This window comes from Dermacentor albipictus, chromosome 6 (genome assembly GCF_038994185.2).
Source record: "Dermacentor albipictus isolate Rhodes 1998 colony chromosome 6, USDA_Dalb.pri_finalv2, whole genome shotgun sequence".
Taxonomy (NCBI): Eukaryota; Metazoa; Arthropoda; class Arachnida; order Ixodida; family Ixodidae; genus Dermacentor; species Dermacentor albipictus.
This window is the reverse complement of record NC_091826.1, coordinates 13,217,802-13,347,500: the sequence shown is the minus strand read 5'-3', so window position 1 is coordinate 13,347,500 and position 129,699 is coordinate 13,217,802. Positions and strand designations below refer to the sequence as shown.

The 129,699-nt window shown below is 45.2% G+C and overlaps 8 protein-coding genes and 1 long non-coding RNA gene across 31 annotated transcripts in view; 5 read left to right on the top strand and 4 right to left on the bottom strand.

The window, feature by feature from the left end:
- The first annotated feature begins 8,088 nt into the window (after nucleotides 1-8,088).
- Nucleotides 8,089-29,508, top strand: LOC135914221 (uncharacterized). Its single transcript, XM_065446972.2, has 3 exons — nucleotides 8,089-8,315; nucleotides 10,638-10,822; nucleotides 29,376-29,508. The coding sequence occupies exons 1-3, from the start codon at nucleotides 8,195-8,197 to the stop codon at nucleotides 29,409-29,411; spliced, it is 342 nt and encodes a 113-aa protein (XP_065303044.2). The 5' UTR covers nucleotides 8,089-8,194; the 3' UTR covers nucleotides 29,412-29,508.
- On the bottom strand, nucleotides 28,431-71,091 carry LOC139060782 (uncharacterized). The gene is made up of 5 exons (XR_011515036.1): nucleotides 70,883-71,091; nucleotides 63,599-63,720; nucleotides 45,914-45,983; nucleotides 32,024-32,127; nucleotides 28,431-28,635 (listed from the first exon to the last, which is right to left on the bottom strand). It is a non-coding gene; the product is annotated as an uncharacterized lncRNA (long non-coding RNA).
- Nucleotides 31,688-47,803, top strand: LOC135914253 (uncharacterized). Of its 2 annotated transcripts, none has more exons than XM_065447032.2 (3): nucleotides 31,688-31,922; nucleotides 44,609-44,827; nucleotides 47,523-47,803. In XM_065447032.2, the coding sequence occupies exons 1-3, from the start codon at nucleotides 31,859-31,861 to the stop codon at nucleotides 47,579-47,581; spliced, it is 342 nt and encodes a 113-aa protein (XP_065303104.2). In that variant the 5' UTR covers nucleotides 31,688-31,858; the 3' UTR covers nucleotides 47,582-47,803. The 2 variants fall into 2 exon arrangements, with proteins under 2 accessions (XP_065303104.2, XP_065303103.2); XM_065447031.2 differs by having other exon boundaries at nucleotides 31,689-31,922; nucleotides 44,606-44,827.
- LOC135914251 (aminopeptidase N-like) lies at nucleotides 51,510-54,672 on the bottom strand. Its single transcript, XM_065447029.2, has one exon. It carries the CDS (start codon nucleotides 54,635-54,637, stop codon nucleotides 51,716-51,718), a length of 2,922 nt encoding a protein of 973 aa, XP_065303101.2. The 5' UTR covers nucleotides 54,638-54,672; the 3' UTR covers nucleotides 51,510-51,715.
- Nucleotides 66,764-70,685, top strand: LOC135914252 (omega-amidase NIT2). Its single transcript, XM_065447030.2, has one exon. It carries the CDS (start codon nucleotides 67,128-67,130, stop codon nucleotides 67,977-67,979), a length of 852 nt encoding a protein of 283 aa, XP_065303102.1. The 5' UTR covers nucleotides 66,764-67,127; the 3' UTR covers nucleotides 67,980-70,685.
- A 438-nt stretch (nucleotides 71,092-71,529) lies between the features above and the next one.
- LOC135914250 (reticulocalbin-2) lies at nucleotides 71,530-92,913 on the top strand. Of its 4 annotated transcripts, XM_070539919.1 has the most exons (8): nucleotides 71,530-72,017; nucleotides 72,316-72,463; nucleotides 76,859-77,006; nucleotides 79,153-79,236; nucleotides 81,102-81,218; nucleotides 84,312-84,520; nucleotides 85,168-85,224; nucleotides 92,464-92,913. In XM_070539919.1, exons 1-8 carry the CDS (start codon nucleotides 71,810-71,812, stop codon nucleotides 92,633-92,635), a joined length of 1,143 nt encoding a protein of 380 aa, XP_070396020.1. In that variant the 5' UTR covers nucleotides 71,530-71,809; the 3' UTR covers nucleotides 92,636-92,913. The 4 variants fall into 4 exon arrangements, with proteins under 4 accessions (XP_070396020.1, XP_065303099.1, XP_070396021.1 ...); XM_065447027.2 differs by lacking the exon at nucleotides 79,153-79,236 and having other exon boundaries at nucleotides 71,535-72,017; XM_070539920.1 differs by lacking the exon at nucleotides 85,168-85,224 and having other exon boundaries at nucleotides 71,535-72,017.
- Nucleotides 92,914-101,231: 8,318 nt separating this feature from the next.
- Nucleotides 101,232-106,144, top strand: LOC135914248 (regucalcin-like). Its single transcript, XM_065447024.2, has 5 exons — nucleotides 101,232-101,601; nucleotides 101,988-102,176; nucleotides 103,376-103,588; nucleotides 105,213-105,356; nucleotides 105,865-106,144. Exons 1-5 carry the CDS (start codon nucleotides 101,436-101,438, stop codon nucleotides 106,071-106,073), a joined length of 921 nt encoding a protein of 306 aa, XP_065303096.1. The 5' UTR covers nucleotides 101,232-101,435; the 3' UTR covers nucleotides 106,074-106,144.
- Nucleotides 106,145-107,109: 965 nt separating this feature from the next.
- LOC135914249 (regucalcin-like) lies at nucleotides 107,110-118,620 on the bottom strand. Its single transcript, XM_065447026.2, has 5 exons — nucleotides 118,251-118,620; nucleotides 113,227-113,415; nucleotides 111,861-112,079; nucleotides 109,769-109,915; nucleotides 107,110-107,408 (listed from the first exon to the last, which is right to left on the bottom strand). The coding sequence occupies exons 1-5, from the start codon at nucleotides 118,402-118,404 to the stop codon at nucleotides 107,203-107,205; spliced, it is 915 nt and encodes a 304-aa protein (XP_065303098.1). The 5' UTR covers nucleotides 118,405-118,620; the 3' UTR covers nucleotides 107,110-107,202.
- Nucleotides 118,621-129,045: 10,425 nt separating this feature from the next.
- LOC135914247 (uncharacterized) overlaps nucleotides 129,046-129,699 on the bottom strand; it is a 623,773-nt gene continuing 623,119 nt past the window's right edge. For all 19 annotated transcript variants that reach the window (XM_070539896.1, XM_070539897.1, XM_070539899.1 and 16 more), the window contains one exon: nucleotides 129,046-129,699. This exon is cut by the window's right edge and continues 670 nt beyond it. In XM_070539896.1, the coding sequence (XP_070395997.1) occupies nucleotides 129,512-129,699 (188 nt within the window). In that variant the 3' untranslated portion in view covers nucleotides 129,046-129,511.

The window sequence follows — 129,699 nt, the reverse complement described above, 5'->3', positions numbered from 1 at the left end:
TCTGGGCACCCTGCAAGCGAGTGCTGCACAGCACTTTACTTAAGCGATCCTTAACCAATAAAGGTATCGACTCCATCCGGTTAAAACCTTGAAAAGCTATCACCGAAACTGTTTTATATCCTAGGTTAAGGTGTTCCTTCTGAGGGCCACGTTAGCAGGTCTTGCGCGCAGCGCAACTTTTCTCGAGGGCTCCATAAAAGGGCTAACGCTTTGACCCCTTACGGCTAGCTGCACTAAGTAGCCGTAAGAGCACGCTTCTCGTCGCGGTCTCCAGAAGGAATAGAACATGAGGCTGAAAGCGAAGACGACTCGGGCAATAAAGGTAAGATGGACGCAAGAGCCGCAGCTGGCAACGCGCAAATAAACGGTGGTTCCAGCATCCATCCCGTTCTGGCTCGTAAATCATTCCGTCGATAGAGCCTGCCCCCACGCCGGCTCAAGTTCCCCTTGGTCCGCTGGCCCATAAATCTCGAACGAAAGCCGTTATCGCGCCACCAGCTGCTCGGTCAAGTGCGCAACTAACGGCACATGTCACCGTAGGTTATTGATATAGGTTAAGTTCTCCGAAAAATAATAAATTCCGTGACAAAACCGATTTTCTGCTCGGCCTGTGAATGCAACTTGACATTAAGGACTACAGCCAAAACTTCGTATGGCGAACTTGCTGCTGTGCGCTTATCAATTTGTTTTTTTTTTTGCCTGTGAATTCAAAATAAATTTAGTTTGTATTTCTCCGACGAGAGAGTGGTCTGTATAATTTTGGTCGTTTGTGCACAATTAATTCACTCTGAAGCCTTTCTCTGACAGAACGTTGTCGAGGTGAGCAGCAACACCCGAATAAGACTCTCGCGATATCCCGACGAATAAAGGAAGGAGATTGTTGGGGTTTCTTCCATTTTTGGCATTATACGCTTTTATACAGAGGAGCTATATCGCTCATATCTGCGTGTATTATAGTTGAGCTAAAAAAAGTAGTGTATCTGCCAATCAGACGCATCGGTGCTAATAACAGAACATTCTACTTTACCTGCATAACTTCCTCCTCCTCCCTCACAGTGGAAATCACATCAGTACATATCAGCTAAATTGAGCATTCGTTTATGTGCTGAGTTCATTTACAAGATATTTGCCTTTTTTGTACATACCATTAATTTGTTCCGCGTAATGCACAAAGTAAGTGCTGGCGAGAAGCGGGTGTATGGTCGCAATATTTGCATTTACCTACCAACGCCTTTGACAGTGGTCTGCCTGTTGCTGGACATTACTCCAAATGCATGTGACTCGCGTATCACGGTTTCTCCTCTCCTTAAATTACCGAAATTGCCTTTTGCAACGTGTCTTATTCTGTGTACTGCTGCCAGCTCTCCTAACACAACTTTTATACGAATTTTCTTGGGGGGAATATGTGCGTGCACATATTACCATGACACCTTTTTTGGCAATATAGGCGTAGGATGAACGAAACACTAGAAAGGCTATTTTCCTTTATAAAACTAAATCATTTCAATTTGTCCAACAACGAATCCTAATGTTATTTTCTGATGCATGCGAGTTCTTTTCTTCATCTGCACTTTTTTTTTACATTACGTTTTTCTCTCTCTAACCTGATACGTGTTTTTACAGTCTCTACAATATTGCGCGCACAATGCTATCGTCGACTGCAATAGACAGAGAAACCCTTGAACTCGTCATCATGCACGGTCATGGAATGAGATTTGTTGGTGCTTGTCTATACGCTCGTGATACCACTGTTGTTCAATTATAAGTGAATACCTACTGCGATTTGTACAGAACTACGAAATTTTACTTCATGTAATTGCCTAATACTTTGCTATCGCTTTCAATGCTTCGCCTTTCGGGCGAAACTGCGACTTGATTCTTCTTCTTTTCTTTCGACCACTTCCTTTTGAGTAATGTATCTAGCTTAACCTGCTCTGGTTAACACTTCTTTCGTTTATTTGCATTGACACATACATGTCTAATTCTCAACGATTATGGTACACAGTGTACAAGCAGGAAGCGCATTCTCGACTTCCAATTAGAAGACGATTGCCAACGGCTGCTTATCATAGAATAGCCCGTTTTACAGTTGTTCTTAGAGCGCCGATATACGCCCTTTCGAAACACCATTTCTTTGCAGACCGCCGAATGCAAAGCCTGTGAGTCTATACTTATTACGAGATATCTAGCCAACTCTCCCCGTTCCGCACGAGGAATTGAGTCCTTATAGTATAAACATCCAAAACTATCACGAAAAGCTCGTGACCTTCCCCGCTTCCTTTTCTTTCTTATCTGTAAAATGAATGCGGCCTCATTAGAGCCGCACGGTGTGTGCCAAGAGAGTTGAACTGGTTTATTTCACACGAAGCACTTCAAACTGACACGCCTGACACACACCATGCCGAACTATGAAAGCTATTCCTCATCACCTCAAGCATCGTTTGAGGAAGAAACTTTCTCGGTCTGAAAATGTGCATCTGGGCGTGCAAGAACATGTAAGGAGCAAATATTTTGGTTGCAATTAAGTGGAAGAAGTCGAATTCGCAAGCCAGATGTTACAGACAACAGACATCTGGTTAGCCACTGAAGTAAAAGAACATGCTCCGAGAGAAACTGGACGCCAACAGTGGCGGGAAAAGATAACATGTAGGGCGGTAATTAGGAAGTTTTCCGGCATAGGACGTTACCGGTTGAAATTAGGTCAGCGATAATTGGAAATGCCTACGAGAAGCCTTTGTACTGCAGTGAAGTAACAATAGCTTAATGATGGCGCTGATGGTTAATATAGTGTTAATAATGATCATGATGGTGGAAGAAGTATGTCAATATGCGGATTTTAAATGAACCCGTATATTAATAAAAGTGTTGTTATCTGTAGGACATGAGCATACATGATTTTTTTCTTTGTGAGTGTTACTTGGTGGGCCCACACTTCATCGGTCTGGACCGCGATATCTATTACAGCAGCACATGAAGCCAGAATAACGCCTAATATGTGAACGATGTAGCCTCAAATTTCTCTTAAGTAAACACGTATGCTGCTGAACACTCTATCGACAACGTATAAATTGAGCAGGATGCGTTGTTGGGAAAGTTGGTTCATTGTGACTGGAAACATCGGTTGCGCTTTCTTGACAATCACATGTAAGAAGACAGGACAGGCGCAACGACAGGACGATTTGCGCCTGTCCTGTCTTCTTACATGTGATTGTCAAGAAAGCGCAACCAATGTTTCCAGTAACGTATAAATTGTCGTTAAAGCTAAACTGAGCACGACTAGCTATTGACTTCATGTTACTTTACAGTTTGTACTTATACTTTGAATATTCTTCATCACTGTGACTACTGTATTGCTGTTTTATGCCTTGTATTTTCTTTAATGTATATATTTTCTGTCAGGAGGTCCCCTTTCAGCCACATGCTCTGGGACCTCCTTCTGTATACTTATGTAAACATGTATGTCTCCTCCTTATTAAAGAAATAAACTGAACTGAAGCCAGCGGAGTGCATCAACGCCACCTAGAGAGCCCCATAATCTCTTCCACTTCACGACAAAGCAATACAACATGCTGCTTACATTTAAGGGCGTTTCTCTTTCTCGAATAGCGTAGGACATTTTCGTATTTTGTACGATCGCTTCAACAAATATCAAAATTCATCAGTGTAGCTATCATTTCTACAGTCTATAATGTTAATGCCTATGTGTAATGCCCCATGTGTAAAGCGCGGAAGAGCCTTCAGAGTATGTGAGTAAAAAAAGATAAGCCTGACATGGGCTAAGGCGCTTGCACGGTGAGCTCTAGAGAAGTAAACATACTACCCGATTTTCGGCCCATCCCCCATTGTGGATTCATGGCATGTTTCGAAGGCACAACAACAACGACAACAACAACAGACGTTCTGAGGGATGGCTGCCATTCTACCATGGCGCCGTCTACGAAAAACCAGCCTTAAGGTGATGCATGCTTAAGTGTAGTCATCGTGTGTCCTTACAGTCCCTGGTCCCTGCTGCCATGGAACGCTGTCCAGTCTTCCCCTGTCATGGACATGTTGCCTAGGACTACCTTAACCTACGAGTTTCCCAAGGAATACCACGCCGTTCACGCTTCCTTGTTCGTGGATCCCGCTGCCCCACCAACGCCGCAAGTACACGCCGCCCCATCCGGGCAGGGACACACCGGTGATCTTGCGTGGGCTATCGCCATGTTCTAACAGCAGCTCTAGAACATGGCAAGCAGCCCTTCACTTCCGGTACCGGGGGCGCCACACTTACAACGCATGCCGAGACAGTGCTTAACGTGTGCCACGGTATTACGGAAGAAACTACCATGTGGGTCCGCACTTGGACAATTTTGAACTCCAAACCCTCTCGGCCAGAGACTGTCAAGAGATCCCTGCCGGAAAAGCGCTTCAAAGGAGCAGCGCAAGCCTGTCCTCGAATCCAAGGAAGCAGGTATCCTACATGGCTAACCTAGCGTACGGCGCTGACATCTGCATTTCCTGGGCTTCCGAGCGCTTATGTCCCTTGTTTCATGGAAATACGGTCGCACCGGCAAGCCGAGAGCGAGGAAGTCGCAATCTACATCTATCTGAAAGTACGACTCCTTGGAGCTTGTGGCTTGGCCTGGACTTCTCCGGCAGCCAGACATTACGTCATCGACGACATACATGATACCGCGCACGCGTCTGGAGCGCAGCCAATCGACCGCGATTTCCAGGCTTTCGTCCAAAAAGCGGCGGAGTTGCAGGATACCGCAAGCCGGCGTGTGGCCGTTAATGCAGAGGAGGCCGTTACCTCAACCCACGAATGCTTTTCGTCCCGGCCCCTGGGTGATGGCTAAGAGAACTGCCCGCAAGCTCCATGTCAGGCCATTCGTTACCAAAGGCGGCCGCATATCCAACACTGCGGGTATGCGTCGACGATATAGAGAAGCTCAGAGCGCTTCTGGAGACTGCAGCTGAACGTACGGCGTTGCCTTGTTGCCATGCGCCAGTCGTACTGCTGTTCTGGACCGAGACACCACTTCGAGACCTCGGCAGCACCATGATGCTTGTCGGGGCGCTTGAACTTCAGCTCCATACTGAAGCCGCGGTTCCCATCTTGGAGGACATGCCCGCCGACCTAATTTTGGGAGCCGATTATCTAATCTCTGGCCAAGGTCAGTTCACCATCGACGGTGGCGCAGCAAATCTTCGTCCCTTGGCCTCGAGACCTCGATCGGCTCAGGATTCTCAAGCGCCCGAGACCGCTTCTCAACCACAGCATACGTTGACAGGGCCGTCGCGCACATCATTGATTAGGCGCAGTGAGGTACCGGCTCCTCAAGAATTAGCCGTGCTACCATTTCTGGCTCCCGACGGGTCCTCGGACTATGGACTTCCCGTGCGGGCCAGAACTGCCCAATCAGACCCGCAAGAGACGACGGATTTCAGCCCAAACGCAGCTCTCTCCTGTTTGGAACAAACCACATCCCGGGGCGCCAACGACAGCGCTCTTGCAGTCGCCCATGACATGACCAAGAATCGCCCTTTATTCCATCGCCGGACATGCATTGTTCGGCAGCACGCGGCAGTTCACCGAGTTTGTGCGATTCGAGCACATTGGCGAAGCTTTACGTCTGCGGAAACGCTGCGACGATGCACAGGACGATTGAGCAGACGGCCTCAGTGTTTGCACGGTACGGCAGTACAGCCGGCTGCTCTTCCATGTCCAGGATCTCCTGCCGAGTTTTGTCAATGGCGACCATGCCAAAACAGCTAATGCCGCCTCTAGAGCCACCTTCGGCAACTTTCGATCCCGAAATATATTCTCCACAACGTAGCGGATTGTGATGAAGAAGAGAAGTGGCACTTGCGCTCGGGCGCTTGCACGGCGGCGCGAGAGATGTAAACGAACGTTTGTGCGGATTAACGGCTGCCTGTCTTTACAACCCTAATATTCATGTATGCCCAAAATAGTACAACGATCAGCGAAGTGCATTCAGAGCCCAACAAAGCCTAAAGAGTACACACAGCAGCAAAAAATAACAGTACTATCATACTTAATTATAACAAGTATACAAATATAGCTGGAACCACATTCCAAAATTAAGATAATTCTTCCCCATCACCAGCATCCAATACAGGACGAAAACCTCTCCCAGCGGTCTACAATGGTCCCTGTCTTACGCTGGCTGATTGAAACCTGCACGGGCAAATTTCCTAATTTCACCACTCCAGACAATTTTCCGCCATCCACGACTGCACATTCCTTCCCTTACCACCCATTCCGTAACTCTAGTGTTCCAATTCTCATGTTATCAATCAGATACTTGAGAAATCTGCAGAGTACACTCAACTTGGCGATGTGTGTTTAATAGATTTGACTCAGTAGAAATACCACCAGTCAGGGAGGCATCGCGCAATCAAGGAGTACAGGAGGCATACCTGAATATTTTGGGAAATACATACTAATAGTCCGCAGCTACCTTCTTCCTCCACAAGTAGAGAGAGAGAGGTATTTATTTTGATAGAAAAGCTGAGAGGTCGGCCTGAATCAATGTTCTGACCTGCTACTCGGCGTTGGGGGAAGAGAATAGGGTGTACACAGAAAGAATAGAGAAGACGCTGATGATGAGGATGAAGATGGTGGTGAAAATTACCTATCAAGAAAGGCGTCAGGCTAAAAAAGAGGCAATCTCTGTAATGCTATTGACTGCCGGCTTAGAAGAACGATACAACCTATTAAACTGGGAAGGCTTAGGAGCGAGGATCAGCGGCAAATATCTCAATAACCTTTTATAGCAGATGACACTGTCCTGTTAAGCAACACTGGGGATGAATCGCAAGAAATGATCGAGGGCTTTTACCGGGAAAATGTAAGAGTAGGGTTAAATATTACGCAAAAGACAAAGATATTGTTCAATAGCCTAGCAGGGGAACAAATATTCCTGATCGCCAGGCAACCTCCAGAGTATGTACAGGAGCACGTTTATCTAAGTCAATTACTCACACGCGACACTGATCATCAGAAGAAAATTTACAGAACGATAAAAAAAAGTTGGAGTGCATACGCCATGTATTGCGAAAATCAGACTGGGAACTAGCCACTGTCATTGAAACGAAAAGTGTACAATTGTTGCATCCTACCGGTGATAACATAAGTGGCAAAAACATGGAGGTTAATGAAGAATCTCGAGCAGAAGTTAAGAGTTAAGTAAAAAAAAAGCGATGAATAAAGAGAGAGAGAGCGATGGGGATCAGAGAGCAAACGGGGTTAGTCGTTATTCTAGCTGATATTAAGAGAAAAAATAGAGCTGGGCAGGCCAGTTACGCGTAGGGCGAATAGCCAGAGGTCAATTCTAAGCACCAATTAAAAAAAACTTTTTCAAAGCTAGCAATGCACAGCAGCGCAAAAGAAAGCGCCCAGTGTTTTTTTACTATTATTATTAGTTACTTGTCATTAAGACTTCAGAGTGAATCCTGGTGCTTAAGAAGCATTATTTTAGTCCGTTAGCCCTAAGCAAGGGATAAGTAAGACTAAAAGTTTTGATGACGTCGAAACTGTTTACTAACGGCAATAAATGTTGCCATTTCTTTTTTTTTATTGCGTTACTGGTTCTGCCTGTTAACTTCAAGTTTATGATGTTCAGTGGCAATGTACGCGCATGCGACAGTTCTGTCATTTCGCAAGCATAAGGCACCAGTTTCCGTCGTACACTTCAAGATAACAAGGGGCAAAAATTTGACTTTTCAGTGATATCCTTACAGGAAACGAAGACATTTAGACCTAAAAAGAATACGTCAGGGCCGTATACGCTTTTATTTGTGTATTCGCGTTTCTCTGCATAAATAAAAAAAACAGACAGAAAAGCAATTGGCAAAGGTTCGCAATCTCTCTAAGAGACAAAGCAGCTAGCCTGAGCTGGTCATCAATGCTTTTGTTAGCAGTGGATCCTACATAAACGCAGCAATACAAAGTACAACATAGAGTGAACCGCGGCAGCGGTGTGCATGCATTCCGAGTCATGAGTGGAAGTCAATCAGCCAATCTCCTGCGGTCGTCAAGGCGCTGACGTGAGGCGCGGAAGCCCGTTGGCCAGCCAGTTAGCGAGCCAGTCAGCGAGGCATCTATCCAAAGAACGCCAGCTGGCAATCAGGCGGCTCGTCAGACAGCGTGAGCCAACGACCGTCGTTAGCAACGGTGCCTCCGAGAATGACAGCTACGGCGAGCTTCGCCTGCCCCTCCGTCGCCGGTGCCTGTAACGTGTTGGCCCTGGTCCTGTTGCTGTTGATACCGCTGCAATGTGTGCCGGGATCTCAGGCGTCTTCGCTTGGTGAGCAAGCGTTCGCCTAGCCACATTCTCGTTGCCTGCTTGCATAAGTCAACGATGCAAATTGTGATACGGGTAAAATACAAATCACTGGAAGCCTCAAAAGACTGACGAAGAGGGCGTCGAGCGCAAAAAAAACACGAGGGAGAAATGTTGATACTGTTGTTCATATTTGCAAGTTCACGCTTATTTATTTTTTTTCAGTTTCAGCTTCAGTTTAATATTCTTTAAATAGAATGAATGGGTAGGAGGCAATATACAGACGAGGGTCCCAAAGTCAAAGACTGCAACGGTGCCCTCAATTGTTGTTAATCGCACGTGTAAAAGTGGGCATACATACATACTTTACGCAATATCAGGAAATCACAAAAGTGAAAGCGGTCAGGGGAACCTTCTATTATCAGAGCATACGCACAAGCATTACTGCAGGAAGCAATAACGATGCTGGCTTGAAATTTTAAAAAATGCACCATGGTGAAAAAAAAAAGATGAAGAATGAATATATTTTATATACCACCTGCTCATTTTTTTTTACGGACAGACATTTCTATTGGGCCAGTAGAATGTAAGAATTTATCTTGTTCGATTAAATTTCTTTTTTGTCACCCACCGTTCGTTGTCGGTATCGGTGATACCGCGGGCGGAGCGCTTCGCGCTTTGACCATTGACGAACCGCAAGACAAGGTAGCATTTGATCACAATCGTTACGTTATCGCGGCCTTGATCGCCATTCACTGATGCTTTAGATGACAAGGGCAACATTGCATGCGCGAAAAATCGCAATGTTCAACTAATCAACCCTGTGCTGCAAGTTAACTCCTGAATTATTACATTAAGGGCTTAAAGAAATATAATATAGTCAAGAGTTCGACGAAAGTTCGTCTGGTCAGGTAACATGATGATGAAGAAATTACGGCCACTGACCAAGTCAAGGTGAAAAAACACACAGAGACGTTTCGAGAGTGTGATCAAGGAACCCGTACGGGTCCCGAAACGTCTCTGTGTGTTTTTTCACCTTGACTTGGTCAGTGGCCGTAATTTCTTCATCGAAATATAATATATATGTTCAATGCTTTTCTAGCACATTCCGGAGTCAGATAACTAGAAAATGAATCTAGCTTCCACAATTCTGCTAACTCTATATGTGACGAATTGCGGCAGATGACCAAAAGTGAACAACTAAACAAACCAACTCGTGAAACTTTGTCAATTTGCCAACCTCACATCGCGCTTTGTCATCCAAATATTGCAACCAAATTTGAAGTGTTCCACCGGAAAGGTGAAGGCTATCCAATGTTCCACATGCGATATTTTTTTTCATTCATAAAAAAGAAACTTGCCGCATATCCGCAGCACTACTGCCATTGCGCTTCATTAGGTGAAACGGCCTTCGTTAAAATACTAGGATCTGCAAATGTTTCTAATTTCAAATAAGGATTGAATACTTTTCCCCATAAATTTTGTATTCCATTCGACAATTCACTGATAAAAGTTACTGAATATTTGTTTCTGTTCAGAGATAGGAACACTTATTGGAATACTGTGGCAGAAAGGTCGACGCAAGACTTTTGCGAACGATTGAAGCGCGGGAGAGCAGAGGTTGCATTGCAGAAACACTAGTTCCTGTACGAGCGAATAGAACAATCAAGTTTTGATGAATTTTTTTTGCTCTCATGCAATGAGAATTAATGCCTTGCTTTCTATGGAGGCACGAGCACGGTGCCGATGTTTAGGCAACGCACTTTATTACTTGGGTAGTTTCACCATAGTTGGATTCCAATAAAGCTACGTGAGGTGTTAGTCTGAGGCTTATCTCCTTTACCGAACACAGCGCGCTACGCGCATCTGGCGACATTTTGTTCCCTTGTTTTATTGCTGCCATTGTAGCGCACCAGATAACTGACACCAGTTATCATTTGCTTATTCCTCAGCTGATCGAACGCTTCGCTTTGAACGACATTAAATGGATGTATGAGAAACTGTATAACTGTAAATGAGCGCTATTTTACCAAGTGGATTGCACACAAACTTGATGTGTCAAGTTACTTGCAAACGAGAAAATAATTGGCATTCAATTCTATATTTTAAGGTCATTTTTACGTTCTTTTGAGTATTCTTTTTCAATTTGATTCCGAAAATTAACTATTAGAACCTCCAAAGAGAATGCAAAACTTGAAAAAAGGCAATCTCCAAATTTTTGCGCTGTTTAGCGACGTAAGAGACGGGCGTCGCTTTATGTCGGCCACACAACAGATAACGCGCGAGAACGGGATGGTCTCCACGGTCTCCGTGAAACACCTCGAATTTATCGTAACGATTTTTCAGCCGACATGGAAATGGATTACGCGCACAGCCACTGCAGGAAGATCGACCTTCCGCACATCTACCGCAAGCCCGGCGAGCCCGTCTACTTCTCCATGGAAGGCTCGTACGACCACTTCTACTACTGCAAAGAGCAGAGGGCCACGCGCGTCGACTGCACTCCCGACCTCGTGGACTATATTTGCACGGTGCGTACGAACATTTAAATCAATCAGTCAATCAAAGGCCATCAATCAGTTATTCAATCAATCAGTTATTCAATCAATCAGTTAACAAATCAAAGTGCATTTACAGCGCCATCTTTTCAGAGCACTTCCAGCGTTTTTCACGTACACCTTGTCTGTCCAGATTCACCAACGTATAATCTTGGTTCCAAACAAGTGATTTCAAAGCTCGCGTAGCGTGGCCATGCATACTAGGTGTCCTCCGAGTCTGACGGTATGACCCAGTCTCGAGAGAGAGAGAGAGAGAGAGAGCATGTATTTGTGTGCCGGCGTGCTTTCGCGTGAGTATACATGTGTGTGTGTGTGCCTTTCTGTACGCGCGTGTGCGCATGTGTATGTGCGTTTATAAGCGTATGGTTGCGAGCGCGCGAGTGAGCGACCGAACATGAAAGCGTTTTCGTACTCCGCTGGTTTCACGAGTCTTCAAGCTCACTTGCAACGATCTCAAGATATCCAGGCCATTTAGGAACATGAACTCAAGTTTCGCTCTGTGCTTCATTACTCACAGTTCGTGTGCAGCGCTGGAGCTAGGCAAGAGGTGAGGGCCGGTGCAATGTAAGGAATCCCTTCATTTGACATATTCCTTTTTTAGTGGTCATCATTCGCAGTCGGCCGATCTCTGTGATACCGAGGGTGCATGAAGCAGCACTCCGACCACTCACGAAGCAGGAGAATTAATAGCATTGGAATAGACTTATTAAATCATCCCGGCCTATGTCATCAAAATGAGTCACCACCACCCGTTAATATAAATCTTTCAAACTCACTTTTCATAAGTGCTTTTTCACTGGCTGTAAAATGTTATTTTGTAAACTTCATAGTGAAAGCTTACCGATAAAAACATGGTTACAATAAAAGGGCATATTCATGTCCTGTGTTAACTACCGTCTATATGACGTGCCATAGACACTAGAACATAGTTTTATTAACTGTAAAGGCGGCCCTCTGTTTTGAGATGCTCTCCAACTCAAAATGCAAGACTTCGACATCGATCGAGCCGTCGCTGTAGCCCAGTGGCTAGACAGTCACACTGCTGAGCTCCAGCTAGAGGGTTTCATCTTTGTTGCGGCGGCCGCATTTTAATAGAAGCCAAAAGCAAAAAGCACTCACGTGCTTAGATTTGCTGCACACACCAGGTATTCAAAACGTCAGAACGCCAGGTACGCCAGGTACACCAGGTAGTGGAAATTAAGCCCGAGTTTCCCACTATGACATGCCTTATAAACAAATCGTGCTTCTGACACGTAAAAAATTTTTGTACGTCAATCTTGATATTGTCCAGTATCTGCTACCTTTCTCTGATGATAATGTGGCATTAGGTAGGTTTCTTCTCATGGAAATGCACAATTTGTGGAAAACACCAATGATGGATTATCATGTCAAACCGATCTTCCCGTCATGGTTGTGTTTCACTCAAATGGCTGTATTCCTAGCATATATTTATAGTGAAGGTGTCTTTTAACCAGATTGGTACCCAATCATGTTGAAGGGTCTATCCTCACCATCCTTCCAGAGCTATAGTTGCATTTTAATTGAATCATTTGCAAAGAAAATATGAAGAGTGCTTGTGATTGCACTTCTTTTGTATTTGTGTAACCGCCATATTGCCCGCCATTCTGAAGTATGCAGATGTGGTGATCGTTGTATAGCATTACTGCATTCGTCATTGGCAGGCGTGTATCCAGGATATTTTTTCGGAGGGGGCCACGGCTTCATTATTTCCCGTTTAGTTTTTCATGCTTGGTGCATAATAGTACAATTATTAACGTGAGCAAGCGATTGGTCTGCCTGAAGGCATGTGCCATCTTGTACATGTCTGGGGCGTGCGTTCGAAGGATATGCACCTTTGTTCATAGGTGACGCGCCAGGCATAAAAGGGAGCAGGGTGCTGGCCGGAAAATTTTCGGGGAGCACGGTAAACCCCCCCTCCCCCCACCCCTCCTCCCGTGGCTACACCATTGGTCATTGGTGCCACTAGTTGGCTAATCAGGTGCTGTTCTTTGTACTCGTTACTGTAATAAATACCACGTTAGAGAAAAGAAATTTCATTTTTCAACCAAACTGAGTCACCACAGGGACTTCCGGCCAATGAATATCATAGGAACCGTCAAAGTATTTACAAAGAATTCGCAGTTTCGCCGGAAAGGCGAAGCACCGATTGCGACAGCAAATCAGTAGATAGCTGTATGAAGTAAGGATAGTAGGTTTATCGGCCGTATAAACTTGTACACATTCGCTTACTAACTAAATCAACAACGATAGAATGTCTAAGTGTGACTCAACGAGGACGTAGAAAGAAACAGACACACGGAGACAGCGCTGTCTTTGTCTGTCTGCTTCCTTATACGGCCTTGTTCAGTCGCGCTTATACTTTCTATCATGGCTTCAAACCAACAAGCCCGTTAACGTGTTTTAACTCAATTAACCAGCACGGTGTCGCGCGTGCACAGCAAACATGAAAACACATCGCTCGATGACAGCGGAAACTGGCTGTGAAAACGCTGCGGTTAGGAATCGGGGCAGCAGCCGCGAGCCAATCGACCTCCGTGCATCTGTCACTTCAACGCGTACGAAACAGCGAAAGCACAGCGCATACGAAGCTACCGGTACTACGTGCACTCTGCCAACATTGCAGATCGCTTTGAAGATGAGGCCCGCGCGGGCGCGCAATTTAGTCGCATTGCAGACCGCTTTCAAGACACACGAGGGCCGGGAACGCGTCCCTGCGGCGTCCGCCTTGGCGGACACCGTAGTAGATAAGGCCAACGCCGTAGTAGACGCCGCGGTTGTGTCCACTCTCGGACATCGAGGCACCGTAGCAGCCGCCGGAGAAGGACGCCCCTCCTCCCTCGCCTGACCCCCATTGCCTCGCGCGCCACAGGAGAGGGCACGCATCCGGACGGCGTTCATCACTCGCGCGTGTAAGATTGAACCGCGTTTGCCGGCTCACCCTCGCAAGCTTTAACTCATAGGGAACCTTACGGCGACGGCAGAAATGGGCCTGGAGTGTCCATGTAATTGCTATCGCTATAAATATTTTCAAATGTATGACATTTAAATGTATCTTAGCTCACCGAAGATAAGTACATTCCGAGATCACGAACTAGGAGGTAAGGAAATATTTATTTAGTCAAGAAGTGTATGGCAATGAGTTGCTGACTGAACAATGCTCGGGGAAGCACTTAAACAGGATGAACAAGAAGCTATGCTTTTAGGAGTGAATAAATATTTACAATAGCAATTTGACCAGTCCCAGCATTGAAGCACAAGCAAAAGCATATACCGACCCACATCAGCAGAACTTTCAAGGAAAGTGCGACGACAGGGTAACTTCTTCGGAAGCGTCAACCGCATTAAGGATAACGAATGCTTGAGTTAGCTTCATTCGTATGTTAGTAAAACTGCGATATGAATGGACCAAAATATACATAAGTCGAAAGACAGGCAGTTTTGCAGCGGAAGAAGACAGCACTCTGTTCCAGACAACGAAGAAACCGAAAGCAAATAAAAAATAAAGAGAAAGAAACAGAGACGAACTGGTTTGAGGACGAAAAGGAATCTACCTGCACGATACGCGGTGTGCGATGGCATGCTGGAGGTATGCGAAAGCGATTACACATGCCGACATGACCAGCGTTCAGACGCACTTCTGCGGTCCGATCGGAAGAAACCGCGGTGGTGCTGCAAGGGCCAATAAAAGTCCACCGCGAACGGAAATGTGTTGCCATGGGGCAATCCCTTGAGGGCTATCATCATTCGTCTCACTTACGCATGGTTCAGCAGATGGAGAGTGCTGCCAGAGGTTTCTTTCACCTACCCGTGTGCCTCGAACCTAACTTCGAACAAGATCAAGGGCCCCCCCTTTATGGAAAAAAAGTAACAATAATAAAAGAGGCGGGGAAGGAGAGCCGCTTTTTTCTTCTTTCTTTTTTCCTTAAATCGTTCTGAGTTAAGCTAACGCCAAGAAGAAAAGTTGAGGGGATTCACTTACTCAGTATTTACGAGTACGGCGTGGGCAGCTGTAACTCCGAACTTTGTGCGCAGGCTACCGATTTTTCGCACCCATCCGCGCCTAACAGACCCGGGAAGAAACCAACGCGGAATGACTGCGTGTGCCCACTACGGAGTTGACGCTGTTCATCGTTTGACCTGTGCGGCTCCCACTCTGCCCAGCGTCAAAGCGTTTAGAGCTTCTATACGTCTCTAAACCGTGGCAGCAGTACTAAAGGTTTGCCTATAGCACCCTTTCCCACTTCCCAGAAATAACGACACGAGGGCGTCTGTCCATTCCGACGAAGCTGGAAACTCTGCACTTTATTGTGCGCACATAAAGCTGTCAGAATTCTTCTCTCGGTTATATATTACGGCTCGAAATTTTGCCCGTTCGCTTTACATTCTCCTTCACGTGTCGTTTGCTGTTCCTAAAGCACATCTAATGCTTAAAGTTGCCTGAACATTTTTTGTTGTTGTTGTTGGTGGTGGTGGTGTTGTTCTTGTTGTTTTTCTTACGGTTCTTTCTAATTATTATTCTTAAAGGAAGCTTGCCGCGTCATCATGCGTGGGAGGCCCCTCTCGGTTCCTCTGTGGACGCGTAACCCTCGACAACATGGCGTCCACGAGCGTGTACGACTTATGCTCAGGAAAGCAGTCATTCAATGCGCAGCAGAAAATAGGGCCACGTCTCCGGAGTGCTTAGACTACAGCTATACGAGAGACAAGAAAATTTAAGTAGATTTACGGGCGTGCAACATCAAAGCACGTTAAACAATACGCGTCCGTTTTGACACGTGAATGCTTGAAGCACCTTTCTATCGTGAAAAAAAAAAACATGCGTACGACCAATTGATTGTTGCGCCGACAAGTATACTCACAGACAACTTTCTGCTGAAGGATTGAAAAGCGGGCAAGTTGGAATCTATTCATTGATTAGCAGGGCACACTCAAACGAAACACGAGAAAGAAGACATGACGAGCGCTGGTCTAACAACCAAGAAAGAAATGTTGTTAGACCAGTGCTTGGCCTGTCTTCTTTCTCGTGTTTCATTTGTGTGTACGCTGCCCAATAATGGGCAACTTTCAGTGTTAATAAAGCGAAAGCTACGGCTGCAAAGCGGGCACAAGTATAAGACAATATAGAGGGTTCCAGCAAGTACACTAAAAGGAACGGACAGGACAATGCTGGTGTTGTCCAGGACATCGCTGGTGCTGACCGGCGTTGTCCTGTCCGTTCCTTTTACTTGTCTTCGCGTATGCACTTGGTAGAGCCCCCTATACTATCACCGGGCACCAAGTGGCTCAAGCAACCACACTACAGCTATAAAAGTACTCCTGAAAAAAATGTCGCATTTCCATCCACGTTAGCTTAAGTTAGAGAAGGTAAAACATAAACATATTATTTAAAACAACAGAAGGAGACAAAATATATCCCTGACTGTTAAATTGCACTTGTTTTACGGCTTGTCAACTCTGCATTTGGGAAAATGCGGAACCATCACATGTGAAAATTACGCTGGCACAATATCCGCTGCAAGAAACCAAAAGCGCTGTCAAATGCTGCCGTACTTGGCGCAGTCGAAAGCGCCTTGGCGAAAGCTGTCCGCGAGTGTCATAACTTACGCTAATCACCTAAAAAGAGACACGACTGCGCGACCTCGATGCAAAGCACGTTCTTCAGGAGCTCACTATCCAAAGGTCACTTTTTGCTACTAAAACAGAGATAACATAGCCCGACATTACAAGAAAAAATCAAATGCAATCTGTGCTGTTCAGTTTCTGAACCAAAGAAGGTGAACGCACAAACCGCAACTGGCGAGCTTCTGTAGAACACTGTGTATTGTTTCAGGGCTACAAAGCAGTTAGTAAATGCAACACTGTTGGTTGATGATATACTACTTCAGTGTTCTCGCTTTAGGAAGCATATAACACGTGCAAGTACGCACGTGTTTGTCTAATTTATAGCCCGGATTGTTCGTGCTCGAGTCGCACGTCCACGCTTTCTTCGTTATCGCACTCCACGTCAATTATTTGAGCATCACGAGTTCATTATTTCATAAGCTCTCCCTTGGTAAAGGCTGTAACGTTCTGTCTTTACAACCAAGGAGAAGACGCACAATTTCTTTCACAAGGGCAGTCACTGCCACCACGGTAGACCGTTCAAAACAAACACTGTTAGAAAATGAAGCAGGTCACTGACCAAGGTCAAAATAAATATAATATGGCGTTTCAGGATCAGTATACGGATCCCTTGTCCATAATGAAATGTCGGCTAAGCACAAGGTTCTTAAGTAGCGTTCAGCACATGACGCAAAGTTCGGGACTACACATGGTTAAGAGTGCCAGATGATCTACTGATTGCGCTATTTGTCGTTTGAATTATTAGTGATTCGAGATTGAGCCTCGTTGTCAAGTTTTTCTGTGGCTACAATACGCACGTTGTCCAAGTTTACCTCGTGACCCATCCTCTAGGTATGCTCTGCGAAGCCATTTGTCACTGTATGGCTTTTCGCGACATCATTCTTGTGTTCTTTGAGACCCCTGCAAAAATTTTCGCTTTCGCCAATATACAACGATTCGCAATCGGCGCATGGAATCTTGTATATGACGCCAGGAAAACGTGCCCGAAAGAGAGGATCCTTCACGTTCATCCGGTCAGCTTGCTTGCTGGCACATGCGCGATTTCCACACCGTGTTTCTTAAAACACAAGCTAGCGCTTCGCTAACGCATCGAATATACGGGACAGCAGCGCGCTTCTGTCTCGATGCTTAAGCGCCCATGGCTTGTCTGCCAGCATGCTCATTACTCATCAGGAACTTCGTTGTCCTCCGAATAAAATGCTTGGGGTACCCGTCCCTCGTTAGGTCCTCTTCAATGACCTGAAGCTCCTCTCGCAGGCTGCCTGCATCAGAACAGGTGGAGAGGGCGCGTTCAACTAGCCAACGAACCACTGAGCGTTTATGGGCTGTCGGATGAACTAGCTCGAAACCACTGCGTTCAAGAGAGGGAGGCAACCGTCTTTTTCTTCTTCCACAGTAAACTTGATGGAAGGCTCGACGCCGTTTAGGCGATCGAGGAAACGTTGCACGTTCTTCTTGTCTATGACACAGAAGCAATCGTCAACGTATCTCAAGAATATCTTATGTCTAGGCTGAAAAGCTTCCAAGGCCTTGCCTTCTAGTGCTTCGATTGTCAGGCTTGCAGTTATGACTTAAATAGACGCTTCCTTTGCGGTACCAAAATCTTGCCTGTATAATGCCCATTGTACGAGAAATACGTGTTGGGCAAGCAAAACTGCAATAAGGATAACTGCGAGTCGGCCTAGTTGGAACAGATTCATCTTAAAACTTTTTCTGCGCAAACAAACAGGGACGAAGAATAGGAGCAACACAACGATGAGCGCTTTTTAACAGCTGGTTTTATTTCTGAAGAACCACCTGCTTAAACAACTGCAATAAGGCGCACAGCTCAGTGACGTCCAACCACATGCGACCCTGCAGTGTCGGGCAGTCGTGAATCAAGCCTCTGGAGGTTTCGACGGCAAGTTCAACCAGAACGCTGGTGAAAAGGGAGCACACGTCGACTGACACGAATAGTCAAACTTGTGTCATTCCACGTGTCCTTCGAATATACATCAGCATAACGTTCCCTATATCTTCATAAAACTCGGTGGTATAGTTCTAGTAAATTCTACGGCAACTAATTTGCTGCAATGAACGCGATGAACTAACCTCTTGAATCTTAGTGCGCACAACTCCTATAAGATTTTTTTTATTTCCTTGCAATTTAAATTTTGTGGCATGTTTACTTTGCTCAGGGCAGCGGGCAATCTTCGGACGCGATTCATAAAGTACGCTTCTAATGCTCTGAAACGGCTCTAAAAGTACTTTTCTGCAAAGGCTACATTAAGTAAGAAAGTTCAAAGTTTCGTCGTAAATCACCGACGACATGCTCGCCGTACAGATGCAAATTTCATCAAGGTGTCACATTTAGTTCTTCCAGGATAGCGGGCAACCAAAGTACGCGCTTCCTATTACGCCGTAATTAAAACGAAAGCGATGATTTAGTAATGACTTCCAAAACTGCTAATCAACCTAAAAACTTTACACTGCCAGTCCTTATCTCCAAAAACCTGTCCCCAGTTCTGTGCAAATATATAATTACTGCCATTTTAAGTTGTATCAGGGCCAGCGGGGAAATCTTTGCATGCGTTTCGTGTGACGCCTATGAAGGGGTACAAAACGAGTTCTCGGGAATTTTTAATGAGCCCCTGATTATTCCACGCTCTTCAAAAAATGCTCACACATTACCTCTGACATGGCCACCAAATATTCAAACATTCCCTTCAATTATAGTACCGGTGAATCTTTTAATTCTCCTTTTATTGCCGGAACACACGCATATGATGTTGTCGAGCTTTTCTAGTCGAAATAACCGCTTCGTTGTGAAACTGGCGCCCGTTGTAACATTCACGATACTGTACAGAATTAGCAAAAGCAAGCCGTCTTCTTGGCGTCCATACAACGATGGCACACGAACGCTGCGCCAAGAAGCGACCAAGGAGGTTAAAGAAAAACTGCTGGAGTGGAAGCTCCCGTAGCTTCTTTCAAGGAAAGGTGAAGCCAATGCTTCCCCCTCCCTCACCTGAAGTAGTGCCTTGTCGGGTGATCTCCGCTTACCGACTAAGTGATTTGGCTCTGTTATTGCAATGATAAGCTCATTAGAAAACAAAAGCTGGTTGTTCTCAACAAAAATAATAAATTCTGAATATTGATCACGTTCTTCACAACTGTATGCCAGGATATTCAGATTCACACTAAAACCAACAATACAAAGATACTCGTAGATAAGTGTCTTTCTGGTAAAATAAGCCATGACTAATGAAGGAGGTTTATACATTCGTGGGAAGTGTGCGAAAAGCGCTTCTTCACCATCTTTTATCGTTTATTTATAGTTTTATTGTTCCCTACACCCACAGCATGCGATAAATGTAACGACACCTTAGATCTTAGTCATATGCTCTGGCACTGCTCCGCGTTACGCAGCGAGAAGGACAACACTGAAGAACGGTGGGACGCAGCTCTACGCAGTCTCAGGTTCAAAACACAGCTATGGGCAGTCCAATGGGCCCGCGAAGCGGCCGAAAGGCTTGGTCTTTAGGTCCCAACGTGGGAGCGACCCGCTTCGGGCTAGGAAACTAGCGCTACCTAATGGACCACAATAAAGGTTTTGAATCCGTCCATCGTGCCCTTCTTGTGCAGCGCCACCTTCGGGACACCGTTTCCACTCCAGCAGTTGTCCTTTAACGTTCTTGGAAGCCACGCTTTCTGTTCGTCGTTTGACGGGCCTGCCTCAAGTGCAGACGACCAGCTTTTTCATGCCGATATCTGTTTCTCGTTCATTGTAATCCGGCGAGGCCACTGATGTCAGAATCTTCGTCACCTTATGCGACGCTATTTTGCGAATAATCGTGTCGTCACGTTCACCCTTAGGTTCTTATTCGTAAGGTCACTTGTCCCTGATCACATCTGGACTGAAAGGTCAAAGGATCGCTTTGTCACTTACGCTTTGCAGCAGCAGTGGAGTTTCGGCAGACGACGAGAGGGCAGTAGATGGGCACACGAGAATGATGTGACATAGAAACGCAAAAAAAATATCTGAGGACGCGTATATTATTGCCTTCGTAGCGCACATTACCTCTCAGCAGCAGTTAAAACTAGCTAAAGAAAGCAGAGAAGGGTCGCATGTGAGAACTAACGCTAATATGTAAACGTTTGCCCGCACGACGTGGTGTCGTCTGCTAAAATTAAAAAAATAAAGAAAAGGCAAACAAAACATATTTCGCTTTGTTGCTGGGCGGAAGACTAGTGTTAGCAAAAATGTGATAACACTTTCAAGACAATGTCTGGACGATTGATCAGTGCTTTACGAGAACGCGATCGCAAATATTAATGCGTAAGCATTCTTTGGTATGTACCCCCCGCAAAATCTGCCCATCACGCGAAGAGTTTAGTGCCTTGTACCTGCACAAAAATGTGCAATTTGCGAAGATATTTAATCGTTATATTAGTGCAAATGTAGATCATTGTTAGCTTTATAAGCGAGAGGGAACGACTGGAACTAAAAAATTGATCAGAGAGAATACCCATCAGATTTATGCATACCCATAGTCATACATAGGGCTCCATAGAACACGCATGGGGAAGCCTATAGTAGGAGTGGGCCAACGGAAATTTGGGTGTGGGGACAACTTGAAATTCGGGGGTCGGGCAACTGAAATTTGGGGTTGGGCCTAGTTCAAATTTGGGAGTGGACGAACTTGAAATTTGGGGGTGGGGTCAAGTTAAATTTGGGAGAGGGCCAACTTGAAATTTGTGGGTGGGCCGCCTTATGTTTGGGGCTGGCCCAACTTAAACATAGGGGTGTGCCAACTGAAATGTAAGGCTGGACCAACCTGAAATTTGGGAGTGGTCCAACTTAAATTTGTGGAGTTTCTGCGTACTTTTTGACAGTGAGGCCCCACGTAAGTGATCATACCCAATCCATACTTAGCTTAAACATAAGTCAGAAATCGACGTGCAAATATCGTGTTTGCCACTGCACACTTTTTCATTTACCTTTTAGGAGTTTCTAAGCAGCTCGTCAGATGCAATACGCATGCGCTTTCTTTTGCCGCGTGACTCATTTTCCTGTCGTGGCAAAAAGTGCGCTGCAACCTCCACGCCCTTTTGTCACGCATATTTGCTGAGTGATGTGGTTTAACGTCTGATAACAACATACTGGCTCTGACAGTTATATCGATAATATTGATTGATTGATTGATTGATTGATTGATTGATTGATTGATTGATTGATTGATTGATTGATTGATTGATTGATTGATTGATTGATTGATTGATTTGCTGGCTGGCTGGCTCACTGGCCGACTCTGTAGTGGGAGGCTTCTAAGGCGTACTTCGAAGCACGGTACAATTAAATCTTGGCATCCCGTCCACATCTGAATTCGGCTACTGCTATCGCGAATCGAACTCCCGACCTACCATATGTTTGTCAGCGCAGCGTGCAGTCGCTACAGTGCAGAGAATAGCGCTATATCAGATGAACTTGGTCCCTGTATTGTCGAAGTTCAAGTAGACCGCTTGGTGTTTTTTTTTTTAACTTATCCTTTTGAATATGGGGAGTGCGCAGATTATTCCTAAGCTAAACGTCGCTAACAAGCCTATCTTCTAAAGTTTATATTCTACACACTCCCAAATAGATGACTGAAAAAATGCTACACGCAACGCTTAGAAATTTCGCAGAAGATGTATGTACATACTTTATAGAGAATACCCAAAAATGTTCAAGATTCACAACGTTCTCATCATAATTACGCATAAACAAATCGAGAAAAACTTCAACTAGCATGAGCAACACATGTCGGCCATACACCCACAGCGCAATTGCGAAAGCCTGTGATCAAAATGCGAAGCACGAGGACCTACAAAAAGCTCCTCCTTCCCGCAACCCCTACTCCCGCTGAGGAAAGTTAGTTTGCCACATCGAATAAAAGTTCTCCCTCGAGGCAGCATCGAAACATCACTGTAAAGTACAAAGTTCCGTTATGTGCTGAAACATACGCCTTCTCCATTAACTGGAAATGTTTCAAACATAACGGCGTTACACGATTCGACGGCGCGCACAGCCGGTCTGCGGCTTACTCCGAGAAGTGTAGTATAAAAAAATAGCCTAAAGCGCGTTACCTTATCCTAATCTTGATGGCTGTCATCATTTCTCGAATGCTATAGGACCATCCAACGCCCTAACTCTGCATTTTCTCGTTTCGGCGTACAGTGGCCATGGCTTCAAACTCATGTTATCAGCAGCTGCCTAGTTCTTTCACCGCTCTCTCGTGAGTGATTCTCGTAGAGACCCCTATTCCTTCGTGCTGCAGTATTTTCGGCTTTTTCCCGTGTTTTACTGGGAGACGCCGCTCTCATTGCCACGGCAATGGAAGTGGAGTCGGCAGAATGCCGACGCGACGTGACTGCTTCGTCAGGTACCGGCCCGAGGAAGAGAAATTGCCCACCGAGTCAAGCTGACAGCGAGGACACTGCGCTGTACTCCTACTCAAGCGATGACGCCTCAGACGACGAAGGCTTCGAAAGAGTGGTACACCGGAAGGCCAAGAGAAGAAACATCAGCGGACGGTCTTCGTCAAGTAAGTCTACCGTCATTCCACAGCGCAGGCCATCGGCGCACACAATTCTTTTTGTGCCGGACGCACCTGCCGACAACCTCAACCGCCTTAATCGACAAGCGATTTCCGTTTCTCTGGAGGCTCTTGTCCCAGGAGAAATCAAAGATATCAGAATTAATACTCGAAAGAACATCCTGGCTATTGACGTCCACAACCGAAGCGCAATCAATGCTTTGATGGGAGTAAAGCTCCTGGGCAACATTAATGTCCACTACCTCATTCCGCAAGACAACGAAACAACGGCCGGTGTTGTTTATGACATTGACACATCCATTAACGACAGCGACCTGCCAATTTTAATCAAACCTGCGACAGATGGTGTTGCCTTACTACAAGCTCGGCGCCTTGGCAAGTCGACCTGTGTAAGGCTCGTGTTCAAAGGTGACTGCCTACCATCACATGTAAAGATCGGCCACTTTCGTCATGTGGTACGACCTTTCGTACCAAAACCTCTTCAGTGCAGAAGGTGTCAAAGAATTGGACATGTGAGTGCTGTCTGCCGAAATACAACGATATGCCCACGATGTTCCGAACACCACGACACCGACACTTGCCGTGCAACAGAGCTCAAGTGCCCAAATTGTCAAGGATCGCACGCTGCGTCCTCAAAAGACTGTCCACGCCTAAAGAAGGAGCAGAAAATCTTGAGAAAAATGGCCAGAGACGGATCGTCACACAGAGATGCTTCAGAAGCGATAAGGCGACATCGGTCCCGGAAACGAAAGTCCATGAAACCCTCTTCCGGTTCAAGGGAAATGTCTCGTCCGGCAACGCCACCTCCTGTTCCATCTGTCTCGAGTAAGAGCACGAATGTCAACGAAAGAAGTGGCCATGCTTCATCAAGTGATGCGTGGCCGGCACTGCCGAGAACATGCCACGCGCCAGAGCCACAGCAAATGAATCGCCATTTACAGTCAAATGTCACTACAGTTGACCAAATGCAAGACAAGGACTCACAAGTGATTGCCATGCTCAAATCGCTCACGAATGTCATGCGTCTGCTACTGACGAACATGGACACTCCAGCTGCTCGTAGCGCACTGCAAGTATTGGACGCGCTGACTCCAGTACTTGAAAGCATCGCATAGCACCATGGCCCGCCCCTCGCTACCCTTCCACAAGGAAGTCAAGAAAGCATCTTTACTGCAGTGGAATGCCCGTGGTCTCAAATCAAGAATTTCAGATTTTAGACATTTTGTCTTCGAAAACCGTTTTCCCATCCTTGTAATTTGCGAACCGAACGTGCAGAATGTTATACGTATTTCTGGCTATGAGGCATTCATGTCCTCTACCTGTGGTGATGTAAGCAAGGTAATTGTATATATTAGAAGTGATCTGACTTACGTGTTGCACCCAGTTCCGCCTCACGACGACAATCAGTACGTTTGTTTAATCGTGAAATCGAATAAGCTTACGTTCACACTCGTTGCTGTGTACATTGCTCCTTCAAGTGGCTTCGACTCTAAACGACTACACGACGTGCTATCAGCGACACCCGGCCCTACGACTCTCACAGGAGATTTTAATGCTCACCATCCGCTTTGGGGGAGCCTGAAGATGGACTCCAGGAGAAGGCGAATAGCATCCTTTGCCACACAGCACGACCTTTACTGCCTCAACGATGGTAGTCCGACATATTTACGCGGGCCTACCTACAGCAGCTGCCTAGACTTGACCCTGGTTTCTCGGCTTCTTGAAAGAAACGTGCAATGGTTTACAGACATTGAAACACATGGCAGCGACCATATTCCGACGTACCTGAAGATCAAGGGACTATCGAAATACTCCTCCATGACGCTCCGGCGAATTGACTGGTCGGCGTTTCGGTCGCACATGGAGGGAGTATGTCAGCAAGGGAACCCTTCAAGTCCGGAACACGAAATTCAAAAAGCCATGCAAGAGGCTACGCGTAGTTTCCAGCCTTTCCCGAAATATGCAGAATTTGAAGCAGAACTGCAGCGACTACGAGCAATTCGCCGGCGGGCTGAACGAAGATACAGGAGAACTAAATCCATCCATGATCTCCGAGAGGCAAGGCGGATGCAAAAGAAGATTCAACGTCGCATCGATGCACTACAATCTCAAAGATGGAAACGTTTCTGTGAGTCCTTGGATCCACGTCAGCGATTATCTCAAATATGGAGAACCGTGCGTGGGCTTCGCGTATCACCACAACAGCGTGTCCCTTTCAAAGCCCTCGCTTTGCACCAAGGTCGCAGCGAAATTGACATTGCTGAAGAATTTTGCTCAAGACTTTCCAGCTTGCAGTTCCAACGCGCAATTACACCATGTGCTACTCCTGTGCCACGGGATTCCCACATGGATGTAATTTTTTCGCTGGAGGAGCTTGAAGCGGCACTGGCGACTTGCAGGCGCTCTTCGTCACCTGGCCCGGACGGGGTTACCTATGCGGCGCTCGCCAATCTTGGGCAGACAGCACGACTCATGCTACTAAACCATTACAACGAGTCTTGGCGCAACGGTTTGGTTCCACGTGACTGGAAATGCAGCCGCTTGGTTCCACTTCTCAAACCTGGCAAGTCACCGTTAAACTTGTCATCGTACCGCCCCATCGCTCTGGCCAGCTGCATAGGGAAAATAATGGAACGAATGATTTTGACTCGCCTGGAATGGTACCTGGAAAGTTACAACGTGTACCCAGATGCTATGGCTGGCTTCCGGCGTGGGCGCTCATCCATAGATAATGTCATCGATTTGGTTACATTCGTTCAGCATCAAAAACGCCGGAAACGACTCACTGCTGCATTATTCCTAGACATAAAAGGCGCCTATGATAATATAGCACATTATGCCATTATAAATGCTCTTACTGAAGCCGGAATCGGTGGCCGCACTTTTCAGTGGCTGTGCAGTTATTTGACCGACAGGCATTTCTTCGTGATGACCGAGGATGGCGCCACGACTCAACACCAAACGTGCCGTGGAGTACCACAAGGCGGAGTGTTAAGCCCGACGCTGTTCAACCTAGTGCTCGTTGGCCTAGTCCGATCCTTGCCCAACACAGTTCAGGTATCAATATATGCCGACGATATCTGCATTTGGGCGTCTGCCGTAACACGGCTGCAGGTACGAGCACGGCTGCAAAAGGCAGCTACGATAACATCTCTCTACTTGCGAAAACAGAACTTAGAGCTGTCTTCAGAGAAATGCTGCCTTGTCACATTCACTCGGAAGGAAATGAAGCGTTACAGTGTAAAGGTCAATGGGCAAGCAGTAGCGCATGCACGAAAACACCGCTTTTTAGGGGTAATTATTGACCGAGACCTATCATGGAGCCCGCATGTTTCATACCTGAAGAAGAGATTATTGACAATAATACATCTCCTCAAATTTCTCGGCGGAAAGTCATGGGGCACTTCGGTGCGGTCAATGCTGCAGCTGTATAACGCCTTGTTCCTCGGCTTCGCAAGATACAGCCTCCCTGTGATTGGCAACACCTGCAAAACAAACCTGCGTGTACTCCAGGGACTACAAGCTCAGGCCCTAAGGACGTGTCTCGGTCTTCCGAGGTGTGCGTCTACAGCGGCAACGATCGTCATAGCACGAGATCACCCAATATCAACGTACTTGGCAACCGACGCTCTCAGGGCGCATATTCGGCACGTGGCCCGATTACCTTCTCACCATCTTGCCGCTCTACCCACAGAAAGGCCACACACAACTTTCAGTCGTTTAATTGATGCCAATCGCCCCTCATTGCCATCGAACTACATGCCTGCAGCAAGACCATGCTTACCTTTATGGTGCCTACACAGACCCGACATACGCCTCACCATCCCAGGAATCATGAAGAAAGCCAACATGTCCTCGTTTGCCCTTAAGCAGGCCACGTTAGAACATTTACATGAGGTGCACAGGGGCCGCGTACACGTTTACATCGACGGTTCAGTTACATCTGCAAGCGCAGCTGCCGCTGTGCTGATACCAAGAAGATCCGTCAAGATACAGTTAAAGACGTCACATGTATCATCAACGACAGCTGCTGAACTCGTAGCCCTGCGTGCGGCTCTTCATTTTATTAAGGAGGAACCATCCCAGGCATGGTCAATCTTCTGTGATTCCAAGGCAGCCCTACAGAGTGTACTCTCAGCACTGCGCCATGGATCACATGAGCAGCTCGCCGCAGAGATCAGAGAAGTCCACCATCGACTAGTTGACGAAGGGCACGATATAATATATCAGTGGTTGCCTAGTCACTGTGGCATACATGGCAATGATCGAGCAGACGCAGCTGCCCGATCTGCCCATGACGACGTCAACTGCGTTGCCATTCCTCTTTCGAGAGCCGACGCAGCGAAAAAACTTGCCACACTTGCGCGTGACCTGACATTAGCCCAGTGGAATTCATCCGATTTCACAAGTGCACGCCTCCATACTCTAGACCCTAATTTACAGCTCCATATCCCGTCCGAGCTTCCACGACGTGACTGCACCCTTCTTATCCGTCTATGGCTTGGAGTAGCATTTTCAAATGCCTACTCTTTCCTTATCGGAATGGCCAACAGCCCACTGTGTGACTTCTGCGGGTGCAACGAAACGATCGAGCATCTTCTTTGTCAGTGCTCTCGTTTTAACCCAGAAAGAACTGTCCTCTCAGCCACCTTAGACAAACTGGACAAGCGCCCTATGACAGAAGACAAGATCCTTGGAACCTGGCCTACGCGAACATCAGCGCGATCCGCTATGAAGGCGCTGCTGCGATACTTGAAAGACACGGGACTTTCTGACAAATTGTGACAGTACACTGTGTGGCGCAGGACTGTACGGCGACACTGCGTAAGACTAGGAATGCCTTTGCGGGTTGCTTGACAGTGCCCACAGGAATAGTTCGTGTGTACGTGCGTGTGTGTGCTTAGGTTTTTTTCCTTTTTTTTATTCTTCTTTCTTTCTCACCTATTGCATCCCTTTTCCCTTCCCCCAGAACAGGGTAGCCAACCGGAGATAATCTCTGGTTAACCTCCCTGTCTTTCCTTTGCCTTTCTCTCTCTCTCTCTCTCTCTCGTTTCCAATAATATTTTAAATGCGGTGGCACAGAAGAACGTGGCGCGAGTTTATACGCAAGCCGCGTAATCACGGCGGCAGACAATTTTTTTTTCTCATAGTATTTATAACACGTGGACGCCTTTAGGCGGCGCCAGCAATTCCTTTCCCCATAAAACGAATACATACATACTAAATGTGCAAGAAGATAGTTATGCACAAAGAAACATAATAAAAACTAATGCATCTTTAGTGGAACGATCATCGAGTGACACTCTTGTTTCTTGCGCAGTACTTCCGGTTAACCTCCTGAGACGACCGGGGACAAATTCAATATAAATCAGAAAAAAAATAGTACAGTAAAAATCCGTGGGTTTCATTAGAGATATATCAGAGCATAAGTTTAGTTACAAGTTGAGTGCCTGAAGTGTCTGGAATACTTCTACTTAATTAGACATCACTTATAACCGCACACCAAAGCACCGAATCATAGATTTTAGCGACCCGCCACGTCAGCACGGCTTCGGCGAAATTCCTGGAAACCTGGAAGTAGAAAGCAGAAGTAATGACGTCGCTAATGACGTCCCACATAACGTGTCATCATATTTAACCGACTAACTAAAGGAAAACAGTTGCCTCGCGTACACAACATCTGCATAGCAGAGTGGTTGTGACGCCACTCCCTCCTCTAGCTTCTCTCCCGGCGCTCGCCTGCTCGCTCACTCGCTCGCTCGCAACAGCTGCGCGCGCGCGCTCGTTAGTTACATGCGCTCGCGGCACACAGCGCTGTGTGTGTGTGTGTGTGTGTGTGTGTGTGTGTGTGTGTGTGTGTGTGTGTGCGTGTGTGTGTGTGTGTGTGTGTGTGTGTGTGTGTGTGTGTGTGTGTGTGTGTGTGTGTGTGTGTGTGTGTGTGTGTGTGTGTGTGTGTGTGTGTGTGTGTAATCATAATGTAATAATGTAATAATGTAATCAGGCGGAATACAAAAAAATGTAATCTGGTTATCTCAAGCGACGACAAGCAGCATTACTTTGGTTCTTTCCAGCTATGTGGCATTTGCACATTATTACATTTTGGTGCGTGATATTTGAGAGACCCTGTATATAAGTAGTCTATTCGGCGACAAATACAAGTACTTAAACCAAACCACGAGGGTGTAGCTTAACACAGCTCCGCTTTAAGCCGTTCAGCCGTGATGCTTACGATTCCCAAATCCAGGTTGTGAAAAGCGATATTGAGAGAAGCTTGTTGAAAATAAATGTGTTTTTGTTTTGTTTACTTGCAGATGCTCGCAAAAAAAAGATTTGAAGAATCCTTCTGAAATAAGGAATGTGGATTCTGCAGACTCTTCTTGAAGGTTTCTTTGTCATCAGACCTTAAAATCTGTTATAGAATAAAAGCCTGGCTACAACCACCTGCGCATGAGTTATTGCACATAAGACTGTCCCTGATTTCAACTACACATCTTGCGCAGCCGTGTACTGGAGTGCATCGCTGTGAACACAAGGCGTTGAACTTGTAGGTTCGACATGACACGATACCAACGCTAGCGCACTGTGAAACTAAACGATGACGTCATAACGCGGCGCTGAACTAACAAATGAGCATCTATTCTGCACAAATGTTCACATCCATATCAAACCAATTCGAATAAAACGCGGAGAATGAAAAAAGTGCGAGGAGTAAGGTGTGCCGAGGGCCCGATGTGTCCACACCTTTTGCACAGGTCGCACAAGTGTTGCACATGTTTAATCTACTACGTGCATATCCCTTGTCACCTAGTGCTTCTCTTTTGTCATTCGTCATTGTCATTTTCTTTTTATACCGCTGTCAATTCCAATGCGTATAAAAATAAGCTCCCGTCGCTAGTTGAGTCATGTCTTATGTCGCCTTCGCCTCGTATTCCTGTCCCCTACACCTGGGGTAGCTTGCACGAACATTTAATAACGAAAATAATAACGAACTTACTAACGCGTTCTTGTGCGGACTAGGCGTTGCCTATGGAACATTTAAGAACGTGTTCTTGAATCCGTTATTATTTTCTTTATTAACTGTTGGTGCAACCCGGCCCTGGTATCGCATCGCATCGCTGTGATGCGTGTAGTTTTATTTTGACTAAAAAGGATCTCAAACATTCTAAACATATATGCTGTAAGAAAAAAAAACGAAAACATTTACCCAACTTCCTGTATTCTTCAATTATATCTGTTTTTCCTGACTAGTTTTGGGGGAAATTATGTTGAAATTGACATTTTAACGAAGTTTTTTTATCACTATATATCTTTCACAAGACACACATTCACATAGCATATAACGGTGTCACAAAATCTACAAACAGAACCGATTTGCCAACTATATATAATCTAGTGAATTCAATCTACAGAACTGTAATATGTATATTTCATTCCGGTGCTAGGACTGTTGCAAGCTGGATGCTTCAATTGTTTCTTAGATTATATTATTTTTCCCAATTTGCTGCATTAATAAAGAAAGGAAAAGCGAAAAAAATAAGTACAGAAAACAAACACGCATATTCAAATGCCATTGTTATCTTACATTTTATTTTGAATGCATGAAATTTCATTTAAATTGGACCGGCATTTCTCCATCACAAATGTATTTAAACAGATCAATCTTCATTTGGCGTCGACTTAAAGCATCCTGTCATGTGATACTAATCCCGGCTAGTTGTCCTATTATGAAGAAGATAAATAAGGAGGAAATGAAAACGAAATGAAAGCGACAGGGCATACGGTTTGTCACACAGGAGTCGCAGGCGAAGCACCAAGCACAGCGGTGTGTCGCAAACTTCAAAAGCAGCAGCGACACTTTTGTAGCGTTGAGGAGCACCAACGTGTACCGTGCAACGCGCAATGTTTCATATTTAGCTCGCCGAGAGATGTATTGCATATGTCTGGCTTTAGGCGGTGCGGACGGCGACCATTTCATTGCCAACTTAATGGTAACAGTAACATAAGGAGCTATTTTTTTAGACTTTCTTCGTAAACGTTGGGGTTGCAGTGAGCGCTATACCAGCCATATGAATCAATAAATTGTATGCGTTGGTGAACGCAGTGTCCATGCACAAGTGACAGCTTAAGATTGATTCACATCGGGAAATGCCAAGTAACCGGAGCCATTTCACAGATAGAAACAGTCGGTGCAAATGATGACGGTTGAAATCAGGCAAACATTGCAGCCACAAGCTCAGTGCAAAGAGAAACTTGCTAAAATTTGCTGGGCTACACTCAAACGGTCGCGGAGCACGTGAAAGAGTCATTTGTGATATCCCCAAAGCTTACAGCTGCAGAATACAAGCACAGGTGCTACGAGGCGCAGAACTGTGATACGCACGATAGAGAAACGTCCACCATTTCGTATGCATGCGCGAAAAGAACGGCATGAAACATCGTGAGTTCGGAAACTGAACCTTGTGTTCCAGGTTTTTCTTTCACGACGCTATAGATCGCCACAAAGACACTTCGCCTATCGCAGAAACTACATGCGTCTTTCATTGCCAATAAACACCTGGACTTCTAATTTCGCAGAAGAGCGGCTAAACCGTACGTTTCAACGTTCAAGCATTTATTGGGTAAAGAACGTTTATTTCCTCATCCAGGCTGAAATAAGAAGCGCAAAGCTGACTAGAGCCGCCCTGCCTGACATCATTGGCCGTGCCCCGTAGCGCAACTTGAGGAGCATACGTCTCTCGCTCTCAACATTATATCGCGACAACACAAGCCTAGATAGAGTGCGATAAAAACCACGATGATAACTACAAGTGAAATCGCTACCGTACTCTTCATTTTCGTATTGAAGTCTGTCGACCAAGGTAAGTCTCCACGATCACGATTTCGCCGCCTCCGACACCCACTGAGAGGTTTAGGGTGAAGGACGGGCGCAGCGTTTAAGGCCATAAATCATGCCACGTACCTTGTTATGTAATGGACACCTTGGAGCCCAATAGCGTGCGAGCGTGTATTTCCCTACATTATATTAGCCTCCAATCAAAAACTGTAGCACGTCGCCGGCACACACTGGAACATAAAACGGGAAGCATCATAAAAAGAACGGATTTCCAATATTGTTTTTAAGCATATGTGAGTTAGCAAGTCTTCGGAAGGACTAAGAAAATTTTGACAGCACCTAACCTGCACTGCTGTTCTGCATTTCATGGTGTAATAAGACGCGAAACAATGTACAATAATTATAGGGCAGGAAAGAGAGTCCAAGACGAACATTCTTTCCTGTCCTGATTTTACATCAGATTGTTTTGCGTCCTATTACAAGTATGAATCAGCTGTCCCCGTAACAATTAGTGATATCTCCTGCATGCAATGAATTTTCTCTTTTTTTAGGTTATTTAAATATATAGACTTCTGCTAGCTATAATCAACCAATGCAAATTACCTTCTTGCCGCTATTTCCTGTCACGTCAAAGGTCGCAGCTGATAGTGTCCTAATTTACGTACAGCTGAATGAGCAAGTCCATTTCAGCCGATACATTGTAATTCTCACAATGTGCCTTCAAACATTATCTGCAACGTCCCTCCACCGGCTACAGCTGTTCCAGGCTCGGAGTTTACGAGTATGTCTAGGGGTCCCGCAAGCTGCATCTAGTCACCTCACCGTTGCAGAAGCGCAGGAACCACATTTCACCGTAATTCGCAGCTTGGAAACATTCTAACATTTCTTCAAAATTTCTACCCAGCCTTCTGCGCACCCACTTCTCTCTCTAATAGCGAACCATTCAGGTGCACAGATACACGCCGTATTTCAGGAGCAGAAATCACGTCTTCCACGATCAGTTTTTTGTCACTCAGACCTCCGCTGCCCACCGCAGCTTCTGCAAGTGCCGAAAATAGAAACGTAAATCGAAGGGCTTAAAAATAAAAGCGACGTTTCTACTTTAGCAGCCAAACGATTATCGCTACATCACCTATTTGACAAGTACCAGGAATATATTCATGTCTACACGAAGGGTTCTGTAACCAAAGAAAGTGCGACTGCAGCTTAGGTTATACCATCCTTACAAATGGAGTACGCTTGTCGACTAGGACGCACGTCGTCGCCAACAATAGCGGAATTAGTGACAATTCTCCAAGCCACTTATTTTGTCAAAACATATGAGGCACCGCCAAAGTGGGTAATTTGCACGGACTCCTTATCAGCTTTAGAATGTCTTGAAATATTGATGATAGCCAACCACACGCACGAATAACATACGCAGTACTGAACAGTTAAACGGATGCTAATGAAAGAAAAGATGAAGTGATATTACAGTGGGTCCCGGGACATGCTGCTATAGCAAGCAACAAATTATCGGATTCATTGGCAAAATCCGCCCATAAAGATGCAGAAGTTCAACTCGTCCCTTTGTCACCAATGGACACGAAACGAAAATTGAGAGTACTAAAGAAGCACTTGTGTATATCAACCTTGTTTAATGAAAATACTAAAGAATCAATTCCTTAGGAAGTGGACCCTCAGTTAAAATACCAGCTGGATGTAGAACTTTCGAAAAGTACCGAGAGACTAATTCATCGACTGCGCCTTGGGACAGCAAACACCAAACATTTCCTATATCGCATCAAACGGGCTCCTTCCTCGGCTTGCTCATGTGGCCACGACGATAAGGATGTTCGCCATCTACTCCTCGAATGTCCCATATACGCAATGCAAAGACGACAGCTAGAACAAGAGCGGCATTCCACTGACCCTCGCCGGCCTTGCTCACTCGCAAAATTGCTGGGCCTATGGCCACCGAAAATTTCACAGCGAAAAGCATTCAACGCACTTGAACATTTTTACGAAGAGACAGGCATCCTTAACAAGTACTAGATATTGCACTGACTAGTCACACAATATTACTATAACTTACTTCTATTATTTTTAATTATTAGTGATTGTATATTATGTGTTGTGCTTCCTTCTTTTTTTTGTATTCTGCGCGTGCATTATATTAACTCAGTGTAATTCCTCATCTGTTGATATGCTCATCGCAGTCTACATCACGGCCGATTATATGACGTTTGTGACTTTGTTTACGAACTCGTTGAGGTGAAACTTGCATTTGGCTTTTATATTGATACGTTCATGGGTGTATAGGACTGTGTGCTGTGGATTTCTGACCCTATGATGTGGTTTATTTTCATTTTCTTACATACATTCTTTATATTGTTGTTTGCGTTATGCGAAAAGGAGTAGCCGTCGCCATTGTAAGGTGACTACGTCTCTTTCTTTTATTTTCATTTTAATAAAAAAGTAATAACGTTGTTGCGTTTGTGATTGCATACTTTGAAGCCATACATAGCGCCAAGCCATTTTTAAGTGCATCAATAGCTAGCCGCGACGAAATAAAAAGTGAGCACAGCATACAATTAACCCTTTGTTAGTGAATGCCTCGAAAGCACACTTGCGCAACCTGTTAATTGGTATCAAGCACTTGGGACTATACATGTCATAGCAAATGTACATCCATTTCTTTTGGCAACCTATCTTTCCTGCTCGCATATTACAGAAGCGGGCTCTCTCGCATTTCGACTCCGTCAAAATTCAGGATGTGGCACCACGGCCGGGAATCGAACCCTCGATCTGGTTGCGGAGCAGTGCAACGCCATAGGTGCAAAGCTACCTTGACGCGCGATAAGCGGCACTGGTAGAGTTCGCATTAACATTTCATCGTGAAACTCATTAGCAAGTGTGTCCGTTGCACACAGCGCGAGCCTCCGGTCTAGCCCACGTAGTTCTGTAGTTACGAAGGGCCTAAGAGATGAAAATGTAGAGCTTAGATAGAAACGGCGGTAAGTTTAGACTGATTGATAAGCTTCAAAGCACACTCCAAGAGCACACTCTGTCCTATTACCCCCTTTGGCACTCGTGGGCGCTGCGACCCACAATCTGGCGATGTTTAAGCGAAGAATGTCGTTCTTGCTAGCGGAATCACATAGAGTTCAAGATAATCTACTAGGTCTGGACGCAATCTTCGCGACCGCGAATGAGTATTAGCAAGTTTCGCAAAGGACCGTGAAAATCGGTAAGAATATGTTGACACAGCTTGCATTAGCTAAGCCACCGTTATCCGGGTACATGTCAGCGCACCGCTAATCCGGGCAATCTCACTGTTTTTCCGCGGTCTTGTTTATTTTCTCTGCTTGCATATTTGTTCTAGGGAGCTCAAAACTGGCTTCGCTGAGCTCACGTTCTGGGGAGCTCAGCGAAGCCAGCAATCTGCTACACAACATATAAGCAGCTTTGAAAAGGATCGGCCAAGAAAAGGAAGCTTGATAAATACGCTGTATTGATATAGCCCACGGACTACAAAGTGCATATCTTATCCGGATAGCGGCATGGACAGACGTCAGTGAACTATCTGCAATGATATTATCTTTATTGGTTTAATTTCGTTTTGCATTCATTCATTTATTTTAGCATTATCATTTTCTCCTTTATTGTCTTGCTACTTAAGATAGTGAAGTATAATAGCCGAGGTACTCTTTACCTCAATCTCTCCCTGTACAACAGAACAGAACTGAAAGCAAATTAATAATCAGTGAATTTTGACAAGCACGCTGCAATTTATAACATTATCGAGTGCAAGCATTGATAGCAATAGCTTAGCGTATAAAAATTATATGAAAGCTATAGAAACGGGGTGATAAAAGCACGTCGTACTAAAAGGACATATGGAGCATAATTTCAATACAGAACACAATGGTGCACTAAATGCATAACGTTGTCGATAGCTACTCAAAGGTAAAACAGTACAACTTCAAAACAGGTTTAAAGAATGCAATATGATTCATCAAATCCATTACGAAAGCAGCGGCGTTTTCTTGGTAAAAATAAAATACGCCAGAAGTGAGACCAAAATGAAAGAGAGGAGGTAGGTGTGTTAAGCAGAAAGGAATCCGGTTGGATACCCTACGCTAAGGAAAGGGCGAACATAAAGAAGGGAGAGAAGAACGCGGTGAATGTGCCCACGGGCGCGGACAGCACTACACAGTGAAAAGCGCTTGCGCAAGATAGTCGTTCTCAGAAAGCACAAAAGCACCTTCACTGCCTTCTGGGCCGATGGTCGGCGGAGTATCATTCTCATGTATATTCTCACAAGTTCGGGTAGCTGTTTCCATTCTTTCGCTATATATTCAAGATAATTATTAGAAAATCTTGAGTTGCACAGGTGGCACAATATTTTCAGCAATTATCTCGATGTGGTACCATGAGGGAAGAGCGCAAGAAAGAGAAACAATATGGTCGACGACGACGACGACAGAGGGAAGAGGCAAAACACATCCAGCAATCACTTTTACTCGTGGAACACTGTGGCGTCCCGTATTCCACGGGCTGTATCTAAGACTTGAAGTATTTCTTAGAATCAAATAACGCTTCTAAGCGCTAAGCACTTCTAAGTTAAGCGTTAATGCTTATCAGGTATCCCGAGACTACCACCCCTATAAAGCATTCGTTCACTCAGTGTGTTAAACCTCTGCTTTTGATGAGAATCTCCTTGAAAACAATTTTACATCTGCTTTTTAAGGAAAGAAAATACGCGATTATCATTATTATTTGTTTTGAACACATATACACATATACACAGTTTACAGGAAAGGGAAAGCGACGAGCAGGCTGGCAACTGCCACCGGAAGGGGCACAACGCCTGCCTACTCTTCTGAAGGGAGGTGACAGCAACACAGAAATGGAAGATAGGAAGGAGGGGAGGAGAGAGGAAAGGAAGAGCAACAGGACATACCTAAAGACTAAAGTAGAACACAGTACACTACGTACGTTGTTCTGCCCAGTTTCGACTCTGCAATCGGAATTAAAGTGACGCCACGTCGAACAGCCTCCACAATTATCAATCACATCCATGGCTAGTTCGCTATGCGGCTAATTGTGCGCTCCAAGATGAGACGCCAAGTACAGCTGCACACAATCACGGTTTCACCGGTAGTCCGTTCAGAATATACACTACAAAGTGTTTGAACCCGCCACCTCCCATCTTCAAAGGAAGAAGCGTTAGAACACAGTACGGCTATTCACGCACAGTACGCGGAATCAACGAGAAGAAGGGGAACTAAAGTGGTTGATTTTTGTTAACCATAACCACATGAAGCTAACAGATAACGAAGCCAAGGAAAGCATAGGGAAAATACATTGAAGCTTTTAATTGAAGTGTAGAAACGATAAGCTAAAGGGTAATGAAAGCGGACGAAAGAACACATTGCCGCCGGTGCGAGCCGAACCTACAACCTGCGCATGTTTATGAAAGAGCTTGTTTCAATATGAATTTTATTTGACAAGCAGTAACAAAGCCGTGATGCTAGTAACACGAAAAAAAAGCTGTTTATAAGAGCTTGAGGTGACCTGGCGACCACACTGCTAGATGAATACAGGGATTTAGTGCGGGGAACAATACATTAGGACAGTCGTAACACTTCAACGCGCAAAAACAATCTGTCATCTAGCAAGTTCTGAATGCTGTTCACTTGTTTTGTTTGAACTTGAACTTGTTTCTTTAAGCAAGTTCAACTCCGACAAGGACAAAGCAGGATATCTTTATTTGATTTATCTAGGAGTAGCTTACAGACCATTATGAAAGCATTGGGTAAGGAGGGACTACGGTTAGATAAACGTAAAACAAGCGTCATTTAAAACAACAAAAAGGCGTCAGCGTAACAAGCGGATTATTCGTACAACGCAATAGAACGCAACGTGAAAACAGTCAATACAAAAATTCAATTCAGATGAAAACAAAAAAAAGTTCACCGAAGATTACGCTACTCCCTAATGCAAAATCTGAGCGCAGCTCTATACGTGTTTTTATTTTCGCAACATACTGGCTGGCGCGGACAATCTGGCTTGTGCGGCATGTTTCAAACAAGGCGAAGTTTTGCGCGTCTGCCTCGCTAATTGGGGTGATCGCAAGGGGACGCAGCGCATGAGTGACGCGTGGGTGCGATTAACAGCAGCCGCCGCAGACAGACCTCCGCTCATGCAGCGCTTTGTTTCCATACGGACAACGCGCGCTACTCTGGCTCCATATCGTAGCCATCGTCGCCGCACAGCCCGTCTTGCGCGGCACTGCACTTTTCTTCTCAGGCTTTCTTTCCACCGAAGACGAGAGCGGCCCTTCATCGCGGGGAAGTCGTGCCACCAGTGTCAGCGGCGTTTCAACTAAGGAAGCGTCACATCGAGTGTCACTCGTAGCCCCTCGCTATCGCCCCTTGCAGAAGCAGCGATTCCCGTAAGGCACGCTGGTACCACAGACTTACCTCAGCAGCACACGCCGCGGCCGAGCGCAGCCCTCCCCACCTCACGGCACCCTGCACCCTCTCCCCTCGGAAGCGCAGATGAGATCGTCCACGCGGCTGCGGATGCCATGGTCGCCGGCAACTCAGCGCATGCGCAGACCGTCTCCCGTCCACTCCTCCGCTTTCTGCCTAATGGTTCCGCTATACCCTCCTCCTCTCTTAGCTATGGCCCTTCTTTCATCAACCGCTGAGCTCCACGTTCGCTTTCATCCTTCGCGATGCTCGTTCACTCTGTTACGCCGACGCTGCCGACGTTCGCCACTGAAACTGAAGAGCTGCGCTCTAAAACAGGAACTCATACAGGCGGAATTACAAGTGTAAATATTACATGAAGATCATTGTGTTACAGAGTAAGCATACAAGCGCGAGGGAAGACATATCAAGTGGTGGATCACTGCAATGCAAAGTGAAAAAAATAACACGACCTTAACAATAAACTCCGTCATCGACGCAGGTTCAGCGATTATGAAAAGTGTGTGAACTCCTACGGGATTTGCTCATAAAAATAAATAATCAACATAAGACGCTCAAGAAACTTATGCACCAAAAGTCAATGAAGATGCTTAGTAAGGATATAGAACGCTATAGGGAAAGAATAAAGACAGAAGTAAAAATGAAGACAGAGAAGGACTAGAACCCTCTGCGGTCGCTTACTGGCTATGGTGTTGGGCTGCTAAGCACGAAGTTGCGGCATCGAATCCCGGCCACGGCGACCGCATATCTATGGGGGCGAAATGCGAAAACACCTGCGTACTTAGATTTAGGTGCACGTTAAAGAACTCCAGGTGCTCCAAATTTCCGCAGCCCCACTACAGCGTGCCTCATAATCAGATCGGGGTTTTAGCACGTAAAAAAACTCAATTTAATTTTAGTGGGCTGACACGACAAAGTGATCCGCGGTAGTTGCTCAGTGGCTTTGGTGCTGGGCTTCTGAGCACGACGTCGCCGGTTCGATTCCCGGCCACGGCGGCCGCATTTCGATGGAGGCGAAATGCGAAAACACCCGTGTACTTAGATTTATGTGCACGTTAAAGAACCCCAGGTGGTCGAAATTTCCGGATTCCTCCGCTATGGCATGCCTCATGATCAGAAAGTGGTTTTGGCACGTAAAACCTCATAATTTAATTTAACGGCGAAGTGTTCGACCATTAAGTCGACTGCGAAATGCGTCATGGTTGGATTGGGAAGCGATATTATCCGGAAGAGTGTTCCATTGGCAGATTGCACGAGGAAGAGCTGGAACGCTGAAAGTTTGTGCAATGTCACAAATGTTGGTGTAGCTGAACTGATTGTGCAGTCTTCGTGACGTCCACAGTGTGTCTTTAAGATTTGATATGGATAGAACAGCTATGTGAATGAATCGATGAAATAATATTAAAAGGGCAATTTCACGGCGAATACGTAATGATTGCAATAAAAGGCCGATCTTTATTTGGGTTAGACCTGAATGATAAGTATAAATGTTTGAAATAAAAAGTCGCTCTATTTTGTATGCCCTCCATAAGGTCGTCAAGATATTTTTGATATAATACCCTAAGTAGTTCAAGGCTGCAACGCTGCAACGCACGCTGAAAGAGTTTCATCGCTGTGGCTTCTTGATTGCAAATGTACTATCGGCCAAAAAAGTAAACGGACCACGGCACAGGTGGCCGGAGCGGCTGCGGGGCCACACCGGGGCGCTGCTATCTCGCTCCGCGCGCTGACGGCGAGAGTGCCCCGAGTGACGCTAGACTTCGCCCTCACTCTCGCGCGGGGCCTTGTCACGCTTGATAAATTTCTAGTGCGCCGTTCGGTTGCTCTGCTGCTGACGGTCGCGACAAAGGGGACTGTGCATCGCCGGTAGTTTAGCACATGGCGCTGTCGAACTGTAGTGGACGGCCGCGGGGCATCAAACCGCGCCACTGAGAAGGAACGAAGACTCGTTCTTAACGTTGTTTTGCTTATATTCACCATGTATCTCATATTAGTGCATTTCGCTGGCGTCCACCGCTGCTCGATCTTAGGCAACACAACGCAAGGAGCCGCAACGGCGGCTACGGCGAATGCCGCTCCATGCGCGCTCTTTCACGCCGGCGCGATAACTTACAGGCGCGAAGCTTTGCTGCCGGTGCGAGTTTTCTGTCGATATTACTTATCCGGCATTGTCTCCAGCAGTGGGTGTAATAACTATGGCAACGACGCCTCTCAAAACTGCTTTATTTCGATACTACAATACGCAGCCCGTTATGAAACTTTCTTTACAAAAATACCGTCAGAAAGAGACGATTGGAAAAGCGAATCGGAAAACAACTAGTCGCGCGTGAAAGCTTATTCACGGAAGCAGATAAAAGCAGATCAGCTTTGGCATGCCGTGAAGGATGAGTGGGAAGCTCTACGCGGACGTCCGTAGCTAGTGGCCGCGCTCTATGACTCGATGCCAAAATGAGTAGGCCGAGTCATCGCGGTTGACGGCGAATTTTCATCCCATTGAGGACCTCTTCAACGCATGGAACCCCATTTTTTATCTTCTTCCGTGAATAAACTTTCACGAGCGACTTGTTTTTCCGATTAGTCTTTCCAATCATCTCTTTCTGACGGTACTTTTGTAAAGAACGTTTTATAACGGACTGTGTATTGTGGTAGTGAATTAAAGCAGTGTGGAGAGGCGCACTGCTACAGTTAATAAACCCACTGCTGGAGACAATGCCGGAAAAGTAATCTCGACAGAGCACCCGCGCCGGCAGTAAAGCTTGGCACCTGCAAACGCGCGTCACCGTAGCCGCCGTTGCGGCTCCTGGCGTTGTGTTGCCTAAGATCGAGCAGCGGTGGACGCCAGCGAAATGCACTAATATGAGATACATGGTGAATATAAGCAAAACAACGTTAAGAACGAGTCTTCGTTCCTTCTCAGTGGCGCGGTTTGATGCCCCGCGGCCGTCCACTACAGTTCGACAGCGCCATGTGCTAAACTACCGGCGATGCACAGTCCCCTTTGTCGCGACCGTCAGCAGCAGAGCAACCGAACGGCGCACTAGAAATTTATCAAGCGTGACAAGGCCCCGCGCGAGAGTGAGGGCGAAGTCTAGCGTCACTCGGGGCACTCTCGCCGTCAGTGCGCGGAGCGAGATAGCAGCGCCCCGGTGTGGCCCCGCAGCCGCTCCGGCCACCTGTGCCGTGGTCCGTTTACTTTTTTGGCCGATAGTACTTCGAATTTATCCGATTGGGTTATTAGTCAAGTGAATATTCTTTTTCACTGTGCAATAGCAGAATGGGTGCCCATGTTGCTGTGCAATGTCACTTTTTTTTAAGCGACAGTTGTTCAGTGTACCTTGCGCCGCCTTTGTGGCCCTCATAGCATGTCATCCTGTGCGTCACGATCGAAAGGAGAAATAACTGGAACACTCCACCTACGCATATGCAGAACTCAATAGGAGGCCAGCTACGTCTAAAAACTGAGGCATCGCCGACGGTGTCTTTCTTTCCTGTGCTGCCATCGTGGTCGTAATTTTGCCGAGTAGTCATGGCCTCTTAGTAGACGTCGTCATGGTACCAGCTACGGTCGTATCGCGTGACCTTCTTTAGATGGCACTTTACAGTCTTTCTTTTTTATTGCGTCAAAAAAGTGGGCATACACTGAAAAAAGGAAGGGTAAAAGTGCTTATAAACGAGACTGGGCGTTAATGGCATTCGAGAAAACCGAGTTGGGGAGTCGACAACGCTCTATACCAAAAGAAAAATGTGGGTCGCTTCGGACGTGCTCAGAGATTCGCAGCTGACGAGCGAGTTGCGTGACGCTAGAAAACAGGAAAAGGCAGTTCCGGACTCCTATTGCGTGCGTAGCAGCGTCGAATAAGAGCCCCTCGGCTCACCGAATCGACTGAAACCTATAAATGTCACGTTCCTGTGGCCAAAAACGGTAAGCATGGATCCTGCACGTTCCTTCACCGATGAACGTTTCCGAGCACCACCAGCTGACAATAAATCATGAAGTGCACGTGTTCCCTATTTTAAGTCCTAGCCACATATTTTGCTTTTAAAAACTGTTACGGTCCGATCTAATCGTCATTTCAGAAACCCGGTGTTTTTAGAGTTATGATAGATGGGGGCCAGATATACGTTGTGAAGAGCACAATTTCGCCAGTGTGCAAAAACTGCACTTCGTCTCAGATATTCTTAAAGCCCCACTCTTGAGGTCTCTGAACTGAAGGGTCGAATAGAAAAATTGTCAACGGCTTCTCTGGAGATCAGCCACTCGTACAAAATTCACAGTATTGCCCGAAGGGCGAAGGATTCGCAGCGATAGCAACGTTTAGAGACGCGCTCAAATCCCTTGGCCGGTGTTCTAACCAAACGCAAGGCGACATGTTGGCTCGAAGCAGCATCCGAGGCAACTGCTGCTGTGTAGCAGGATAACAGCTGTCAGGCGTCTTACAGCGCTGACGTCATGAGAGGTGTCGCCAGCGCTGTTAGAGGCGAAGGGCATCGATGGCGCAGGATAGAGACACATTCGACGGAAAACCGTCGGCGTTCGTGGCCTTAAATTCACTGTCCACTCGGACTGCTATGCACCATAAAGTTTCCTACATTTACTAGAGAGAACTCTGGCGCTACGATCGTTTAGTCATCATGGGAATGATGGGCGCGTAGTGCGTGGATTTGTTTTATCTTCGCGCTTGGGGCTTCAGACGTCCTTGTGGCTTGGTTTATTACGCTTTATTTGGGCCTAACTTCTCCTAAATGTCGAAGCAATTTAGACATTTTTTTTTTATGCAGAAGGTAATAAGACGCTGCAAGCACGCATAATGGCTGCTAATACAGTGGTTCCGCGCTTGTCCGTGCGTTCGTGGCATACCGGTTTTAATATCGGGCTTCTGTGCTAGAGGTCATGCGCTGGAATCCTGCCGTCGGTCAGTTGTAATAAGGTTTACGTGACTATTTATGACGCAGTACTTTCTTTTAAAATGATCCCTTTGCAACGTCACGAAGCCATTTAAAGGCATAAGGATGAAGTTTAGGCAAATCCATGTGCTACCCATCATTCCTATTGCCCACACATCTAACAGGCCCTTACCAACATGGCTACGTTCTCGCAGTAGCACGTTTAAAGGTGAGACGCGCTTTTCCATAACATGGATGATGCGGGGACACATGGAGTCAGGAATGATGCCATCAGTCAGCACGTTGACTCCTTATTTACGATTCTAGCCCGAGGTCCCTTATCTTGGTTAGGTCGGACAAGGTGTGCGGATAAGAGCACTCGCATTATTGTGCATATCCCCTTTGCCACCCAGACAGAACCTTGATGCCCCCGCTAAGAGAAAGCTTTACCTCTGGAGCTTCTATCTATGCATGAGAACGGAAAAACGTTTTTGCCCGGCATCGCCAGCACACATTTCGATGAGGTTTGCTGCGCTTAAAAGAAAAGGGTAAAGTCTACCGACTGTAAGAACAGATTTGTTTAGGCTATCACTTTCTTTCTTTTTTGTTTTGCAGGAACTGCAGAAAGTTAGAAAAAAATCTGATGCATGAAGTTTACAATTCAGTACCCCAGAAATAAAAAGAGCATAACATTTATGTCAAACTGCACCTGCTGAGGCAGCTAAAGCATACGAAATCGATACATTATACACCACCTTGAACTATGCCAGTAATTTTCGAGTAGGACTTTTGCAAAAGCCCCGTAAACATTGCAACACTTTCCTATAAGCTATGAACGCATACATCAAATCTGCTCGCTTCAGATGCTCTGTGAGATGTAGTTTACAAAACTTCGACAAATGCTTTTGATGCATAGTTATAGATTTGTCTGCTTTGTGCTCCAAGTTTTTTCAACTTTTTCGATTTTCAACACTTCCTTAATAAACAATGAGGCTCGGAAGCAAAAGTCTGATTCCTACGGCCGGTAGAGTTCAGCTTTCTCTCCTAAGTGCAACATGCTACATTCATATAGGTTCAGCGATATCTGTAGTCACAAATTTGTCGCTTTTCCCTTTGTTTTTTCTTTCTTTTTCTGGTGACTTTTCGCTTAGTAAACACAGTGACTACAAGCATTTCATGACCTAGAACGTGACCTGCGATAGACGCCTTGAAAACTTCGAAGAATGTATTTTTAATAGTCATCGCTTTATGAGACTTGGATGTCAGTTTAGCGTCAAGTAAAACTGGCGGTGCTGCGCATGCGTTGCGGTGCCGTCGGCGTCGCCTGCCGCATTGATGCTATCAGCAGCGGGAGCGGCGAGCGACGAGCAATTGCAGCGAGAGGCCAACGAGGACTGCCGTTCGCGGATGCTGAAACCGGGCCACTCGTTCATCCACTGGCACGCTGTGGCGAACGTGACGTCATTCTACTACCTCTGCGAGTACGACACAGGCATCAGGATTGACTGTGCCAATGGAAAGCGGGCGAACGGTAGCAGGGACGTCGTCTGTCAAGTGCTCTTCGAAGGTAAGTGTCATCGATACAAGGTTTAACTAGGCGCTTGAACCAAATTTCGAAGGGAGCGGAGTGAAAAAAAAAGGTATTGTGCTTTCACTAAGGCGCGGGTTCATAAAACATAAGTTTTCATAATCGCTCCAGAGCCTCCCAACTCTCGATGGGACGCCCAGCGCCATCAATAAATGGCACTGGGCAATCAATAACCTCTCCTTAGAAATTGTCGGGACGTGAATGACAGCGCCTTGACGATACATTTGCGTTTATATTAAGCTACGCTTCCGTGTCTGTATAACATCCACAACATTTCGTTCAACTGATCCTTGTTTAGAATGTAAGAGCGCAATTTATGTATTTTTAGGGGAAATTGCACCTTGGCTTTAATCCTACGCCATGGCCTGTTCCGAAAGCTCCATAGTCCTCACAAGACCTTTACGACAGAAACTGCCACCTTCGCTAGAAACGCTAGCACTGGAAGAACCAATGCTGCCAAGTTTAGGAAGTTGGAGGAGCTGGAAATTGTTATCTTGTAGGACCAAGAAGCACTAAAACAAAGCCCAAGCAAAAAAAAAGATTCAAGCAGAGCCGACTCGACTTGACATATATGTAATGCAAAGCATTATGCAGATGTCACTACGTAGCTGCTGTTTGTTGTGATACGCAGTGATCTGAATGCTAATCTGGTACCTCGACAATCAAAGACAGCGAAGCCGTGTGAACTAGTTCTCACACTCGTCAGAAGGCGGTACCAGTGGTCTGCTTGCTTGACTCATGCCCTCGCTTTGCGTTAGAGCGCGGTTCTGACTGGTTCTTCGGGTTTCACTGCCGTAGGCGTACGAAATCCTAGTTGGCTTTCAACGTAGAGCCAGTATAACCATAAACAAAAATTAACTATTACTGTTTAAAAAAACGTGCATATAAGTCCCTGTGTCTCATAGTGAGCTATACGGAAGTTGACTTTATATTTCAATGTTTGACCATTAAATTTCACAACTTCGGGGCTCTGACACGCATTATACATTGGAATTACCCCCATCCCCCGACCACGCTGTCGCGCGCCGACCTTCAACGCCGCACGAAAACTGTTACGGAACTCACCCTTGCGTAAAAGTTGCATACGGGACAACTAGTATGTCCTTTCTTTTTCGTGCGCTTCGTCTCGCTGATCCTGAAAAATAAGAATAAATAAATTCTGTAGTTTGCCGTAGTGGGGGATTGCGCATTAATTTTGACCACCTCGAGTTCTTTAACATGCGCCCAATGCACGGTACACCGGCGTTTCTGCGTTTTGCCTCCATCGAAATGCAGCCGCCGCACCGGGATTTTATCCCGCAATCTCGTGCACAGCGGCGCAATGCCAAAGTCTCTACGTCAGCACGGCGGGCCCCACAAAATCTGAACTATGCTGAAACAACCGGCCGAAGCTTCTACCTCGTTGCGGTTGCAAGTAGCACGTTCTTGCAGCACGCTGCCGCTCTGATAAAAGGTCCAACTTTGAAAAATGCAAGAATACTTACTGCCCTATATATAATGAGAGCAACTCGGGACTCGAGTCTGTTCAACACAGTGCGGTACAGCCAACGAAGCCTGAGGTGGCTGGCTACCAAGCGTTCTTACTTGCGATGTAACGGATCGCGTACTGAAGGTCCTGCGCAATAAGGATATAATTGGCCGCTAGACAACTGAACCCTAACTCAAACAGTTTCAGAAAACGTCACTGGAAGCTAATGTTTAGTTTCGTGACCCACATTTACTCTTGTGCGTGCATATAAAATTTACAATTTAGGTGTGTTTCAATTGAAGGGCCTTGTTTTGAAAGGACATGAAGACTTTATTCCTGACTAGATCAGTCCAAATTAGAGATAATAATGTTCCAGATGGGTCCTTGTTCGTGGCGCTCCGTCCAGTCGCCTGGACCAGTTAACGTGCTTTAGGTGGGCCATCAGCAGTGCCGATAATCCGTAGCGCAAATCTTGAAATGCGGTGCAGTCCAGATCTCTCATGTGTAAGGTAGGCAAGATGGAACATTTACAGCAAGTTCAAATACGTGAACAAGAGAGTGCTTCATGGCATTTTCAGTAATATGATGTGCGTTCCGGTATTGGCCACATACCTGACGCGCCATTTCACCTGGATTGATCTCAAAGTGGTGCTCATCACATTGAAATCATCATTTGGTATCCATAAGTGTCTATGCCCGACGAGTTAGTCTGGTGAGAATTTTGGATGTTAATGGTGGCAGGCCTGTGTTTGAGAACAAAATAAATGCGATGGTTTCGTTTCGTGACTGTAAAGTATTAACAGTATTTTTTAGCTCTCTGTGAGAGTCGTTGGCGTAATTTCTGAGTGATCTTCAAGACAAGCAGCCGGCAAGAAAGTGAGGGATACACCCAGTGCTCGTCGTTAGTGTTCAACCCGATTAGCTTATTGTCACACTGACTAAGGCAGAAATGGCAAATGGTGCATACGTATTGTGAACATTTGCAGTAATTCACGGTTAACGCGTTATTATACCAACCTTCTTTCTGTTGTCACTGCGTGAATAGTGCTGCTCTGTCCTGTGTTTATGAGGATGTGGGGAGAAAAATATACGCTTGCGTGGATAGCAATAAAAAATAGTGAACTCAGTCTTCCGTTTTATATATTGTTCTTTTTTTTCCCGTGAGCGCTGGCTTACTCAAATGAATCCCTCTGTTTTCAATTTCAGGCGCCGTCAACCCATACGAGTTCAAAGGGAAGTGTCGCTGCACGTGTGCGAAGCGTTGAAACAGTGGCTGTCGTCATCCCCGTTTGCTGACATAAATACCTGGCAACTCGAAATAAACTTAGGAGGCACCGTAAGAAGGTCAACGCGAGCACGGATAGCACGCGTGCATGTCTTACGCCAATTTACATGGTTTTCTTCACAAATATCAGTTTTTATTTTCTTTAACTTCATTGCTTCACTGAGGCGCGCTCGGACGTAAATATTATTTTTGCTTGTTCACATCTCCATCGCTCTTCTTTATGCAACAATACTTTGATAACGGCAAATTGTTCACCTTGTTCAATGTGTTCTAAATGTGCGTCTTCCCCTGCAGTGCAATATACGCATACTATTTGAGTCATGTACCCCCTCCAGCCTAGGCGGCAAAAAGCAAGCACCAGTATTAGCTAAATAAACAACATACACCAATAACACTATGCCAATTATATCGTTTCTTCTGTATAGCCCCGTTTGCATAAGAGGTCGCCCGGTCCTAGTATTTCTTGACGTTTTTAGCGGACACTCTGAAGTTTTGCGTAATTATTAAGAAATTATGTACGTCACCGTCCATTACTATTACACAAACACACAAATCACAAAAAGGTAGCTTGCACTGAGAATCTGAGGGAATGTTTTTAACTTTGAAATTTATTTGCATCAAGTATATTTACATGAAAAGACTATAGCACTTCTATAGCACATCTCACTAGGGTCTGGCATAGTGAAGAAACAAGCGCGATACACAGATAGAGCCGTCACAATCGTGTCTGCAAAGTATTAAACCAACGCAGGCCGCGAAACACCTGAAGATTTAAGCGAGAGCCCAATACCATTGATGACTTGTTTTCGAAAAAATCACCCGTACGTACGCGTGAAGCGCAGAGTGAACAAACGGCGCATTCACGTGACATCACCTGCACCGTTTATTCTACCAGATTCCATGCACTACGGTGCTAAGATGAAGCGATCGAGACAAAGCACAGCCTTTCACCATGCTGGCTGCATACAACAATATGGTGGCCTCGATGATTTCGATGTGTACTCCCTATAGCCAGCAGCAGCGTGAACTCTGGAATTCTCCTAGAAAGTACAGGGAGAGCACGCAGAACCAACTTGTCTGATGGTAAGACAGCAACCATAAATGCACTGCACAGCAAGAAATAGAAGATAAAATTCCATGGCCTTTGATGCTATCACTGGAAAAATCTTCAATATAGAATTTTTAGGATTATGAAGTCGACAACTGTGGCGAAATGGGCCTGTTGGTACACCTTGAATGGCACAAGTTGAGCGCTTATAGTAAAGACGAGGCCTACACGTGCACATGCGTAACTAAATTTAATTCTTCTTGTCCGTACTATCTATCTTGTCATCGTACTCCCCGGTGGCAACGTGGTTCATGTAGTCGGTGACGTGAATTCTAAAGGCACTTTTGTTCGACTCTGTCAAGGAATTAAACTTAATTGTTGCGAGTAGCGCCCGTGCGTCCACGTGTCTTCTTTTTTGCCCTCGTCTTTACTAAGCGCTCAACCACTGCCATTGTAGGTTATATTGTCACGTGTACAGTGTGGTCCATTCTTAAAGGCAACACTCGAATGTACGGCTCTCACTTGACTGCAGTTCTAGCTGCACATGCCGGCTGAAGCGACGTCAATGCACTACACAGGATGTGTAAAAAGATGCCAGTGACTCCAACCGCAAGCCGTCTGTTGCATAGTCGGGCGATTGTGCACTTGCCATAGGAAAAAGACATGCACATGTTCAACGTTTGTGTTTCCTTTAAAAGTGAACTGCACTGTATATTGTTTTACTTTTAAAAGTGGAGCTGTTCTAAGTCGAGCCTTCGCCGTCCGGTGTCACGCAGGGGGAGGGGGGGAGAGGTAGGGGGTAGAGCGCTCGCCGGGGAGGGGGGAGAGCGTTATAGGAGCAGGTGTTTCGTCGGCTCGCGCCCTTTCGCCCCATGGATTCCGCTCAGTGCAAGTGGCAGCTGGAGCTCGCACGAGAGCGGCAGCGCCGACGTCGCGCAAATCCCGAGCTTCGAGGGCGAGAAGCTCAAGCAAAGCGCCAGCGGAGAGAAGCTGCTACCGCCGAGGATCGAGAACGGGAAGCGCAAGCCAAGCGCGTGTAGACGCAAGCCAACCCCCCCCCCCCCCCCCCTTTAATAAGGAGGCAACGCAAGTCAAGCGCCAGCAGAGTCAAGCTAACCCCCAACATCGAGAATACCCGCCGTGGTTGCTTAGTGGCTATAGTGTTGGGCTACTAAACACGAGGTCGCGAGATCGAATCCCGGCAACGGTGGTCGCATTTCGATGTGGGCGAAATACGAAAACACTCGTGTACTTAGACTTAGCTGCATGTTAAAGAACCCCAGGTAGTTCAAATTTACGGAGTCCCCCACTACGGCGAGCCTCACGATCAGATCGTGGATTTGGCACGCAAAACCCCATAATTTAATTTTTTTTAACTTCGAGAGTAAGAGGCCGAGCAGAGACCTGGACGCAGAGGGATTCCTCAGACGGAGGGTGCCGATGGACGGTTCAAGAGAGAATTCCGCGATCGTGAGTGCGGCCACAGCTGCAAGATGTGTGATAGAATGTTGTTTGATCACAAACTCACGCAAGTGAAGAGTGTGCGCAATCCGGAACCGAAGCTCGAATCTAACAAAACGACGATATCGAGACAAAGGGCTTTCATGAAAATCGCGCCAAACACGAGTTCAAGCTTGAGAAAACAACCACCAGCTTCACTGTTTTGGCAGCTTTCACAGTGTGGAACTGGCTTTACTTTTTTTCGATGGCTGCCTTCCACCGAACTTTCGCTGTTATCAAGTTATCGCTCGGCGCCAGATGCACCCGCCATATTCGAAGGTTTCTGAATGTTGTCGCCGATTCTATACCGAAACAGTCTTGTATTCGAGCGACGCGAATAGTGTCGCATATTCTCGAATATATGCAAGCGCCATTGATGGCTCAAATAAATTTGAACAAAAGAATTCAGTTAAAAGGATAAGAAACATTCAAGCCAATAAAACATCTAGAACGAAGAAAAAACTGACCAAATGCGAAACAACGCGATATAACTAAAGGCACAGAACCTATGTAAAGCACAAAACACATTTAGCCACCACCTATTGTTCGGTTATGCTTAAATTTAGTACAGTGAAGTTGTTCCAATCTGTCACTGTACACGGAAAGAAAGCTCTAAATATAGGTAAGTTCTGGTGATCAAGATTCAGCGCGACGATGCCTTGTCCGGCGGGCTACAAGTGATTTTAGATAAATTTGTGTACTAAGAGAGAAATAATTGTTTTTAAGCGAAAAAAAAATAAATTGCATACTGTCTGAATTTCCCTTCAACGCCGCCATGCCTTATATTTGTTTTTAGTGCATTGTGCTGGTTAGGGAATCAGTTGAGCGAAATTGGGAGAAGGTTAATCTTACAGCTTTACCCTGTATCCCTTTCAAAATGTTGGTGTTAATAGTAACGTAAGGGACCCTACAGTACTACATGAATATTGCAGTTTATGTTGCGTGATATCAACATTACACTGTTAACCAAGTGTCAGGGGAAGCCTGCTTTAATTTACAGCTGAGCAAGTTTGCCGTAGTCCAACTTATGTTGGAAACGTATGTGTTGCAGCATAATTTATTTTATCGTTATTCTCATGATCATCATCAAGTTATGCTACCATCATTTCCATGCTGACTGAACTGCCATGCCTGTCGCTCTCGTAGGCACTAACGTTCGAGTTCCTTCTAGTAATTTTGTCAACAGCTACCTAGTCGCACGGACACCTCCACATCAAGCTCATAACTGCTTACCGCAGTAAAACATTTTGCGAATTTTGTGAAAATGCATGCAGACTAACCGCAACTTTCCAAATAGTGTTTTCTTTCTTCCGGTACAGTATGCCTGAACCGCCACAACACTTTGTTCAAAACAGTCAGGAAAGAGTCATGGACTATTTATTCGAGGGCGAAAGTTTGGGTATGAGTCACTGCTTTGTTCTTTTGAACAGCTACTGGGGTTACATACGCGATTTTCGTTTTGAAGTGCGATGTAAATTTTCGCCACCACGTAACTCAACAAAAAACACACACACCTACAAACACGCCAACACACGCGCACTTAAACTCACGCTCGTAACAAGTGACTTAGGCAGCGAAGGCTTTCACAAGCTCTGAATCATGGTCCCTGTGCCAGGTAGTGTAATGCTTTCGCTGTTCAACGGCAAGCGTGAACGCTTCCGACAAGAGCCGGTTGTTTGTCGTAGTCGCCAGGGCGGCAGTGAGCAAGCTGACCTCATGTGTTGTTTTGGCATTTCGGGACACCATTCCGAACAGCGCGTCACGAACGTTTTTATCAATGCTTGCAGTGTTGTTCTTCCCTGCCTCTTGCCACTTCGACAGGAGGAACTCCATCATCACCTCACTGGAGGTCTTGGAAGCGGCGATATTGTGCATCACGAAGGTACGGTGGTCTTTGAGCAGAGCTGACACTGTTGTCTCATTGAGAAGTTTCCATAATCGGTGGCGATCCGAAGTGCAACTAAGCCCGTGAAGCACGGCGTCCAGTGGAACAGCTGCGTGTTCCAGGCTGGCAGCGGAGAACAGCTTGGACCACAGCATGTCCCACAGTTGCACAGAACCATGCAATATCGCGGCACACAGAAGTTTCCCGTCTGGCAGCGGAGCTCCAATGACCGTCTTCCTCTGGCCAGTCATATAACCGTTGAGCACATCTCGCGCCAGTAGAATACACTGTGGTTCGGCGTACCAACAGGCTCGTTCCATGATCTGCCTCTGAAATGCTTTAGAGTATGCGCGGTTGTTGCCCTTCATAATGTCGCCAACCACGTCTTCGAGCAGCCTGTGGTTGTAAGAGCGCCACGAATCCTCGAACTCGCTTTGAAGAAGCATGGTGTCCAGGTATGAAGCAATGTCCCCGTATGCTGCCCACAAGTTTTGGTCCCTCTCGTTTTTGACGTGCAAGGCCGCAGCGAAGAAGTTGGCATACGGCGTCACTCCGGCGTCAGCTAGCTTGAAGATGTCGTCGAGAAGGCGAAGTTTTGTGCCGGAGTCGAACAGTGTAGCATTATGGAGCGCCTTGATGATTGAAGTCCATTCACCTTGTTCATAATTGACCCTGTAGTATCCGAGGCCTTTCTTGTTAAAGAGGACAATGTCATCATCTACAGCCTTCAAGAAGAAGTTTAGTTCGGACTGGAGCAACCACAGTGTACCTTCGGTGATTTCACCCGTGCGTTTGTAAACGACGTAGTGCAGCGGCAGCTGCCATGACTGGTTGAAACACTTGACGCCACCGTAGCATACTGACACTTGTGACAGCCTCTTGAAACCAGGTCGGTGAGCGTACTTCTTAACTGTGACTAGGGGATAGCCGATGTTGTTAATCCACGTTTCCATCTTGTCCGCGACATCCGACGAACCATTCTGAAGCCGGAAGGCGAGCAGCAGGTCCTTTACACTTGCTGCTCTGTAGCGAGTTCTATTGAGAAAAGTGGCAACAGATTTGACGAAGTCCTCTGTTGTTAAGCTTTGGAAGACGACGTCCATGATCATTTCTGACCTCAACAGGAGCGGATGATCGCAAATTCCGGGCAGCCACCTGCGAGGCCTCGACAGTCTCTTTTTCATGTCCTCTGCGCGTAGCACATCGGCGACCCTTCTGGCGAAATGACTGTCCGATACTTTAGCTTGGAAGATGTCACGAAGCATTATTCGTTGGAATACGAAAGCAAGTCCCTCGAAAAGCCAGACATCGTCCCATTGCCGCGAAGAGACAAGATTTCCAAACCACTGATGCGCAACGACATGGGCGAGCTTCGTGAGGATAGACTCGCGCCTCTGTGTGTTCAAGGACTCTTCGTCGTAGGCTACGGTGGGCGCACCGAGAATTACCAGTCCCCAGTTTGGAGAGACGCTTTCCTTTGCATCGGGAATGGCGATGATGTGCACTTTTCGAAAGGGCAAGGGCACACTCAGCAATTGACCCATGTAGTCAAACATCTTGACGAAGGACTTGAGAGCCATGTCAAGGTAAGGCAAGTCGTAACGAATGGCGAACAACTTCGAGTAGCCGTCATTTATCATTTCAAGCCCTGTGAACACAGCGAAGACAAGCTGGGACGGCGTGATGGGCACCGACATTTCAAAGCGATCCATACGCTCGTTTCCCAGAAATATTGTGGTGTTCTTCAAGTCCCAAGTAGAAAGGGTTTCGAAGTCTTTGTCGCGCACGATAGTCAGGTTGAAAGTGGCCTTCAGAGCCGGGTCATCGAAGCAGGGAAAAGCGTACCTGGCATTTCCGTTCCACAAATGGGCTGTCATGATCTTAGTCACCATCCCACCTTCTCCGCTGTAGTTTCTGACAACCAGACCCGCGTACTCCGCACGATAAGTCCCGCTAAAAGTGGCCGTGAGGTTGTACACAGTGCCTTGGACCAGTTCGAAGCCCAAATCAAACACAACCGTGTCGACAAGATCGGGCTGCGATGAGCGCTGATTGATAACCACGTTGCTAATCTTCTGGTTGCCCGAGTACGTGCTGATGTTGGCTTCTTGAACGGTGACGTTCGCGGCATGCGCTGTGATGGTAGTGGAGCCTTTCTCGACGCAGTCGATAACCATGTTCACTCTACCACGGTACATGCCTCCCACCTCGATACTGCTGACGTTGAGGACTAAATCATAGTGCACGGGTATCACGTTTCCTGGGAGCGTGGCACGTTGTTCGGTCTGCGAAGATACACTGCCCTGCGCTACCCTGAGGTCAGCACCAGGCGCCGACTTCTGCATCGCCGCTTGAGTGGCATTCTTGGCTTTCGATCGGTTCGGCACGGCGAAGAAGGACATGAGCAAGACGAAGCTGACTAGGCAGGCGAACAAGACAAAGTTCCGTATCTCATGGTCGGCACTGTTGGTGGACGACTGGGAAGCGCCCGATAATCCGAAGGGGAGCCAGTCGAGGAATCGGCGGCGTGTTGCTTCGGGCGGTCGCGGCGGCTCCTGTAGGAGGCCCTCAAGCAGCGTCTGGCTCTGGCTCTGCCTCTGCATTGCATTTCATGTCGTCTTTCTCTTCTCTCATCCTTTGGCCATTCTCTCCCGAATATCTGTTATCTAACCACGAAGTGATTTGTTTTGAAACGTTGGTACGAACTTTCAAAGCGTTAATTGTTTAAGAGGATAAATGTGTGTGACTTCAAGCCCGTAAAAGTGTTTCGAGCTCGAAGTGCAGCCATTGAAAGTCCCCAAAAATGATGTTCCACGCCCCCTTCTCATGGAACACGGAGTTGTTTAAATGTATGTCTTATGAATAATAATTATTCTAGTTAGGGTTTTGCAAGTATCGTTAGAGAACCTCAATAGCATGTTAGCTTTGAGCTTTGCTTGCGAATTCTCAAGGTTATCCGAGAAAATAGTACTGTAAGTAGATTATCAAATCAGGAAATCCAGTGTCTTGCCGCGTACGAGACACTGGAATACCAACAGACTAAATGGTGAAGCTTTACATGGTAGCGTCGCTCGCAGTTTTTAATACAGCGTCACTTTTCACACTACTTCTCGGCTCACGTGAAACACTCGTTTTTCAAAGCCATCTAGAAGCAAGTCAGGTCTGCCATTCTATACTGGTATAGTATTAGGCATAATAAATAAGCGCACTGCCTATTTTTGTAGTTCCAAGCAGGAGCTTTCAACTGCACCCATTAATAGCCAGATATTTGTCCACACAGTACGAAGTTCACGAGATTCGTTTTTCCACTAAAGCGAAAACCTGAGAAATAATAAGTCATACGCAAGAACATAAAATTTATAATTCAGGCGTAACTCGGCCCAAAGCCATAGTAAAATTTACGGATAGTTCAGTGCATTGAATGCGATTGGAGCATAACGCTTATTCTTCCGGTCTTGAAACGTAGCTTGTCGATAGCGTCGTCATAGTTCCTTTGGATGGAAGCACTACTTTGGCTCCTGCCGTGGTGACATACAAAAAATCTCAGCCATAGTTAGTCTTTTCGTATTTGTCGATATCGAGCTCATTTTCGCGCTTTTTCGTCTTTCCTTAACGTCAGCTGCCTTCTTATTGCACTTTCGCGTAGATGCACGCGATACCCAGGTACTTCGTTCGCTGCTTTTCCGGCTAGCACTCCCTCGACTGGAAGTCCTGCTTGGGAAACGTCGTATTTTTCTGCAGATGTGCTTGCTGCCACTGATATTGCTCGGTGGACTTGATCCGGTCCGGCGATGCCTCTTGAATTTACCCCTGTCACTGCTGGTCGACGAACGACTACCTGAACGCCGACGCCTTCCTGAAGGGCTGCCTGATAACGGAAGAATCCTCTTGGTCGTTGGTTTGTGCAATGCACTCCTACCCGAATGTCTGCTTCTTGACCGCCGTACAGGCTTAGCTTTACGCCTACATTTACTGCCAGCACTTGACCTTCGAGACTTCGACTCCCATTTGCTTTTGTTATTGTGCTTGCTGCGTATACTTGAGGTCGAGGACCATCCTCTTGTGTGGTTTGCGTTTTTGGCTGCTAGTAAATGCCGCTTGCCGTTTGCCGACGTTTTGCTTTTTGACAGACGTAACTTTTTAGCCCTCCGTTTATCATCATCGCTCACGACTGATGAAGCTCTGCTTGGCTGCCGCTTCCTCCTGGTCCTATGCCTCTGCGTGGTTCTTAGACTCGAGGACGTGCTTCTCGACGACTGGTACTCGTCAGTGACCTTGGACTTCTTTCTACATTTCATTTGTTGGCTGCGAAGTGACCGGTGCCGCACTTTTGCCCTTCGTTTGACCTCGGTGCTACTAAGCGATGACTCCCTTCCTTGTGACTGATGCCTCCTGGTTGGCTTACGCCTGACTGTTCTCGATCGCGAAGAACTGCTCGTCGATCTGCGTAACCTCGTGGGATCTCGTTTCGACGTCGAACACCGTCCCTTTTCAGCACTGGATTTTTCACCAACCCTGCAACGCAGTGACTGGCTCCTTGGCGATTGTTGCCTGCTGGTCGTGCGTTTGATATAGCACGCGTCTCTGCCGGAGCACCTACTTTTGGATGACAGATGTTCCCCTCCCACCTTGTGCTTTTTCCTGCCGCCGCCACTGGTCGAATGTCTACTGGTTGATACGTGTGGTTTTTTAACTGCGCGCTTCCTCCCATTGACGCTGTTTGATGGCTGACTACTTGACGGACGATACCTCCTACTCACAGGTTTCCGTCCAACGCTTCTGCATGAGGAGCCACTTCTTGACTTCTTAGTCCTTTTTGTATTACTCGAGCTAGCGTTGCCGCTGCTCTGGGATGTTCTTCTTAGCCGTCGTTGCTTTTCGGACACGTGCTTCTTTCCACTGTAACCGCTCAAAAATGTTCCTTTTGACCTAGTCTTCTTAGCTGCGTATTTTTTCTCGCCGCTAATACTCGATGATGCAGATCTCGATCGATGGCAGCTCTCACATTTGCTGCTGTATTTGGTACTCCCGGACGCGTTCCTTGGGCGACGTTGCCGTTTGCGCGTCGATGCTCCAACACTGGTTTTGCTCAGCGATCTGCTCTTCCGACGTTGACCCTTTTTGTTTAGGTGTCCACTTTGGCTACGGTGGAGCTTCTTGCCACTGCGGCTTGCTTTCGACGTCTTCGGCGTCTTGCTTCGACATGTCCTCGATGTGTTTCGGCTTGAAGATTGCCCCCGTTCGGTTCGGCGAGGGCACGCACTTTCTGTCTTCACCGTGTATGACACAGTCGAAATGATTTCTGTTGTCACGGAGCTCTCAGCTGCCAGTCTGCCGCGATTCGTGGCCTTCTTTCCAGCAACACCTGTTGACAAGACTTCTATCTCGCCTCGGGACGTTGCCTTCGCGACAGTGGTTTCTCCATCCCTGCCTGCTTTTGTCCTCATCTCGTCTCTTGGCCGAGGTGACCCTGTCGCTTCTTTGTTTTCTTTGTTTTCATTGCCGTCTGCTTTTTGTCTCTTCGATTTCATCGATTTGCGTTCGGGCCCGCCTTTCCCAGACGCACTCTTCTTGACGCCTTGACACATATCCGTTTACAATTTTACTCAGCCTGCAAGACCATCTTCGAATTGCGCTTACCAGTGATATTTCTCGACGGGCTGCAAGTAAACGGCACTGCTTGTATGAAAGGACTCAGCAGCATGTGAAGGACCGATGCGACAGGCGTATCTAGAGTTCCCTAGAACCATTGTCGGGCTACACAGCTCGTCTTGGAAGTTGTCCGGGAATCGTAGGAAGAGGATGCAAACTGTATCTGATAAGGCCGTAATTTTGCGCCATTTAGACCACACTTATACAAAGAAATGGGCGCAAGCTACGCAGCCCGGGACTGCCCATTCTTACTCCTTTTCTCGTTATTGTTGCTGTTGCCTATCGAAAGTATGCCGCCTACCCACTATGGGGCATTAGCCGAGAAATTGGTGGCTTATTCCAAGTTACAATTAAAACTCGATTTCAAAATTGTTATCTAACAAGACACCTGGTTAATATGAATACACTGCTTAATAAAACTTCAACACGAGTCTCAATATACCTCTCCACGTCAGTTTCGTTCTTTCAGACGTAACGACCCTGAGTGTGGATTCAATAGAATTTGTATAAACATTATTGTAGACAAAGGGCATTAACGAATTTCGGCTTGCGGCAGTAGCAAAACGGTCATGAAAAGTAAGCAATGTTCCACCTACCCTTTAGTGTAGCACTTATAAAATTCAAGGCACAATATTTACAGGATTTCAATGCCACATTCCACCAATAAATTTTTATTTGCATAGGGCTGGTCTGATGATGATACTGAGTCAGACACAATTGGTCAGTACTTTTTATTTTGCGATCAATTCTAGAGGCAACGAAACAGGGTTCTCGAAGTTCTGTTTCGCTTGTTTCTACATTCTCTAAATTCATCAATTACCCTTTCTCTCGAGGCCTCGGTTCTGGGCTTCAGCCACAGGGGTGCTTGGCTTGCCGTATCTGATTTCGTTTTCAATACAAAAAATACTTCATCAATAGTTCGCCCGAATTTTTTTTATTTGACATGCCCATGCAAATCTGTGCTGATTTTAATCATTTGCGAGTAATCCTGGGAAGCTATTCTTGTACCGATCACTTTCTCGTTCTCGTTTCCCGCGAATACACGCAAAATTGCCGCGCAACTGGCTACTCGAGGCCCTTTCCGTATATTTGCGAGCTTCCTTCACTTTCGCAAAAACACTTATGTAGCACGCATTGAGCAGCAGAAAGCTGTATCGGGAGTTTTTTCATGTTCCTCCACAATTTTCTCATTGACACTTTTAATCTAATTATAATATTTGAGAAGTTGTATAATGAATTAAGGCTAATTATGTAATTAGGCGGAGTGAGAAAAATTAGCTGAGTGTGTCCAAGCGACGGCACCCAACATTACCTTGGTTCTGTCCAGCTGCGAGGCATTTGCATATTTTTTAAAGTTTGGTTAAAATTACGTGGGACACCGTGTATATTTTGACGTTTTCAAAGTAAACTCTTCCTATCTAGTTGAAAATAAGCGCTTCTCCTGTCTTGTACTTCACCTGTTTTTCAAACGAGCTGTGCAAGACACATGGTCCTGTGAAGCAAGCTATAGATTTCCAGCATATCCTCCGAGCACTCCTGGCAGATCGCCGCAATGACCTGAACTACACCTTGAAAGATGCCCCTCCGTCGGTCGCGGACACTGCCACGCTACATAATATAAAACAGTGCCAATTTTTTACGGATCTAAGGAACAGTTCGAAGTAAGAATGCTCTGCCTCTCGGCTAAATTTAACATTCCTAGGCAGTATTGTTTTCCTAGAGAGATCGTTTGAACATTTTAGAAACCTGCGCCCAAATATGACCGAACAAATACCCCGCAGAAATTGGTGACACAGTCTCTTGATTGGCACTTAAAAAAAAAATAAGGTTACTATCTGCCCACAACATCTTGCATGATGCCGACCAACCCCTACAAATTTCAGCTGATATCGCTTTTGGTTCTCTCGCAGTAATGTCATAAAGATTGAAAATACATACAGGTGTGCTAGCTACGCGAATCGAGTGCCAGCACATATAAGAAGGCCAAAAGTGATGCCGCAGGTTGTTTCGCTGTAGCCACATCCGCAGCGCCATACCGCTGCTTGACCGTGACATCACCTGAAATGTATTAGAATGTGATCCTAATGCGCGTGCTGGCTTACTGGCAACGTCATGCGATATCCGTTGGTAGGACTGCTCAAGTCAGCTCTAATAGATATCGTCTCTCTTCTGCTTCGCGATCGGTATCTGGTTTCTCACGGATGCCAAGAGATCTAGGTCGACGTCACCAATGACAAGCTCTTCTGCTGCACCAGCCGACGTCACAACGTTACCCATAGGATCCATCAACATGCTGTGACCCCACGCCACGTAGCAGGCGCGTTCGTCCGTGGCCGCAGAAGCTGAAGCCACGTACACCTGAATAGACGTACAACCGTCTATTCGCCGGGCGCATCCAACGCATCGCGATTCTTCCGACGGGGAAAACACTCGGTTCAGAGCATGTACGCCGAAGGTCACAGTAGCGATGCAGACATGCCGATTAAATTTCATACAGAATCACTTTTTCTTTAATTGAAAGAACACTGTTGCGAACTACATCGGACCAGGCACGTGCTGGTTTAACGTGAGGAACCAAGCCGGCAAAAGCCGGTGTACGGCGTCGGAACTTGCTAAAAGGAAAAGGCACGATACATTACTCGCTTATTTTCAGCTATTCGCCTGCCCCGTCACCATTTCTTACCACGTTGGGAAAAAAACCATAGTACTTCGTTGGACAGTGTGACCACCAAAGAAGGATGTTGTTCACATGTAACTGACTGTTTACGACAACGGCGAGCGAGTGGACACACATGAGGGAGAGAATATAATATATATATATATATATTTTATGACGGAAAAACATTACGATGAAGCGGATGAGAGCCGAGAGGGCTAGGCACTGACTACAAACAAGCAAGCTTATTTCGGGGTGCGAAACTATCTTTCACCGAGCGCCTATTTTGCGCAGGTATCTGGACACACGCGCTCGTGAAACCTACGAGGCATTCACTATGAATTGCAAGAGGCATTATGTGTCATCTTGCCATTAGTGGCCCTGACCTAGAAAGAAATGAGCTGTCTCCGTGACTGGGCGATAGGGCACTCTTGTTTCGTTTTGCTTCTAAACGTCCTCTTTCTTCTCCATTTTATACCAAAGTACATACGCTTAAAGCGTATATACTTCGGTTGCAAAAGAAACGCACTTTCTGGTCAGTGCCTATAGTCCAGTCCATCTCATTCTCATTCCGTTTGTCGCGCTGTTCTTCTGTCATGAAGGCCGCACCAACAAGTTCAAGTTCAGACCCTCTTGCAAAACATCTTTCGGTCCCATATCCCGAACTAAGGCCTCAGTCCAGACCTCTTTGGTAGGGTCAGGACTCTTACCCCAGCCCATTCTTTACGTTCTGCACCAGATGAGGCCACCATATTTTTTTCGGACTTACGTGGGGAGTGGTCCACCTCTCCCATTTGCCAAGGCGTTTGTGCGGTGGTAATTTAGAAAGTGTCGCGTTCTTGAAAGTGGATGTGACGGGAAACACTCTCACAGGATTTGCTGATTCGAGGGATATAAGCTATGCAGTGTTTACAAGTAGCGGAGACTGGGTCCCCGTTAATATAATGTGCATACACATTCAGCACGACAAACAGTGTAGACTGGCGTCAGTAGTGTGTGCATGTGTGTTTTTTACACGATTGAGGCATCCTCTCTTGAATGCGTGCAGTATGGCATGTGAAAAAGTGTGGGCGCGGACTTGCGAGACTTGAATATCTGCAGCCTCGTCTTGCGCTGCCTCCTTTTGCTCTTTTCTGTGGTTTTCAACAGGAGGTCAAGGGATACAATATCCTAGATTCTTTGCGTGGGAGAGCTGATGCGATCCTGTAATTTCTCGTAATCCTTGATGATCTGAAACCTATTGTATGCGTACTTTTCGAAGTGAACGAGCATGCATGTTCTACCTATATACCACGCTCTGAGGAGAAAGATGCCTGTGTTTAGTGAACCTATGCGAGCTGTCTTTACACTTTATTGTTTTGTGACCTCTTTTGTGAGATTTCTTTACGGTCCAGTGTGTTTTATGTGTTCTTTGTTGTGAGCAGACTTTTAGGAGTGTGCGAATAATGATTCTTAAATCGAATCGAATACGAATCGAATAGTACCAAAAGTGAATCGAATCGAATGTCTAATAATTTCGAATAGGTTTCGGATAATGTATAGCCATTATCAGAATAATATAAAACGATGTTCACATCTCACTATTTTTAAAGTTAGTAAGTTTCTGTCACGACATAGCACGGTATGAAGCGTTGTTTATTAAAAGCACTACTGGAGCGTTAAGAGCAAGCAAGTAGTTTCTTCGCATGCACAGGACTCTGCAAAGAGTGCGAATGACCCCTGTACCGCCCTTAAAGTATGGCTAGCTAAGTGAAGTAGCAGGCCCCACTACGCAAGTTCCCATGTTTAAAGTCCTCGCTATGCCCGCAGGGGTGAAAACTTTTACTGTACTTTGCTACGATATAATTTTATGTTTAATTTGGCGCAGTTGACGCTCTGAATGAAATATTCGAAAAGTATTCGAAAAATATTCGCATTTATGCATAGTGGCAATTCGATTCGTTATCCGAAAGTTTTGAATATTCGCACACCCCTACAGTTTGTGGTGCATTTACCCGTGGCTTTAGGTCTGAAAATAGGTGTCCGGCGCCGCTTAAAGGCACCAACGTGAAGCAAATATCGTATAATAAAAATTGCGCAAGAAACGCTGACCACGATTGTCAACGTGCGCACACTGCCTAACGGACGTTTCTAGATCGTTCGCCCTATTAAAATAATAGTTCGCTTCAAGTGGCATATTTGTTGCAGTGAGGATATTTAGGTAGCCCTTGTCGTTTCATCGCGTAATTCCGCAGAAAGCAGAGCCGTTAACTGCGGCACATCTGAAGCGGTAGTGCAGGTGGTCGTACGCATAAACATTTTCGACATACGTGTTTTGTCTTCAGCAGCGCGAGCGTAGGCGTGCAAGGCGGCTGCCTTCTTCCCCACACCCGCCTCCTCAGCCCTTTCCCGCAGCCGCTACAGGGGGATACTGTTGGTAGTGTACTCTTGCGTTGGTTACATTCTGGGAGTTGTTCGGAAAGTACACCGAAGACGACGCCTCCCGTCACACGCCGTTTCACCCCAGGTACAAAATCGCCGTTATATGTTCGCTCGAGTGACGTCAAGAATCTCTGTGAGCTTATGCATGCAACAAACCATCTGTTAAATCTTCAAAAGCAGCACTGCAAGGTCGTCGTGGCGGTGAACGGTCGGGAAATCCTCCTTAGCAAGGACCAGCAAATAGCAGGACGCGCACCGTCTAAATGTTCATTGTGGCATATACATACCGTTTTCGCCACTTCACACGGCGACATGGGGGGAAACATCGAAGTGCATGGGAAAACACTGTTGCTGTTCACCCTGCCGTTGGTCTCTTTAAGATTTATGCTCCAGCCGCCCATCGCCGCTAGCCGCACCGCACGCGTGCGGTCGCGCGAACGATTGCACGCATCAAACACTTGTGCACAAATTTCGGTTTACAATTTGTAAGGTATACACTGTGCCCACAGTGTAAATGGTATTTTGTACTCAAGTGCTGGATACGTGCAATTTTTCGTGCGACCGCAAGCGTGCAGTGCGGCTTGCGGCGATGGGCGGCTCGAGGCCCTTCACCTCCGAAACTCGCACACATCACACAAACTTATGCAGTCAGTGCCTTGTGGGGCGAAAGCTCACTTTTTAGGAGTAACTGTTCGGTTACTCTCATTTTCCCGGGCATTTTTTTTTTTAGAGTGTATGTAGAGTGGTGTCTGAACCTCTTCATTTTTAGGTGTACTTCACGCTTGTTCACGTGTTACGATTGTAAGTTCATAGCCAGTAAATAAACTTCACTTACTAGGGGAGCTATATTTTGTTGCCTAATTGTAGTGGTCGTTGCAGGTGGCCCAGTGCTCCATATAGATGTCTTGCAAATCATTGTAGTGAACAATCGTTCCTGCGCGTGATCACAATAGAGTGCTGGAAAAAAAGGCAACAGAATTATTAATGGCACCCTCTCTGCAAGCATAAAGCGACGACAGCGTGCATTCGCGAGTTATAGGGGTACTGACACGGTTGTTCCAAGATTTCTTTATTTTCTTTTTCTTTTTCTTGCTTTCAGTTAAGGTCCGGTACCTCTGAACGCCTGACACTGTCAAAACCTACAGCGCCTTAAATAATTTAATACATTAATATAGTAGCTATTCTGCAGCCAGTTTCGGTTTTGTTACTACTGTGCTGTGATGCCATGACGCAGTATGTGATCACGAGGGAGCAAGACATTGCGATGTTTTGACACTCGCTCCAGCTCGCTCGGTCGTCCGCCATGCTGCTACATCGGCCTTCACAGCGAGTAACAGCATACGAGGCGACCAAGCGAGCCGGAGCAAGTGTCAAAACGTCGCAATGCCTTGCTCCCACGTGATTCATGCTGTGTCATCACGTCACAACACATTATGTATCCTCCTGAGGAAGCGAAACCGAAACTCGCTGTAGAAGAGACATAATACTAAATTATTTGAGGCGTTCCGAGGCATGACATCATATTTTGTGGGGTTAGAGGTCTAGGACCTTTATTTCATGCAAAAGGAACTAAACTATAAGTCTTATTAAACAAGTCAGTTTACACGCGAACTTCGTCGTCATATAGCGACTGTCACGCCAATATGCCGACTTACATCTCTACAAGGCGTTTTGTTCTTTTGCGTGACTACTGCATACCACGTTTCAACAATACAGGAAGTCTCCGTTTTCTATTTTCCCTCTTCCCTCTGAAGAGAGTAGTCGCCCAGGGGAGTCCCACCAAAAGTCAACTTCTCTGCGTATCCTCTAATAAATTAGAGGATAGAAGCAGCATGAAATTAGAAGTAGAACTGTACGCGACATCTACATAACATTACGTAGAAATGGCGGCGTGATAGGGTCCAGGAGCGATATGTAAGGCGAAAGTTTGACACGTCTGGCTTAAATGTGATCGTTAATATCTAGGTCAAGTTCAAAGTGCGCGAGATAATTGAGGCTTTCACCGTAAATAATGTGTGTAAGACTTCCGCATTGTTATAAGTGCGATTGAGAACGCCACAGCATTTAACTCGTTCTCCTAAGAGAACTCTGCCAACCGCCATCACCATAAAAATGAGTGAAAATACGGGGAACATTATGCTGGATATCGCACGTCCCTGTGTCTCTCTCTTATAACTTGGGAATGTGTGTGTGTGTGTGTGTGGGGGGGGGGGGGGGGGGTCCAGAACATGGCATGTTTTCGGCTCCTTAAGTCGCCCCCAGACCATGCAGTAGGCAAAAGCATGGCCTTCAAGATCGGTCTCTGCTACCCACAGAACGCGTCGCTGGGGCCTGAATTTCGAGGTGTGCGCTTTCGTATAAGAAAACAAAAAAAGATTTGGCACTTACCACTGCTCTGTCCTTGCGCAAATTCCGCGGAAATATCGCATGCTGCGGTGCGGATCGTTCGACGTAACACTTGGCACCACTCGGACCATAAAATGCGATCATTTAGCCAAATCTGAGCAAGAACAGAGCAGCATTAATCACAAAATCTTCTTTCTACGATTTTGAGACAAAACGCATGTCTCTATACATATTTTCTCTTCCACCACGAATCCAGTACAGGGGAGATACTCTGCAAGCATAAAGTCTGTAAGAGTCAACCTAGTGGACATGTCCATTTCTTCCGCTGACGCAACACCCGCGTCAAGTGCTGATTGGCTGTGGCATGTGCTTGCTGCGTACGCGCAGCCCAGCCCAGCCAATCAGAACTTCAACAGCAGGCGAAATGGACATGCACACTAGGTGGACTCTTACAGAATGGCTCCCCTGTTGTAATTTGTGCGTGCTGTTTCTTTGTCTTTTTTAATTATTGCTCGGACCAAAAAGACCTCAAATGCCTGCGCGTGCTCACGTAGACGCGGACCGTGATGGAATAATAGAAAAGTGCTTCAACGACGCCTTGGAACGCGTCCATTCCGTGTTCGGAGTTCCTGCTTCTCTCGCTAACGGCACAATATGTCAAGAGGGCATCAATTCCGGAAGGAAAGGCAGCGGGAAAGCATGGAACTGCATGGCGCGATCTTCGCGAGCGAGTACAGAAATGAGTAAAGGTTCCGATAAAGAGCAAGTATTGCGCTCAAACAATCAAGGTAATAAGTGCCGTTCATCTTGTACGCGAAATTGTTACTTTTTACTAGACCGCACAATTACAAAATGACATTTGATGCAGTTCACTTGTATGATTAATAATATGTATTTAAAAAATTCGCCTCCATCCCAATAACTACCAGCTGAATGTTGAAGTTGCAGTATTCATAATCGGTTGATCAACGATTAAAGCACAAAGACGGGAGCACGGACAAGCGGCGAGGCACACAAGCAATCCTCTGTCCCGTTATTTATTTATTTATTTATTTATTTATTTATTTATTTATTTATTTTATCTTGTACTGTATGCTATAAATGCTGAATGACCTGTATAACTATATATTGCAACTCTTTATGTTGTGCACTTGCTTTGGAACCTTTACATGTATGCGCTAAGCTAGCTTTAGTAGAACATATTATGTAAGGCATGTTTGGCATTGTTCTTTTAGTTTACATCAGTTGCAAGCAGACGATTATCTCTGCTCCTTGCCTGCTTGTTCCGTGCCAGAACGCAGACTTGTCGGAAACCAAAAAACAACAAACTGACGCGCGCTGTTGTGCGACCGCTCTGAAGGTATTGAAACACTTCAAAGGCACCTCATAGCGCCAGAAACCGGGAAAACGTACATCCATTTATGTTATATAGGTAGTTTTGTTCATCAGAGCAACACATGTTTTTGTTCCGATCGCATCGCAGGCAGCGCCGCACGCACAGAGCGAGTTCGCGCTCTTGTGCGCGTTTTCAAAACACCCGCGTCATGTGACGTTTCCGCATTAGATTACGCGGCTTCTGGTTAAGTCACGTGTTTTGTTTTATTGATTTTGGTTATGTTCCATGGCTCTTCCCTGCAATTTCTATCATAATGTGTGAGAGATTGGTGATTTTTCAAGTATGTATTCATTCCTTCACCTTCTCCACCTCCTCTCTCGGCCGTCAAAATAAGATTACGCGCTTTTTTACGGCACTCGTTGAAGTGTGGTTTGTGGTGGACCTGGCGCTCTGAGGGTTGTTGCCCTCGAAACGCACCTGTCTGGCCTGTCCCTGTGCTCAACGCGCCTGCATGTGTTATCTGTGGCCCCGTTGTTTCACGCGCAGCTGTTTTCAAATCTTGCTTTTAAGCTTTGGTACGATACGCTGCTGCAAAAGCCGGCGCCTGCTGAGAGTCGCGTGATTTCCTACGTGCATTGCCGACTACTTGGTAAGTTTGTCCGCCTACCAAGAAAGATCGACAATGGCCATTACCAGCTTTCGTGTCGCCCTCATCCAGCTCGCAGTAAAAGCGAGCAAAGCAGAAAATCTCGCTCGTGCCAGAGATGAAATCAAGAAAGCTGCAACCAGCGGCGCCAAGCTCGTGTGCCTGCCCGAATGCTTCGGGTTCCCATACGGCGCTCAGTACTTCCCCAAGTACGCCGAGTCAATCCCCGGAGAAACGAGTGAAATGCTGTCGAGAGCAGCGCAAGAAAACGCCGTCTATCTCATCGGCGGTTCCATGGCCGAAACAGAGAACGGCAAACTCTACAACACTTGTCTCGTCTACGGTCCCGACGGCAGAATGCTCGCGAAGCACCGCAAAATTCACCTCTTCGACATCGACATTCCTGGAAAGATAACGTTCAAGGAGTCCGACAGTTTCACGGCCGGCAACAGCCTGACAACTTTCGACACCCCTTACTGCAGAGTGGGCCTTGGCATCTGCTACGACCTGCGCTTTGCCCAAATGGCGCAGCTCTACGCTAAGCAGGGTTGCAAGCTGCTATTCTACCCGGGCGCTTTCAACATGACGACAGGGCCACTTCACTGGGAGTTGCTGCAGCGCGGCAGGGCAGTCGACAATCAGGTGTATGTGGCCACCGCGTCTCCGGCTAGAGATCAGAGTGCTTCTTACGTTGCGTGGGGTCACAGCATGCTCGTTGAACCCCTCGGCAAAGTTGTCGCCTCGGCGGGTGCCGAAGAAGAGCTGGTCATCGGCGAGGTTGACCTTGAGCATTTGGAGACCGTCAGAAACCAAATACCGATTACGAAGCAGAAAAGGGACGATCTCTACGATGTTGTAAGTAAAGGCGACTGTAACCGTGCCATATAAGATCAATTCAATATTCTAGGTAGACACTTAATGGACCACGGCTGAGTGCGCAGCGTCTTGTCAGTATCAAATAAATATCTTTTGCAAGGAAAAAATTTTTTGAAGCAGATGGTGCGGTCTGTGCTGGGCCTTTACTGGTGTTATTGTTGCCTCACCAGTTTCTGTGATACTTACTAATATTAGGTGAATTATGTCTGTGACAGTGTGTGAGTGTGTATAAACTTAAGGGTCACTATAAGGGAACAAACCTATTGTTTTAATTTTCCAGCAGTCTCAACCAGCGGATTGGCCATTATTCGGGTTTGTAAAAAAGTATTCTCTCTGACACCAACATTCAATGTGACTGGCCAGTTTTTAGAAGAAAAGCAAGAAGTTTAAGAGATAAAGCAATGACAGTGACTTGCTATCTTTATATGTTCCATCAGCTTGTAATACTTTGTAAGGCAAGTATAACAACAGAAAAAACATTTTTTTGCTACAGATGAGTAAAGTTGAGTCGTCAAAGAAAATGTGCGGTAATAGAAGAATGTCCAACTTGTGTTTTTTATACAAAAGGAGGACAGCAGAAGGGAAAAGGCATGGCGGAAAAAGACAGTGTGAAGGAAACAGCTAGTTGGCAATTGTTACAAGAGAGAAGAAAATTTCCTGGGTGCAGTGCTAATGCACACAACTCAGTTGTATGGGGAGAAAAGGCAAGTTGAATGAAGGGGACTGGGCTCGTGAGGGAGAAGGGCAAAGGGAGGAAAGGATCCGAGTGAGCAGTGAGACATTGCTGTTATTGTACCCACAGCATTTGCCATTCACAAGTTTGTGCGATGCATGAAAAATTATGAATGAAAACTTGCATAAGGCTAATGAGAAGTATACATCGCTGATGAGGAAAATCAGCGCAAGAAAAAGATGCCGCATACAGGAAGGGAAGAGAATGAAAAGTATTAAAAACATATTGGTTTTAAACAGGATAGCACCTTTGTTTTTATATCTTTATGCAACATGTAACAAATGCTTAGTAATAATGCAATATCAGACTCGCATTGTCATTGTGATCTCCAGGCTCAGATTACACCTGTTCTATGATGAATTTCATTAAAGTACTGCTGCTTGCAGTGAAGCCACATTTTATTTCACATCTGAACCACCACCCACTGCTTGGCCTACTTCATACTTGGACAACTACTCTACTTCAGCTTCAGTCTGGGCCCACCATTATGCCAAAGCTGCTTGAAAAAATGGCTCACTAATAAAAGCAGCATGTAGGGCCAAGGCAAGTCAGGAAAACATGCACACTGAGTGCAGCTTAAAATGACGACAAAGAACTCGCAGCCAGACCTACCCTGCCTGCAAGCACCCATAAGACTTTAGGCCAAACATGTAATGTTGGGCTCACCAAACTGCATTGCAAAAGGTGCCTCTGCCAGTACGAGTTACAGAGTTATGAGGATTGGATCTGATCTTTGGGTGGCTAGAGGGACATGATGCCAACCTAGAGCCTTTCACAGCGTTTGCCGAGGAATCCAGGCCCCTACATCAGTTATGGATCCTGCTCGTCACAGTGCACCTTGCCCTTCCAAGTCACTTTCTTCCCTTCCCTTTCCTCATATTAATCCACAGAGCCAAACAAAACATTTCTGCAATCAATGTTTCAAACAAAAGGAACCACAGACCACATCTGTCCGTGTCTAATGCCTTTTCCTTATGTGCAAGTCCTTTGTGTTTTGCTTGTGCCCCCTTTTTTCAATCATGCACCCACTGGCCGAAGAGCTTGCGCTAATGCACAGAGCAACTATGTTCTGTATCGCTCATGACTAAACATTAGTTCCAGATGACGCTAATTCAGTTGTAACCTATACTCCGCTATGAAAGTTGCAGGACAGTGCCATCTGTACACTATGAAGCTATGAAGGCAATGAAAGGCACTTCAAACTATGTCTGTGTGCACTTCTCAGCTCCATGTTGGAGGTAGTACAGAGTTATCATGTGCTACTCATATGCTTACTGTATGTTCTACAAATGACCACAATATATTATGCAGAAAGGTGTATGCAGTTCTAACTTTTTCACCTTTTATTCTTTCTTAAATGAATATGTCATTGCCACATTACTTGACAGTAAGGTTTGTGCAAGGTTCTTTTAATATACTGGCTTTGAGTGGCTCTGAAGAAGCATAGCAGTTACTCTGCAGGATGCAGCGGCAAGTGTTTGTTGGCTGTTTTTTGTCCATTTCAAGCAGAGCGAAGAAACGGTTGCAATGAGTTGAACACCTGTGGCAGAAAAGAGACCTTTCTGTCTTGCACAGCTGTAAATTGTTCATTATAAATAGTGCGACCATCCTTTTCATATTCTTTCTTCATTCTAGCATGCTTTATTTATTTTTTCTTTCTGACCTTAAAGCATTGCTGATCGTCAGGATAGATTATTGGTCCCAACACTATACTCGGCCTTCGTCAGCCATTATATGCGTACGACATGTCCTGCTTTTTCTGAATTTATCTTACTAAGGCGGTCCAGAATTTCATTAGACGTACAGAACACTGGCATGAGATGGACAGAAATTAACGCAGCATCACTGCTCATTATTGTTTTGTTGACGTGTGGATTGGGCTCAGAGTCAGCTGTATGGTGTCGCGCACCATGGTTGTATACCATTGACAGTGAATGCATATATACTGCACACTTTCTTCCAATAAAGTTGTTGGCACTGGTGGAGTGTCCCTGCTCCTGTCTGTCTTTTGCCCCTGCATTCTGTTTAATGTAATTTGGGGTTATCTCAGTAAGATGGGTGACAAACACATAAGTAGGCTTTTTTTTTTTTAAGGGGCGAGGAGGTGGGCTAAGGTTTCATTATTCCCTGTTGAGTTCCCCATACTTGGTGCACAATAGTACAACTATTACTATGCTATTACCTTGAGCAAGCCCTTGGATCTGCCTGAAGACGTATACCATCCTGTTTACTTGTCTGGGGCGGGCGTTCGAGGTACATGCGCCTTTGCGAAGGATAGGCGACGTGCCAGAAATAAAAGGGCGCAGGGCGCCGGCCGGAAAAATTTCGGGGAGTGGGGGAGGGCGGTGAAGCCCGGTATACGCCACACGCACCCACCTCTGGCTATGCCACCCACTGGTAAGTGATAAGACTCTACTTTCCACTCTTAAAATTACATAGTTTATTTGCCTCTTTCAAGCCTTATTACAGGAGGCAATGCATGTTATTTACAACTTGCCTTTTTTTAGAACTGGCGAGCCATGTAACTGGCCTGAAAAAAGGAAATAAACTCGTCAACGTTGCAAAAGATGGGGAGAGGGGGTCATTGTATCACACAAGAAAATAGCAAGTGCCACAAAACTAGACTGACCTAGAATACTCTAACAAAATCATCTGTGCATGCAACCGAAAGTCAACTAAACTGGACTGCAAGGACAACGTAAAATGTGGGACACGGTTACGACGTTGTGACTACCTTCGAGATAGAGTGCTTTGCTCTTTAGTCTCGGAGGCAATACAAAAACTAAACATGTTTCAGAGACGAAGCGGGGCGCGTCAGTCGTTTCATGGAAGCGCCGGCGTTATTTTATTTTAGTTGTCCAGCGGAGCTGTACGTGTTCTGTGGCTGTACTATTGTGGTTTTGTCACTATTGTGTGTTCGTATTGTCACGTATTGTGTTGTGGCAGCGCCTCGTTGTGGCTTGCAGCAGCTGTCACAAAAGCAAAATAGGGTGGTGAAAGAAGCAGCTGAAGCTGGGCAGGAACAGTAGCGGAAGCTTATTGTCGGTAGTGTGAAGTGTAGACGAAGAGTGTGTGGAATAGTGTGGAGTAGTGAGGACGAATAACTGCGATGTTTTCGCGTGAGGTACCGAGCGGTTTAGTATGGATGGCAGTGTTCCAAGTTTTGTTGATTGTGTTCGACGTTTCGTGTCACGGTCACAGTCATCACAACGAACTCAACAAAGAGCGGGTACAGGACGGTGCAGTCGGATCCAGGGGCCAAAAGCACTTCGAAGCCGAGCAGCACGACACGAGCTTTGATCACGAAGCGATCCTGGGTAAGCTTCACGGGTTTGGCGAGATTTTGTCTTTGAAAGAACATAAGATGACGTGCTGATGGTCGTCTACGTATGCGCATTATTCGATTGCTGGACCGTCTACGGTGCTTTGCATCGCTGTCATGTGGTGCGTAGGCCGCGTCGGTTAATAACAGGACTTGAGAGTCGAAGCATACTTTGTTCCTCATCGCTTTCCGGAATTTTCCAAACCTGCGATCATTCCATTCCTTGCTTTCTTACGCTAAGCGAATATTCAAAATTATCCGCTTCGTATTCTCTTCTTCGGTTGTCTTTGCAGGTAGCAAAGATGCAGTTGAGGAGTTCGACCAGCTGCCCCCCGAGGAAGCTAAGGCCAGGTTAAAAGAGTTGGCGATTAAAATGGACAAGGATAAAGATGGCTTTGTTGACAGGCTTGAGCTCATTGACTGGATACTGCGTTCTTTCAAGTAAGTATTAACTATCGCACTTAAGCTAGGCTGCAGAATTGCGCATTGTATTTCCATTAGCATTGGAAGGGATAAGCACCAAAACAGTGCCCACTGATCCTCATCAGTGGGCACTGTTCATCAGACCATAAATAATTGCAGCTTTGACACACCTTTTCCCGTCTAGCTAGATGGGAAATTTGGCATCATATTGGCAGTTCAACACCAGCTACTTTGTTGAGTCAAGTTATTACATGCAGTGTGCTGTGTTGTCATCAGAATATGCTGTGCTTGCTTAAGACACTCCGTGAAAGTTAACATAAGGCATCATTAGTCTTCAGTGTTCTTGAGGAATAGCACCACAGTAAAATATATAAGAAAATGGATGGAAAAATTCACCACCTTGCACTTTTATACATGTGAATTTAGGGTAGGAATAGCAATTCGGGCAAGTTGGTTTAAGTTCGTAGAGTGATTTTTGCATTGCGAAGCACTGAAATGGGAAAGAAAAGACGAAAGGGTTAGCAAAAGAAACGTTCGTGCTTGTCCTCCTTTCACTAACATTCTGTTCTTCTTTTTTATCTGAACTTCACTGCTTTGAGCTGAAAAAATCAAGCCACGAATTTGGCGGTTCTCTTTAAGAGACCCTCAGATTAGCTTGGCAAGTCCCTTTTGTTATCCTGGTATTCGCTCCACTGGCCTTTGTTCACCAGTAAAATTTTACATTACAAATAATTTATTCTGGGATTATTTGCAATGGAATGATCCATTTTTGAAAGCAGACCCCGGGTTACATAATACGGCCGCTTCCTTGACCTTTTTTGGCTTCAGTCTGTTGGCTTCACATGGTCTTACCTTAAATCAAGCATTAAAGTGCCAGTTCCCTTTACTCTTGCTCACTGCATAGCTAGCATCCCAACTTTCACAACATTTTTGCCATGAGGTAGCATACGAGGATTTATTGGCCAGCTACCTGCTCATAAGTTTACATGCTACATGACTCCTGTGATTGAAAGAGTGCCCCACACCCTCCAACATGGCCTTGAGTGTCATTGGCTAGCACTCCCAGGGCCAGATATACTACACACAAACACCTAAGCAAGTCAATGGGACGACTGCTTCTGCAGTAGCTCAATGGTAGACCAGTGCATTCATGATGAAGATTCGACTCCCATCAGTTGCTTGGTGTCGTCGCTTCCATGTTGTTTTTTTTAATTCAAAGCATTCTTTGGCTCATCCCAGACAACTTGTGGTAGGTGGGTAGGTTCCTGCCTCACCTCGTTTTGGGCCTCTTTAACACTTTCCCTACCGAGCTTTTTGGCTAAAGATAATACAAAAATACCGATTTCTTTTTTATTTGCCTAGATAATTCTTTTAATTTTGAAATAACCAAAATATATCCTTAAACGCACTTTATTTGTAAATGCAAAATATTTTTTTTTTAAGTATGGAAAGAGGATTGGTTTCACTGCACCACACAGCAGAGAGTCTACAACTTTCTGTAGTCCTTGTTGCAAAAAATGTCTCTCTGGAAATTGAAGAACGATACTGTGACAAGCGAGGCTCATGCATATGACAAGGGATGTCAGATTCCTAAATTGTTGACTTGATGTGGTACATTTCAAAGCACAGAATAGTGCAGAGGGCTGCTCCACGTTCCTTCCACCAGGTACTAGTAGTGGTTGGTTTCACAGAGAATGAAATCTGTTAGTTCATTTGTTAGAAACAATTCTAAATGCAGTGCACAGTTCCCGTTCTCTGTCACAGGGACCTTTATGCCAGGCGTGGCCGTGAAAAGAAACCTTGTCCACGGCCGACACATTCAGACGCTGTCGTCGTCTGAATCCGACAAAGCAGAGAATATACGCTGCTCAGTATCATCGCTGCCATTCTCGCAGGAAAATTGAACTTCTGTACTGTCCGAGTCCGACAAACCTTCTGCAAACAAATGTTTTTTCTTTTTTCTGGAGCGGAGCTGTTGTCAGCATGCGCACATACAGAGGACGATGCCATGCTTAAATCACTGTTGCCGGCATCGAAACGTTACTCAAACAAAATGCAAGCTTTGAATTAGTTTTTTGTTTTTTATTGCACCATCTGTTGAAGCCAAAAAGAACTATACAAAATTCATCAGGGTAGCTTTACTGTGGCCGTGCACAAGCGCTTGTTCCAGCATCGATGAATGCAACTAGTCTTTGGTGGGAGCGGCACAGATCGTGTAGACAAGCTCGGCTCATCTATGGTAGTGAAAGGGTTAATAAAAAGAAAATCAACGTGCCCGATGGTGAGATCGAACCTCTGGCTCCCGGCGAAGCAGCTCAATGCTCTAATCATTCGAGCACGATCACATACATATTTTTCTCATGTCGATGCCAACTAGATCTTTGAAACAACTGCTGTGTGCATAACATAGCACGAGCAAGAGCTTGTGCGCATGTGCCAATTTCTGTTCATCTTCAGGCCTACCACTTTCCATCACACACACCATTAACGGGAACGTGCCAGCTAATGCTTTGAGACAATGTGTTAGACTGCACTGCCTTCTGAATTGGCCCACATTCCCCACTCCTGTCCTCGCAACAGATAACTCTATGAAGATACTGTGTCGCATTGTACAGCCTTTAGGATTGGCCCAGGTCATAACAGAACACGTAATGCTTATTCGCCGGAGTAAAAACGAAACTGTCTTTATGTTGCTGTCATACTATCATCGTCATCGCCGTTGTATTGCTTCTGTCGCCGCACACCTTCTCGGGTCTCGCACGCAATTGCTTGCTTTATGCACACACATCGGTCCATCTTGTAACTCTTTGAATAACTCTAAATGATGCTGGATAGCTAGCTACCTGCAAAATGTATCTTGTCTGTTGCAAATGTTATCTTGTTGTATCTTATGTGCTTTAGGCATTGCCTGTTTTTGAAACAGGATGGAAAGCATGAGGATGTACATGGCAAATTAATCATTGGGACACCTCGACTTCAAGAATCCGTCAAAATACTTTTACTCTAGGAAGCTCTCAGTACTTCCATTACTTAACTATCACTCCCTCTCATGTGGTCTTTGTAGCATTGTCAACACATCTTTTTTTCATTTTACTTAGTCATTTTTTGTCATTGTGGCTACATCTTTATACACTTTTAAGGTTGAATACGCAAATAAGTTCTGCAGGACTATGCCAGGTGGCGGACGTTTCACAAAAGTATCTCGTATTCATTTAGGTTGTGCTAAAAGAAGCTAGCAGTAGGTATTAATCAAGAATGTGCATCAAAGATTAGTAGTTTTGAAGTTTTGGACTTTTGCAAACCTGTTGCAAGCTTCACAGATCACTCGGAGACACTGTTGAGTAAGTTTTTAATATGCAAAGGCATGCCGCTGGCTATATCATTCTGCCACAGAAAAGGGAGGTCATGGGTTAGACTCCCACACATGATGGTGACATTATGTGAAAGTGTAATTCAAGAATACTCATGTGCTATCAGTGTCGAATGAAACGTGAGCAGCGGAGTGCCTGGCCGAAGCATAACAGAAGGTATAGTACGTGCCATCCAGTCATCCCACTGATAGGCCCGCACATCTGGTTAGACCACACTGCATGATGATGCTTCCCCATACTGCTATATTTTAGTTTCTGTTCTGGTTCTCTTCTATTTGAAAGCAAAAAAAAAAAATGATGGTGCAGTAAAAATGATGGCACAAGCTATAGCATGTGCACCACTATATGCGTTTCATTTGATCTCGATAGCACACACGATTTCGCTTCACTGTGAGATAATACTCGCCCTATGTTTTCTTTTATTCTTATTTTTCACCTAAAAGAGAACCAGAACAGATGCGAAAACATTGCAGTATATTGGGAGCATCACCGCGCAATGCAGTCAAACTGGATGCACACTCCCGTCAGTGATGACTGGACGGCGCACACTATATCTTCAGTTATGCTTCAGCCACGCGCTCCACTGCTCGCATTTCATTTGGCGACAAATGTACTCAGGTAAAATTAGTCCATAGCCTTTCACTATGGCACCCTTCAATCCCTTTGTGCAGCTGTGGTATGCAAATGTGATCAATTATTGAATTAAAAGACTTGTTTCTCTCTCTCTTCTTTTCTGTAATGAGTTTCGGCCTGAACACTTTCAAATTGGTTTCCACCTCATCGGGCTACTATTTATAGCCAATTGTTACGAGTGCTCTTTGCATGCAGTACACTGGCTTGGATTATTTCTAACCCCTTGAGAATTCTGTGTAGTACTGTGTAGCAGACACCTTCACTTCCCTTGGGTATTTTTTATTATTTGCATCATCCTGGGTATAATCCGGAACTAGTATTGTGTGAATGCCTGGTATTCCTCCCTAGCTTCCTTTATGGTGATCTCGCATGTGTGTTGTATCCATGTGGTTTCTGTTGTTCTCAAAAGGTTGCTTACACAAGAAGAGGCAGCTGAGCGATTTGAAGATGAAGACAAGAATGGTGATGGAAAGGTTACTTGGGACGAGCATGTGAGTGAAGCCTTCGGATCACCACAGAAGATTTCGGACAGCGACAGTGAAGATAACGACTTGAGAGTATGTGACCTGCTTCTGCCTTTTTTGCCTTTGAAAGCAGCAGTGGATAGGCCCTTGTCGATGCAGCCTCTGCAATATTAAGCGTTTGCAGTTGCACATTTTGTGTCAGTTCGACAAAGTTAGCAGTAGACATGTCATGCTGCTCAGATTTGACACTTTACTGGCTTATGCGTAGTAAAAATTGTACAGAAAGAAAATGTGCTTAAGCAACTTGGGCTACTATGTGCTGGCTTGTTCTTTTGGGAATTCCCATGGAGGGAATGATCTCATGGTACGAAACCAGGGGCAGTATTCTCAAGTGATCATTCTTTGTAATACTGTTACTTTCACGAGATTTGACGTAACTAGAACGAAATGCTACGGACACCAGTGTTTCTGGCAAAATGCCAAGCTTGCTTTTGGAGCGCTGTCTTCGCACCAAGCAGTGTCGGGAACCAATGTCGCCCAGGCCGATACGTCTGGTGTTACACAAAATCTTGTGAAAGTGATATTGCTATAGGTGAGAGCGATTAACTGAGAATACCGCCCCAGGTGAAGTAACGAAAAGCTCTCCTGTTATGCTAACAAGTAAATTGCATAAAATTAGTTTTAACGGCTATGCATTGCACTTTCTCTCTGTCTCTTTTATTTTTTATTTTTTGTGTTTTAGTTTCAAACATGTACTCACTGTTGCCTCTTGAACAAAGAGAAGTAGCCGATGACTTTAGCCTTTGCTCCACAATATTGTTTTGTCATAAAGGGCGTGCAAATCTAACTGAAACTGAGTCTTATATTTAGTATACATGTGTAACATCACTCCACGTAAGCGGCTTTCTACAGTACTAATAGCACCGACTACACTGCGTCAAAGAACTGCTGGTTCTAATGAGGTTGAATTTCAAAGAAAAGCGGTGGTATTTTACTGTACCTACATATACGTGACATCTGGTTATACTTCCTTCTTAAAGCATTGTAGTACTGCGTGTTGAATGAGACTGCTAATTTCATGACGACAGCGTTCCATCAATCACATGTCGATGTGCGTTTGCCTTTTTGTCTTTGGAGACCACATTGCCAACTGGAGCAAAATGATGTGAGCATTTTAACTGCTGGGGTGATGACTGTTGAGGAACGCATACTTTAGAATTTTTTTGCAATTTACTACTTTGTGCAGAAAGCAATTAAATTCTTTAAACATTGTATATTAGGATCATCAGTGAATTCTGGAATCTGCATGTTCCTTTTATTTGACATGCTTGTCACTTTGTTTTCTCTGTGCTATTAGTGAAAAGGAAATGACCTCTTGTGTTTTCACCTGCTAGTAGGGATGTGGGAATAATTGATATTTCGAACACAAATTGAATAGTTATTGCTATTTGATTCGTGAGTTCACCTATTGAAATTGTCAAATACTATTCTTTTTTGTTCAAAAAAAAAAGTGGGCACCAACACATGTTGGTGACCTAAACAGATAGAAAGTGTCATTTACAAGTTCCTTGATTGACCAGGCATCCTATTCTGAATGGCATTACATGCATGTATCAAACAATATAAATGTAAGGTTCTTTTTACCAAACAGGCTCCATGCAAACTTTATATTTCTTTTTGTTTAGAAATGAGAAAGTATTCTGTTCACAAATCAATTAGTTACTCGAAGGTAAATTTTCTAAAATGGTTCTGTAGTAGTATTTGATTCAGTTTGGAAATTTCACCATTGGAAGATCTCTACCTGCAAGTAGTTCTATCTTTCCTCCATTGCTTACGTGTTGCTCAAGGTGTTAGGCGAAACAGACAAAGGTAGGGAAGGGACAAGCAGTTGTGAAGTACTTGTCAATCAAGCCAGCTTTTCAGCTCACAATGAGCCATGTAGCCCTGTATATGTCAGTTCTGTGCTTGTTCGCGTTTTCGAGCGCATCGAACTGGTTTATGCTATCTCAGTTTCAGAGCACATTTCACACTAAAGGTCTGGCTTTCACACCTTGAGCTTCAACCAATACGTTGCTTCTCTTTGTTTCTTTTCTTCCTCTCATAGTACAGCTTTTTTTTTTTCATCTTTTACATGCAGCAGCTGCGTGAATACATTTTTAAATTGAATTGTCGCTTTGACCAGCATCTAGAGCAACTGCAAAAGTCTAATTGCGCTGATGTGGTGGCTCTTTAATTTCAGAACTTAGAGCGTGTAACAGTATTACAAAACCCCAGCCAATCTCTGTCAAGTCTTGTCGATTCTGTAAGAAGAAGCCGGAAGCAAGTGTGTATTTTTTGTGCTGCTGCCAGAGGATTTCATGCCAAATAACGCTGGATGATTTTCTGTTCAGTAACAAAAGGTGAAACGTCAGCGTGTGCAAATGTGGACACCCACACCTGGCAGATTTTGCAGTAGCGCGAAGGCAGGGTCTCCGGGCAGAGTGGAAACAAAGTTGGGAATGCAGTTCACGTGCAAGTTGTCTGTGCTACCAGTAAAGAGAGGCGCGAGCTAGTCAAGCCATACTAGATGCAATGATGTGAATAAAACAAGGACATGAAGACATGTAAAATGTAAACCTCAAAGCACTTGTCAAGTACATTATCTGCATTTTCTCTTATAACTGTGTACCAACCAAACCTTTGTACTACTGCAATTCAAAGCTGAATAAGCTGTCAGTTGCTGCCCTTTTCTACCCATGTCCCTTTGTATTCATATATCCCCAGCAAGCATTGTTAGACCTGGAGGACACGTGTGCACAGAATTAATAGCCAGGGCAGCAAGGGGCCCTGGATGGTAGCATTCTTTGATTTGCTTCTGATCTTACACATTGGCGGGATTCCTTCGACCTTTGCTATTATTTGTTCAGTATGCACGCATTTCAAGCTGGATGTTGTTCCTGTACCTTGAAGACACAAATGTAATATCAGGGCGTATGAATTTTGCCGTCTTTGTGTCTGTCACTCTGCGCTCCACCGAGGTGGGAAGATGAGACAGAATAAGTAAATCGACTGCCTAACCTGTCTCCCCTCTTTCCCTACACACATCCTTTTTTTTTTCCTTGTTTATAAAAGACTTAGTGCGCTATTTTCTCTTTACTCAATGCATTGAGATGAAATACATTATTTTATGTTAACCTAACACCTAAAATGCTGTCAGCTTCTGTGTTCCTCTGTTGAGCCATTCTTGTGCGTTGTCCTAAGAAAAATTTGTGACAAGACAGAATTGCCAGCTGCGAAACCTCTTGGGCTCAATTTTGGCATTGGCGCTGTATGAAACAGAAAGATGTTAAGAATTTTGTGCAGCCTACACATGGAGCTCCTAGCTACATGTGCTATTTAGAGTGACACAGTGTGATGTCATTAGAAAACTACAAACTTATGTGCAAGTGCTCAGAGCTAGCAGTTATTGGTGGAACATGCTAACTAACACGCATGACTCATTGCTACAAAGCAAAGTGTGCATTAAACGAGTAGGATTTGTCCTTGGTAATATTGGTACAAAACAGCAGGAGGGGTGTAGCTCGGGCTTAATGTTTAAAGGGTTAAAGGCCAACTGCAGTGAAATTTTGGCTGCGTAAAAGCCTAGTTTAAGATAGCGTAGATATAGGTGAGCCCCCATGCAAAACGTTCAATTGGAAATGCGATTGGAAACATCACAAAAGGTTCACAAACATGTTGCTCCTTGGCATGACCTGCGAAGTTAGGCTGTGGTGCACTGAAAAATCTCTTGAGGCAACATGCTGGGACTTGGGTCATAGCTGCTTAGAGGCTGCTAACAAGAAAGTTATACGATTGCTGACCCTGCGTCTTTGCCAAGATTGCTTCCGTGGTATGAACTAATACTCATTTATAACTGATTTAGCCAAAGTAAAATTTTGTTGCAGTTGGCTTGATCTGGGTAGGCACTGTCCAAATCGATCGCATTATGGAAAGCTGGTACAGAAAACTCAGGGACGCGACGCCAACTGTCTTTCGTTTTTCCATTTTTCCTGGCTTATCAAGCTTGCTCTCTGCGGTAAAGGTGGCTGCTTTGTCATTACAGTGGCGTGATTTACTAATACAGATGAACTTGATATCCCTCTGTAGTGTGCCTTTAAGGCATGCCAAAAGTGAAGAGGTCCTTAATACGAAATATATCTTCACTTTCAGCTTCTTGAAGAAGATGACCGTTACTTCAAGGCAGCCGATGCAAATGGAGATGGCGTGCTGGACAAGAATGAATTTCCCAAGTTCTCCCATCCATCTGAATTCCCTGAAATGCAGGAGGTAATCGAAGCATTGTGTGCTTTTCTCAACAGCTCTTACTTTTTACCCAGCTTTCAATCAACACAGTTTGCCAGGCTGTTGCGAACAGCAAGTTCTCAAACGTATACAGGCAGAGTGTTTTGTGGAGTAGAATATGTTTGCATGGCTTCCTCAATAAAATCACATACAACAGCAAAGCAATACTAGCATGCACAGTTTGCACTTCGACTTTGTTCGAATCTTGGCCTCAGCTCTGTCATTAGCTGGGTGGAAATGCAACATGATGAAGTTCATCGAAGGATCTATCGGAGCGCAGACTCTTACGACATAGAAAGTCGTTACAAAGGTTTGAAGCAATTGCTGAATTCTTTAAACATAGAAGTGGCGTGCTCAAGATTTTGAAAACCCTTAAATTTTATTAGGTGCTTAAAAATTGTTGGAACTTGCTCTTAGCTATGTGCAGGAGATGGTCTCTCTCTCTCACTTTCTTGCTTCTTTTAGAGCGCAGCTCTTAAACACTCGTTCCTGCGTCGAACGTCGGCGAGAGCACATGAGGAGGAAAGTGGGGGAGGAGCAAAGGGGAGATGGCCTGTGCATGCACTGAGTTGCCGGCGGCCACGGCAGCTTGAGCCATGTGGGCGATCTCATCTGCGTTTCTTAGGGGCCATCAGGGTGGCATGAGGTGGGGAGGATAGGTGGTCTGTGGGAAAGGGCTACGCTTGTCCGCGGTGTCAGCTGCTGAGGTCAGGCCACGGTACCAGCATGTGCGACAGGGATCACTGCTCCTGCAAGGTGCGATGGCGAGTGGCTACGAGTAATGGCTCGATGTGATTCTCCCTTGGGTGTTGTCACTGCTGACCCTTGTGGCATGATTTCACCACGCCGAAGAGCCCACTCTCGTCATTGCTGGAACGAAAGTGTGTGAAGAAAAGCATAGTGCTGCACAAGATTGACTGTACGGCGATGATGGCTACAATATGGCACCAGAGTAGCATGCACCATCTCTATGGAAACAAAGCGCTGCATAGTGGCTGCTGTGAATCGCGCCCACACGTCACCTACACGCTGCCTCTCGCAATCTCCCGATTAGCGAGACATTCACGTCAGACTTCGCTCCGTTTTCAATGTGCCACACAAGACAGTTTGTATGCACCAGCTACACTATTCACAGCATTCTCTTCCTAATGTACACCGTGTACATATATAATGATAATACAAAATATTGACATGCGAAGTGAAGACATGTATAGAGCTGCGCTCAGATTTCGCATGAGGGAGTATCGTAATCGTCGGTGATATATTTTTTTTTTTTTTAGCTGCATATAGCACCAGGAAGCCCTCGAATAAGGATCTTTATGTGGATTAGAAAGCAAAAGAGGGTGATCAACATTCTAGCCAAGATGAAGAGGAAAAGAGGTTGTGCATGTTATGTGTAGGGAAAGAGAAACCAGGAAAGCGAAGCACAGTCGAGTACGGCAGAGAATTAGGTGTCATTACACCTAGTTCCTTAGAGTCTTACAGCCTTAGTACCTTACATATTGATACTGTATAACCATCACAAAAGCAGACACAGAACACAAGAAGAAGCGACAAGGACAAGCACTTTTCCTTGTTGCTTCTTCTTGTGTTCTGTGTCTGCTTTTGTGCTGGTTATACCAATCTGGAATACCAACTAGCCCAGTTTCACACCTTGCTTTAGTACTTTACAGCCTTGTGCTCTGGGACCTCCTTCTGTGTCTTCATTAATGTGCTACATTTAATAACTCAATAAAACATGATTCTGATTCTGAAATTTGCAGGCATAGGATGGGTTCATGGTGTAAGACAGGTGCAATTGGAGGTCGATGGCAGAGGCTTTCGTCATGCAGGGAACATAAATAAGTTAGGCAGATGATGGTGACACACAATTACACTAGAACTCACCCCCATCCCATACCCTTGTATGCCCTGAGGCAATTACACTAGAACTGCATCATAATGAAGTTGAAGGAGGAACTGAAATTTATCATTACCATTACGCCGTTACCAATGTTATCTACCCTTATGGCCAGCATTACTCATTGTGTGGAAGGGAGTAGTTGCCACGAGGCAAGCCAACACCAGTGCAACAGCCCACCATGGATTGTAGTGAAAGAAGTGAAAGAATGAGCACACATATGTGAATTTACTCTTCTGGCATAGACCAGTCTCTTGAATTATCGGTGGTTTTGTGAGTATGCCAGTGGAGCACTGCAGTCTTCTGGTGTCACAAAATACCCTTGTGACTGTACACAGGCAAACACTTCTAAACAGTATCAACTTCTTTACACTGGTGTCTAGCAATAAGTGTTGTATAAAAACAGAGGCTAGCAGTAGTCTGCTGGCATGCTCAACAAACAGAGCAAGGCCTCAAGCATGCGTGCTGCCCAATCTCGGAGGCCATGAGCCAAGGGATCACCCAGAACACAAGAGCACAAAGCAAAGCCATTGATCTCTCCCATGTATTGCAGACCCGTGACACATAGAATGAAGACAATGAAAAACAAATGTGCGTGTTGCTGTTGTGGCTTGGCGTGCGCATCGTAATACAATGTGTTGGGAAGTTATGCACAGGTATTTGGCTTTTATCAAGTACTTTCGAACTTGTTGCACCCTGTCAAATAACCCCAAGTGCTGTGGTTTTCCGTGGCCTCTGAGATAGCATTGCACTGTTGCCTCCCTAATTAATAGCACAGCCAAATGTCAGAGGCCATGGCTTCAGCATATCGCACTCATCACTCCTTGGCATCAAAGAAGCGAAACATGTTGTTGATGAGTTAAAACACATTGCAAGAACAGAATTTGTTCTGATGCATTAAATTTGTTGCTAGTGGCGAGCAGTAAAACTTACGCACCAAGGCATAGCATAGTAAGGCACCGGAAACACCAAAACCACTGGTGACTATTAGTGATGCTAAGTGTGGTCGCATTCTGATTGTACTTTTATGGAGCATCCATGTAAAAATTGTGTTGCATTACCCAAGAGAATGTGTACAAAAAACATTGTAAAGAGATCTAGCAGACTAGCTACTTGATTGCACGTTCTTTCAGTTCTGCTGGTTGAATCGCATTGACAGCATGTTCCTATTTCTGCAGACATTGTATGAAGAGACAATGAAACGCAAGGACGTGGACAAAGACGGCTACCTGAGCCTTGAAGAGTTCACGACAGAAGACCCAGACAAGCCACTCAGCAATGAGCAGTACATTGCAGAAAAGGAGCGGTTCGAGGTGGACTATGACAAGAATGGTGACAGAAAGCTTGACAAAGAGGAAACTCTCAACTGGCTGCTACCAGGAAATGAGTAAGCATTATCATTGTTCTCTGTTTTTTCTTAGTGCTGCAGCAGCGAAAAGCTTGAAACTGGATTTACTGTGTCCGTCTGCTCTTTAGGTTATATAGGCCTTGTCATGCTGCCGATGTCATTTGTGTGTTGTTATCGCATCATCATCAGGCTGACTTCTGATTCTCATATTTGACATAGTAAGGGAGCACACACCACGAAAGATAAGAAATGGGCAGTGGACAAGCGCATCTCTCCGATTGTTTGTACTTAGTCTTCTGTAGTGAACAAAGAAAACATGTGCAACTGAAGGAAGGGTTGCAAAGCTTTCACATACGAACTTGCATTAATATCATCTTAGGGTTCTTACAAGCAGTTTATGAACTCCCTAGAGGCACCCGAGAATGTTCGAAAAACTGGGCAATCTGAAGAAAAAACGCATGCCTTTTACTGCCTCAGATCGGCTCAGATTGCCACGGACACCCAAAATAGCTCTGAAAGTCTGCCAGCACACTTATCAGGTGTATCAGTCCTCATACTTCGACAGTAGGTGCATGTGTGTATAATAAAGGGATATGTACATTGGGGGCAAGAACTTACGGATTTGCCATCTGTCGGAAGCGCCCCCCTTGCGTAGTATGAGGGATAACACGGCGCATTCCTCATAGGTTTGGCTTACAACGCTCAACAAAAACACCACATGGCAGCCCTCCTGGAGATATCTTGTAAGTACTCTCAAAACGAGGGAAGTTTTTTACTGTCAAAATAGTAATCTTGGGCGAACTGAAAGCACAGAAATGTTTACAGACGCTATCTCCTTATCGAATATGTACTTACCGCGAACGCCACTGCGTGCGGTCGCCACGATGGAGTTTCCAAACCAGCTTCTTCTGTGAAAGGTAGGCAAACGCTGAGAGAAAACTTTGTGAAATATGTTCATTAAGTGGGCTGTCTGTATAACCGAATGGAACATAACAGAACGAAGCCTCAATGCAGTAATCGCACGGGTTCGCAGCGACCGACTGCGCGTCTGCATGCATGTCCACGCACAATGTTTTGCTTTCGTTGCGAGCGCATTTTCGCACCATGCCCTGAGCTTTAGGGCAGAATATAAGCATTTGACAGTACACAAGCAACCATTGTTGCATGGACGCTATCAGAGCTGTTCAAAAGTAATTTCGTTATAGAAACTTCGACGCCCACGGCTACTGTAATGTGCTGTCACGACAATTCAATCCTTTCTTTTAATAAATTCTTGGACGATTCAATATTATTTCTAAAGTTACGTCACACTGTATGTTTGTCGGTCTTCTCAGCGTGCGATCTCCTGCTGCTTCTTTTTCATAATCCAGCACATTAATTCATAACACAAACATGACCGTGTGCCATGCCTTTTTTAATGCGCTTCTTGCAGCTCCCTTTCCATTCCAGTAAACTTGCCAGCATCTAGCATCAACAAGTTCATAGATCAAATAAAGCATCATGACATTAGCTGGGCAGCAGGCGTGGGCGAGGGTCTCAGTGTGCATTTTCGACTACTCATCGAACATCGCAGTCTGGACGCCGTAGCAGAAACCTTCCTCGCGTCTGTGCTTGCTGCATGCCTGAGTTGTACGCGATGACTGTTTGCCGGCTCCAAATTTCGCGAGCCAAGCTTCACGCAGCTTCTTGTTCTGCAGCTATGTGTGAATAAGGCTGACACCAGGCTCCGTTGCGTACGTCTGGCACTGTGGCACCGAGCAGTAGCCTACCATGCTGCATGTCTCCAAAAGCAACCACTACCTATTATAATGCTTTCAAATGCTGTCAAGCAGATACCCAAGGTGGGAAAACTTCACCACTTAATCAGAACAGGAGCACAGATGTGACTTTAAACTCTCGTTTTCAGTTCGCTTCGGCACTTCCGAAGCTGCTGTGTCCACGTGATCCCTCACGCCACGTCACAGTGGTGGAGCTCACCCCCAATACTGTGTCCCATGGCGGTGGCCCCTTTAAACTTTTAGTATGCGTCACTGCATAATTTAGAAGAACTTGCTGGGCTAGTTGGTGCATTGCTTTGAAGAACCAAGTTCCGCAATCAAAAGACAACCACAGGAAAAGGTGATGGAGACAGAATTCTTCTCGCGCTCTTTTCGTTTCCCTTGCCTTTTGCTGTGGTTGTCTTTCTATAATGCCCAACTTGGTTCTTCACATCACTGCATAAAACTGCCATATTGCAGCAAAGCTGACTTTTGGGAACTGGCATTGTGCAACGCTTCACCCTTATTGTGATTTCCACACTTTGAAGCCATCGGCAAGGATGACAAAGGTAGAGTAAAGTCCATGACATTGCCGACAGCAGTGAATCCTTTCAATGAAAAACACAGCCCCAGACAGCAGGATATGTGGTAGTTAATGTCGAAGTAGATAGGCCAAGCGTTTCCACAGTGGTGACTATGACTGCCAGCGGATCAGGGTGGATAACTTTTGTTTGAGGCTGTGAGATAATCAAAATGGTGGCAGTGGTGGCTTTAATGTCGTTTTGGACCTGTGGTCCCAGCAAAAAGTCTGGAAAGTCAGATGGCAAAGGCTTTCAGCATATCGATTTTCAGACATTCTTATACATTGCCTCTATTCAGTATGTGGCAGTGCTACGAAGGCACGCGAATTATCGGGCAAGTCCAAAAAATTGTTCATTTACTCATTTTTATTCAATCACCCTCATTGTTACCATTGCCCTTATTGTTTGTCAAGTGGGTCTCAAGGCTGCTCGTCCTCCATGCTGTGCATTACTGTTTGAGATTCCAACCACCTTGACGCTCTTGATGACAGTCTTGAATGAAACTGCATGCCACACATCACACATGCCACACATCAACCGAGACACAAGACGCATTATGCCACCAGATAACCTTAATTCTTAACCTCACCAATTCCTCCATTTGGAAAATATTTTCCTGCCTACTATTCAATTTATTATACTCTTTCCTGTTTTTATGTTTATATCAAATGTACGTCCTCCTTTTCCCATATACACCTGCTCCCGCCCGTTTCTGCACACGTAACCTTCCTATTTGTTATTCCGGTTTCAGTTCCCCCCCCCTCTCTTTTCTCCTTTTTTTTGTCGGTTTTTTATTATATGTTTTTTGAAACACCCTCACCAACACATTTCGAAGTCCCAGACGTCAGTATACCTTTTTTGGCATCTCGTACACACAGGGTATCGCCATTTCTGTATGTCGCCGTAACGACACCTACGTTGAGCTACTGGGGCTAATGTCCCTTGAAAGATTGTGCCGCTGCCTTCCTGTTACATTGCACCCAGACTCCTTGTCGCCCTTTTAACTACCGTAAAAACCGGACTATAGGTCGGACCGGAATATAGGTCGATCCCCCAACTAACGAATTCTCAAAATGAAAAAAAAATATATATATATATTTTTCAATGGCAAAAGTACCGAAAGACATGACACCCTTACCGTGAAACAAATGCGACTCAGGGGTTTGCACAATGGTGACAGTATGTATTTAAATGCTGCTCGCATGTGCATCTGGCCAAGTTTTTAGCGGTATCGCGCGACCATCGACCCGCGTGCTTGTCAGCACCTTATTAACGGCCCTGAGCAGCGAAACAAACGAGGTACACGCATGTGTACACATGCCCTTACTTTCGCTATTTCGCCGCTCCGTGCCGTGATGACAAGGTGCTGACAAACACACGGGTCGATGGTCGCGCGATACTGTTAAAAATTGGCAGGGTGTACAGTACACAGAAGGGCACGAAGTGCGCAAACGTTACTCCGAATCAGAGCAACGCCTTTGATCAGAGTCGGATGACAAGTGCTTCTCGCTGCCCAGTCCATAGGCGCGTGCGATCTCTACCGCTTTCAAACGGATGCATTCGGCAGTCACAGGCAGCGATCTTACACGCAGCTCTCGGATGGACTCCGCAACCTTGCCTTCCAGTTCTGCAGTCCGCTGCGATCCGGCACGAAATGAAGTTTTCTTTTGGTTGCTGCAAGTTGTAATACGCTGCTTTTGCCTCCGCCACTACCGAATGCTCTTTTCGGATACTTCAAGTTCGCGCTGTGCCGCCAGGTTGTCGTGGACTTCCGCATACTCAATCGCCTTTTTCTTGAAGGCGACGGTGAATTGACGTCGGCTTCCGCTCATTTGGAAACAAAATGAAAATGCAGCCTTTAATTAATATAACTTTGCGACAATGGAAATGCAAAATGCCGGTGCCACAACATGCCACCATAGCCACAACGTCGCCACGCCGCCATAGACGCCGCGCTGCTGCTGATGGCGATGGCGGCTGTTTACTTCATCCGCCCATTGTTGCAAGACTTCCGTAGTTTTTCCGCCAATGTCCGGTAAGTCGAGGGTCGACTTTTCGCGATGGTTTTTTGAAAAAAAGTTCGACCTATATTCCGGTTTTTACGGTACTTAAAAATTACTCGACGCACTGCTGCTATGCTGCTCAAGTCACTCTTTCAACTCATGGTTTTGGGGGGTGGTCTTCTGTGTTACTCGCGCACTGACCGCCTGACCGGCTCTTCTAATGCCACAAAAAAACATGCCGCCAACAACACCCCTGAGTGCTCCCTAAACTCTCGCTTCCCCAACGCCCTCCCATGCCCCCCTTCATTTCCTTTTGTTTTCTCGTGGTGTGTCCCCCCCCCCCCCGTTTTTTTTTCTCTCTCCTTTTCTTTCTTTTCTTTTCTCCCCACCTTCCCACTCTTCCGCTCTTGTCCCCTCGTCTTGGGAACGACGCTCACAGAAGTCAGGCGACAGCGCTCATTACCTCTGAAGTCTCTCCCTTTATAACCAACCACCACCGACAAAAACTGCACGTGACGTCACTGCACTAAACCTTTAAAACTAACATGCCGAGGATGACGATTAACCAACCGCCACCAACAAAAACTGCATGTGATGTCACTGCACTAAACCTTTAAAACTAACATGCCGAGGATGATGATTTGCTGGATTAGCGGCAAATACAATGCCACGGTAGCCTTCGCGTGTCACTACGTTACAATTTTAGATTTCGATGGACTGAAAAATTGCTTTCTCGATTTTACGAACTTCCAGATTTAACGAAATAATTCAAGCGTAGTCGTCACTTCGTTAAATCACGTTTCAACTCTATAAGACAGTCGTAATGTGTGTGTGTGTGCACATTGTGTATGTGCTAGAAGGGAGGTGTAGCTTGCGCTTTCATTGCTCATAGCCTTAGAACTTAACCAGATGCATTTCTGGCGCTTATTAATGCTTTCCCAATGGTGTATAGCCATGAAACAAGGTAGAAGAAGAATCTGTATAGTCGAGCGTGCCTGTAATGAACCTGGGCACCACACGGCACCTGCTCATGATGTTGCAATGCTCTTAATGAATCGACAGCTCAGAATAGGGGAAAGGAAACACCATAGTCGCTAAACGAAATGCAGTATTTATCGGGGAGAAACATCGGTGATAGTCATTTGCTTCTGCAGAAGCAAGACCCAATGATAGTTCTCTCAAGCTTAATTAACGTGAAAGTATGGTTCTCACTAAGGCACTCAGAGTAGACAAGCTGCCAAGCTTGAAATACATGGCATGATTATCACGATTGAAAATGCAACATGCAGCAAATGTCTGCCCCTCCACAAACATATGTTTTTGCTGGAAACCACGGAATGTGTGGCATCACGATGTGCAGTGTTAAACTGACAACCGTTAGATTTCTCCATCTTGCGCATCAAAGCTATGCCTGCGCCTTGTCGCCAGGCGTCAATTGCATAAGAAATTGTGCCATGTGGTTTTGTCCAATTCTTCATTGGTCGCTTGCATTCCACAATTCTCAGATGATGCCACCCTCCGCTCCAACGAAATGGTCCCAGCCAATGACATGGACTGTCATGTCATAGTCCATGATCGCTGCCACAAGTCGCTGCTAGACTGGTTTTGTAGGGAAGCATTGGCGTCTTTTACGGTTAACGTAGGCATGACCATGGTATGACCGACTTTCCATTTACCACCTTGAATAAACCATGAACACAACAGAGCGAAGCTGGTACTAAACTTACTTGACACAGAAAACAGAGGTGTGTAGAAAGGTTCCCAAGGCATGGCATGAGTGATGGTGTGTGTGGCACCTTCGGAGGCCTGCTCTGTATTTTACGGCATCTTTCACAATCTTTTGCCAGATAAGGGTTTTACCCTACAGCAAACCTGCGTTGATGTCACCACCAATTGTGGTGTCCAAGTAGTCTGCCTGAAACAAGCACAGGAAACTGCTAAACCTGAAAGGGGGCTAGGAAAAACAACCAGCGTGTGGCAAGACCACTGAATCATAGTGAAAAGAGCTGAGCAATTCTGCACAGCTTCAGGCTTATTGATTAGAATGACGTGGCTTGGGTCTCAGATTGATTAGACATATTTCAGTCTGGGGCAGGCATAATTGATGTGTAGTCTTTTAAGCTTTGCACAGGAGCCAGTGAGAAGTTTCACTTTAAAAAAGCAAGCATGTGATTTGCTTTAGATATGACGTGAGTCAGCGTGCAGTTGGAAGAGAGTATACGTAATCTGTACAGTGAGGTACTCATAGGCAGTTACAGAAATTACTGAAATGCCTGTACGAGAATAAGTGGGACATGGTGGTCAATTGTGGGAAACTCTCAGTAATTTACATTTGGTTATGTTCATTTGCATATTAGATATTTTATGCTAGGCAGTTGTGGTAATTATATAAGCTTTGAAATTAGCAGTATGGGAGTAACAAGAAGTTTTCCTATAAATCATGCAGTCATCAGCAAAAGGGCAAAGAGAAGAAGAGGTATCATTAGGTAAATAACAAATTCACACAGAAACTCCTCTGGCAGCTGTTTCACTATGTGTAAGCATTGTGTCACTTGCTTATCTCCACACAGCCTGGTGTCATTTTCAATGTAATGAAACTTGATCCAACCAATATAAACCTTTATCAACCCTTAGTGCTTGTTATCAACGTTATCGTGACATACCAGGAATGTTTTTAGTCAAGTGAAGCACTGGTCGGTCTATATTCAGCTCGCAAGATTTAAGCATTAGTAGTTAATAGTTAAAATTATTGCAAACTTTTGAGAAGTAAAAAATATGCAGTCGATTAGACTTCCAGAATCACCGAATGCATGCAAGTCACAAGTCAGTAAATGTGACCAGTTGTGTATTGCAGAAAAAATGTGTCCAAGAACTGTGTTGACTGTAGTGAAATGACTTATCTGAACCAAGGGAGCTTGTTAAATGTGTGAAAATAATGTGTACAAATAGTTTACATGTAACATATGATAAATGGTATAGGCCCATAATCATGTACATGGGTTATGTGTGTCAACATACTTGTGAAGTGGAACCACCTTGTCTGTTTTCTAATCTTGTGGCAGCTGCCCATCATGAAGCAACTAAATAAAAATGCAACACAGAGAAATAAAACATACGTGTTTAGTCTTTTGGAGAAACTTTGAACTAATGCCATCGTTGCCACACAAGCATGATTGTTTTAAGTTATCAATAGTTTACCTATATCAACAGGGTCGACAGTGATGGAATCCATTGCAAAGTACTGTGCACCCGTAGAAGATAGAGGATTGAAAATTGTGGAACCATTAAACAAAACTTAAAGGTGCCATTAAGTAATCAGGTGCAGGTGTGTTAAGGAACCAGCTCTCCTGATTGGCTAAATGAAAATAAAATCCTTTCTTTTAACAATATTAAAAAACACTTTCACTTAGTTTTCAACAGTTTCGGAGATGTGAGCCTACTGTTTCCTCTGCCCAGATTTGTTTGCATTTTCTGCTGCTTCAGTTTCCATCACATTGTCTGGTTGTGTGACATACAGCATATTGGTCAATGCCACAACTATTCTCCTTTCAGGCTTCACATTTTCTGATTGGCTAGAGAAATTGTGCAGCAGAACCCTAATGTCTTCTTGTTTTCCTTTCCATTCCTGTGCTTCATTTCAGTGAAGTTGCAGAACAAGAGGCAGAACATCTCATAGCCAATGGCGACGCTGACAATGATGGCAAGCTTTCCATACAAGAGATTATTGACCACCACGAACTCTTTGTTGGAAGTGAAGCAACTGACTATGGCGAACATCTACACAACACCAGCCGATTCAGTGATGAACTTTAGGGTCACATCATCCTTTTGTGTATTGTGTGTGTGTGGGCGCATGCATCTTCCTGTGAGTTAGTGGATACAAACTGAAGCTGGAGCAACTTGAGGCATGGCTGTCCCGAGTGGGAGTTTTGTTTTGTTTTACAAACTTTATTTTTGCTCAGGTATGTCTGCACCTTGTCATGTTCGTGTGTCAGGCAGTTATTTATCTGTTTGTGGGTGCTTCTGCAGAGTGAATGATTTTATAGACCATTCAAGGCCAAGGGTACAATAAAGAATCTCTATGCCTCCTGTTTGTGCATTATACTCTATTAAACAGCAGTAAACTGGTGCATGTATCTTCAACAATTACCAACTTTGCACATGACTTTCACTAAGGTGTGTTCATTTTCTTGAGCAACACATCTACAGAAAACACAGACCTCATTTCCAATTCTCAAAAGTCTGCTCTATATAGGCCACTATATTGCACAAGCATGCTGTTCACTCACCCAAATACGTGATATTTTTCCATTATTGGAGTAACAAACTAGGGGTAAACCGATCCAGCAAGATCTAAGCGATTTAAGTGAAGTGCTTTCTTCCTCCATAGGAAAGTATTATGTTTCATAGTAAAGTGACCCAGCAATATTTGTGAGCGTTTTCATGCACTAATGCAACTGAATCCCATTGATATGCCTAGTCTCCATATGATTTACAAGCTTATGTATCGATGAAGCCAGGTCCTACTAAAATGCTGCTAGACCTCTTGTATTGCTACCCTTCCCAATACCCATTACTGTATTATGGCCTTTCCTGATACATCATGCCATGGACACATAGCAAATTTGGTACATATTAACAAAGAAAGCATGAAGCACCCAGTTTTTTTTTTAATTTTCATAAAAATGCTTGTAAACGAGAAAAAAACCTAATCTGGCACATATCAGACAGTTACACAAACCACACATTTGTGGTGGAGCCATGAACGAAATGGCAAATGCGTATCAGGCTGCTTACTGTGAATAAACTGCTGAATCTCTTGAGTTGAAACACCATCCTAATGTGTCTGACCAAGTACTTTACAAAGTGCTCCCTAATAATATAATTTTTCCTACAGCCGTGTAAAAAAAAAACTTTTCGCTGAGCAAAAAAACGTTGAAACTTGCATGTTCACCCTGGTGTTATAGGGTGTTAGAATTTGATCTTGAATTGCAGGGTGAAGTGACAATCACTACAATCGTGCTACAATCCAAGATTATGTTACCGTACCAACTTGCCCAATTTTATATCATTTTGTGTTACAGTTTGATTGTGAAGTTTGAAAGGAGGAGGGAAATTTTGGCCTTTATTTCTTTCTGTCTTAATAAATGTAGAGAAATTTGAAAGAACATTATACCAGTGTAAGCTACAGCTTCCCCTTAGTGTCTCTTTCATGATTCTCTCCGCGGGTGTATGCAGATAAAGATAAGTCTGGCTGGGCATATCCGGTGACCATTCTTATTTTGATCAAAAAAATATATATTTTGCTGACTAAGTGCCAAAGAAACAAAATTAATCTGTATTGCTGGAAAAAAAAATATATGGATGGGGCAAAATGCAAGAATACCCATGCACTTAGATTTAGGTGCACATTAAAGAACTGATGGTCCAAATTATTCCAGAGTTCCCCACTACGGCATGCCTTGTAGTCAAATCGTTGTTTTGGCAAGAAAACCCCATGATTTCTTTTTTTATATGAAACCGCTGGTCACTGAGAAGCATATTTATGTTAATATTGTTGAATCTGCATTTTGGTTAGCTCCCAATGGAAAAGTGTCGTGGCTATGGCTCTAAGAATATTTAGTGATGGAGTACGGGTCAGTAGCATTGATTCTAATTAATTATTACAAAGTATCATCGCTGTGAGGAAAGAAAGAAAAAATGGAAAATTGTGCAATATTTGCCAAGACCCAGATTTTTTTTTATTTCTCCATATTTGCTAAGAGCACGATTATAAAATTTTTTCAGCCTGTCCTGTTGAAATTTGAGACAACTATATTTGCGCTAGGCACCACTAAATGTTCACGAGAAGCCCTCAAGTTTAGACCTGTTGCTCGATTAGCGGAGTCTTTTTTTAACGCGATAGCGTTAAGGAGCTCGTGTCGCAGAAAAGCCGGTGTCGTCGGGTGTCGGCGTCGGCGGCGTTGACCGTGAGCGATAAATCACGGCAGGCGCTTCATAAATAAAAAGCAACTTCCAAGATTGGCCCGGTGGGAATCGAACCCAGGTCTCCGGAGTGTGAGACGGAGACGCTACCACTCAGCCACGAGTTCGATGCTTTCAAGCGGTGCAAACGCGCCTCTAGTGAATGCGGTGTTGCCTTCGAAACGAGCCGTGGAAAGTTCTACTGCGGTGTATATCGGTAATTATGAACATGTAACGTACAGAAGTCACAATTACACGAGTTGCGAAGTGCGTTTCCGCTGCATTTCTTCTGCGCTTTCCGCACACGCAGAGCCATCTTGCGGCAAACACAGAAGACCCCCTCCTCTCAATGTACGGCGCTGCCCCGACAGGAGGCGCGCCGCGCGCGCATTGGGACCGCTGCCAGGCGCGTCGCGGGACTCCCTCTCCCCTGACGACGCTTCGCCGTGCTCCCGGTTTAGATTACTATCTATCTCTCTGCCCGTGCCGATCACGACGTTTGGCTGGCGTAGATCGTTTCCCCTCCGAGACACCGAGTTCTTTGGTTCGTTTCGTTCGCTCAGGCGCACGTTTCGTTGCCGCGCCGAACGCTGCGTTGCTCGACGCTCACCGCGTGATAGGTGGGCGCTAAGTCCGATGCGGGGCGCATCGTAAGTGATTGCTGTGCCGTAGCGCATTGTCTTATACCCCTTGGCGGGTCGACGGGAACGCTGTCGCGTCCCACTCTTGAAGGCGAAGCTTAAGCGTCCTCCAATTTTTTTTTTTAAGCCATCCTCAATTTTCTTTAGAATTTCCCATGTTGTCTAATGACTTTAGCTAATTTAAACTCGAAGAACATGTTGCATCATTTCTGTTTCCGAATTGCAAAGCGAGAAGTATGAGCGAGCAAACGGCATGCCTGCTACCTATGGGGTCCGCACATCCTCGTGAATTCAGGCTACCTTCTTTTGTGACACTCCCGCCATGGTTGCTTAGTGGCTATGGTGTTGGGCTGCTAAGCACAAGGTCGAGGGATAGAATCCTGGCCTCGGTGGCCACATTTCGATGGGGGCGAATTGCAAAAACACCCGTGTACTTTGATTTAGGTGCAAGTTAAATAACCCCAGGTGGTCTAAATTTCCAGAGTCCCCCACTATGGCATGCCTCATAATCAGAAAGTGTTTTTTTTTTCTCTTGTGACATGAAAATGCCCCAGGATGGTTCGGAAAGCGGGCATTGGTAAAACAAAAGTTGGGGGTGATAAAGCTTGGCGCTTTCATAGAGACGAATTGTGAAATCTGTCCATGGGCATAGCGATACAGCGGTGGGGCAATTTTCACATGGTTTGGAGCACTTGCCCTTGTTTTGGGGCCTTTAAATACATGTCCTGCGTGCACTTCTTTAGAAACAGAATGGAGAAGATGCGAGAACAATTTTTTGAGCTGTACACAAGGTAGCAAATTAGTCAATCCGGGGGAGCGCGCAGCGAAACTCTCAGTGAGCCAGTTTCACATTGGGATGTGCATTGCGAATGACATCTGTAGGAAGGAACAGCCTATGCACTGTTTATCTAATGTTCTCTTCAATAATTTTTGTACCAGTCTCAGTCTAACGATTGGTGATTAATACTTTCTAATGAGTTTCAGTTTAGATTGTGTGTCACAAGTACATACACTAAAACTTCGCTATACCAAACTTGAAGGGGGGGCTGCACTTCGTTATATCCATTACTTCGTTATAATGATTGTCCACCCTCCTGTGAGGCCGATATTGACTGGCGGGGGAGGTGGGGGTGTGCTTTTAGGAAGCACTGGGTAAACAAATGGCAAGGCATGCTCTGCATCGCCAATAAGGACTGCAAAACATTTTCTGCCGCTTTTTGTTGCCGAGATGTCTGCTAGTTTTCTTACAACTGTACAGTACAGTGCAGGCGGGGGTGGCTTTGTCAGAGCCAATGATGATGGAATGGAAAATTTAATGTAACGTTTTACAATCTTGTTGAGCTTAATGCAAATCGCTGCGCATGTGAAACAGGTTATTGAGGCCATGCTTAGACGGTGTGACACACACTACATATACATATTGCGAGTGACACGCTCCTTTGGCCAAGGCAGTTTGGCGCATTGCCAGGTGTCCGACAGCTCTCTTTAGTTTTAATGCAATAGCATTAAAGGCCTCGTGTCGCAAAAAAAAATCTGGTGTCAGTGTTGGAGGTGGTCTCACGAAAAATCATTCCAAACCACAACCACGCAGGCCCTCCAGATAGCGCAGAGGTGTTACCGAATTAATTGAATTCCTCAAAGTAAAATGTGTCAGAAAAATCATAAATTATAACCTAAACACAACCTACACACAGAAAAGTGTGGGAGTGTAATTTGAATATGCCACAAAACGTCATTCTGTTACGCGGGAACTCAAGCAAACCCCTTTTCCAGCGGTTTGTTCATTCATAGAGTGGCATGGCCTGCTCAGTTCCTTGCAACAACACCATCCAGATTGCGTTTGCCTCCGTACATTTGCAAGAAAGCTGTGGTTGTGGGAAGCATGACAAGCAGTCAGGGATCTTGGGATGCTATCGCGTTCCACTCTTAAAGGCGAAGCTTAAGCATCCTCCAAATTTTTGAACTGCTGTTGCTGACTACTAAATTACAAGCAGCGTTACGTGCCGCCAGATTTTGGCCAATCGACGCAAAATGAGTAGTAAAACTTCATTGTGAACTAGACAATGTTCGTCACATCTTGTATCCATTTAAAGTGTTTTTTTTTTCCTTCGCATCAACGAGATTTTGTGAGAGATCTTATTTACAGGAAAGGCAGAGAAGTCAAACCTGTGCTGGTGTACTCTGGTCTGCTTCTCTGCACTGGAGAACAGGAAAGGAGAGTGAACGTATAGAGATGGACGATGATGAGGAGAAGAGGACTGGATGCTTATGCACATTAGACAAGGGCCTTATACTAAATCTGCTCGTATGTAGACTCGTGCCATGCAGGAATTTCAACAACAATTTCATTGTCTGCTTTGCAGTATATTAGGCCATGGGCTGAAAACAAACAGTGCCCTAGCTCCGACAGTGCATGCTTGTCTGCCGACATGGACTAGGTAACTGTCCAGCGTCTGCCTCTCTGGCATATATGCTGGGCAACCAGAAAATGTGTTCCAGCATTTCAGGTGCCTGAAAGTGTTTGCCCATCCGACCAGCCGATGATGAGTGTGTAGCGGTGGCTGAAAGCAATGCCCAGCCGAATCCTGCATACCAACGATGATTGCCACTGTGTAACCTTCAGAGACATACACAATTCCCCATGTGGGTCGACTGCACTTGAGGGTCCATTTCAGTGAGAAATTTCAATGTAACAATTACTTCGTTATAAGCCGTTACATTATAATGAAGTTCGGCCGTAAGCCGATAGGGATCACTCATTATGTTTTCTGTGGCTTTTCATTCAACTTCAGGGGATGGATGCGATAAACATTAAAGCATGGTTTTATGGTACCATGGCTTGTCGGAGCTACTGTGCCAGTTAATGGGCCAGGTATATATGTATATATCCACCAACCCTTGTTTTGTTGGAGCTGGCTACACGTAATTGTTGAATTGAATTCTGGGAACTCTGGGTTAATCCTGACCACCAGGGATCCCCTGCTGGTCAGGATTAACCCAGAGTTCCCAGAATAACGTGCCTTCAATGCGTGGGACGCGCACTTACCTTCGCACGCTCGAAACACGTTGTTCCATCTATTATATCTTCGATCGTCATCGCGCTGTTTGCACTCACAAACGCAACTCGATTTACACACAACGCGTTCTTTTACCCGTACATCGCTTCGTTTGATCCCAAACCACTGCTAGGCGTGGCCTTGGCCATGCGGGCGACGTCTGTGATGTTTCGCTGGGGGTGGGGACTAGGGGGCTCAACGGAGCTATAGTCGGATACAACTTTAGAAAAAAGGGGAGGCCCCGCCCAGATGACCGAAGCGGCGAAGTCACCGGCCGTCCGGCGCATGACGTTGGTCCAGAGTGCGCGCCCATTGGTGGATGCTCGTGTGCATCTGCCTCGGAGGAGTAAACGCCCCCCTTTTTTCTAAAGTTGTATCCGACTATAGGTGTGTTTCGCGCGGCCTAGGCACCCCTAGGACGGAAAGTGCCTATATGTGCAGTTCCACTTGGCGCGACGCGCGGGCGTGCTGCAGTCAACCGGCTGGGCGGGCGCGCGAATGTAAATGCGCGCACGCGTCGCCACGGGCGTTTTTACGGCCACCTCAGCCGGGTTTGATCCCACGACCTCGTGCTTAGCAGTGCAACACCATAGCCGCTAAGCCACCGCGGCGGGTCACACGTATTGTAGATCTGTTCGGCACACCAAGCAAGAGTTTCACTGTGTTGCCATTAAATCATAAGCCTATTTTTTATGTCTACTGCGCTGAACGAAGGCTTCTCCCAGCGATCTTCAATCCTGTTTGCGACAGCTGACGCCATTCCATATCTGCAAATTTACAAATTTCATCACAACGCTTAATCTTCTGCCGTGCTCGACTGCCCTTGCCTTACCTTTTTTGGGGCCAGTTTTGTAACTTCTATAGACAACCACTTATCTGACCTACAGATTACATGGCCTGCCCAGCTAGGTTTCGCCGTCCTAATCTCAACCAGAATATTGGATCCGTATGATCTGATTCCCGCATCTTGATGTTGCGCCTATATTTTTTCTTCAGTCGCTTGCGCGGTCCCTATAACTCCTCTACAAGCGGTTTTGTTAACCTCCCAAATTTCTGTCCTATATCTATGTACCGGTAAAATGCGATGACTGTAGACTTTTCAAGAATGGCGTTAAGCTGCCGGTTGTATGATTTGCTAATACCCGCCATACGCGCACCAACCCATTTTTATTCTTGTATGTAAGTTTCCTTCTCTTGATCTAGGTCATTCACCCGGATAAACACACTCCTTCATAGATTATAAGGGCTGACTGCCAGTCACGAGTTCCCGTTGTCTTGCTAGGCTACTGAACATTACCTTATACTTCCACGTAATAACCTTCAGACATACTCTTACACTTCGTTGGCTAAGATTCTCCCAATGATTGTTTCAACTCAGCCCCTTCATTTCACTCCAACTCGGTGGTGGTCTGTTATGCTACTAGCAAACAAATGCGCGCGCCGGAGCGAGCGACCTTATCCAGCGTCATACGACGCATACACCTCCTGGAAAACGAAGCTGAAACTGGTTGTAGAGAAGTTATTATAGCAAATTCGTTAGAGTACACTGAAGCTCGCCGTTACGTTTTTCTGAGGTTTCGAGGTCCTAGACCTTCAAAAAAGAAAAAGAAAAAAGAAAGAGGAATCGAAACTATCAAGTCGCTGCTCATTTAAGCAGCATCTTAATTCTATAATGACATGTGAAGCCAACAGCAAATGAAGCCAAGGAATGCACATGGGACAATATTTGTAGTTTTAATTGAAGTCCAGAAATGATAAGCTAAAGGGAAATGAAAGAAAAATAACATGGCGCCGGTGTGAGCCGAACCCACAACCTTTGCATTACGCATATGCATTGCACTACCAATTGTAGCTATGGTGACGGCTGTTCCCAGGTCCAAATTTTTGGGTAATTATGCAAGTGCACATCATCTAAATCGGCCGCGGCGGTAGATGTGAAGCATTCTTTTGACCGATGGAGTCCCGACCGAAACAAGTGGTAGGGAACGACCGATGGGTTCGGCTGCTACCGGCGGTAAGTTGTTTTTTCGTCCACTTTCATTTCTCTTTATATTATCATTTCTACACTTCAGTCCAATTCACAAATAATTTCCCTTGCGGTTTCCTTGGCTTGATTATCTGTTGGCTTCATATGGTTGTGACTAACAGAAATCGGGCCCCTCGGTTCACTTTCCTGTCGTTCATCTTCTGATGAAGTTGTTCGTCCATACTATGTTGTGACGTGTAAAAGTGCGCTCATGGCAGTGACATTTGGCCATGCAGTTGCAGACTAATCTTTCAATAATAGCTAGATAATAACAGCTAGCCCGTCTTCATCCGCCATCTTTTCCTGTTGTTTAAGTTGGTATATCGAAGTTGTGCAGACGCGGATTGTGTCGTGAATAATAATTAGTTGCTGTACTTAAACGTGCATTACTACGTATATACGTACAAAATACTTTTTGTTCTAATGACAAAAAATAAATAGGTAAAGCAAGTATGGCTGAGTACGCAGGCTTCCCGCTTCTTGATCAGTTGTGGATATGCGGCATAGTCTTGGATCATCATCATTATCTGTGGAAAGGAATATGATCCGATTAATGAGACTATTTAAATAAAGCACAATAAAAGAAAGGTGACTAGGTTAATAAAGAAAACCGCATATGGAACCTTCGTGGAAATCCTGCATTTCTTAGCAAACACTCCTGTCGGTGTGCCTCAAGAACGTGAACGGCTAAAAATCGAGGTGAAGTCGAGACGTGCACTAGGAGGAAGAAGACACGTCGGTTCGTTCTACGCGCTCGCGCTGTCATGCCAGCCTGCGGTGCCAGCTTTACGGTATGAGCGCTCGACGCTGAAGCCGGGCGCCCTGCAGGCGGCGCCAGCGGGAAGGGTCGCAGACCCAGGTCATAGCGGGCGCTCGAGCCGAGCCGTGGTCGTGTGTAGCAAGAACCGGCCGAGCATCGCCCCACGATGCCGGGCTTACGGGTTCGCGTGGCGTCCAAGCGGCGCTGCCAGATCGGCGAGGGCCCACACTGGGACGAGAAGGCTCAGGCGCTGCTGTACGTGGACTGCTACGCCGGCTGCGTGAGCCGGCTTGACCCCGAGACCCACGAAGACATCGACACCATACACTTCGGTGAGTCGCACGCGGCCTTTGAACTACATGGTGGTGTCGCATTGAGGTACATTTAGGGAGTTTTAAAAATAGGGGACAAAATGCTAGGGGGCGCTAGCAGCCAAGAATATAAAAGAACGCAAAAGGCGTACAGAGCGAGCGAGCGAGAGAGAGAGAGAGAGAAAAAAGGAAGGCATCGATGTTAACCAGCCAGGAGTCTACGTTCAAAGTTGAGTTTAGGTGTAGTACGCAAAGACACATGGGGACGCTACTTGTGAAATTCTCTATTCACATTGCGACACCCTGTATTTTAAAACAAGAGCGGACGATTGTAGATGTCTACTCACGGCTATATCAACGCATTTAGACAACGCCGGCTGTTAGGTAACGATTTCATCTTTCCTCAGAGGGCACGATCCCGTTCGCGATCCCGCTGGCGAACCACCACCACAAGATTGTCATCGGACACAACCACTACGTCAAATTGACGGACATGAAGAAGCGTCACGAAGAGCTGATCGCCATGATCGAGACCGAGAACGCTGGCACCCGGCTCAACGACGCCAAGTGTGACGCCGCCGGGCGACTCTGGACGGGTAAAAACATGGCCTGTGCACAGTTTACACTGCGTGTGTTCTACAGTTCACGTTAGTCCCTCACCGATCATAATTGTCGAGAATTGGAAGGTGTGCCAGTGCTTCAGGGCACAATGCTTGTAGGTCGCAGAAACTTCACAGCACGTCCCAACAACACACCTCTAATTGCAAATGGAGTTTTGTTGACTTCTTTTGTGCAAGTAACCTCTTTGTCCTATATCTAATCGAATTTTCGTGAGCTCTCGTACTCGAAGGAGTACACTCTAAGAAAAGTTTGCACCCTTTGGGGCTTATCTTGTCTCCAAACTATAATTGTCGTCTACACTCTTAAACAAATGTACGCCCTTTGAGTCGTATCTTGCCGCACAACAACTCGTAAACGTCATCTGTCTTGTCCGCATTTCCTTTCTTTAGCGCTGCGAGCCCGGTACCTCTCAGTAATGAACGACATGCACGTTATCAGCATAACATAGCATTACCGACAGGAAAGTAGCGGGCGCGACGCTTTCAAGAAAAACGCAAGAAGACAGATGACGATTATTGTTGTGTGGCAGATATTCAACCCAGAAGGGTGTGTCATCTTTTTTTAGAGTGTTGCCACACAACAATAATCGCTGTCTGTGTTGTCCGCATTTCCTTTGCTGCGAGCCCGGTACTTCCAAGTCAAGAACGGCATGCGCATTATCAGCATGACAGAGCATTCTCGACAGGAAAGTAGCGAGCGCCGCGTTTTCAAGAAAGGAAACGCTAGAAAGGCAGATGACTATTGTTGTGGAACGAGCCCCAAAGGGTGCAAACTTTTTGAAGAGTGTAGTACCACAACGATCAAAATTATCAAAAATTGGTAGGTGTTTTAATGCTTTAGGGCGCCCAAGTAGGCCACATAAATTTCACTGCACGGCCCCGCAGCACACCTGGTTGCGCTCTTTGGCAGTGGTGCACTATACACCTGCACTCCAAAAGCAAATGGAGTGTTGTCCAGTTATGTTGTGGGAGTAACTGCTATGTCCCATATTACCTGCCTTTCCGAAAGCTCTCGTGCTCCTCGATGGAGTACGTTCAGTGAACTATGCTTGGGCCCAATAACAAAGCGACGGAAAACTTAAGCTGCTGCTGTCATATTCACGAACCTATCTTTACACTAGCTATTGGAATGCGCAGTGACTTGTCAGTTATTTGAGGCGCCTTTTAATGCGCAGGCACCATGGCCATCGACAAGAAGCCGATGAACGTGGAACCGGAGCAAGGTTCCATGTACAGCATCGAGAAGAAGCACATTCGTAAGCATATCGAGCGCATCACGCTGCCCAACGGCATCGCCTGGACGGCCGACAACAAAAAGATGTTCTTCGTCGACTCGGTGCCCGGCAAGCTGTACGTCTACGACTTCGACCTTGCGAAGGGAGACATCAGTGAGTTTGTGCGAATTATTCTTTTATTTCACACTGCAGTAGGCGAGTTCTGTGGATATATAACGAGGTTATCTCTTTAGCTGCAGCAATCAGTTAGAGCAGTATAGTTCCCGGCGACTTATCGTTTCCATTCCAGTGTTCAGACTGGCAGCCGCTAGACAAGATTTTTTTTTCACTGTTATATGCGTAGTTAACGCAGCTACGTTAACTTTATATTATTTATTTCGATGGCTAAATAATTGAGTGGTTTGGGGCTCGTCATCAACATTATCTAGCTGAGCGAAGAAATTTCTGAAGGAATTCTTTTGCACATATAAGGATAATCCCAAAAGATATCCAGACCTTTCTTTCCGAGGCCCAAAAGCGCCTCTACAGAACAACTCAAAAGCTATTCTATTGACCGCCTCTTTAGAGTGTGTGAGTGGTTTTAAAGGGGAAACCTCTTTAGAGTCCCAAGCAACTCTATGCAGCGTGTCTCTAAAATTTGCTCTTTTGGGTTTCTAAAGAAACGTGGCCTTCAAATATCTTTTGAAACTCAATAGGCAAATTGAATAGAATATGGAAAGGAACGCAATAGGGCCTTATCGACAGAATGCAAAACATTGTAAAGGATCACGATAAACAAATTTATAAAGGTAGGTATTGGGGCGGAGTTTGAATTACAAGCGATTCCAGATGAAGTCGATTCCAAATGAAGTCTTGAAGGTAACGCCCGGTGGCCACAACTTCAGTCCCGTCCAAGTTTGTCTTCTGTTCAGCCTTGTACGTACACGTGTTCAGCAATCGCGATTGATTGCGCGTCTCCTTAACGCAATTCTGGTGCCGTTGAAGCCTTTTTTTCACCGACTCCTTGACTCGTCGATGCACAAGCATTCGCACTCGGCAAGCAGCACCGGGAAATTTTGTTCGAGGCAGAGGGTCCTTCACATTGACATTGTTGGCGCGAAGCATGCTTGTGGGCACGTGCGCATTTCGTACACCGCGTTTCCTGAAGGGCCAGTGCCTCGCTGTTTCCTGGAACTTATATAGAGGATAACAGCACGCGTGCTTTTATATCCGATCACATTATATTGCGTCAAACGCTTGATTTCACCAGGTACTGAGGGAAGCATCTCGGATGCCTCTATAGCTGTGCGATTACCTGTAGGCTCAGTGCAGTCCCGTCAATCTACAGACGACTGTGGGATGACATTTGCAATGTTCCTTCGTGTTCACTTTGCACAGAGTTTAATGCCTAACTGAGGCTGGTTGAGTACAGGCGAGTGCACACTGCAAGAACAAAAGCGGCGCAGACAATTTCTTCTACGGAAGCAACTGCATGCTTGTCCCATACTTATTTTCGAGTGTCACAGTACTCTGCTCCGACAGAGTTCATGCTACTTAAGTCAAAGCAGAGGCTGGAGTAAGAGGGCAGGAAAATATGGATGCAAATAGTTTACACCTGTAAAAGAATTTGCCAGCACACATGCCATTCTATAGACTGAGCTGGAGGGAAAGAGTTAAGATATTAAGGGTTTCGTCTCAGTCTCAGTATTGACGCTGTCATAGAAAGGCGCACACACAGATACACCGTTGGAAAGACGCTTGCCGGAAACGCGTGCTGGAAACATTGCTGTGAACGCAGGTAACCAGAAGGTGGTGGCAGACTTCAACAATCCAAATTTCGCCGATCTCGCCTACCCGGACGGAATCACGATCGACCAGACGGACAAGCTTTGGGTCGCCTGCTACAACGGCGGTCACGTGGTCAAGATAGACCCCGTCAACGGTAACACGCTGATATTCATCTTGCAATCGAGTTTGAACGGGCAGCACAGGTCCTTCAGGCTACCTGTGTACTGGCACAAGGGGCGGTGACACACGAAGTTAATTTTTAGTTAAGCTAATGGCAATGTGCTTCAGATGAGGTGTTTGAATGACTAAAGTAGGCAGGCAAGACATTTGAGAATTTCAGGATTCATAGACAATTATCCACTCACGCTAATTAACTTGCACCGGGTAAGATGGGCACCGCATCGTAATGATAAACTGTAACGTTTTATGATTGTACCCTGTGCTCGTGTACGTATTACGAAATAATAATGCGCGGCAAGATTCTGAGATATTATTAAGGCGTCACGCACACAATGTTGAAGAGGCGGAGACCCCCACAACAATGACATTCTGTCACAACTCGCACTCTTGAGCGAAATATTTTCGGCAGTGTGAAGCCCCGTATACGCGCCTGTTGCTTTCGTGAGTCGACCCTAAAGGTGACACGTCTCTCTCCATACCAGGCACCTTGGTGCAGAAGGTGAAGATACCCACGCAGCTCGTGACTTCGCTGTGCTTCGGCGGCCCGCGCTACGAGGACCTCTTCGTCACTTCGGGTTTCATCGGACTCAGCCGCGACCAGCTACAGAGTCAGCCGGACGCAGGCGCCATCTTCAAGATATCCGGCATACCGGGAACCAAGGGCCTACCGCCCAATTGCTTCGCGATGTAACGCTCCGCGCTGCCCTTGCAGAATTCCACAGTGAGCGCTAACGACGCCAAGAATAAAAATATTGTACGGCACTAAGTTTTGTGCAGCGAAAACGGGGAAGAGCAATGAGCAAGGTGCTAAGGGCTCATGGTGGTGCGACGGCGTAGCTAAAACGACCACTTGCAGTTCACTCTGGACCCGTTTGCCGCTTTTACTTGCCGGTTTTTGCCAACCGCACAACTTTTCACGCATTCAAGAGAGTGGGGCACAATTCAATCGCAGCGGCGCCACGTTCTACGAACATCCCAAACTTAACAGCTTAACAGCTGCGTCGCGATATATATGCTGTTTAGGCCGTTGCAGCTGGTTACAGCGTACTTTAGAATAATAAAGCGTCGTATTCTGGGTTGCCATGAAAGCTACTTACGTTTCGCCATGTATATAATACCGCGCCATACCGGATATTCATGGACTGCTCCACAATATACCGCTGCCGTGCAATAATTTGCCCCCTTGTAAGGACCTAGCATATAGGGTATTCAAATAAAAATTCTAAGGCGGCATCTGACCTTGCGTAAGAGCAGCGAAAAACTAGCTAAAAGCTTTTTGTTTCAGACTATACCGGGTCCAAGCTGTACCTTGCAAGTGACAGCAGACTGGAACGTTATCCCCGCAAACCCCATGATCGAAGAACGACGTGATCGTCGTGCAATAGGGGCGGGACCATTGCGTATTTTTCACGAAACGGTTAATACCTTTCAGTGCGGCTCCAATTAAATACGTTTGACTAACTGAACTTGACTGGACTGGTTGACGTTCTGGAGCAATGTACAGGCGCACTACATGTTATGTCCATTGCTTCAAGAAATATTCCGGCACAAGACATCCTTCGTGGTCGAAAATAGACTGTGACAAGAGTATTCCGCATTCCGCCCCCATGACGGTGCGACTGTGAGTATACTTGTGAGGGTATACTTCATTTGTTTGTCTTTGATGGCACATATAACCACCTTTATCTTCACCAACCTTCTTTTTTCTTTAATTTGCTCTGTCTCGCTTACCAAGACGTGAAGTATTTATTTGGGCTGATCACTCAGTCCTTATCCTAAGAATATCTCTTTCGGATTTCAAATCTTGTGCGCATGCTGGCTTAGCGATTGAAGGCGTGCGCCTCGAAACCCTTGGCTCCCAGACAGGTGACCTTGAAGACTGATCCCGCCAGGGGTTCAGCGCGGAGCTGGTCCGGCGTCAGTCCCTTCCAGGCAGAGGTGACGTACAGCTCGTCGTAGTTATCGCCACCAAAGCAACACGACGTGGTCTTTGACACCGGAAGCAGAACGCTCTGGAGCAGCTTTCCTGTGGACGAACAGGGTGGCGGTCAGAGGAAATCGAAAGTATAAGCACGGTCACGAGGGAACGGAATGAGGAAGAGCAGCGAATTTGTAAAACGTGCATGTACCGCACAACTTCAGTCGACAGGGTTTTCGCTGGCCTGTTGTCGCTCTTACTTGTAAACAAAAAATCGAACTCGTCAGCTCCCCTTCTCGCTAATTACATAGAGAAGGCTTCGAATTTGGCAGTCTCGATGCCATGAAGTAGCGTACAACGGTTTGCCAGTTGCCTGCTCCTAAGCTCACGTCCAATGTGCTATTATTGTGCTGTTCTCGGGCGGCGGCAGCGAGCCATGGCTACCTGGACTGAGGAGGCCACCCACCTTTGGGCTCAAGAAGCCTGGTCTCAAAATAAAGTTTATTTCTCTCTCTCTAACTTAAATAGTCGTTTGTGTTATCTACATCAGCAGATCAATGTTTTCTGAATTTTAGAGGCAGCCAGGAACGACCCAATGAGAGCTAATGTGCTTTCACACCGTCAAAACAGTGGCCGACTGGCTGACAACACTGCTGCTTGAGCGTCAGCTGTGCCTCAAAGGGAATTATGTGATGTATTTTATAAGCTTGATTACATATAACTCTTACTGTGTTTTCTGGCATATGTGAAATTGAGCTATGCTTGCATTTATCGGCAGTGAACCTCTAGCTTTTTAATTTAGTTATAAGTCTGACCTCTAGCTTACCAAATTACAATGTTTGAATACTGTCAGCATCAGGAAAGGAAGTTTTATTTGCGCTATTTGTCAGTTTACAATATGCAATGTGAATTTGACATCAAACCAATAATGATAAGATTGCTTTTCATTGTTTGTGCTAAGAGAGTAGTATTTTTTAGGAGTATACTTCAAAATTTTTGCCTCGTTTTTATACCAAGAACAGATAGCTATCAACTTAGTAATTATGCTATGGAGCCTCAATTGCTTGTTTAATAATACAGAAATGTTATTGATTAATACAACACCTTTTAGAGTTAAAACTCAAAACATGCGGGAAGTGTAGCGTGGCTTTGGACGCGAAAAACATTAATTATGTGGTATTTTGTGTCAAACCACGATCTGATTATGAGGCACGCCGTAGTGGGAAATTTGAACCTCCTGGGGTTTTTTGCCGTGAATTCAACCTATCGTAAACATGGTAAGCAGAGCCAACTATAGCACCTTCGAAAATGAAAGAAGCCTGGACATTGAATGTCTACACCGCAGCTACAGCAGTGCTTCCCAAGGTGGCTACTAGCTAGCTGTAAGTGGAAAGAGCATTAGCTGAGCTACAAGCTTGCTTGTAGATGTCTAGGTCTACAGTACAGCTTCCAAAGACGGCTACTAGCTGTGGCCTTAGCTAGATAAAGCTGGAAGGTAGACGTCTACTAGCTAGCTGCGCGCTTCCTAGGTATTTGTGCATTTCTATTAAATACAACAAATGATTTTCGTTAAGTTTTCTCTGGCTTCTCTCTGTTGCGTCCTATGGTTGCGACAGGCAAAAAAAAAAGAATAGAAAATTGAGACTCTCGAATTCTCTTATTCTCGCTCACTACATAAATGTGTAATTTAACTACTATTTGGTCTTAAACGTCTTCACCACCGTTACAGATCGCAGCGGCTTCGCGTTTTCACATGCCTTTTCCCATTCTACGCGCAATGGGTAATAAGTGATGTCACACGGACAAGCGGGCTCGTTGGATTCCCACTTGTTGCCATATGGAATGCCTGAAGGATGCCGCTACGCTAAGCTCTTATTAAAGCAATGCATTTTGTCTGCGCCATTCGATTCATGGCCAGAGTGGCTATGCGTCACTTACTTTAGGATCTTCATTGTCATCTTCACCAGTCTCTAAGCAAAGCGAGTTCAAAGTTCGTTATATAAGAGAAAAACTTTCCCAAAGCTGCCTATACCAATATGTAGTGACAGCTGATCTCAAAGTTTGGCTTCACTAAGCTGAAGCGTTACTTGCGACTTCGCTACGCAGTATCTGTGGTGTACTATTTTTGCACGCCCCTATCTCTTATCCCATTTTTATGTATTGTTCCAATGCACATTCTTGCGATGCAGCCTCTTGACCCCGTTTCTTATCACGGGCATCATGGTGGCGAGCGAGGTTGCACGTAGAGCTGAGTATCTACAGATAGAAGATTTCTTCTTTATGGCATCGTAGAATCCATTTGTGGGTATCTGGCTAAGGTGTGCCGATCGAATTGAGCGATCGTGATTGAGAAGATGGACGGGGACTGTCTTCCAGGATCACGCTTCATACCTTTAGGTTGGTGATAGAGAGAGCTATTGCTTTTTATCATGAATCGCATGTGCTTTGTGTCCAGCCCCTGTACTCACCTGTTTCGGGATCGATGTTGATGACTCTCCCCGCCGCGTAACAGGCAAGCCACAACTTGCCGTTAGTGTCTACAGTCATTCCGTCGGGGTATCCACAGTCTTTGTACTCTTCCTTTGCGTTGAAGTCCACCAAGACCTGCCTGTTTGCTGCATACGTAAGAGATAAAAGCACAGATAATATGAAAACTAGGGGTGAAAAAACATTCGAAGCTTTGAATAAGGATAGAATATTACAGACTAACTTCATATTAAAAGATGGCCAGGCTTGTGAGATGCTGTGCATCTCACAAGCCTGGCCAAAAAGTGAGATGCCTAATAGACTAATTAACAAAAAATTCACTAATTAAGTTTTAAACTAGTTACCTTATGGTACATATTGCAATTTGCAAGTTCTAGCGAGTGAGACTGCAAGGTATATCCACTTGAAAATAATTGAATGACACCATTTACGAGATATGCGCCGTCAAACTTACGGTGAAAATGCATTGTGGTTTCACTTACTTTCTTAACAAAATATCGTTTCATGCATTGAATCACAAAAGTAACTGGAACGCCATGCATTTCTTCGCAAAGTTCGGAAATTAATATATCAAAACTAGTGTCATCCTAAGAAATCGTTTCAATTGGGTCTGCCTTGCGAACCTCCCGGCAATAATTTATAAATTGCAATATGTACTATGAGACAATTAATTTAAATTAATTAGTGGTTTTTGTTAATTAGTAGATTACGCACTTAAATTTTCTGTGTAATGTCCGCCTCTTCAAGTAAGCCAGCTCATGGACTAGAACTGTACTATCTGCCACAGGAAATTTGAAACAAAAAATTGAAAGTGTTCGTTAAAACAATCGGTATAGGTACCAGGCATATGTTTTTTTTTTCGTTATAGCGAACACATGGTAAGAACCTGTGGCACATTAATTACGCCTCATCGAGTGCTGTATTTGAAGTAGTGGGCATTACTTGCGCGATTCCTTGAGTATGTTCATCTAATTAATTTTTTTTAATTGGCAAAAAACGTTGTTGGCACCATAAAAAGTGTTTAAATTACGGGATTAAAGCCACGTACTACTGGAGATATATATATCCTCTTAAAGAAAATTACACCCTTTGTGGCTTCTCTTGTAGCACAGCAGTAATCGTCATCTGTCTTGCCCGCATTTCCTTTCTTTAACGCTGCGAGCCTGGTACTTCCAAGTCACGAAAAGCATGCTCGTTATCAGCGTGCCATGGCATTCTCGACAGAAAAGTAGCGAGTGCAGCGTTTTCAAGAAAGGAAACGCAAGCAAGGCCGATGAAGATTATTGTTGTGGGACAAATATACACCCTAAAAGGTGCAACTGTTTTAAGAGTCTATTCAGCAGAAATGCTGAGACTATAGCACCAGCTGCGAGATCATCATCGTCATCATCATCAGCGTATATTTATGAAGGCCTTTCTCAGCGATCTACAATCAATTAGCGCTGTATTGTACTAGCTGATTGAGGGAGGTAGTGGCCGAATGATGCACTAGGGAGGCCAATTACTGTTCTGGTGATGGAGTGCCTTTTTTTTTTTCAAGCTTAGTAGGCCTTCCTAATGTGGTTGCATCTGTACTAGTATAGCCCCAAATGGCTCTCGACATTTCCTCTCTTTTTTAACGGTGTCAGGCACCACTCCAAGCCAGATAAATGTAGCGGACTGGACGAGGACTCGAACTTAAAACCTTCAGATTAGAAGCCCTGCGTTCTACGATCGAGCTTCAAGATCTACGTCCCAAAAATGTGCAACGACATACGGGCGTTCTCATGGTTTCATCGAGAGTACTTGAGGGAGGCTTTGTTAAGGAAACATCAACTCTGTATGATCAGCCTCAGGTAATCATGCTGTTGCTGCTTCCTACTTATTTTGTTTGGTTTGGTCCTCATCTATTGCGCCACCTTCAGCATGTGGCTTCGTGGCTTACGCGCATCAGTATAGTTGCAGCAATAAATGCACCTCCATCTTTCAAATGTGGCTATGTAGGACAGGTCGCACAAAAGCTTATCTCGAAAAATAAAAGATGTAACCATTTGGCAATTAGGCAATAATGACGATGCACCAGAAAGTACTCACACAGCTGCCCACTGGTGGCGTCGAAGCTGAACGAGTACACGCTACGTGTGAACGAGTCGACGTAGAACATGCTTCGATTGTCCGGTGACCAGGTCATGCCGTTGGAGAGGTTCACCTTGGTCACGTGGCTGGTCACATTCAGCGTGGCCGGGTCGATGCTGAAGAGCGAACCGTTCTCCTTATCGATCACGTGTTCGTCCTTGTGCTCACCGGTGGTTCCTTGATGAGGAAAACACAACAGGAAAGCAAGCAAATACTCTGTGGGAAAACTTATATACTATACTTCAAAGAAATAGTGATCAAAGCAGCACAACGCATCGTTAGCTTGAAATAGGGTGATATCGAGATCAGTGTACCTTCGCGCATGACCGATATGTAAACACGACTGAAGTTTACCACGCACCAAATAGACCAGGCTACTGAAGGGTATAGTGCTATATACACAAAAGAACTCCAGTAATGGGCAGGCTGATGTCTCAAGTTCTCGAATGCACAAAGTAAATCTATCTCCGCGTACACAGCCAGGCGTCAGATTTATGATATAGTATAGGTTTACATTGTAATTTACAAATTTATATCTTCCTCATGGATGGGCCCGATAAGGGCCTGCACTGATGATGAATAACATATTTCTAGAAAGAGACCCGCCGCGGTGCGTTCGCGGCTATACGGTGTTGTGCTGCTATTAGCACGAGGTCGCAGGATCCAATTCCGGCTGTGGCGGCCGCATGTCGATGGAGGCGAAACGCAAAAATGCCCGTGTAAGGTGCATTGGGCGCATGTTAAAGATCCCCTATATAGTAGTCAAAATTAATCCGGAGTCCACCACTACGGCGTGCCTCATAATCAAATTGTGGCTTTGGCACGTAAAACCTCAGAACTCAAATTCAATGAAATAAACGAATCTCATCAATTGGTCATTAGGCATTGCATGCACATCTACGTATATACCTTCCAGATGCGTTAGCGTTTACAACTGAAAGGAACTGATCAGCGGTCGACGTAAGCAAGATACATATGGAGTATTGATGGAAAAAAGCGGGTATGAGACGGAGCGGGGATGTTTACAAGCATAGGTACTTTACAATGTAGAGATATAGGTTGTAATACAGAGAAATAATGTAGAAATCTGCAATAAACTAGACTGCCAGAGATGTATTAAAAATTGATTAGCTAAGTAGGCTATGTGACTGTCGCCTCCCTGTTGCGAAGGAAATGTCATTAGAGATCATTATCACCAACATCGTGGTTGCGCTGCGGCGAGCTGTATTAGATCTGTGATGTCAGTGCAAGCCAAAAACACATTAGAAGGTGCTTCAATGTGTGCGTCGATTGAGAAGGGAATTCTGTACGCAAGAAACCATACCTGCCCAGAGCCGACCGGTGACGTCACACTTTCCGTCATTGAATTTGTTTGTCGGCTTGTCGCTGTCCACCTCTGTGAGCACTTCGGACTGAGAAGTCGTCCAGTCAAACTTGCGGATTTCTCTGTTCAGCGTGATGACGTTCAAATTCGGGTTGGACTTGTATGGAATAGCGATGGTGACCAGTCCGTCTGAGAAACACCAAGAGAGACACAGACCAGTTAAATGGCTTTCGCGTCGCAAATGTTCACAACAAAGCTATGAACGTGTTGTGAAAGCTTTGACTACAGAGCGCTTATTACCGAGCACAAATATTCCCGTTATACAAGCGACCTTTTATTCAGCCCTTATAGGAATGGGGCAGCTACGGCAGCAGATCGCACCCGTGACACGCCGCCAATAGGAGAATGCCAGCTGCAGTCATTTATACTTTTAAGAGTGCCTTAAAGTGCATATTTACTTAGTATCTGCAAAATACGGCAGTCCAGGTAGCAAACAGGGGATTGGAAGGCGGGAGGAAATGTGAGTAAGTAATTTAGGACACAGCTCCCAAGATTTTCGCCCTCTAAAGCTCTCAGCTAAATTTAGTGGGTAAAGTATAGAATGGCAAGTCGGAAATGTTTTGCTAATACTGGGTGTCCCATCTAACGTTAGCCAAGAAAAACACGGTGCAAGGTGCGATAATAAGACGGTGTTCGGTCGTCAGAAGTCTAACGACCGAACATCGCAAGCCTTATAATTGTATCTACCATGCTTATTTTGGCAAGACTGGCTGTAGAAAAGCTGTGATAAATTATTTGCAGTGATCTGAGGCCTGGAACTATTTTTTTATAAAGTTTAGGTTCTAAAAAAGAAATGAATAGTCGAAATTATCATGTCAGTATCCCTTTGAATGATTTAAGAGAAAAGGCATACGCTGTAAATAAAATGATTTGTGAGAATTCTTCTCACACTGCAATCGCTAACATTCTGATGAATAAATCAATCAAGACCATAACATCTGGTCAGAGCATTGGCACTTCAATAATATAGCATCTATCTGGCTCATTGAATAATCCATACGATTCAGCACACCTCATAACCCATACGGACTACTCCACCAACGGCGACGCCGACGGAGAAAGTCCGCCTGAAGCGTCCATATAATCGCTATTTCAATCATTTGTCCGCTTGAGCTAACCTAACAGACGTAATTTACAGAACCGTGATATCTGTTATTGTTGCAGAGTTATGTACAGTTAAACCTCGATATAACGAAGTAGGCAGAATCGGCAGTATGCTTCGTTATATCGAAATTCGACATTTTATGCAAATAAGTACAGTCGCCGATCGATTTTTTCTTAGACGCAAAGTGGCCGCACAATTTTCCGAATTATCGAGCAATCGAAAATACAAAATTGAATGACAAAATAATTCATATTGATGAATTTGGGAGTCGGCGACAAATGCTACAGTTTCATGACACGTCGACAATATCTTAACATAGGGGGTACGAATTAACCGAAGCCAGCCACGCTTTCGCGTGCCCTCCGCCCCCGCGGTTGATAGCGTCACCCGCACTGGTACGATGCAATCATGAAAAACGCCGGCAGCGGGGAAAATGCCTCCTCTGCCTCTCGCTCCAACGGTTCACCGAAACTCGAGATTACGCAACCTTAAAAACTAAATGCGCAGGTAGACAGCTTACATGATGCCACGCCCTCTCGGCACGCCCACTATTGGCACACGCGGCAGATTGCCTCTAAAGCAGGGTGCGCGACTGCGTATGCACTCAGTCGCGCTTACAGCTATGCGCAGCCACGGCCGAGACGCGCGCCAGAAATCTCGATGCCCGTCAACCTATCCCCCCCCCCCCCCCTTCGCCCCGCTCCTCACGCGCGCTTGATTGCGTTACAGCGAGCTCACTGCCCTCCCCCTCTTTTCCTTTGCTCCAACGACGAGGCGGCACATCGCTACTAGATTTGGAGGCGGCACTCGTGCGTGAAGCCACCGTCTTTCTTTCTCACCCTCGCACGCTTTCATTCGCGCCTAAAGCACCAAGTGCGCGGGGCGCGAAGGGTGTTATCGCACTTGGACTTTATAGGGAACATGATGCGGCTACACTTCGGTGGTCGCTCTTGTCCCGCCGCGCGCGATTTGCGAGGTGCATTTGCAAGCAGCCGTTTGTAATTCAATCATTTGACCGTGTTCGTCCGTGGAAGTTCCATTTATTGTCTCGGCATTCCTCTGCTGCGGAAGCGAAATTTCTTTATATTGAAATTGCATACAAACACACTTTGTTATGATTAGTTTCTAACTACATGGCGCTCTATGGACAAGAGGTTATGAAAAGTTAAATACTTCGTTATATCGAGAACCTTGTTATATCGAAGTTCGTGATATCGAGGTTTTACTGCATTTGCAAACTTCGTGCTTCCATCTTATTGCAATAGCACTTACAGGGCACTCTATGCGAATTTTCACCGTCGGCGATGCCATGAGGCTCCGTATATATTTATATGTTTTATAAATAATCAAGAATATAATAATCAAGAAGAACGAAGAATATATACCACATGGTATATGGAATGCTGTACACCCGTGAGCAATGTTATACGAAAGATAGGGTCGCTGAAAAAGCTATTTCTTTGTAATTAACACGCATAAACAGAAACTGACCAGGGCACTAGAAAATTCGTAATGCCAAGGGACAGCACCCGTCGCGGTAGCTTAGTGACTTCGGTGTTACGCTGCCAAGCACCCGGTTGCGGGATCAAATCCCGCTCGTGGTGGCAGCATTTCGATGGGGATGAAGTGTAAAAACACCCGTGTCCCATGCATAGGGAACCACGTTGAAGATTCCATGGTGGCCAAAACTAATCGGGAATCCTCCACTACGGCGTGCTTGATAATCAAGTCATGATTTTGGCACAAATAACCCCAAAATTCAATTTAAATCTTTGGACTGCTTGGAATACATATCTAGCCCCGTTTCTAGTACAAGCACCGTGTACGCTGCTCGCAACACTTCGACAAACCGTGATGAGCTCAGAAAGCGCTTACCTCTAAAGTTTTGTGTGGGCAGAGCATGCCGCAGTACGTAAACGTGAGGTCAACACAAGGCGACAACTCCGAGAAGACCCTGTAGTTCTAACCAATAGTGCTCGCGGTCATCGAGGTTTCTCTGTTCATGTGTTTACATACGCCACAACATGCGTGTTTACTCAGCTTACGTTAACTGCAACCCGTACTGTCACTACAGCTACAAGCCTTACACTACGTGTAATATTCTAAGACGTTGCTATCGCATTCATTGCTTGTCCCAAATGGCGAAACTGTGATTTCCTTAACTTCTTTAAACATATTGCCGAAAATCGGCCAGGACGTAAATCAAAACTCCATTCCAACAAATCACAAATTCAATTCAATATATGTGCACCGGTATTGTTATAAAATAATTTCAGCGTTTTAAATGCATTCGAATAGGGGAATCAAGCTTAATTAGCCCCGAACTAATTTGAGGCGATTGCTGTTGAGGTATTCGTGAAGTATAAATTATATATGACAGGCAGTAATAGTGAACGCTGAACGGTGCTTTTTTCTGAGCTACTGTTGCGGTGAACGAAGACAGTACCAGAAAGTTGTTTCGCGGATAACTGGCGCCTAACTCTCCCTTTTACGCACTACTATAATTCTTATACTTGGCTAGAATTCTCTCCCCAGTGTAGAGTAGCAAACTGGATCTTCCCATCTGGTTAACTTCCCTGCCTTTCCAAATTCTTCCGTCTCTCTCCAAACGCACTCATGGAACACATGACGCGAAGGTCAAACCTCAGTCGAACGTTGTTGTTCGCGCATGCGCCGATCTGTTTTCGAGCTTCCATTTAAACGAATGAATTGATTATCTTTCTTTCTCCCTATGTACATACAGGGTGCTTTTTTTAAAAAGCCATACAGATTTTTTTTTTATAAAATGGCTATAAGCGGAGTTAACGTGGTGTTTAGCAGATGAGTTCCTAGCCGGGGTGGATATTCTTTGCCGCTATTAACGTGGGCTTCAGACGACGAACAAAACTTTTTATTAGTGCCTTAGGGACAGTTTATTAGGTGCTGAACGTATCGGCCAGTCGCGGCAGCTACTGCTGATATGGAACGCTTTGCCTGGCAAGCGGCTGTATGCCGAGCAAGGAATTACATAACCTCCTCGGCGCCAGGTCAGGATTTGCCGCGACATGCTACCATTCAGACTTAGCCCCGCTCTTCTCTATGGGGTGTTTCCGTCTGACGCGTATCGGAACGCGCTGGATGTCGATGTTGCCTTGATTACGCTTTAGAATTGATTCTGAATATCTCGAATTAAGTGCGATTTCCAAGTAAAAAAAAAGATCTATATTAAAATGTCACTGCCTCCAAATTTGGCATTTAGACGACCGCACGCGTCCGAAGGCACTAATAAAGAAGTAGACTATTGAGTTTCCTGAATTAGCCTTCTGAAGCTCATATCAGTAGCTAAGTATGCCCACTTCGCCTAGGAACTCGTCTGCAAAAACTTTGTGTTCACTGCACTAACTCATTAAAAAAAGTCTGTATGGTCTAAAAAGAACACCCTGTATATATTCAAGAGACAAAATGGAGTACCAGTTCCTTTAAATGTCCTGTTATGCCTCCCACTCTTCTCTTCCAGCGCTCCTCTCTCTCGGTGTTGTTTGCCTGTGTCCAAAAATACATTCCTCCAGTAAACCGGTGGATAACCTTGCACAGCGGCTTGTGTATTCAGGTCACGCGCTTATGCAAAAACAGCGAGAACGTCCGTCTTGAAATGGCAGTCGCGAATTCCCGGCAGCGAATGAACTTTGACACAAATGTTCGCTGCTTATTACGCAGGACGGTGATGCCGTACGTGTTTCAAGCTGGGCAAAACTGTCTTAGTCTGCACATCTTTTTACGTCATAGCTATTCTGACATTGCGAAACAAGCACGCACGCACGCTCTGAGCGACACCGCAGGGGCAGTGCGTGTATACGATCACCGCCCTTGAGAGACGTACCGAAGTGGATGCCCGACGTATCCCGCGTGTTGACGTCCAGCCGGCACAGGTCTCCCACGGGGGCGTCAACATAGAGGAGCGTCTTGGACGTAGAGTCCCAGTGTGGTCCCTCGCCCAGGTTGGAGCGTCGGATGGAGGCCGCCGACACAGACATCTTCGCTCTTCGACGGCCAAGCGCAGCTATAAGCGATCTGGAGCCGGCGGATTTCAAGGTCGTTTAAGCGCACAACCTGTCGGCTCAGGATCAGCTGTGAGACTGCCACCAGCTGTTGTACGCGCGCCCACTACAGCCGCTCCGAATGCGGAGTAGAGATGAGCGCCAAACTGAAGTACGAGAACAGTGGCAGGAAGGTCGGCCGTCGCGATAAATAGGCCAAGCGTTAACAGGAACGCTGTACGGCTCGAGGCACGCAGCGACGTTGCTTTCGGAGTATCGCTTTTATCTTTACTTCACGTCAATACTCGCTTATCAGCGCAGGCACGGTTTCGTCTGGAGAATGTGCTCAAGTAGCCATATTAAAAAAAAATCTATAGCAAAAACCTCCTTATGCAGGCGACGCGAGCTTGCTACGGTCTATGCGACGTGTCTACACGTGCACGCATAAAGCGTCAACGTGATATGCAGGAGAATGTCATAGGATGCTTTGATCACGTCTTGGCTGTTTTGTTATCGAAGTCGAAAGTAAACGTGAGAAACGCCCTACTTGCTGTTTCTGGGGGGAAAAAAAGAAAGAAAACGAACTTATATCCGCCTTCTCGACTTAAATTGTATGGACAATGATACTGACGTATCAAATCAAAATATTTTTAGCATTTCCAGAAAGCAAAAAAAGAGAAGAGAGATGAAAGCTATTAACAAAGATGCCAGCAGATAGGCTATGCTGTATCATTACTATATTAAATAATTTTGATGAACACAAATTCAACATACAGAATTTTACACTCAACCAGCTTAGACCGTGTTAAATGTAGCACACATATTATATTGTATCTTTTTTCTTTGTGTGCGCAGTGTTTATGTTGCGGAAAACTGTCTCAATTTTGTTATTTGTGTACTATGCAATGAGTCATGCAAACTAAAAGATCCGATACTAATCGCAAATTTAGTTTCTCGTTCCTGTTTTTAATGCGATGGTATGTTCCACATTTGTCAATGCGAGCGAACTCTGTGTTGTTTGCTATCTGAGGTATCGCTCGATTGGTTTGTGACCTAATGCGGATCTCTGTAGACGTTACTGAAAGTGTTAGCTTCACCAATCTGCCTAAAAGCAGCTTTTTCAAGCGAATAGCTTTCTTTGTCTCTTACGCCCATTTTCGTAGTCAATGGCTGGCGGTTTGGGTTTGCTGTTCGAAGGTTGGAACATAGGTGCCGACACAAAGGGCACGCATGTTTGCGATGCGGGGCGCATTCGTCATAGACTTTCATACAGTGGGACACTCTATGGCATTCGCTACCGAACGCCACCTGTCATCACCCTTGAGGAAGCACTACCACTAGAAATGCGCTGGTTCATGGCTGTGTTCTTAATGGAATCACGCAATGAAACAACAAACGCTACGTAAATGTCCTCACTGCAATAAATGTACAGAACGTCGTCAAGCGCACCACTCTTTTATAAAGCCAGTAGCTTTCTTGAAGCGTTCGGGCTATTCGCCTACATTGACGATCACCACCTATAGTTTCTGGACTATTTTTTCTCTGACCCCTCAACCCTCAAGTTCTGTAGTGAACATGAAACAATAAATTTAATTAGTTGTTGTTTTGACATCACCACTGTGCCACGGGCAAAATAATTACAACTCTAAGGACACCCACACAAGCAAGTAATTTAAATTTTATTTTGACAAATGCACAATACAGACAATGGAATGCCACGTGAAAACAAGACGGCTTGACGTTTTGCATAATGCCCACGACTCTGTGCACACACAAGGCAACACTGAGTTTCTGCCAAATGTGAAGGGTAGATGTGCACGCGAGCATAAACGCTGTGCGCGAGTGCAGGATGCGCATATAAACAGCTAGTGGGCTGCGCATCCTGCAACAGGTTTTACTGAGTTTGCTGTGGCGTTCCAAAACGCACACAGCTTATTCGCCGCACAACATGGCCACGCAAACGCAAGCTTGTTGCTCTGCAAACGGATGGGTGGGCCATTTTGGCATATCCCTGTGCTTTCACGATGAACAAGTCGTTTACTACAACGCGAAAGTGGTGAGCGGCCTTCACTGCAGGAACTTCAGCTTCTATGTTGAGTCTTTTGTCATTTCGGGTTCCATCAGAGCAAATTACACGTAAAAAAGGGAAGGAAATGCAAGAAGAGTGGCATGACACAATATTTTCTGTATGGTGTGGCAATCCTGCGTGGTCGAGCATGGCCAAAGTGTGGCCTTGCAAAGGCTGCATTTGCCCACACGAACAAGTCAGCTTGTCACGACCGCCATTATCCTGTGTCTTATCATTGGTTCGGTAAACATGATCATTGTTGCCTACACTAAGTGTAGGCAACAAATCTTACCATGACTGTGCTATAGCATATGAGTGCGGAAAATAGGCAGCCAGTAATGGAAGTACTGTACAGTTCTTTAATATACTAAGTGACTGGTTAATCAGTCGAAGCTTCTGCACTAAACTGCTACAACGAATGTGAAATAAGGGTGAACGGTTTGCATAACAACTAAGCAGGCGAGTTTTCAGGTAAAGTAGGCGCACTGAACACTATATTGAGTGTTGTGCACTTGTCATCTACAGGGTTGCCCACTATCAGGAGGAACATGGCGCAGCGTGGCTGCATAGAGTGCGTCAATGTCAGTACCGCCTTCCGCACAGGGTGGCGACACCGTTTGACCAAGCCCGAACCGTACCTCCGCCGTATTGTGTCGGAGCTGTTGAAGCGGCCGTACATGTGCGTGCATTAGTAACGTGTGGCGCGATCCTGTTGCCCAGCGTTTTTAATTTTCACTGTGCTGCGCAAGTGTTTGCTAAGTTGACTTTTCGGGCTCGCGATGTCATATGAAAGGTGCGTGACAAATTTCATATCTAAAAATACGCCGTCATGGTTGATTTCTGCGTACCTTTGTGTGCCAGTTCAATGGAAAAATGACACCTATGTCTCAGATTTTCCCGCGACCCAGAACGCAGCAAGAAGTCCATGAAAACTTTGTTCTGCTAAGCCATTATGCTTAAATTTGTGTCTTTGCGTGAAACGGTATTCGGAAAGTTTTCTGCTGCACTATATATGCGTTTGCCATCTATATATATATATTTAATCAAGGTGATTACAAGCCTGCTCAAACTCAATGTGTCATTTCCAACAGTCACATGTACTGAGCATCTGAACTTTAAGAAAATGTTCTTTGCGAGTTTTATTGCCGCTCAGCATTTATACTTGCACTGGTTGTGCCAGTCAGATGTAACGAGAGGAATGGAGTAGGGAAGACCGCCGCAGGTGTAAACTTCTGCTGACCTGTTTTAATGTTTATAAGCATATAAGTTACGTTTTTCTTTGTCAATGCTCTTAAGTTGATGCGCATGGCCTGTTGCGGCTTCACGCAGGTGAACGTGTTGGTGAGCTGCTTCTAACTGCGTTTTAGTTTCCTTCCTCTGGTTTTACTCAAGTGACAGCTATATATTTTGGCAATAAGCATTTCCCTTCTTTTAGTGAGATGCTTGTTTTTCACATTGCTGCTCTCATCTTGGGTCGTTGCATAAGAGAAGGCAAATGTTTTTCAGAAAAATATCTTGGGACTATACTTATACAGGCAAACAAGTCATACTGTACTACAGGCCAGAAATTTTCACAAGCCGCACGAATGGGTTTATACTTTAGGCCCGATGGCTACAATAACACTGTTCATTTATTAGTGTTGAAATATCGCACACTGTGCCTTGCTTTTCACTTATTGAAAAGAATACCATGGTTTCGCGTGCCAAAACCACGACCTGATCATTAGGCATAGTCAGGTACTTCGAAATAATTTTGTCCACCTGGGTTTAACGTGCACCTAAATTTAAGTACACGAGCGTCTTTCCCGGTGTGAAATTTGGCAGCCACGACCGTGATCGAAATCACGACCTTGAGCTTGAATTTTGACATTCGCAGAGTGTGTCTCTGCAAATATAACACTGTTTTCGTATACGTGGTCTGTCATTCTTACCTTTAACAGACATACAGTACCTTAATTGGTAACACTGCCATGTTCACCCTGCTTCGTCTTATACGTTTCCATGATTACGCAGCTAAAGTGTTACGGCCGAAAGTTGCGTCATATTTTCGAAGGACCTCTAAAACCTTTGGTACACACCATATGCGTCAACCTTGTTTTCGAAACAAATTTGTAAGCGAAAGCACGGTAAAATAGACTACTTACCTGCTGGGCTCGAAACTTATTTAAGTTTTTCTTCATGTCAGTGTTCAAGCTCCTGTTTCTAAGGTGAAATGTAAATACTGCAATACACGCGTAATCGTACGAAACGGGAAAATTTGAAATTTTTGCACTGTCAGAGCGCAGATTCTAAATTGCCACTGATCGTCATTACTCGCGTTGACGTGTTCCGGCCCAATATGGCGGCACAACCGGACGTGTCGCCACCCTGTACGGAGAAGCGTGGCATCGACGCACCCTGTGGTCGCGCTACAGTGTACTAGAATAGATTCTAGTACACTGTAGCCGCGCTACGCGGAGCGCCAGCGCACACGGCGCTTGTCTGTACTATAGAGGCTAGAAGGTTTGTCAAATCTTCTAGCCTCTATATCTGTACGTCCCAATGGCGGCCAAAACCAGTGTTGCCTGACTGCAGCACAAGGTTGTCAACCTTATGCAAATTCGCTGTATAGTAGACTTACGTTAATTCGACCCTGGCAGGGCCGGCGAAATCGGTCGAATTATCCTGCGGGTCGAATTATATAACGGGTAAGAAAACGCCAGAACCAACTGCTGATTGATAGATTTGGCAGTACTTGCCAAATTTTACAACGCCTTTGAATCAAATGCGTGCCCGCTTTCTGTGGCCGAAGTAGAAAATAATGTAGGAATGACATTAAAGCTCCTAAACGAAGTAGAAATCTAACCCGCACCCTATTTTTTAGCAAGAAAAAATTGTTGCACATTGCAATTGGCAGCCGGTTTTCTAAAGTCAGCTTCGCCACACGGTATTTTTTAAAGTCATCTCTGCCACAACACAATAGTGTCATGCGGTAAAGCATATGATCATTGCGAAGGCGGTTCTGGTTTCGTGCGCGATTCCACCGCGCAAGCAATTTTCGTCCCAACATTTTCTTTTTAAAAAAGAAAGGCGCGCGTTATAATCAGGTAAATACCATAATCAGACGTTGTGAGCTACGGGCATTACTTAAATACCTTCTCAGGGCTGGCCACAAACAGGCATTTTCGACGCATTCACACGCTGCCACTAAAGGCGTAACTATCGGGGTCCCTATAGAGGTCAGGCGCGTAAGTGTTGACTGTTCAAATTCGAATTATTCAGCGGTGGCCAATTTTAGGGCCAAAATAACGAAAGTTTTGGCCCATAGAAATGTATGCGCACTGGCCGTAACCTTCGGTCAGGATCGAATTAACAGGAGTCAAATTAACGGAAGTCTACTGTATCATGAAACTATAATGCATGTTGTGGTGGCTATGTGACATCATGGCAACATCCTACACTGTTCTCACATATGAAATGTACAGTATTTATACATTGCCTACAAATAGCTACAAAACTGAACTATAATTGCTTGAGTGAAAATTACACTTTAATGCCGTGCTTCAGTGTCAGTAAATGCCATAGGGAAGTGCTAGAAGGCAAATGTTCCAACACTTAGCTGTTGCCAGTATGCCTACAGACGCACACAACTGCCCCAATGGCACCACAAAACGGCCATCTTTTTCTCACGCAATGACAAAATTTTGCCACTCGAAACATGTTTAGATGACAGAGACCACTGTGCAATAAAAAACTAGAACAAGCATTATACATTAGCATAGCAGCAGATATCAAACTCAGACAAGTAATATTTTTGGTAAGTTCAAACAAACCTCAAAAGCTTGTTTCCTTGCCATTTTTTATTTATTTATTTGAGTACCCTAAGGGCCCATTAGGGCATTACATAGGGGGGGACGAAAAAGTTCAAGCATGATTGAAATCTGTACAATGTAAAATGAAGGCATTAGGAACCATAAAAAACATCTAGCAGGAGCAAACAAAAAAAGAAAGAAAGAAAGAAAAGGGTAACGAAATTTATACAATGTTTAGTAGCGTGAAAAACGCATAAGAACCTAAAATGTGATGCAAAGAATCAGCACCCATCAGAACACGAGGTTAAGGATAAACACTTAGGTAAACAGCCTACACAGACATATCTGATGAAACGGAATGAATTTTACACAATGCTAAGCACTTGAAAACACTGTTTATATAAATATTCAAGAAAACGTGGGTTCTGACAGGTTGACACACTCTAAAAAGGTTAGCAGTGCTGCATGAAATGATGATGATTCCGTAAGCGAGACAATGTTTGCAGGTAGCGAGTTCCATTCGGCAATAGATAAAACTAGAGGCGAATTTTGATAAACGTTAGTCCTGGCAAATATAGGTTTTACTTTATGAACATGGTCTGTGCGGGTAGAGATGTGGGGAGCGGGAAGAATATGGGCTCGAACGAATGCAATGTTGCTGTGGTAAAGGCTATGGAAGAAGGTAAACCGTGATAATTTCCTGCGCATGTCAAGTGAAGGGAGATTAAGTGATTTCTTTAAGGCGGACACACTTTGATAGCGAGAGTATGAAGTTAAGATGAACCGCACAGCTTTATTTTGAACTGACTCGAGTAGGTTCGTGAGATTAGAGTGATGGGGATGCCAAATTATTGACGCATATTCTAAAGAAGGCCTGATAAGAGAACTGTATGCGCAAAGTCTGGTATCTGTGTTAGCAAGGTGTAAGTGACGTTTCAGGTAACCAAGTTTTTTGCATGCTTTTGAGGTGATGTGTTCAATGTGAGCATTCCAGCTTAAATTGGAGGTAAACAGGACACCAAAGTACTTGATTGAAGATACTGAGTCAACAGTAATACCGCGTATTGTGTATTGCTCAGAGGTAGGTCGAGTTATCGAAGCAAATTTTACGTCTTTAGTTTTGGCTATGTTAATTTCCATCTGCCATGTGTCACACCAGTCAGTTAGTTTTGTTAAATCAGACTGCAACACAGAGATGTCGGCAGGGCAGCTTATTTCATTCTACAAGACGCAGTCATCTGTGAAGGGACGTATTTGTGAGGTAATAATAGTTGCGATGTCATTTATGTATATTAAAAATAGCAGTGGCCCAAGGACGGATCCTTGAGGAACTCCCGAAGTGACGTGAGTGCGGTTAGAAAAGCAATTGTTGAGACTGATTACTTGAAATCGGTTCGTTAGGAACTCCTCAATCCATCGCGTCGTGTTATAGTCAAGCTGTAGGTTTCTAACTTTCAGTTTTAGTCGATTATGAGGCACTCGGTCGAAAGCTTTAGAAAAGTCAATAAAAATGGCGTCTGTATTAATCAATCTGTGCAAAGAAATGTGAATATCTGTTACGAGTTCATAAAGTTGCGTCTGACATGAGCGATTTTGGCGAAAGCCATGTTGGTTATTCAGGAGCAGGTTATTATTGTTAAGATAGGCTATAATGTGCGAGTATAGGATGTGTTCCAGTAATTTGCAGCAGATAGATGTCAGTGATATAGGTCTGTAATTATTAGGGTCTGCTGTATCAGCAGATTTAAATACCGGTATCACTAACGCCGATTTCCAATCTTCCGGTAGGCACCCTGTATCGAGTGATTGCTGAAATATTAGAGATAATAAAACTGAAGAGTAGTGCGAGGTTAATTTTAGAAGTTTAGCACTTATACCATCAGGACCTGGGCTGGTTTTATGAGGAAGCCTGTCAATGGCACGAGAAACACCATGTTCCGTTATTATGATGGATGAAAAGGGGAATCGAATAGATAGTTGTTCAAGTATGTGAGTGTTATCAAGTGGCAGTTCGTTAGTAAAAACTGCAGAGAAGCATTTGTTAAATAGCTCAGTGCTATCTTTTGTGTTGAGCACTGCTCCATTGTCGGAAAGTAGTAAGGGAGCAGTGTGATCTGCTTTTGGGTTTACTACTTGCCAAAACTTTTTGGGATCAGTTTTTATCATATTGGGAAGGGTGCAATTAAAAAACTTGTGTTTAGCTTCGACAATTGTTGTTTCTGTATGGCGTGCTATGTTTTTGTAATTTTGCCAGTCTTCTGGAGCATTTGTTCGGGCAGCTTTTCTGAACGCTCTTTTTTTCTTGTTTATACACTTCTTCACTTCACGGTTAAACCACGGATCGTTCAGCCTTGAGCTGATTGTCATTCTTGGTATGCATGTAGTTTCAACTTCTTTGAGTTTATCGCGGAACAAGCTCCAGTTATCGTGTACCGTTCTGTTTTGAAAATTGTTTGCAAAGTCTGCTGTAAATGAGGCTAACATATCAATCATTCTGCCAGTGTCGGCGCGTGCGTAGTTGAGAATGTATTTTTTCGCTGTATATTTCTTGGCAGGTTTCAATGCAAAGGAACATTGCACCACCCTGTGATCACTTAATGGTTCAAGCACATGTGTCGCAGCAAGGTCTGGATGATTTGTTAAAATGATATCTAGTATGTGATCACCCCGAGTTGGTTCGTGCACGACTTGAGTTAAGTGATGAAAATACAAGGTTTGTAGAAAATGAAGACACTCAGATCTGTTGCAATTTTCCTTTTAGGAAGAGGTTGACCACTCGATACCTGGGTAATTAAAATCACCCCCTAATATTAGTATGCATTTTGGAAACTGGGATAAGACCTGTTGTAACGCATCATTGAAAAAATGAACAAATTCCAAACGGCTATCGGGTGGACGATAGCATGCACCAGTAACACATTGCGCATGTCCAATACGTGCAGAGACCTACACTATTTCAAGAGGAGAGTCGATTATCACTAGAGACGGTTGATAGTCATCTTTAATGACCACAATAACTCCGCCTCCTTGGAAGCCTTCCCGGTCCTTTCGAAAGATTACAAAAGATGGGTCAAGTGCAAGTTCGCTATTAGTGATGTCACTGGAAAGCCACGTTTCCGCACCTATTACTATATCTGTGGTGCAAGAATGTATGAGCGTTTTCAGTGCATCAATTTTATGAAAAAGGCTATGGAAATTTGCAAAGAGAGACCACTGTGCAATAAAAAACTAGAACAAGCATTATACATTAGCACAACAGTAGATATCAAACTCAGACAAGTAATATTTTTGGTAAGTTCAAACAAACCTCAAAAGCTTGTTTCCTTGCCATGTTTTTAATGCATTCTGAAATGAGGCAAGCCAAACAAATATTTTGCTATATCAATTTTCTGCTTTCCAGGTGTAATGGGACAAGGCTAAAACATGCCCTTTTAGAGTGTGTTGATAAAGTATGGGTAGTCAAAGAAAATGTTTGGTACTCAAGGTGCTGTGTGTGCTGATGGGTGTCACCACAAATTGGTGCCACCAATCCAGTTGTCATCAATGCAAATGGTCAGTATGCATATACACCACATGAGTGTATGCCTGGTTCCAGAGCTGTTCAAATGTTATGATATGGGTGGGTCTGGCCTATTTAGAAACACATGTTAACTGATAGTGCACGAAGACACGTACAGTGCTGTCTGCTCCTTTACATATTTTCTTTTGTGTGCTGCAGCTTTAGCTGTTCATACATAACCAGGTTTGCAAATACTATTTTAACTTTATTTTATTTGACACCAGAGAATACACTGTCCTGATATCTTAAAGAGACATAATTAGTCCCTGTGAGTTGGAGCGAATCCGAGTTGACTGTGGTGAGAACAAAGTGCTGCAGTACTGAAGTAGGAACAATGCATAAACACAACTTGCAGCTGAGGCACTCACCATGGTTTATAATATCTTTATACTGCTCACATCGGTTAGAACATGGGATTGGCACAGAACACAAACATATGCAAGCTCTTATTTGATTGTATTTTATCCTTCATATGCTCTGGAGCAAATTTTTACAAAAGAACTTAAAAAAGAAGGAAAGAAAGAAACAATCAGACTCATGTCAGTTTAGACTTTGATAATTCAAAACTATTTCAATTCGCCAACGAGGCCCTGTTAAGATGATATCATTGCTTTTGGTTTTTGCACCAGGACAAATTTATACTAAAACTTGCGCTTTATTCACAAGACTGTGCTGCTCATGGAGGTGAAAAATTGTTTTGTGCAGAGCTTACCATAGCTTGCACATTTCTGTGAACTCATTTGCTTCATTGAACATGTGACAAAGAAGATATTCTAATAATTTTCACTAAAATGCAAGAGACACAGGTATTTTCAGAGCACAGAATCCTGCAATTTATGCCCTCAGCACTTTAATTGCTGATTGAAAGTATTATAAATGTGAAAAAAAATGAGAATAATAAATGTACAATCCAGGAGGATGCACTGTCCAATGCAACACACATGAAAGAGAAAATATATTCAAATGATGGCTTAAGGCCTATTTTGTGAAATTGGTAAGGTAGATCGAGCTTAGTGCAGCTCAGTATGAAAGCTTCACATGAAAAGCTCTACAGTAAGCTGTCTCTTTAACAATAGCTAATGGCTCGACCCAGCCCTTGAATGACGTCACCTCTAGGCTGTTTAACAAATATAATATGTGCTTCCATAGAATGCATAATGTAAAGGGTATCACATAAGCACTGCATAAAAGCGAGGAAAAGTACAAAGTCATTAACAACATAGGGACAATGCAAATATATATTTAGTGTCTAAAATAGACAAAAAAAGAGAAACGAGAAATCACATCCCAACATTTCAAGTCAGTTCAGTAAAATACAGGATCACTGTCGGGTTAGAAAGCATTTGAAGAACTGCAGCTTAGTTGCCTTTTATGGGAGCCTTGTTTTTTGTTTTCATTATTCCTTGATTTATTCTTGTTTTCTTTTAGGCATAGTAATGACTCAGTAGCGAGAGAACACTTGTATGTGCCCACTTTCTCCTGTGTCATCTTGGTCCTTCATTTTCTCAATAATGACATACCAATTAGTATAGTCATGCATAGTACCTGTAACAGCTGTTGTTGAGGTGCCATGCAAAAGGAACCAAGTGAGCAGCTGAGGTCATAAAATGAGCACAAAATTGCGCCTGACAAATATATATGAGCTTGGCCCTGTATTTCACTATTAACTGCACTGAGGCAGCCCCACTACAGTGGGTCAGCAATAGCAGTGTGGCCGTCTGTTCTGTAGTGGCGCTGTGCGGCCTCCACATTTTGAAACAAGGCGATGCCACATTTCCTGCAACCATAACCTTCGATGTTACCCATTCTGCATTTTGTTCCGTCATCGCTGTACACCACATCAACAGCACTGTGCGTGATGTGAAAACGTTTTC

Excerpts from the sequence above, each read along its gene's own strand:
- LOC135914250 (XM_070539919.1), top strand. The coding sequence starts at position 71,810 with ATGTTTTCGCGTGAGGTACCGAGCGGTTTAGTATGGATGGCAGTGTTC. Across the intron at positions 72,464-76,858 it reads TGGATACTGCGTTCTTTCAA|GTTGCTTACACAAGAAGAGG; the intron begins GTAAGTATTAAC and ends TGTTCTCAAAAG. Across the intron at positions 77,007-79,152 it reads GTGAAGATAACGACTTGAGA|AACTTAGAGCGTGTAACAGT; the intron begins GTATGTGACCTG and ends CTTTAATTTCAG.
- LOC135914251 (XM_065447029.2), bottom strand. The coding sequence starts at position 54,637 with ATGCAGAGGCAGAGCCAGAGCCAGACGCTGCTTGAGGGCCTCCTACAG.
- LOC135914252 (XM_065447030.2), top strand. The coding sequence starts at position 67,128 with ATGGCCATTACCAGCTTTCGTGTCGCCCTCATCCAGCTCGCAGTAAAA.
- LOC135914249 (XM_065447026.2), bottom strand. The coding sequence starts at position 118,404 with ATGTCTGTGTCGGCGGCCTCCATCCGACGCTCCAACCTGGGCGAGGGA. Across the intron at positions 113,416-118,250 it reads TACGTCGGGCATCCACTTCG|ACGGACTGGTCACCATCGCT; the intron begins GTACGTCTCTCA and ends GGTGTTTCTCAG. Across the intron at positions 112,080-113,226 it reads CACCGGTCGGCTCTGGGCAG|GAACCACCGGTGAGCACAAG; the intron begins GTATGGTTTCTT and ends TTCCTCATCAAG.
- LOC135914253 (XM_065447031.2), top strand. The coding sequence starts at position 31,859 with ATGATAACTACAAGTGAAATCGCTACCGTACTCTTCATTTTCGTATTG. Across the intron at positions 31,923-44,605 it reads ATTGAAGTCTGTCGACCAAG|CAGCGGGAGCGGCGAGCGAC; the intron begins GTAAGTCTCCAC and ends TGATGCTATCAG. Across the intron at positions 44,828-47,522 it reads CTGTCAAGTGCTCTTCGAAG|GCGCCGTCAACCCATACGAG; the intron begins GTAAGTGTCATC and ends TTTCAATTTCAG.
- LOC135914221 (XM_065446972.2), top strand. The coding sequence starts at position 8,195 with ATGACAGCTACGGCGAGCTTCGCCTGCCCCTCCGTCGCCGGTGCCTGT. Across the intron at positions 8,316-10,637 it reads ATCTCAGGCGTCTTCGCTTG|CCGACATGGAAATGGATTAC; the intron begins GTGAGCAAGCGT and ends ACGATTTTTCAG. Across the intron at positions 10,823-29,375 it reads TCGTGGACTATATTTGCACG|ATGCTCGCAAAAAAAAGATT; the intron begins GTGCGTACGAAC and ends GTTTACTTGCAG.
- LOC135914248 (XM_065447024.2), top strand. The coding sequence starts at position 101,436 with ATGCCGGGCTTACGGGTTCGCGTGGCGTCCAAGCGGCGCTGCCAGATC. Across the intron at positions 101,602-101,987 it reads CATCGACACCATACACTTCG|AGGGCACGATCCCGTTCGCG; the intron begins GTGAGTCGCACG and ends ATCTTTCCTCAG. Across the intron at positions 103,589-105,212 it reads CCTTGCGAAGGGAGACATCA|GTAACCAGAAGGTGGTGGCA; the intron begins GTGAGTTTGTGC and ends CTGTGAACGCAG.